This window comes from Ovis aries, chromosome 19 (genome assembly GCF_016772045.2).
Source record: "Ovis aries strain OAR_USU_Benz2616 breed Rambouillet chromosome 19, ARS-UI_Ramb_v3.0, whole genome shotgun sequence".
NCBI lineage: Eukaryota > Metazoa > Chordata > Mammalia > Artiodactyla > Bovidae > Ovis > Ovis aries.
In genome coordinates this window covers 29,254,724-29,396,308 of record NC_056072.1, presented here as the reverse complement: position 1 = coordinate 29,396,308, position 141,585 = coordinate 29,254,724, and the positions used below count along the sequence as shown (strand labels likewise).

The 141,585-nt window shown below is 43.3% G+C and overlaps 1 protein-coding gene across 1 annotated transcript; it reads right to left on the bottom strand.

The window, feature by feature from the left end:
- Positions 1–21,384: 21,384 nt before the first annotated feature.
- RYBP (RING1 and YY1 binding protein) lies at positions 21,385–96,757 on the bottom strand. The gene is made up of 5 exons (XM_027958165.2): positions 96,541–96,757; positions 95,662–95,787; positions 26,048–26,224; positions 25,855–25,953; positions 21,385–25,385 (listed from the first exon to the last, which is right to left on the bottom strand). The coding sequence occupies exons 1-5, from the start codon at positions 96,570–96,572 to the stop codon at positions 25,133–25,135; spliced, it is 687 nt and encodes a 228-aa protein (XP_027813966.1). The 5' UTR covers positions 96,573–96,757; the 3' UTR covers positions 21,385–25,132.
- Between the last annotated feature and the right edge of the window lie 44,828 nt (positions 96,758–141,585).

The window sequence follows — 141,585 nt, the reverse complement described above, 5'->3', positions numbered from 1 at the left end:
ACCTAATTGGAGGTTCAGTTTCTGAAGAAGGAAGAACAAATATTGAGGGGCATCAAGCAGAGAGTGGAGTTCCAGACAGTAGGAGCCAGAAGGGGAGGCAGGAAGACAGGGAAGTGTGAGACCATGGAGGAAAGACTGAAATGTTGCCAGACAGGGCATGGGGTGCACATGTGGCTCTCAGAACAAGGGGAGGCGTCCCCTGGCCTTAGCAGTAGACAGTTCTGGCTCTGCCGCTTAGCACCATGACTTTGGGCAAATTACTCCAACTTCTGGAAACTCAATTTCTTCCTCTGTAAAATGGGCACAGCGAAAGCACAGACTTCACATGATTACTGTAGGAGTAAAATGTTGACAGCCCATCTAGCGTCACCGGTGCACAGGAAGCCCTTAGCGACTGGAGTTGCTGGCAGGGCCGGGTGTGTGTGGAATCAGGTTGAGAAGAGTCATGGGAAGAAGCTTCCATGAGCCCCTTTAGCCTGGACCATCAGCTTGCCTGCTTAGAAAAAATTAGCCCCAAGTCAACAGGGACCTAATCCCTTTCGATGCTTTCTTAACTTCTTCCACACCTTGAGCCTAGGAGTTAGGATCTGAGGCTCAGAAAACCAACCACTGTGCCCACTGTTGTCACAAGTGGGCGAGTCCCCATGCCAGAAGGGGCCCATAGCCCCTCTGCAAGGAGTAGGTCCATTTCAGCCGGAGGCAGCCTCAGTGCCTCTGAACAGTGCTCCCCTCAGGATGAGAAATCCCCGCTGACTCCCCTGCTGGACTGGAGCCTGTTTGCCCCATGATGAGAATTCCTACCTGGCTCCAGAGAAATCCTGGGGCCACCACAGGAAATCAGGGAGATGGAGACCACCCTCCCAGGGTTTTCCCTGTCATCCCTCTCCTCCAGAGAGCTGGGAGGAGGGGGTGTTGCAGCAGGAAAAGCTGCATCTCCTTTTCATGCCCCTTCTCAAGCCAGGAGTGGGTCCCCTAAGGGCATCGCTGGGCAGTGGGATTCATGAGGGCAGAAAGGGGAGACAGGGCACAGAGGGGGCCTGAGCGGCCCCCTCCCCAGGCTGCTTGGATCAGGATGCTCTGAAATGAGGAGGTAAGTGAAGGAGAGTGGTGTCCATGCATATGTGTTGAGGAGGTGAACAGCACTATGGGATGCCAAGGACAGGATCTGAATAGACAGGGGAGGGTTGGGTGCAGATCTGGGCAGAGCAGGTGGGAGGTGAGGATGGAAGAGGGAGTGGAGAGCAAGAGGTGAGAGGGGGCACGAGGGAAAGGAGGATGCCAGGGGCTTCTGGGGCATCCGGTATGCTCCCCACCTTCTTCCTCTGTGAAGAGCCCTGGGTGGTCCCTGCTCTGAGAACACCACCAAGGGCATATAGATGGTGTGGGTAGGAAGCTGTCCTGGGGTTTCCTGCCCTGTTCTGGTGGTCTTCACCCTCACTGGCTGACAAGCGAATTCCGCTGGAGTTGTAAATCGACTTACTTGCCCCTCACCCCGACTCTTCCTGACAAATCAGGAGCAAAGCCTGATTTGATGTTTCTGGACACTGCTGAAGGGGGTTAAGGCATGTCTGGGGTTTGATTTAGGATTTCTGTCAGGGATTTGCTAACGATTCATCTGCTTCTCTAAGAAGCCAGCCTGAACCTTGGTGTGCATGAGGTTAGATGAGTGACTGACTGATGGTGGCTGGTTGGCTGTGACTGGGTTGGACCTGGCCTCAGACTGTGGAAGCCTGCAACTGACCACGCTGACTGGACTGCCTGAAACTAGGCTGATGGGTGGAGCCTGACTGGCCAAGGGACTGGTTGATCAGCACACTAGCTCACGGACTGGGTTTGCATGACCAACTGGCTGACTGGTTCATGACAATGGGCTTGGTGGTAGGTAGTTGACTGGCTGTTTGCCTAATTAAGACTGAATGGATACCTAGGAACTTACCGCGACTTACTTTCTTCGCCTGACTCCTGTGACTAATTCAGTGGGGCTGGTGGCCGATTCAGACTAACTAGGTAACTGGGTAACTATGACTCCCAGTCCAACAGCCTCGAGTGGTGACATTGCCTGAAGGACTACAGCTGGGGGAGGGGTTGCCCCTTTCAGACTGACTGGATGACCAGATGTCTGACTGCAGCCCCAGGGCCTCAGCTGCCCTTGGTGCCTGCACCTGTGACTCTCTGAGAAGGACCGACTGGCTGGCTGGTATTACCTTGTGGCTGGGACTGACCTGGACACAGCAGCTCAGTAGAAAGACTGGTCTGACTGAGTGGACTGACTATCTGCCTCAGTCACGGAAACTGACTGTCCGGCGGCCTTGATGACCATGGGGTGCCTGAGACAGACCGGACTGATGGATGATCACCTGCCTGACTGGCTGACTGGGCCTGTGTACCTGCGTCTGACTGTGAGACGACATTCTGCCAGCTGACTATCTGCAACATGTTGATCGGCTGACTGACTGATGGGCTGCTAGGTGACAGGACAAGGTGCTTTAGATGACTGGGCGGCTGCTGGAGGTGGGCTGACTGACCCGGCCTTGACTGACTGACTGACAGATTGTGACTCACCAGTTGGCAGGAGGCATGTTGACCGTGGCTGTGACCCACACAGTGAGTGGCGGGGCTGGCAGTGTAGCCCTGAATGTGCCGCTGGGTCTGACTGTGAGACGGTGACTGAGATTGGCTGGATGACCCGGTGACTGTGAGCCCTGGTGTGAACAGCTGTGACTAGGTGTAACCAAGTCCATCTGTGAGTCAGTGGCTAACTGCCCGGCTGTCTGACCCGTTGAGGCTGGCCAAGCGACCGGCTGACCACAGCTGTGACTGGACTTGTGAGGGGCCCTGCCTCACTGTGTGGCCCAGGTTGTCTGTCGGAGCCTGACTGTGAGACAATGACAGACTGACTGACTTTTCCTGGCTGACTGCCTGCTGGGCAGCCTGCAAACAGAGTGGACACTTGTCCCAGAAGAACCATTAGAGGCCCTGCAGGGAGCCGGCCCAGCCTGAGGGGACAGAGCAGCTTCTGTGGAGCAGCAGGAGGAGGCAGGCAGGAGCTGCCAGAGGGAGAACGGGAACAGGCCCTGCCCAGGGCTGGGCCCACATGGAAAGTTCTCCACCTCACCCTCACAGGGGCTGGGTCACTGGCACACATGCTCTGAGCTGTGTTTTTGGCTCGAGTCGTGCGGCTCCTTTATTCGGGGGCAGCAAGGAGAAAGGCGGCTGGGGGAAACCTATAAAAATATTGAGCCAATAACTCACAGACAGGACTCCAATTATAGGAGCCCGGTGTGGGGGAGGGGAAGGAGGCAAGCCCGGCGGGCGCGGGGCAGGGCCCGTGACTGCCAGATACGGGGGCTTGGCTGCGGGCCAACCGCAGCTCTAGAAAATTCAGGCCTTGTAACTCAGGGCTGAGGAAGCCTTAAGGAAGGAGCCTGTGTCTGTCAGGCACACTTCTGTTACTGCTGCCATTTTATAGCTGAGGAAACAGAGGCCCACCACCCTCAGGGCCCCGGGGCATTTCCCAAAACACAGCCCTCCTGGGGCCACCCCACCGGAGTTCAGGAAAGCCGTGAACTCCAAGCTGGTCCCACTCTCCCAGGGGGCACTGAGCAGCAGGTTGTCAGGAGCAAAGTTAATGACCTTGGGCAAGGCCCTCCACCTCTCTGAGCCTCAGTTTCCTCAATCTGTTCAACTGGTATTTCTAACCAGAGGCCGTTTAGCAGAACTCCAGTTGGGTTCACAGATATGTGTGCCACTTACCCACCCACCAAGGGAATGGTGTCAGTAATGGCTCTTCCTCCATAAGCTTGTGAGAAAAATATATAATCCAGATAAAGACTGCAGCTCAGTACCTGGCACCTGGTAAAGGACCAATCAGTGTGAGCGCTCATGATATTCACATTCATATCAAAGGAGATGCTGGGATTAATGAAGATCTTTGAAAGGAAGCCAGGAAGTTCACGCAGCCTCAGAGTGCTGGGAGCAGCCACTCAGCCGGGAAGCAGCCCCTTGACTGAGCCCCACCAGGCCCTCCCAGCCGCCCTGAGGTGCCCCCGGGCCCCCAAAGGATCCAACAGACTCTCTGCAGACACCACAGCCACTGGCCTGGCCCCCAGGGGATAGGGAGGCAAAATCAGAAGGAAAGTCTTAGAGGTTCCCCTGGGAACAGCCAAGGACCCAGGGTTCTTGAGTAGCCTTGGTGGGGCAGGGGCCTCTTCCAGGAACACCCACTGTTCTGAAGTCTCTCCAGGGCCAGGAGAAAAGGCCAGGCTCCCGGCTGCGCCAGGGCAGGCCAAGGGGTGGAATTTCCCCAGAGGGCTGAGAACCTGGGTGTGGAACCCAGAAAAATCCCTCCCTCCCCACCCCCACCCCCCACAGCAATGCTGCTGCCCTGTTCTCAAAGGGCTTCTGAGGACAGATTAGACGCTCAGAGCCACCTATAGCAGCAAATTATCACAGACCAGGTAATGAAGCATCCCCAAGGTCACAGCCAAGGAACTGAAGGCTGTCTCCTGATTCATTCCTTCCTTATTCCTGAGGCTTAAGACCTCAGGCTGACCAGCACTGGAATCCCAGCTCAGTCGGTTTCTAGACCTGTGACCCTGGGACTGCGACTCCTCCCCTGAGTCTTAATTGTCCCATCTACACAATGGTGGTGACTACAGCATCAGTCTCAGAGTCATGGAGAGGGCTGGACAAAATGCTCAATCGATGCTTAAAAAATAAAAGGCGCAGGGAGCTCAGAGTCTGTCCCTTCTGTCCCAAACTTGCTTCCTCATTTGCAAAATGGTCTTAACCTTACCCTGGGGCTCATTGCGAGGAGGAAACGAGCACTTAGCCGAGTGGTTGCCGCCTTACACAATTCTACAAGGTACTCTTCACATTCTATGTGATCAGCCACAGCCTCTGCAGCTCTTCGCAGGGACCCTGACCGCACACAATGAGGACTCATAAATAGGAGCCATTTGTCTTTCCCTGAGAGAGAAAAACAAAGAAGAAAATAGGCCTTTAAATACCAAGGGCGTGCTAAGAGCTAAGTTAAGGACAGAGGAGGGGATGAGAAAGGCCTAGAGGAGTCACAGACATCGAGGGCTAGCCCAAGGCACAGAGGGCACTGGCTGGGGCACTCCAGGCAGAAGGGAAGGTCTGTGAGAGGCCGGAGGTGGGAGAGAGGGGAGCGCCTGGGGGCACCCGGACCGGCTAGTGGAGCCAGAGCCGTAGTACCAGGGTGATGGGGCAGGGGAAGCAGCCCCAGGTCTGGGGCTGGGGACAGTCGAGGCAAACTGAAGACCTCCCACTCCGGGCTCCCAGGAATACTCAGGGGAGGGAGGGATCCCTTCACCGTGGCTGAGCTTAAAAGAAAATTGAGGTATCAGAACTGAGCTCTTTCTGATGTCTTCAGCTGAGAAAGTTGTTTATCCTAATTTCTAGAGGCCACTACCTCCCCTGGTTTGCGGCCCTACCTTTGATCACGGGACCTCTTGCTTCCCTTTTCACATGGTCTTCTAGGCCTCCAATCCCCTGCCTCCCTCTTAAAAAAAGGCCTTTATGATTACACTGGATTCACCTGGGTCATCTCCCATCTCAAATTCCTTATGTTAATCCCATCTGAAAGTCCCTCTAGCCTCAGGGCCTTTGCACTTGCTTTCTTCACTGCTTGGAATGCCTTTCCCCCAGAAATCCATATGGCTTATTCCTTCACCCACGTCAAGTGCTCCGTATTCTTGTACCCGGCCTCATCTTCTCTCCATTCCACTCATCACCAACTGGTGTATTGGAAATTCATGTATTTGTCTTGTCTCCTCCAACTAGGATGTAACATGCACAAAGCCTGGGTATTTTGTCTGCCTTGCTCACTGCCACGTCCCCAGCACCAACAATAACGGACAAACGGGGCACCTGAAGTACAGAGCAGTAAAGTCACTTGCCCAAGATCACCCAGCCACTGAGTGGCAAAGCTGGCGATCTGAACCTAGGCGGGTCTGACTCTCACATGTTCACAGTTTCGCTCAAGGATGCCGGTCAGCCTCTTCAAACGTACTTATGTGGGTACCAGGCCATCAGGTCCTGCCCTCTGCCTTCTCCTGGCTGATGATGGGGTAATGGCGGCACTGCCGGGTGACTCACCCTAGGAAATAACGAGAGGAGTAAAAATAGTTTCTGTTGGCCCAGGGCATTAGATTTCACAACAGACTGAGTGTGCCGTGAGAGCAGGGAGCATGCCTGTTTCACTTGGCATTGTGTAATCTGGGCCAGCCGATGGCCAGCACATTGTTGGTGCTCAAGAAATCTTTGTTGATGAAGGAATGGCTCTCACTTAACTGCAGAGAGAAGACATGCTCTGTATCTTAAGTATGTATGTGCCAGTGTGTGTGTGTGTGTGTCTATCTATCTCTGTACCAATTTATCCATCCATCTGTCTTCTCTTTCTGTCTCAGGGTTTGGGGATCATCCATTTCTCTGCCCTGAGGTCCTGGCCACATTCCCTGCCTCTCTGTGCATCCCCCTTGCCTCTGCCTCCTTGAGTTTCACGACAGGGTCCCCCCCAACGCAGTACCTCAAGAGGAGCTCTACCCTCCCCTGAAGTACCTGCTCTCTGAGCTCAGTGCCTGTGGTAATGACCCCAACAATGGGGAAGCATGGCAGGAAAGGTCCCACATGAGCCTCCTTACCTCTCCTCCCAAGCTGTTCCCCCAGGATCAGCCGGAAGCTGAATGAGCTCAGACTCTCCCCAAAACTCTCCTGTCTCGCCTCCCTCTTCTCCAGCCAGAATGCCCAAGAAAAACAGAAAACTTACCTTCCTGCGTAGTTTCCTTCCTACCAAGCCAGAAAAAGAAGTCTCCAAATCGCCCATGGTGGGAGAGGGAAGAAAAGCCACAGGAAGGTGTAAGCCAGCATTGTGTCATTAAGCCCCATCTGCAGCCCAGAGGGGCAGCACAGTGGCATCTGTGGCTGCAAAGACATCTCCCCAAAGAGGGAAGAGAGTGACAGGAGGAGGAGCTGGGCTGGCCAAGGCAGGAGGTGAGGAAGTGGGGAGGTGAGGCCATAGTGACGAACGGGGAGGAAAATTTGCAGACTGTCAGCCCGACTGAAGCGGAGGCTCTAATCCATGGCACTGCTGGATTCATGCAATTCCATATGCAGGCATTTCAATCAGCCGCCAAAGCACCGTGAGGACCAGCATGTGTATGAGGCTACTGACCCCATGCTTTCAAGTCTTTTCTTTGCACATCCAACCACCCTGGTTCAATGAGATAAGAGAGGGGCCACTGGTGTGTGGCCACCACGTGTCCAGCTCCGACCACAAGCCTGGCTTCTATGCTCAGCACCTTCTCTCCATTAATACTCAGAAATATCACAAATGTCTCTTTGAGGTAAGGTGTGCCTACTCTACAGATGAGAACACTGAGAACTCCAAAGGCTAAGGTCACTCACTCAGGGCCATGGTGCGCCTCTCATTTCCAGCTTGGTCCCCCAGCAACAGGAATCAGCAAGCCACTGACTGCAGTCAGTGCTGCCCACAGTCCAAGAGCTGCCCAATTTTATAAAGTATTATTGGAACACAGCCACACCAGGTTGCTTACGAATTACTTCTGGGTGCTTTTGTGCTACACAATAGCAGAGCTGATTAGTCAAGACAGAGATTTGATGGCCCCCAATAAAGCCCAAAATATTTACTATCCGAGCATTTACAGGGAAAGGTTGCCAACCCCTGCCTTGTCTTGTTTTCTGCCCATTCTCCAAAGGGAACCTTCAAAAAGCTAATTCAAGGCATGACACAACCTATTTGACATCTTTGGAATAAAATCCAAATTTCCTCCTACAGCTGACAGGGCCAGCAGGGACTTGGCACCTGCTAACCTCCTTCCCTTTCACTCCCATAGATTACATTCCAACCCACTGGACATTTTTCCATTTATCTGATGGCTGGGCTCTTTCTAACCTCAGGACCTTTGCACATGCTATCCCTTTGTCTGGAATGCTTTTCCCCAGTTTTAAGTCTCAGCTCAAATTCCATTTCCGCTGCAAGGCCTCCCCTGTGGTTAAGCTCCATCTCCACACACAGTCTGTTTCCTTTCTCGCAGCGATAATGGCTTGTCATCATTTTATCTACAGGCTCACTTTAACCCTCTCTTTTGCCCTAGGCTGCCAGTCCTATGAGGGCTGGACTGTGTCTGTGTGGCTCACTGTTCTCTCCACTGCCAACAGGTGATGTATGAATGTTTGAGACAGCAGCACAGACACATGGGCGTCCAGGCCTGCGGGACCCCTGCGCCACATTCCTCATGCAGGTGCTCCTTTCTTCCTTCCCACAAACATTCAGAAAGTGACATTTGGGACTTTCCTGGTGGTCCAGTGGCTAAGGCTCCACACTCCCAACGCAAGGGGCCCGAGTTTGATCCCTGATCGGGGAACTAGATCCTGCGTGCCACAAATAAAGATCCCACATGCTGCAGCTAAGATTGAAAAAAAAAAACAAAGAAAAGAAAGTGATACTCATAGAAGTCTGCAGAGGGACACTCCAGAGAAGTGGACAGATTCCTTCCTCCAGTGAAGTTCCCAGGGGCCAAATCCTCCCAGTCGAACACCCTTCTCCTTGTTCAGAACTGCTGGCCAGGGAGGGGGGTCGCACGGTGGCTGCCTGCGAGTAGCCCTCCCCAGGAGTCTGCCGCTCCTCCCTCAGACTCCATTAAGTGTCCCCAAGGATGTCACCCCTGAGAGGTGCTGGGACACAGCTGGGCTTCCCTGGAGAAGGCAACACGCAGGACTGGGGTTGGTGCTCCACAGGTTCCAGACCCCCGGGTATCATAGGTTGATCTGGGACCACCAAAGAGAGTCTTAAACCCCGGAACCTTGGGGGAGAGGGTCTTTGTAGATATAACCAAGGCACTGAAGATGGGCCCACCCTAGATTTCCAGGCTAGGTCCTCAATCCCATGACCAATATCCCTTCTAAGACAGCAGAGAAGACATAGACACAGAGAAGGCCAGAGACTGGAATGATGTGGCCACACGCCCCTGCATGCCTGGAGCCCCCAGGAGCTGAGAGAGGTGAGAAAGGGCCCTCCCATGGAAGCTTTCAAGGGAGTGTGCCTCTGCCCACACCGACAGTTGGGTCGCTGTAAGTCAGCCAAGCTGTGGTTAATCTGTTATGACACCCACGGAAACTAATATACCTGGGAAGGGCGTGCTCATTTCTTGCTTCAGCCCACAAAGAACCACAGGCGATTTTGCTGGCAGGGATGTGGGGTCTGAGTCACCCGGCACTGTTTGAATCCAGGCACCCAGGCTCCACGTGACCGCTGCTTCCACCTCCACACATACGCTGCCCCTCATCCCTTAGTATTTATCTTCAAACCGACCTGATGTTGTCCAACTCCAATGGATTTCCAAGGAGAACTTGATCTCTGAGTGGGGAGAAACTGCACCGCTGGCCATACATTCGCCCCAAAATTTTATTTCCTGGTTCAGTCAACCAAACACTGATGAAGCGCTGACTATGTGCCAGGCAGTATTCAAGGCTCTGGAAATGGCAGTAGGGACAACACAGAAAGGGATTCCTCTCCTGTGGACCCGGCTTTGTCCTGTGGAAGGGGCAGGGGATCACTGTCCAAATGAATACAAAGATGCTAAAATTAAAAACACTCTCTGGCATGTGCCCTAAAATCGAGTGACTGCCCGCCATGTGGGCATGTGCTGAGAAAGCCCCACACCTCCCCTCCCAGGAAAGGAGCTGAGGGTGGGGATCAGGGCGAGGCGGAGAGCAGGGTTTGGATTCTGGGCGTGCCACCTCCTGGCTCTAGCAGAGCCCCCTCCGAAAGCCTCTGTTTTCCTTCCACCAAAGCAGGAGGAGCTCCCGGGGTCCCTGGTTCCCGTCTCCAAGAGCTTGTGATTCTGGAAAGGGAGGAGGCTCCCCCCAGGCGCAGAGCCAGGCTGGTCTGTGGGACTGGCGCAGCAGTATTTCCAAGGTGCTGAGCCCTCTGGGCTGGGAGGATGGGCAAGAGGGAGGTTCTGGAAGAGAAGGTGCAGGCCTGCCAGAGCTCAGAGCCCATGCCAACCCCATCGTCCTGCGGGCGACAGGAAGTGCTGTCGCGTGACTTGTGGGATCTGCGGACAAACAAACTGTGAGGCTGGATCCTGGCCCAGGGAGGACAGGAAGCCCGCTTCTGAATCCTCTGGTTATAGTAAACATCGACCATTCACTGAGTACCTACAACTGGCCACATCCAGAAAACCTGTTTTATATAGTTTAGCAGCACAACAGTCATCAAAGAGAGTACTATTATTCCCAGTTTACAGATGAGGAGGCTGAGGCTCCACCAGGGCATACAGCTCTCAGGAGCCGGCCTAGGATCTGAGCCCGAGGCTGGTCTTGGCCTTCTCTTTCTACTACCATCAGCTCTGGTTCTGAACTAGTTAAGGAGTTTTCAGTGGCAAGATCCAATTCAAACTGGCTTAAGCCCACTTCAATTCCTCCAAAGACTTTGCTGTAGAGTTTTAGGGCTTTCGGGTACAGCTGGATCCAGATGCTCAAACAATGTTCTCACAATTCTTTCTCATCCTTTGGCCTTGTTTTCCTCAGCATTAGCTTCACCTTATGGTCCCCGAGGTACAAAGATGGACGACTACCCGAGCCTTCAGGCTTCTACTCTGCTTCACAAAATTTCTAGATATGTGACACTCTACTCATAGTTCTAGCACAAGAAAAAGAAATCCATTTTTGGCCTATGGGAATACTGTATCCCCTTAACCAGACAGCTGGTTCTGGTCTGGTGATGTGACCCAAGCTGGGCCCACTCAGGCCTTGTACAGGTTTTCTCTTTCTGTTTTTTCCTTGCTCCTTGAAATCACAAATCAACTTACTTATTTTAATCATTCATCAGATAAAAATAAAACAAAGATGTGAGAACAGCAGTTGCAGCATTTCCTGCAACTTTGGTCCATGAGAAAGAGCCACGGCAGGAAGAAAATTCACAGTTCCATCAAGTGCACACACACTGAACTCTCAGGCTTCCTTTCCATCAGAAATTTGCTGTGAGGTGGGATTGCCATGCCAATGGACAAACCGGGCTTGATTGGGCCTTCTTTAGGCTCTGCCTTTGGGGGCCTCCTGTACCCAGCCCTGCAGTGTGAGCCTGAGAATGAAATAACGTTTCCTGCGAAGCGATGGCATTAATAGCTGAGCAGTAGCTAATTCAGGGCATGCCAGGCAACAGGTGCAGAGTTACAGACTCCGTGTGAGGTCTCACTGTGATCTCACTGCATCCTGCTGGGGCTGCTGCACATTTTATCCCAGGTAAGGAAACTGAGGCTTGGGACTCCAACTGACATGCCTACATCCATCCCACAGTCAGTTGAGCACAGCCCCAGTTTTAGAACTCAGCCCTGATTCCAAAGCTTGTGCCCCTGGTTTCCACTTTAGGCTGCACTTCGTGGTCCTGGGTGCACGGCCCTGGTCCACTTCAGGGAGAGATGGATCCAAGGCTGTAGCTCCTTCAAGCCCCTGCCTGGCCACATCCAGGAAGGACATTCTCCGAGCCAGAGCAAAATTCCGATCCCAGGCCGCTGAGGCAGGCTGCCTTTTCTACCACAAAGGGCCCTGAAATAAGAGGCTGCAGGCCTGCCTCCCACTCAGGGTGACCTCTTCACAGCTGTGCTGCTCAGGCACTCATGAATCTCCCCAAGCCTCAGTTTCCCCATTTGTCAAAGTTTTCTCATCCCACACTTGGCTCAGTGGTTTCCAAACAGTTTCAGGCAAGGACAGCATGAGTAAACAAGCACGCAGACCCCCACATGAAAGACTGCTGAAAGAGCGGCTGTTCCAGAAAACTGAGGCCTGGGTCTTGGCTCTCAGAAGTCTTGGGGGAGCTGTGTGCACTTAAGTCTACCAGCTCAGCCCCAGGGCCCCCAGAGCGCTACTGGTCTGGGCCTTTCAGACCCTGACACACGCCCCGCCCACTGCCATCCCCCTCTCCATAAAGAGTTTTCTTCCCAGATGGGTTCATCAAGACCCTTGGGGTCCAAGTGATGAAAACTCAACTCAAACCAAGTTAGGCCAACAGAACCATAGGCACAGGGTCCCCAGAATTCTTCAGCTTCTCTCAAATTTGGCCCTCTCTGGCTTTAAAGGTTTCTTGATCTAGCACAGTCCTAGGGAAATTATGAACGCCTTCCTTTAGCCTGTCTTTCCCCAAGGGGCCTGGTCCCTGGTTCTCACTCCCATCTCATTTGGAGCCTTTTTCTCCCTCCTCCGGGCCTTTGCACATTCTGTGTCCACCAAGAACGTCCCCACATTCTTCCTTACGCGACTTATTCTCACCATTCAGGCTTTAGCTCAAGTATCACCTCTTCAGAGAGGTCTTTCTTGTCCACTCCAACTTAGGTAGCCCCTAACCTCTCCCCATCACCGGGCCTGGTCTCATTTCCTTATCATAGTTCGGAACAGCCTTATCATCTATGTGCTCCCATGCTTGCTATCTATCTCCCCATTAGAATGTCCATTGCTTAAGGCTCTGCGTTACTTACTGCCGTGCCCTGGCCTCCAGCACTGTGCATGCTGTGGACAAGCACTCCATAAATAGCAGTGGAACGAACAAGCACACGATAGACAGCAACTCTTCATGCTTTATCAAGTCCAGACTCCTCTGCCTCCAATTCAACATCTCACCACCAGCCAGACCCTCCTGCTCCTCTGAGGGAAGCCGCACCCTCCAGCAGGGGCCACAAGCCAGTCCATCCTTGCCCCCAGTCCACACACCCACTCGCCCATCACCACATCCTGCCACTTCTAACCCTCATCTCTCAAAGTCAACCGCCTCTCCCCGTCTCTACCACCGTCCTCCTGGCCCAGGTCCCATCTCTCTCCTTGGGACACCAGCGGCAGCTTTGCCATGGTCTCTGCCAGAATCCCTTCTTGCCCAGTCCAACCCGATGCCCTCAGCACAACTTTGATTCTGTCACGCTCTGCTGAAAAACTACCAATAGTGTCATCTGGGACACTAAAAGGAAACTCAGCTGCCTTCCCGTGGACCCTGGGCTCTGCAGAACTGCCTCTAGGAGCTCATCCTTGCCCTCTTGCCCCTATCTTTCTGCTCCAGCCCCAGGTTCCCGGGACCCCTATCTTCACAGAGCACTCAGCAGTGTTGTTCACACACCGCTGCCTCCTGTGTGTTGGTCAGGGCAGATATCTCACCCAGCTCTGCAGGCTCAGCCCAGCCTTGGGCTGCTTTAGTGCTGCTTAATAAACGACAGTAAATGCAGGGATGAATCAATGCAGTTGAGTACCTAGCATCTGCCAGGCATGAAGCTAAAAATATTTTATTTTCTAACAATCTTTCAAAGTAAGCACTACCATGTTTGACTGACACATGAATGAATGAACAAACAAATGAATGGATGAGAAAACTTCTAAACAAGGGCAGGGCCACAATCCGAAAGCGCAAAGAAGCCAGGAGCGAATGCACTTCATGATGTGTGCTAAGTCGCTTCAGTTGTGTCTGACTCTGCAACACTATGGACTGCAGCCCGCCAGGCTCCTCTGTCCATGAGGTTCTCCAGGCAAGAATAGTGGAGTGGGTTGCTGTGCCCTCTTCCCAACCCAGAGATCAAACCCAAGTCGCTTGCCTGTGTTCCTGCATTGGTAGGCAGGTTCCTTATCACTATAACTACCTGAGAAGCCTGTACTTAATGACAGGCACCCAGTAAAAGGGACCAGTGGACGGACAGCACCATGGCAAATGGGGTGCCATGGCCTCTGTTAGGGGTTGAACTGTGTCCCCTCGAAACTCACAAGTTGAAGCCCTAACCCCCAGGAACTCAGAATGCGACCTTATAAGGAAACAGAGTCTTTGCAGATGTAGTCAAAGTGAAGTTGTTGGGGTGGGCCCTAATCCACTATGACTGGTTTCATCATAAAAAGGGGACATTGGGACAGAGACCGACACACACTGAGGGAAGACGATATAGACAGACACAGCAAGACAGCCACCGACAAAGCGAGGAGACAGGCCTGGAGCAGGTCCTTCCCTCACAGCTCTAGAAGAAACCCTGTCCACACCTTGACCTTGGACTTCCAGCCCCAGGAACTGCGAGGTATCTGTTGTTAAGCCACCCAGTCTGGAGCCTTTATCACGGCCAGCTCTAGCAAACTAATACGTGGACGGCCTTCACACACCACAGTGTTTTTCAGTTCCTCTAGGTCACACAAGACTTGTCCAGGAGCTGCATTCCGCCCAGGAGGGCACAGGTGGCAACCCCTCCACCCTCACAGGTTCCCGGAGCACACCGTCCACAGGAGAGTTGGCTCCAGGGGGAAGCTGGGGTCAAACGGATCAAGTGGGAATTCAATTATGGTTTGGAGACGAGTCTGCGAGGTCGCTAATTAAACAAGGGCAGAGCCTGTAACCGAGGCCCCAGGCTCCAGGAGCTGTGCGGCAGCCCCCACACAGAGCCAGGCCAGGCCCAGGCTCTTTATCAAGTACAGGAGAAAACCCAAATTCAAGGCAAGAGATAGATTGGATCAGTTGAGACATGCCTCTCGACTAACACCCCAGCCTATGGTTATCAATACTCTATTAAGCATGTTGGAACTGCTGTTTACAAGTATCTGTTAATTATTAAAATGGAATCTATTTTCCCCCCTCCATCTAGTTGAGAAATCTCATGTTACACAGAAAGGTTAATTACAAACCGACTTTCAAGAACCCTTTGTTGGAAGCTTCTGTTTCATTTTCTCCAAGATGAATCCTTGAACTCCATATTTGGGAATGCAGACACAGGCTGGCTTAGCAAAATCGTTTCCTCATTCTAGCAGCCCCCAGCTCGAGCCAACCTCTCAGATGGCCTGATGCAGCTAGGATTAACCAGAAACCACTTCAAACCCCCCCCTCCACACACCGTCTAAAATGTGGTTTTGTTGCTTTTTCCGTTGAGACCGAAGACCACCATGTTTGCCACATGTTGTCCTAGTTGCAAAAGTAAGAGGGTCTCAAGTCCTGGGACCACAATGAGAGACATACAATATTCCAGGGGCTGCACCAATTAGGTCCATTTGCCCCCAGCCTTGGGGAAGGTAAATGGCCTATTACTTGGTGGGTAATGCATACCACATGGCATTCCTCAGCCTCGAGGAAGCCGGAGAGGACTCATTTTCCTAGCAAGCACTGGGATTGCACAGTATAGAGCAGGCCCCCAGCACCAAGGCTGGGCCCCTTCCCCACCATCACCCGCACCAGTGAGCTTCCCTGCTCTCCAAAACTCCACTGTAGGCTTCCCAGAATTCAGCTCTTTATAGCCATGCTTGGAAACCGTGTATATCTCTATCTGTAGCTCACTCTTGACTTCCTACTTTTGCATTCCAGTCTCCTATAATGAAAAGGACATCTTTTTTGGGGTGTTAGTTCTAAAAGGTCTTGTAGGTCTTCATAAAACCATTCAACTTCAGCTTCTTCAGCACTGCTGGTTGGGGCATAGACTTGGATAACTGTGATACTGAATGGCTTGCCTTGGAGACGAACAGAGATCATTCTGTCGTTTTGAGATTGCATCCAAGTACTGCATTTTGGACTCTTTTGTTGACCATGATGGCTACTCCATTTCTTCTGAGGGATTCCTGCCCGCAGTAGTAGATATAATGGTCATCTGAGTTAAATCCACCCATTCCAGTCCATTTCAGTTCACTGATTCCTAGAATGTCGACGTTCACCCTTGTCATCTGTTTGACCACTTCCAATTTGCCTTGATTCATGGCCCTGACATTCCAGGTTCCTATGCAATATTGCTCTTTACAGCATCGGACCTTGCGTCTATCACCAGTCACATCCACAGCTCGGTATTGTTTTTGCTTTGGCTCCATCCCTTCATCCTTTCTGGAGTTATTTCTCCACTGATCTCCAGAAGTATATTGGGCACCTACTGACCTGGGGAGTTCCTCATTCAGTGTCCTATCATTTTGCCTTTTCATACTGTTCATGGGGTTCTCAAGGCAAGAATGCTGAAGTGGTTTGCCATTCCCTTCTCCAGTGGACTACATTCTGTCAGACCTCTCCACCACAACCCGCCCATCTTGGATTGCCCCGCGGGCATGGCTTGGTTTCATTGAGTTAGACAAAGCTGTGGTCCTAGTGTGATTAGATTGACTAGTTTTCTGTGAGTATGGTTTCAGTGTGTCTGCCCTCTGATGCCCTCTTGTAACACCTACCATCTTACTTGGGTTTCTCTTACCTTGGGCGTGGGGTATCTCTTCACGGCTGCTCCAGCAAAGCGCAGCCGCTGCTCCTTACCTTGGACGAGGAGTGAGCACTGAAGAATTGATGCTTTTGAACTGTGGTGTTGGAGAAGACTCTTGAGAGTCCCTTGGACTGCAAGGAGATCCAACCAGTCCATTCTGAAGGAGATCAGCCCTGAGATTTCTTTGGAAGGAATGATGCTAAAGCTGAAACTCCAGTACTTTGGCCACCTCATGCGAAGAGTTGACTCATTGGAAAAGACTCTGATGCTGGGAGGGATTGGGGGCAGGAGGAGAATGGGGACAACAGAGGATGAGATGGCTGGATGGCATCACGGACTCGATGGATGTGAATCTGAGTGAACTCCGGGAGTTGGTGATGGACAGGGAGGCCTGGTGTGCTACGATTCATGGGGTCGCAAAGAGTCGGACACGACTGAGCGACTGAACTGAGCTAAGCTGACTCTTGAACAACACAGCTTGAACTACTCAGGTAGATACACTTGAACTACTCAGGTAGTTCACTTACACTCAGATTTTTTTCAATAAATCTCAAATTGGTTGAATCCGCAGATGCAGAGCCGCAGATATTAATACAAAGGGCTGACTGTGAGTTACACTTGGATTTTTGGAGAAGGGGGCAGCAAAGGATGAGATGATTAGATAGCATCACCGACTGATTGGACATAAATTTGAGCAAACTCTGGAAGATAGTAGAGGACAGAGGAGCCTGGCATGCTACAGTCCATGGGGTTGCAAAGAGTCGGACACAACTGAGTGACTGAACAACTAACCCTCCCATGTTGTTCAAGGGTCACCTGTTTATCTCCGATTGGTTCTTTCCCTCTGGAGAATCCTAACTAATACACAACAGCTTAAGTAAAAGAGAAGTTTCTGTCTCACCTGTGAGGTCAGGAGGTGCACAGGGCATCCAGACTGCTATCTTTCAACTCTTATTATCCTTACTGCGTAGCTTCCAACCTTAGGGTGATCTGATAGGCTGAGATGACTGAGATGACTGCAGCCATCACATTCAAGTCCCAAGCTGAAAGCTTGAGGAATCAGGCAAAGCTAAAGGATGTTTGCCTCCCTTCCATCATCCAAGGATGTTAAGAGTCTCTACTGGGTGACTGGGCGATGTCACTGTTCTTAAATTCACATATGACCCTTCTGATCAGACAGACCTGGGCTAAGGCTGGCTATGCCCTTTGTGACAGTGGGCGAAGGCTGTCAAGATGTAAGATCGGTTCTGCTTGTGTGTGGTCCACAGCAATGGTTTAGTGGAGACCAGATCAGGGTGTCATTTCCTGGGTAGACTCCTTTTGGGCAGAGTTAAGAGTGGCCAGAAGTGAAGGTACACATGCTGCAGCCAGCCATCCAAACAGAGTCAGGAAACAAAATGTTACGTCTTTCAACACGGGCAGAGGCTGGCCGCCATCTCGGCTCATCCCACAGGGTCTGATGCTTCTTGGGACCCAAGAAGCACAGCTAGTGCCCCTGGACTGGGAGAGCCTGTTCTCCAAGGGAATTGTAAGTTGAAGCCAGAACCCTCCACATGGGGAGGAGTGGGTTAAGAGGGGTGAGGTTATAGCTACTCTCTATCCTGGAACTATGGCCTTTACTATCAAACAGCAGCAGAGTCAGTGCTGGGCTTTGTGAGGGGCATGGCTTCATGGCGGGAGACACAGGCTAAGAACAGAAGCGGGTTATGGGCAGGCCATCACGTGGCTGAGTGGCAGGCTTTTTAGAGGTGCTCAGGAGCATCTGTGAGAGAAGGCCCCTGGCTCTATCTGCCGACTGACAGAGACGAGAAAATGCCTGTAGTAGGGCCTTGGAGCCCACACCTTGTCAGATACCTATTTACCATCTCCTCCGTCCTCTCTTCAAACTAGGCTTCATGCGGTTGAAGGGCAGGAAAATAGCAGGCTTCCTGGAACTTTTCAATAGAAGCACTCATCAGGCAGCAGAGTACACTGAGAACTGAAATTTCTTTGAGATCCTGTGTTCTATTGTTGAAATTCACGTTGAAGTAGCATTTCATGCCCCCTCTCCATGCTTCCAGAATTTTGTCTTGTGTATTTCGCTCCTCAGGCATGCCGGGTGGCCTGCCTCCTCCCCTCGCGCCCTCCAGCTGCACCAGCCTTTCCCAGGCAGCAGCCATGTAGGGTCCCCGGCACAGGCAGAGCGGGTCTCATGCTGGGCTCCCCAGCCAGCCGGGCACACCTCCCTCAAGCGGCAGCCGACTCTATTAAGCAAAATCTTCAGATGTCCGGGTCGCAGGGCGGTGGGGATTTTCACAGGCACTGAAGTGGATGGTCACGTTGAGAGGCTGCCAGCATCTCACCTGCTGTCAGGAAGAAAGGCTTCTGGTGTCCAGGGAGTCAAGAATGACTCACTTAAGCAGGAGTGTCACTAAGATGAGAGAGGATTCAAGAGCGCAGCTGACAGCGGAGCACGCTGTTAAATCCTCCCGGAAAGTGACAGAGGACAAACCCACAGGGTGGGGAGCCGGCCCCCTGCCATGACCACGATGCTGGCACGCAGACACTCCGGGAAGATTTTCCGGTTACAGTTACGGGAGCCAGGACTTTCCCTCTTCTGCGGTTGGACCTGGTTTACAGCTCTGAATGGCTCTATCTCTGTGATTAATTGGAACCTGAAAGTGAAAGAAACAATACCCTTGCAAAGCTACTGTGGTTTCAAATGTGGCCTCCACAGTGGGAAGTGGCAGAAAGATTAGATAGATAAGGAAATATTTAAAAACAAGATAAGACAATCACAAAACAAAACAAAACGCTTCTCATTCATTCCCGCTATTAACATCAGTGAAGCAGTAGAATGAACATGCAGGAAAATTTTTGCTCTCCCTTACTAGAAACATAGCAAAATATTAGCAACGAATGGGCCACTTTGGAGCAGAGAACAGGGCAGGAGTGGTTTGCTTCAGAGGTGAGGAAAATGAGCCCAGGGAGGCTGACTTGCCCAAGGTCACCCAGTCAGGTGGAGGTGGGAGTCTCACCCAGTTCTGGCTCCTAAAGTTTGTCCTGTTCTTTCCAAGCAACACATCCGCTTGGTGTTCTGCCCTGTCATCTGAGAGTCTTGGAGGTTAGCAGAACCGGTGCAGCAGCCTGGGCAAGTTCTGGTCCAGCCTACATGGCAGCACCGTGGCGTCGGGCATTTAAAGTGACAGTGTCACCATGGGCCTCTTTCTCTTGTCCCGTGCTGAGCTATTGAAGAATTGGTGACTCCTCCCTGACTCCTTCGAGCCTCTCAGCTGCCTTCTGCCTGGAATTCCTACGGCTCCAGGAAGTGCTCCACAGTGGAAGAGTTGATTAAAAATGGCCTTGTAGGGTTCCCCGATTGCCTTGGTAGGTCTGATCCAGGGCAGGAAGGGCAAAGGCATTTACCTCCCATGGACGTGGGATGCCTGGAGAGCCGTGTTGAGATTTCTGAGTCTGAATTCAGCCGAAGAGTACTGTGATCGATTTGTGATGCCAGGCACGTGCGAGGCAGGGAAACCAGGTGTGCATGGTCTAAAGACACGTGCAGGAGCGGCCACTCTCAGCCTGTGCCCTTTCTCCACACAGCCAGTCCCACTCGCAATCAGAACCGCACCCGGTGTATAACCAGGCACTGGATGCCCCACAGCAGGCTTCCACCCTAGCCTTGCAGTTAACGCCGGGAGAGAAGGCAGGGTGACCAGGCAGAACACAACAGCCTTCACTCCAGATTTCAGTCCCTTTCTCTCCAGACAAGGCCAATGATCTTTTCTAGAAAAATCCGAGCCTTTCCTCAACAGTATTCAGTGGCTCTTAACTACTCTGTGTAACAGAGCTCAGGCTGCCAGATGCAGACTGACCTTTCCTGACAAGCACCAGTAAGGGTGGCCAGATTAGAACCTGGCTTCTCTTGATGATTAGCAAGCAAGACTTTGATCAAGAATTTTTACACCTAACACACCAGTGGCTCTGAAGCTTTCCTTGCTATGATGTTAAGTTTCAAGAGCTCTACAGAACTGCTGGGAGGTCATGGATGAAAGAGATACAGGGCCTCACTGACAGCTCTTTCCTTCTCACTGCTCTGGGGAAGGGGCTGGCCGGTTTCCATGTTACCGGACGATGAATGCACAACTTTTCAGCTGAAGACATCATCCTACCCTCAACCAAGATTAACTCAGCAAGAGCTTCCTACCACGGTGATGTTAATACATCGGCCATGGTATTCCTCAGTAGGGGTGTAGACACGTGTTAGACTTCACCTTCCTTCTCATCTTCACAACTTGAAGGAATTCACTAAAAGACATGCCTGCATTTCCATGGTAGGGACCAGCCTTCAACTGTATGCCTTCATCTATTATGGGGGGCAGCCTCTAGCTTCCCCAAAGGGTAGTGCCAGTGTGGGGACCCTCAGATTCCTCAGGTACCAAGGAAAGCTGAGAGTCGGGGTGCAGCCAGCCCATTGCCTGAGGGTGCTGGGAAACATGAGTCACTATCTGTTCCCTACTCTTTGATCCATCCAGATTCTTTCCAAGACTCTTGAAGAGCCAGACTCGGGTTATGACCCAGTACTGGAAGACAAAACAGAATGAAGTTTGCTTTCTTTTCCCAGGACAAATCAATTTTCATATTACGATCCTGCACCATTTACACTCTTCCCATTTGCTAGTTCAAGTACAGACTAAGAGTAATCGGGTGAGTCTTAGAAGTGTCCTAAGTGGTTTCCACATTCTTTGGAAGTGACTACCTCCCTAGCACTGGGCAAGATGCCGGCTTTGCGCAGCTTTTAGGTATGACACTATTTCCTTTACATGAGGGTCATAGTTAACCTACCTGCAGTTGGCCAGAAATGGGTTCTTTCCAGGGTTCTTCAGTCAGGCACTGAATTAACCAGTTACCCACCATCTTCACTTCTTTCATTAAATCATCACTGCCTACCTCAAAGGACTCCTTCAGAGACACTCGTTTGCTTTCTTCCAAAATTCGGGCATTCTTTTGTTCCATTATATTTTCTGCTGCAGCTCTGAGCCATGTACTGAGATACCCAAATCAACTTCAGCATCTGATAAACTCAAGCTCTCCTGAAATACTACCTAAGTGAAAAATCTGAGTACAAAAAGTAACCTCCCACTTGCTAATGTCTACACAGACAAAAATAAAGATTTCAATGTAAAGTTTACTATTTTATTTGTGAAAAAACTACAAGCAGAATTCATAAATAGACATTTCTATTTAAAGCAGGAAAACGATAAAGTGGCTTCTAATAACATAGTCGTGCACATGCCAGTAACAGGAATATATTAACATCTTTTATTTGCTAGACAAAGAGCAGTGTCCAATATAAATTTCCCCCAAACATTTAAGACCTGTGAATTTGACCAGTTCACAAAACCACTGACACTTTAGCATGAAGAAAAAAACAAACCTAACAGACTGTCAGCTCTAAAGACATTACAGAGCAGAAACTTCCAAAAGCGTTATACAAGCTGTCTTTCTGAGCAAATGAAAAATATAGCTCGTATAATACATTAACAAAAATTCACAAGATAAGATTATGTTTTGACATACTTAACAAGCATTCTCTATTTGTCTCCAACAAACAAAGCTAAGGAAATAATGTAACCATCTTTACACAGTAAATTAAGGTTACAAGTCATACACAAGAACAGAACTGCTTGCGCATTAAAAACTGTTCAGCTCCATTGTCATACTCTAAATGTTGGCTCTTAAACCATTTTCGGTTACATACAAGCAAAGGTTATTATATATCAGCAATTAATAAATTTTCAATAATTTAAGATACGGTAGCTTAAAAAAGTAGACTGAGAATGGTCTTGATAAGGCAGGTGAAACATCTTAGTGGAACTAAACTCACAGAAGCTTCTGCCAATGTTTTAAACGTCCAGATTAAAACTGAAAGATTTTGATTGAAAGTATTTTGAGGGTATCAGGATGTCTTTACCTTTTTTTTGCTTTTTGAACTGCATGACTCAAGCAGAGCAGGTTGGGTAAGCTCTGTGTGCGCGAGCTCACGCACGAGTATGAAAGATCGTGTGGCATTAAAACAAATGGAAACTTGCAAGCATTAACACTGTGCTTTTGTTTTGCTTTTATAACCTGCTTACTGTGCCGCTGAATACCAAGTATTTCTGGTCCTCTTTCAATATATACCTTTTATCATCTACACTAGTGTTTTTACACGCTGCCTACTAATTGTAGGGTAGCAAAAGCAGGAAGTTACAGGAATTCCATTTCCAGAATACATGCCTGAGGGATGTCATCCATTTCGGAAATTAAAAGTCTAAAGTACCTATCATCTCACTATCATAACACAATACACAACAGCAGCTAAAGGACGGGCCCAAAAACATCTGATTGCTGAGAGCACTCCCACCACGCGCTGCAGTTTCTACCCAACTGGCAACGTCATCATCTCACAGGTTCTAAAGCAATCCTCCCTTCCTTCACCCCTCCCTATTCTTTATCCTTAAATTTATCACGGAGGCAGAACTGAAAACCAAGACATTGGCAATGAATTAGCAGCCTCTGAGTAGCTGGTTAATCAGCTTTTTCCACTAGTCTAGGGGTCCAATCACTTTACATGAAACTAATTTTGCAAAAGTACACAGTGTTTCTGAACAAAGTGCATACCAACACTTACTGGTTCCAAAAGCAGTGCAACCCACATGAGTTTGGTGACATTTAATTTTTTTTAAAAAGTTAATTAAAAAACTTAGCAATTCCTTACATCTCTGGAAAATAAATATGGCTGACTAATTTACCCTCCCTGAGACCCTTAATAAAAGGAATATTAAAACTTTAGAAGGAATGTCTTTGCAATACCCCACTAATATTAAAATGTGGATTTAAAATTCATAGTCAAATCACTATGTATTATATATTCTGATGCTTATAGAAAGCATCTGATTTCCTTTGGTTCATTAATAAATACTTTAAAAATGTATTTAAAAAGGTAAGTATAGCTTGCATCCCAGATACAAGCAGTATTTTTTAAAAAGAGGGGAAACATTGTCCATGCATTTGAGAATAGGACCACAGCAACAAATGGCACTGCTTTATCATCTATACCTTTGAAAACAGAATTTAAATGATGGTACATCAGTGACTACAGAATAGTTTTAATGTAAACGTGAAAGGAGCCTTTCCTGTTGGCTACTCAAATCAAGCTGTTAATTTTTCTCTTTACTCGTTGCCTCCATACACAGAAGTTACTTCTATTCTTAAGCAAACCAGGTTTTTCACACCAAACCACTAATCTGCTGCCCTCCCAGGTCGAATAAAGGAAGGTGACATCAAGTTCCCATGCTTGAAATGACTCTCAAGTCTACGAACTCTGCGAATATGGATGTAAGAGTCAGACAGAAGAGAGATCCTAAATCCAAACAAAGCAAAGCAACATTTTTTTTTTTAATGAGGAGGGGTGGGTTCATATTAGTGGTCTTTTACACGTTTTTTTTTTTTTTTTTGCAAGGCATCTAAAAAAAAAAAAAAGAGTGAAAAGAATCTTTTTATAAAAGAGTTTACTCAAGCTGTCTTTGTGTTGAGGAAGTAAAAGCTCACAGGAAGTAGGAGCTTTCCCTGCAACTCTAGCTGCCAGCCCCTCAACCATTTCTTCACCTCTTGCGTTCCTTCCCACAGCAGGGAACCGAGACACATCATGGAACTGAAAAGCTTCATGTCAGGACTGGGGACTGGATGTGTTGGTTGATAACCTCTGTTCAGTCAAACAACAAGACTAGACTTAAAGAAAGGAAAAGAATTCTCACTGAATGGTAAGGGAAACAAGGGGCTGTGAGGCAAATAAAGTTCGATTAAACAAAACACCATGCGCAAAGTGGAAACAGGGATTTGCTTCTTGTATGGACCAAAAGTACAAGTTAGACAGTTTGAACCCTAAAACTGAGAGACAATTTATCGATTTACCTCAGACATGAGTAGAGGTCTGGAATATGGATGGAATTCGAGTTACAGAATACCATATTTTCATGAGTGCTTATGTAAGAAGAGCAAAGTGAACATGTAACCGTAATTTACACGAATACTTGGCATTCTGGAGCTAGTTTAGTTACTTTCGAATGATCAAAGCCCTCCCAACTAAACCACTTGTGATTTGTCAGTCTTTCCACCACAAATGCAGGCTATCTGGAGCAGTCTTTAAATTTGAGATCACATTGTTTAAAAAATATATATTTTCGTATCATCCAGTACTCTTTAGACAGATGAGAGTCAAGTTCCCACGTGGGTTGGAACATACTTCATGTAAGACTGATTTTAATTTAATTTCAGCACTTTCATAGAAGGGACTGTCCCAGATCTGTAACTGTTCAATGTTGTATTCACTTCACAGTGTATCAAGCACCAGCGTTGCCATGGATTGGTTTCAAATAACCTTTTATATATAATTTTATATTTATATATATATAGTTATATCAAAACTGATAGTACATAGTATAACTGGAAGAAAGAACTAAACTTAAAAGGATATGCTGAAAGGATGGAGTCTGTGAACACAATAAATAAAAGCGCCCTCCCCCTCCCACCCTGCCCTCCCCCAACAAAACAAAAACAAAAAACCAGTTGTAATGTACATGGAAAATTGTGCACAGCAGATTTTTTTTTTTTTTTTATAAAAAGTAGATTCAGGAGCACATCCAATTATAAATGATTGTTAGGAAAATCATATAAAACAATGGAATACATAAAAGTGTCAAGAGTAATCGTCAGGGTGCGAAATTCCTTGGTGGCCAGATGCCCATGGCAAGCAGAAATTATCCTGGCAGCATCACTAAGAGGTCGATGTCCACAGAAGATTTTCCAGGGGGTGCAAGCGGCATGGGCAGGTGGAGGATGTGAATTTCATACCCTGATTCATAGTTTTCACAATTCCATGTGCAACTTCAGAAAGATTCATCATTTACTGCTGACATGTCGCCCTTTGGCGTGGAGGAACGGGAGGAACCCTTGTCTGTGCTCTCTGACCCCGAGCTGCTCTGGTTCTGCTGTTCTGACCCTGCACTGGAGGTCACTGTGGATGAGGATGTTGAGGAGGAGCGAGTCTTTTCCTTAAAGTCTGTGATAATGACGGTGACGTTGCCCACAGTTACTGCCAACTGCTGTGCGGTGCTCCTGTCCACGTTTTTCAGCCGGGGCCTGAAAGCAACAGCACAGGGGAAGAGCCTGTTAAATCAGGTATGGATGCAAAGGACTTTGGTTCCAATGTTACACACTCACACTTCATGACACTGTGGCAATAAATCTCTCTCTCTCTCACGCAGACACAGTTTATGACACCGTGGCAATGAATCTAAACCACCAGCACGGATACCAATGCTTACTACCAGATCTGCTGAAAAGCTTAGCAAGAATGGAAACCATGATCAGTTAGCAAAGCTTTGGACCACTGCAAAATTAAAGTCAATTTATCTTTCTCCTGTTTTGGTCTCAGTAATTAAAAAAATAGCTCATATATATGTGCATGTATTTTGAAAGTTAATAGTCCCACCCCAGCTCTTCATCCCACCCCTTAGCCTATAAACCCACAGGCACAAAACCATCCTCGACTCTTGATTATGAGCAGCTGAATCTGGGCAGTGATGTATTTCAGTCTAGTTTCAAATACCTTGAAGTGTGATTCGTTTCACTGGTCTTTGTTGTAGCATTTGCAGACTGTATACTGTTCACTTCGCTAGGAGGATCTTTCAGAATATCAGACTTTGGTCTAAATGGGGAGACAGAAAAAGAGGCATTTAAAAGATATCTTTGATTTGCCTGCAAAATAACACAGTACTGTACTGAGTCACTCAAGAACTTACTTTGTTTTCTTGTTGGTATTTTTCTTGGTAACACTAGGACTAATTTCTTTATCTTTCTCAGGTTTCTCTTTGTCTTGTTTCTCAACTTTCTCCTTCTTCTCCTTTTTAGGGGGTGGTGGAGTGGCGTACTGTTGGGCCACTTGCTGTGCCACCAGCTGAGAATTGATCCGAGGTTTTCTACAACAGTCAAGAAAAGATGCCTCATTATTTGCTTTATAAATATTTCTTTGATTTTAAAATTTTGGTCTCATAATGTTTAGGTATTTTATTACTGGTATCTGGCAATTCAAACTAAATTATATGGTATTATTTCTACATTATTATTTCTAGGTAGTATGGTTAAGTCCATAAAACCTTTCCTCTTTCAAATCCACTCTGTATACCTTTAATGACATAGACACATGCGCTCAAACAAATACACACACCCCTGTGCAGTCAAGACTTTCAGCCAATAAAACACGATTGCTTCTAAGAGTGCTGAGAACACCACTTCTTTCAGTTGTCAAGATTATACTGACTGACAGCTTTCAAATACTGCTGCTGCAGAGGGTTAATCTCATTTTATTAAATGGACACTGGTAATCCCTTGAAAAGAGAATGAAATTAGAAGTGTGACATTCATTCCTCAATCTAATTATTCCGACTTGGTCTGGTCCCCTGCAGTTCTGTGATTGGCACCACCAACAACACAGAGCAATAGAAGGCAACTGTGGTCATACAAGCTCCCAAGGGGTGAACACTGAAAATCACTATTAAAAAAACATCTTAGAAAAGTGATACATTCATTGTGCCATCAACCATTATGTGTGCGCCAGTCTCCAACTGACACTGGTTTTTAGCACTATTGTTTACAAAGTTTAAAGGGTGCCAAATGTTTCTCACAATTCGTGACCATTCAGACCCAAGTGGCAAAAGGAGAAAGGAAAGCTTAGCACACAATATTAATTTTCAAAGACATTAGCATCTAGATCGACATTTACAATGTAATAAACTCTCTAAGTATAAGGTGTGAAGGTGAAAGTCACTCAGTCATGTCCAACTCTTTGTGACCCCATGGACTACACAGTCCATGGAATTCTCCAGGCCAGAATACCGGACTGGGTAGACTTTCACTTCTCCAGGGGCTCTTCCCAACCCAGGATAGAACCCAGGTCTCCCACTTTGCAGGCGGATTCTTTATAACAGCTGAGCCCCAAGGGAAGCCCAAGGTAGGACACATATATCTAAATTAGGCTCACTAATGAGGTGAAGCAACTGCCGGCCACCATGTAACAACCCCCCTCAGACCCTATATCCCACTCTGCTCTCCACAATGAGACACTGGCCGAAGAAAAGTAACTGGACAGATGAGCTCTGGCTCATCCATGAAAGAGCCAGTGGTAGAGGAACGGAAACGGAAGGAAAAAATCAAAAACAAACCTAGGAAAAACAAGTTTCTTTTAAAAATAATCATGCCATTAAAAAAAAAACAAACTGCTAGGAGCAGGACACACTGTCTGAAGCAGCTCTTGGGAGAGGGTGTGACGTGGCGAAGGAGAAATACAGGGTGAAGAGGGGACGGCCGCCTACTCCACAGCTTCGTCAAGGGCCCTGCTAGGGGAAGCCCCTGGCTTTTGTCTGAGCGTCTCGGTGCTGGTTCCACGGTCATGTGGCTTTGCAGGAAACCGATGAACAAAGCATCAATCCCAGGGCAAGTCTCCTATGGTCTCCAGCAAACATGCCTTGGCAATGGATGGCACACAATGAAAGCCAGTCACAGGCACAGCCACCTCAGGCTGGACCACAACCACCAACAGCCTCACCTGCTGCTGGGCAGGGACTCAAACACAGATGCGTAGTGCAGCAGGCAATGGGAGGAGGTGCTCACGCTAAGGCCCTGCCCTATCCCGTGAGAGGGAACTTTCCTTTTTCACAGGTTTGCTTCCTTGGTGGCTCAGACAGTAAAGAATCTGTCTGCAATGCAGGAGACCCGGGTTCGCGCCCTGGTTAGGAAGATCCTCTGGAGAAGGGGATGGCAATCCACTTCCCTATTCTTGCCTGGGAAATCCCATGGACAGAGGAGCCTGGTGGGCTACTACAATCCACAGGGTCGCAAAGTCAGACACTTACTTAACAAAGGCAGCAGCAGCCTATTCTACTCCTTTAAAGAGGAAGTGTATCTGTTAATACTTAAGAGAGAAGATAATCACCACTACAAGTCATTTCACAAGTACTCACCAGGGACACAAACAGATCAGATCAGTTGTCTACAGGGATTACCAGGCAGTTTAAATCAGAGTAAAAAAACAAAATAGAATTGTCTTACACTAACCAATACTCAAGATGAAACAACTTAATCAGAGTTTAACTAACTATATAACAAAAAGCTACCTTGATGGAGAATTTCAATTAAGCTCATATGTATACTTCAGAATGACGAGAGGACAGCGGGACAGCAGTCCAAGACCACCTTCAACAGACACTCAATGGCACACCAAACCCTTGCCCCAAAGAACCCCTAGGCTCGCCCACCAGGCCTGCCCAATTTGTTATGGGGGGCCTGTCTCACTCCAGGCACATCCTATGATGTTCTACAAGGCTACTTCCCACACCACTATGTAACTATCAATCAAATGTACACTCCTGAACGGCACGACTGCACCTGAATCTTCTTTGTCACTAAGGCATTCAGCACAGTACCAGGAACCCAATAGAATTACCTCCTGGTTGAATGAAGAATAAACAAACACTGCAAAGAAAGACAAAGTACGATAAGGACTGAGAAAAAAGCCCAAGCTCTGGTGATCAGGAGGTCACTGCTGACTTTTAGGAGAGCAAGCCACATGAGACTGGGACTGCAAAAGTGAAAGGACGACAGGAGGTCAGCGGAATAACCTAGAGGTGGCCAACAGGATTTTTTTGGAGAAATGTCGCAGTGAGGTAAAGATGGTCCTGCCACTACAGAGAGGGGTCAGCACGGCTGGAGGAGATTTCCACAGGAAAGGGAGGCTGAAGTCACATGTACTGTAGAGGGAGAAAGACGGAAGGCAGGCAAGACAGCAATGTCAGCCATGGGGCAAAGAAGAGAAAGCACAGAACCAAGCAAAGCACCGGCAGAGGCACAGTCTTCTGAGACAGGGGAGCGATGCGAGGCACTGGGGGTTATGGACAGGATACGGAAATGAGAAATCAGAGAAGAGATCCTGAAACCATGGACATCAGACATGGTGCCTAGGCTGGTAAGCAGCTGGAACTGCCAGAACAGAGAGCTAGGAATAGGCAGAGATGAAAGGAAGGCACCCTTGTCTCACAAACAGCCCTTTACACGAGGTGCCTGGTGCGACCGAGAGCAGCTCTCCAGCACCTGGACGTGCTGCTCCACGACGGAGCCCTGGGGGCTGCTCCCGGAGGCTCACCCAGGCCAAAGGCACAGTGTGCACAGGCAGCAGGCCCGGGGCCGGTCTCGCGCTCCTCCCATGGACGACCACGCTCTAACACCGCAGCAAGCAACCCCTCAGAATGCTGCAGCGCGTGTGCCACAATCGGTACCCAACGGACACAACCTACACGCACACGCAAAACCGTAAGGATGTCCTCACATGCTCCTAAGGAAATGAATGTCTGACCAGAATGGTGAAATAAATGTTCCTCCCCTCTAATGTGTAACCAAACCGAAACTTCACAAATGAAAAGGACCCAAGGCTAACTCAGAGAAGGCAATGGCACCCCACTCCAGTACGCCTGCCTGGAAAATCCCATGGACAGAGGAGCCTGGTAGGCTGCAGTCCATGGGGTCGCGAAGGGTTGGACACGACTGAGCGACTTCACTTTCACCTTTCACTTTCATTCACTGGAGAAGGGAATGGCAACCCACTCCAGTGTTCTTGCCTGGAGAATCCCAGGGATGGGGGAGCCTGGTGGGCTGCCATCTATGGGGTCACACAGAGTCGGACACAACTGAAGTGACTTAGCAGCAGCAGCAAGGCTGAGATCAGATTACCAAGAAATATGGCGTGTCTACTAAAGGCACCTGTGTTGTTTCAGAAGTACATTTTCAATGTCCTCAGGCAACAACCTAGTAACTCTCCCATCACCACTTGCCCCTTGCCCCCCCAAAACCCTCATCAACAAGTTGACAATCATCATTTTAATTATTAGAGCAGTTTTTTGGAACTAGTTCCCCCAATAAATTCCTCAGTCTTTCTCAGATCAGGGAACGTGGTGAGGTAGGAAAATGCATCTAATTCATTTTGAAATGGCGCAGTGTTACTGAACAAAATGTGTAACTTTCGAAGATGAAGAAACAAGAAGGGGTCATCAGTGGGAGGCCCTCCAAAGCTGCCACCCTGCCAGATCTGCCTTGGCAGTCCCTGCCAGCTGTCCCCGCATTTCTCGGCCAGCACGCTCCAGTGGCATGAGGGTTGGGGATGTGCCAGTTCCACTAAGAGCCACATGTACCCCATTTCCACCCTGCCAGGCTCTCCCAGTTCAACGCTATTCACTGCCTGTGAAGCAGCAGGAGCAGAGCCACCTCCCAGGCATCCCAGGACAGGCACACTGTGAAACCATAGTCAGTGCAGCGTCCTCTAGATCAGGAAGATCAAGACCCCTGTCTAAGGCTTACAGCTAATGGCTGAACTGGGGTTTTCAACACAGACCCCACTGAACCATCATTCAAAAACTCCTCTTATGAAAATAATTCCACAACGTCCCTCCCTCCACCACCCATGCTGTGTGTGCACACGCACGTGTGTGGGGTGGGTTGGGTGGGGAGGGGGCACAGGGTGCTAGGAATGAAAGACCAGGTCAATCCAGGCTACGATTTCGACAGACACCTGCGCAAGAATTCCAGCACACTTGATAACCCCACCGTCCTCACTGGAGCAAGCGGAGGACTACTTGGTTATCCTTAAGGGAAAAGGGCAGGGGAAGAAAAGCTGGTGAGAATGTTTTCCAATGTCTATGGAACATTTCCCATAAGGAATGAACCCTTATCACGGTATTTAATACTGCTGATCAGTGAGAAATAGTTACTACTCACAGATTTACACTGCCCAATGCAGTCTTTTAAATGTTACACAACAACACACCGTAAATAGCTTGTTTAATGGGCATGTTGTAGGGAAGTCAGTTCTTCAATATGGAGCTGAGAGTCTGGATTCTCCAAAATTACCTAAGTTTCCCAAGAAACAAATCTTAAATAAGCAATCAACAGCCGTCACAATATAGGGGAAACCTCAGGTCAATGAACGTGGTTTACTGCTTTTAGTGTCTAAGCCTCGAAGTCCATCAGCTAAAAATAATAAAACAAACAACAAAAATGCTACACAGCCTGACCAGAAATGCTAAAATATAACAGGGGGCTTGGTTTCCTTTCAAGTACATTTAGCAAGCCTATCTTAGTCTTCAACACTATATTCTGTCAATAACAAAATTTTTAGTTTTCTCAAAAATTTTGTGTTTATTGTTTTTACAATAGTTTACAAAAGAAAATCTGCTGTGACATTTCAAATAGACATCATCAGGAAACCTTGTCTATTTGAGCCCACACGAACACAAATGAGAGCAAAAGACAAACAGGAAAGCCAAGCCATCTTCCTGGATTGCTTACGTGGGTGTACTCACGGCACTTTTGGGGAGCATGGGCAAACCTTGTACTTCCCCCACACAGCCCTTTCCTTTCCCACTGTGTGCTCGGGGAATCTGAGATCACTTCTGTGCTCTTCTGTATCTCAGCTCCCACAACTAGAGAAAAGAGACAACTACTTCTGCAGTTAACACGTGGTTTCCTTTGTTTCATGACGGCCAGCTCTTCCTAAACTATCACTCGTGTTCTGGCTCACCTACGGAACTCTATCTTCAACTAAAATACCTCAAAGGCTCTGGAATCAGACAATCAAATTATTCACTAAAAAAAAGAAACAAAAAAACTACTCTGCAACTTACAAAATGTCTCCTCCAAGTTAACTTACATTGCCCGTAAGGTCTCTGAACATTGCCTGTACACCCTTGCCGCCAGCCAACCCCTTCCTTGCCTTGGCAACCTGTTAGTTGAAGAATTAGCAATTTCAAGATCTAACTACTCTGAAAATGCCTGTCCATTTAGCTCACACTTTTAGGAAAGCCGACCATTCTTTATGACAGATCACATCATGACTCTTTAATTACAAAGGGACTTCCCCACATGACCCACTTTCCTGCCCCTACACTCAAGAGTCTACACAAGTGCACTGAACTAACTAGGATGCATCCTCCCGCTCCACAATGACTGAATTTTTCTATTACTGATGCTCCACAATACATACATGAGCACACACACACACACCAGCTGGGAACAAAGCAAAGTACTCTGCATATCTACTTCCGACTACAACATTTTGAAAATGAAATGGGAATAGTAAACGTAACCACAAGGAACTGGGTGGGCCAAATGCGTAAAAAAGCTTTATAAACTTTTTTCCTTTGCAGAGTACCTTGATAAAGCCATAATGAGGTTAAATAAGTCTGGACTTGTCTGCATACAACATGTATTCCAAGTTAAAGCAATCAAACAGCAAACGTATCTGTGGGATACAATCCATTTTTACATGGGCTAATGCCTGTATTTACCTTTTAAGGCGATATAAGATTCATAGTTTGTCTGTCCCAACACTGTCAACCACACACTAATGGCTCCTGGCTTTCGCAGCAAAACAGAATAGAGGTCCTACAAGAACAACTTGTTTTCTGTCCATTTCACCCGCCCACTCCTGATCCATTATATTTTAAAGACCAAAGACAAAGCAGAGGAGAAGTGCTGTGAGCAGAACACAGAAGTCAGGATTCTGGCTCCAACATCAATGACCACAAAATCTTAAACGGGAATACGAGACTTCTTTTAAAATCTAACATGCACAGATGAAACAAATTTGAAGTAGTCAGACTACTTTAGGCCTCCTTCCCCTTTACCTAGCCTTCTTTAAAAAAAACCAAACCACCAAAATCCAGCAACAACTAACTACTGCTTATCTGCAACAACGCTAACAGGTATGTTACACAATCTCTAGTATTCTGAGTTAAAAAAAGAGAAAGAGGATTTACAACCAGACCAAGGACTATTAGTCCAGTAGTCTTTCAGGTGTACCAAATTAGGCTGAGAGTTTTTGAATACAGGGTTTTAATCTCATAAAAACTTCATACATTTTTGTATTTGATGCACTGCTAGAGTACAGTTATTACTAAGAATCACCCATGTGAGCCAATCTAGCCCAATGAAGAAAAACACATGAGAAAATATGGCAGATGATCTAGTTTAGTAAATTCCAAGCGAGTGTCTATGTAAGCACGTTCTTTGTCACTATTTTAAAGGATTAATTATCTTGACAGACCAACAGACAAATAAACACACATCTGTTCAGTTACAGAAAGATGAAACCACACAGTACTCCAACCAAATTCTCCCTTAATAGAAGAAACATCAGACGTTATTATACAGTTGTTAGTCCCAGTGACTAGGGTGCCATTTCAGCTTGCTGGTTTAGGCCCAGGTCATTATGGAGAAGGAAATGGCAATTCACTCCAGCACTCTTGTCTGGAAAATCCCATGGACAAAGGAGCCTGATAGGCTACAGTCCACGGGGTCGCAAAGAGTCGGACACGACTGAGCAACTTCACTTCACTTCATTACTACTCAGACCTAGCTGGCTTTGTTTTGGAAAGAGGGATACTCTTGGCCTTCCCTAGAGTTGCTCTTGGCACAGAGGCAGGCTACTCCAAAAAGCAGTGCGGAACGTTTGTGACCTTGGGACCTTCACTGCGAGGAGCATACACTGCATGGCATTCTTAAATTCTCTCTGCTCCCGAAATAGTATCTCTTCTTGCTGTTCTTTTCTCTCCTAAAGAGTTTTTCCCCTCTCTCAAGTAAATACTCGTCTTCATTCCAGTTGAGCTGTTTCAAATCCTGAAAGATGATGCTGTGAAAGTGCTGCACTCAATATGCCAGCAAATTTGGAAAACTCAGCAGTGGCCACACAACTGGAAAAGGTCAGTTTTCATTCCAATCCCAAAGAAAGGCAATGTCAAAGAATGCTCAAACTACCGCACAATTGCACTCATCTCACACGCTAGTAAAGTAATGCTCAAAATTCTCCAAGCCAGGCTTTAGCAATACGTGAACTGTGTACTCCCTGATGTTCAAGCTGGTTTTCGAACAGGCAGAGGAACCAGAGATCAAACTGCCAACATCCACTGGATCATGGAAAAAGCAAGAGAGTTCCAGAAAAACATCTATTTCTGCTTTGTTGACTATGCAGATCACAATAAACTGTGGAAAATTCTGACAGAGATGGGAATACAAGACCACTTGACCTGCTCTTGAGAAACCTATATGCAGGTCAGGAAGCAACACTTAGACCTGGACATGGAACAACAGACTGGTTCCAAATAGGAAAAGGAGTACGTCAAGGCTGTATATTGTCACCCTGCTTATTTAACTTATATGCAGAGTACATCATGAGAAACGCTGGGCTGGAAGAAGCACAGGCTGGAATCAAGATTGCCTGGAGAAATATCAATAACCTCAGATATGCAGATGATATCACCTCTATGGCAGAAAGTGAAGAGGAACTAAAAAGCCTCTTGATGAAAGTCAAAGAGGAGAGTGAAAAAGTTGGCTTAAAGCTCAACAATTCAGAAAACTAAGATCATGGCATCCGGTCCCATCACTTCATGGGAAATGGGGAAACAGTGGAAACAGTGTCAGACTTTATTTTTGGGGGCTCCAAAAATCACTGCAGATGGCAACTGCAGCCATGAAATTAAAAGACGCTTACTCCTTGGAAGAAAAGTTATGACCAACCTAGGTAGCATATTGAAAAGCAGAGACATTACTTTGCCAACAAAGGTCTGACTAGTCAAGGCTATGGTTTTTCCAGTGGTCATGTATGGATGTGAGAGTTGGACTGTGAAGAAAGCTGAGTGCTGAAGAATTGATGCTTCTGAAGCATTGATGTGGTGTTGGAGAAGACTCTTGAGAGTCCCTTGGACTGCAGGGAAATCCACCCAGTCCATTCTAAAGGAGATCAGCCCTGGGTGTTCTTTGGAAGTAATGATGCTAAAGCTGAAACTCCAGTACTTTGGCCACCTCATGCGAAGAGTTGACTCATTGGAAAAGACTCTGATGCTGGGAGGGATTGGGGGCAGGAGGAAAAGGGGACGATCGAAGATGAGATGGCTGGATGGCATCACCGATTCGATGGACATGAGTCTGAGTGAACTCCGGAAGTTGGTGATGGACAGGGAGGCCTGGCTTGCTGCAATTCATGGGGTCGCAGAATTGGACACAACTGAGCAACTGAACTGAACTGAACATGAAGTTTCTCAAATCCTCTGGCTTATCTTCTAGAATGAGCCATTGGAGGGCCTTAAGCAGTCTGAGTTCTTCTCCCTGACTCAGGAGAACCACTCTGCTCTGCATAAGGAAACAAAAATTTCCCCTTCAAACTGGACTCCAACTATCATGTAAAAAAAAAAAAAAAAAAAAAACCAAGTCATTCCTTTCTCTCACCAACTTCTCCATCCTCGATTTCACAGATGATAGGCAGAGTGCAGACTTCTGAGTTAGGACAGGCTCTGGACTTTATCCAGACTCTGCTATTGAGCCTGGGTAAATTCTCTAAGTGGGAATGGGGCTACACCTAACTTAACAGGGCTTAAGTCAAGATTAAAGGAAGACAAGTTCACTTAGCTCTTGTCATAGTTCATGTACACAGAACATGTAGACATTCTTACAAAATACTGATTGTTGTTCAGTTGCTGGGTTGTGTCCGACTCTTTGTGACCCCATGGACTAAAGCATGCCAGGCTTCCCTGTCCTTCATCATCTCATCTCCTGGAGTTTGCTCAAACTCATGTCCATTGAGTTGGTGATGCCATCCAACCATTTTGTCCTCTGTTGTTCCCTTCTCTTCCTGCCTTCAATCTTTCCCAGCATCTGAGTATTTCCCAGTGAGCCGGCTTTTTCCATCAAGTGGCCAAAGTATTGGAATTTCGGCTTTAGCATCTGTCCTCCCAATGAATATTCAGGGTTGATTTTTTTCAAGATTGACTGGCTTGATCTCCTGGCTGTCCTAGGAACTCTCAAGAGTGTTCTCCAGCACCACGGTTTGAAAGCATCAATTCTTCGGCGCTCAGCCTTCTTTATTGTCCAGCTCTCACATCTGTGCATGACTACTGGAGAAAAACCATAGCTTTGACTATACCAATCTTTGTCGACAAAGTGATATCTCTGCTTTTTAATATGCTGTCTATGTTGGTCACAGCTGTTCTTCCAAAGAGCAAGCGACTTTTAATTTCATGGCTGCAGTCACCATTCTGCAGTGATTTTGGAGCCCAAACAGTCTGGCACTGTTTTTCCCCATCTATTTGCCATGAGGTGATGCGACTGGGTACCATGATCTTCATTTTTTGAATGTTGGGATTTAAGCTAGCTTTTTCACTCTCCTCTTTCACCTTCATCAAGAGGCTCCTTAATCCCTCTTTGCTTTCTGCCATAACGGTGGTGTCATCTGCATATCTGAGGTTACTGATATTTCTCCTGGCAGTCTTGATTCCAGCTTGTGCTTCCTCCGGCCTGGCATTCTACATGATGTTGTCTGCATGTAAGTTAAAGAATACGCAGCCTTGCTGTGCTCCTTTCCTGATCTGGAGCCAGCCCATTGCTCTACGTCTGGTTCTCACTGTCGCTTCTTCACTTGCACACAGGTTTCACAGGAGGCAGATAAGGTGGTCTAGTATTCCCAGCTCTTTAAGAATTTCCCCCAGTTTGAGAAGACTCTGGAGAGTCCCTTGGACTGCAAGGAGATCCAACCAGTCCATTCTCAAGGACATCAGCTCTAGGTGCTCTTTGGAAGGAATAAGCTGAAACTCCAGTACTTTGGCCACCTCATGCGAAGAGCTGACTCATTGGAAAAGACTCTGATGCTGGGAGGGATTGGGGGCAGGAGGAGAAGGGGACGACCGAGGATGAGATGGCTGGGTGGCATCACGGGCTCGATGGATGTGAGTCTGAGTGAACTCCGGGAGTTGGTGATGGACAGGGAGGCCTGGTGTGCTGCGATTCATGGGGTCGCAAAGAGTCGGATACGACTGAGTGAACTGAACTGAACACATCAGAGGCTTTGGTGTAGTCAGTGAAGCAGAAGATGTTTTTCTGAAATTCTCTAGTATCCAAAATATTGATAAATCACCTTAAAAGTAACAGATACATTTCGAAGCACTATCTCCCCAGCTGGAGCTACATCTACCACCCTTGCTCAGCTGTGAGGCCAACGGAAAGATATACAAGTGAAAGAAGCTGGTAAGCCTTGCTCCAAGATAATGGTTCCAGCAACAGACATCCTTCATGTAGCTGTCCCTAAGTTAATCACACTGTCTGGCAGCAACAGCAGAACTAAGGATCCTCACTGACTTAGCTGTCAGTTTTTCTGCATTATTTCAGACAGAATTTGGGTTTTGCAGATGTGTGTGCACATGCTTAATCTCTCAGTCGTGTCCGACTCTTGCAACCCCATAGATATAGCCTGCCAGGCTCCTCTGTCCATGGGATTCTCCAGGCAAGAATACTGGAGTGGTTGCCATTTCCTTCTCCAAGGGATCTCCCCTACCCAGGAATCAAATTCAGGTCTCATGTATTGCAGGCAGACTCTACTGACTGAGCTACAAGGGAAGCCTCCCAATATACGTGGTACTGCACAAATTCACCAGATACAACCTGGCTGGAAACTGGCTCCAAAAGAACTAACATAAGCATCCGTTACAGCAGAAATGTTCTACTTCATATTCAAAATTGTCATTGTGAGTAGTCAAATGTCTCTTATGCTCTGAAAACACACTTGAGCAACAAAAACTGCATTACTAACTTTTCTGTAACTCAGGAACATATATTCAGAAAGTGGGAGGAGCTACAAGTGGTTACAATTCTTGAGAACAAAATCCCTATTTTATAAACCAACCTGGCAGCAGTGGAGAGAGATTCTGGTCCAACTGTTCTCAGGCTGTGATCCAGAGACTCCTGGGGGTATTCAAGACCCCTTGGGGAAGGTCTACAACACGCAAACTGTTTTCCATAATCATCATCTCCATAATAATACTTGCATTTTTGTTTTTCAGCTTAAATGGAAAGTGACATCACCACTCTGAGAGCTAATGTGGCAAATTCTTGTGTTCTAAACATTGCTCAGTTTTATCTGATACAGAAAGTAGCTAGAGGTATTGCCAACAGGAACAAAAGGACTTTTACTTGGGTCCATAATAATTTTAAACAGTGCAAGAGATCCTCTGACCGAAAAACCCTAAGAACTGCACATTTTAAACTTATCAAGCACAAGAAAAACTTCCAAGAAGGAGGCTTAAAAGTAGTTTAACCACAGACTATAAATCTGGCTTACTTCCATTTCCTCACCCAGGTGGTGCCTAAAACAACAGAATTTCATCATGGTCCTTCAAATATCTAAAGTAAATGTCCCATAAATATGTCCTTTAGATCTCTCACAAAAAGTCAGTCCACTGACAAAGAATGGAATAATTGACATGTACGGAGAAATGTTTCCTAAACTGTTTTCAAAATGGACCTTTTCTGAAGATGGCTAACCGCATTTCTTTTTGACACCTGCCATTCCTTATTTCAACACAAATTTTATTATATCGTAGAAGACTTCAGTGTTAAGACCGAAAAGGGTCTTTCGCTGGCTGAGCAGCCTGAGGCAGTGTAGGAATCACAGGAGCTGCTGGTACCGCGACTGCAGGAGTGGCAGGTGCACACCCCCCCTTGCCCACCTCGCTAAGGAAGAAAGTCCATGTAGGTGCCAAATCCTGACTCTCTGGGCAAGCATCTCTGCTTCCTAAAGCCCAACTGGGTAAAGGAGCAGAGAGAAATTTTAACAGTCCCTGCGTTGTCTCTTATCCTGGTTTCATCTTTGGCATTCTGGCTTATGTTTCCAAATTCATTAAACTGATGTCAACTATATGCAGAGGCAGGGCACTATGCATTCTAGGTACAGAAATGTTTATTTTCCAAAGAGTTGGTAAAATATAATGCATTAGATTTCACTGGCCCAGATATCTGTTGAGGGTCCATTGTGTTTTCTGGACTGGTCCCTGTCACACAAGTTGCAATCCCAGGACTTAGCAGGTGAGACACCTTGGGTCTCTCCTCTGCTTTCTGCATTTATTTTGGAATCTAACTCCATGACTTTGGATGAATTACATACTCTCTCCAAACTTCAGTTTCCTCACTGATAAGAGAGATGAGAACAGAGTAAGTAAGCAATCTCTATGGCTCAGATACTTGTATTCAGTATTTAATAAAAACAAATGAACAGAGTAGTTGTTCTTAAGGTACAAGCAAGTCTGCATGAAGTACACTGCACAAACTATGCTGCTGGTTTAGTGACTCTGATAATGACCTCTCCTCACCACCGCCCAAAGATAACCGAAATTACCTTGTAAATCATGTCAATGATTTTCAGAGGGATCACAGACACTACAAATCTCTTAGCAAACTGTATCTTCAGATGCAAGTAAACTTGATGACGAATCAAGTCTTCCTCCAAGAAACTCTATACTAAAGCAATCAATCTGCTCTGCAAATTACTTTACAGCTGTCAGAGATCCCATTTAAAACGCGTTTAACCATTTTGAAATTACAGTTCAAGTCACAAAACTGGGCACTTATAAAGCACACAGAAAAATTAGTAATTCTTCAGACGGGGGGGAAAAGGCTACTTAGATAATGTAAAGAAATCAAGGTCTAACAAAGTTGCCCTCTTCAGGTCTTGGTTTCCTCACCTGTGAAATTAGAGGGTTGGACTAAATTAACGTAATCTTAAGAACTTTCTCAAGCCTAATCTTAAAACAAAAACATATGTACTAGAAAATAACAGTTCTAACAAACTGGCTAGTTCATGGTCAAATTATAATGGGCTTCCTAAATCTAAATCGTTGGTAGTCAAAACTTTCTTAAAGCCTGTCATCACCTTGTAAGGGCGTCGACTGCAGGGTTTCCCAGCTGCAGCAGTGGTGATACGCTAGAGAGCTCCCAACTCTTTGCTGTGGGGGCTGTCCTGATGCATCGTAGGTGTTTGGCAGCATCCCTGGCCACTACCCACCACATACCAGGAGCACTTCCATTCCCAAGTTCTGACTGACATTGCCAAATATTTCCTGAGTGGCAAAATCAGTCCCAGGTCAGAATCACTGGTTTATACAAGAATATAATATAAAGGAATATAAATATTTACAAACAAAGGGAGGCAGCCCAGCAGAAAACAGCCCTTGGCCCATCAATATTTTACCAAAAGACATGTCAAAAACATAGATATGATATAATTCATCATTCTAATTGCTTGGGATTATAAGAGGGTAGGTAGGATTCAGAAAGAAGAATCCTAAGAGCTTTTCATACACTGATACTGTGGGGCTTTTTAAAAATTAAGTTGTAACTATCACTCCTCTCAAATAATTTACAAAAGTTTTATTAAATAAAGTTCTACACTGCATAGCAGCAGGGAAATATACATACCCACCATAAGACAGATCAGTTACAATGATTAAACATGATGTCTTTGGTAATTCTAAACAGCTATCACACATTTGTTCAGGAACATATCAGTTGCTCAAGATTTTAAGTAACATTGTTTTAATATGCAGAGGCTTTTCTAAGGGAAAAACACGAAGTAAAACGTAAAGCAACTTCTGAGTATAATACACCACAAGACCAGTCTGTTTAATCACCAAACAGATGCTTGAGGGAAGACCATCTGATGGTTTCTACACAATTACAACTCTGACAACTAACATCTCATACTCCAGGCACTTGACGTTAATCATGGTCTTTATTTCCAGGGAGAGAAGGAAAAAAATTTTAGGTTTCAACCATTTCAAATGGTTAAAAAACAAGATGTGAATGAAGGTGAAGACTCTGAAACTACCTGCAGTTATTGGTTAGAGACACAAGGACTGGGTTGGAGAAGCCCTTCAACTCAATATACATGATTTTGTTGTACTAGGACAGTGAACAGGTTAACGATGGGATTTCACATATAATCTCTGAATTAAATAAGGTCATATTTGCTACTCATGAATGAAACATTTCTCAGAATTCTAGGAAATAATTAGAATTTGGAGGATAAAAACAGAAATTTAAATATGTCAACACAGTCATCCCTCAGTATCTGAGTGGGGGCTGGTTCCAGGACCTCCGGGGACATCAAAACCAATGGCTGTATTTGTTTATCTGCTGAATGAACCTCACACTTCATTTGCAAAAGTCATACCTATTTTAAGACCCAACTCATATGCCACTGCTTTCCCAATTTCTCCTGGCAAACAAGAGTTTGTGGTCACATTCTCAGGGTTCCCAAAACAGGACATACCGCTACCACTTAATGTTCTGCATTATAGGATCTGTATATCTGTACAATATTATGTTGCTTTGCACCAGATTATGCACGTCTCTGCAGTCTCCACGGTTTACATTTTATGCTCTAAGTTCCAAACTTGCTTCAAAGTAATCATTTGCTCTTGAAAAGGAATTATTTGTTCTCGACTCTCTGTACAATGTGGTGTAGAGAGCAGGTGCTGCCTCAGCACGTGCCATAACACTGTATTCTAATACTGAACTGTCTCTCTGGGCTTCTGCACTGAGGAACGCCATATAACGCATCTTTCATACTTCCAAGACTAAGCAAAACACCCAGGACATGGCACATTCTCAATGAATAGAACACTATCCCAGAGAGAACAGCTCCCAGTTTGTCAGAGGTGAAGGAAGAAAACAGATGACGAAACGCTTCCTATGACAAGGCACTGTGTTGAGTTTTTACATACATAACTCATAATTCTCACAACTTTTTCATGTTTTTGGTGGAATCAAAGCCCAAAGGTCCAATAGCAAATAGGCTAGATCAGTTTACTCCAAGTTTATTTTTGTTCTTTCCACTAACCTACACGGCCCACCCAAAGAACCTTAAGGAAGGGAATTCAATTGGAGCCACTAAAACTGAGGAAACAAAGGAGAATGGTATAACCACTAAAAAGAGCAGGAGAAAGATTTCATGAAGTAGTCAGTAGTACTGGAAACTGCTACAAATGAAGACTGAAAACAGGTCTCTGATTCGGCCTGAAGGGCACTTCAGGGATGTACCCTTCCATACGGAGTGATTTGATTCTCTTCTAATCCTTCACTAGATCACATGTGCCCCCTAACCCTTCACCTTTCCTCTTAACCTCAAATATCCCAACTACTTCAACATACCCCACCCTAGAGTCACAACCATACTACAGGTATGAAAAAAGCACACTCTGACATGCTGTATTACATTGCCTGTATTTTTAAATATTGAGGGCTAGGGAATCAGGACAAAATTCTTAGGAAGACAAGTCTAAGTCCTTCAGGAATGCCCTTGGTTTCCTGTTTCTCTATCAAAGTAAAAAAGACCTGTAAGTAGCAACAACTGACTTCTCAAAGCGTGGCACATTTAGTAAGTCTGCTTACTCCACCTAAGGGAAACCACATATCACCAGAGTAAGTAATGCAGAACCAAGTGGGATTCTCACAGCACCAGCAAGCTCCTCAATTACACAGATTTATCTAAATCCTTAGCTTATAAAAAGGGGTACTTAAACTGGGGTGCTGATATTCTGCATACACCCATGTATCTGCATCGTTCTGGTACAGGCACTTTTCAAGTTGACATTCCACTCCAAAGCATCTGCCTTTGGCATCAAAGTAAGCCAATTTGCATGCCGGTAATAAGTTTCCAACAAGGTAAGGATTCTGTGTGTGCCAAAAGTAATTTTGAAATGCCTTCATTTGAAAGGGACTTTTTTCTTCTTAAACTAAACTGCTGCAAGTGCACTTCATCAAAGATTTGCTGAAAATTTGATTAACTCATTTGCAGAGGTACAATGGAGATTTGTAAGGTCTTTTCTGAAGTCTGAAATGAAATTTTCAATGTTTCATTTTAATTTTCAGAGTTTCAAAAATGGTACAGCATTCCCAAATACCCCTCACTCAGCTTCGGCTAATGTTAACATCTTATATAAACAGAGTATAATTATTAAAAGAAGAAAACTAGTCACTGGTACAATTCTGTTAACTGAACAGGACACTTTTTTTCTGAAAAGTCGCACCAGTTTCCCCACAGATATTCTTATCACCATCAAACTCCCATCTAGGCATCCACAGCAGAGTTTGCTTTTCCTCACGTTTAGCCTCCTCCTATCTCTGATAGTTCCTCGTATCTTTGATGGCCTGGACACTTCTGTGAGTATTAGTCACTTATTGTGGAGAAATCGCCCTCAATTTGGGTTTATCTCATGATCACGATGACATTATACGCTCTGACAATACCAGAGCAAAGATGTGCATTCTGCTGGCGGCATCACAGCAAGGAGTTCCTGAGTTTCCATGTCTTATCCCCACTGATGTTAACCATGATGAGGTGCATAAGGTGATGTCTGTCAGGTTTCTTCACTTTAAAGTTATTACTGATTAAATAAAAGACTTTAAAAGAGTTATCTTCAAACTATGTATGTAACAATATGCCATTTCTCCACAAACTTTCACCCACTAACTTTAGCATTCCAACATGGATTCTGCAAATATTGCTATTGTTTTGGCCCCATGGTGATTTGGTCTTCTACATTTATTAACTGGAATTTTTCTGTAAATAAGAGCTGCCTCTTTGAATTCATTTATTTCATTTTTGTAATCAGTATGAATTCATGGCTATTCTCATATCCTACAGGTTAAAACCCAATTCTATCATTATTTATTTTGTTGTGCAAATTGTCCCAGCTTTGGTCATCAGGAGCTCTTTCTTCAGGCTGAGTTCTTTTGATAGGTTCCCGCCCTTTTTCAAGCCCAAAAGTACAGAAGTTTTTAAGATCAAATGTTCCTTGGACTATTTTTTATTTCTAAGTGCTATACTCAAAGAAAATCCTTATAGTCCAGTTAGAGAAGGAATAAAACACTTGTCCATCATTCGAAGTGATATATCATTACATCTTATCCCAATCCAGGATATATTCCACACAGCATAACCACTAACAGAAGCTGGGTGATATCTAAGCAAATTAGAGCTCTGGATATCATAAGCAATACATTTTCTCAGAATGTAGTCATTAATCTAATGCTTCTGTTAACAGAAAACTTTTGTGTTCTAAAGACATACTTAATCATCAAACATTTTGTAGCCAGTGGTAAAAATTCCAGGTGGAATGATGATACAATTCCAGTTAGTCAGACAAAATTTTAGTTGCTCAGTCATGTCCGACTCTTTGCAACCCCATGGACTGTATGTAGCCTACCAGGCTCCTCCGTCCGTGGGATTTTCCAGGCAAGAGTACTGGAGTGGGTTGCCATTTCCTTCTCCAGAGGATCTTCCCGATCCCAGGATTGAACCCGGGTCTCCCACATTGTAGTCAGACAAAAGTGTCCTCTAAAAACACACAACATATTTTTCTGGCATTCTGCAGAGGGAAAGGGAAAAGATTTCAGACTCTGGAAGAAACTGGAGGTCTTCTGCACAGGAATAAAGGTACAAGACCTGAGGCTGAGTGCATGTTCCAAAGAATAAACAGCCTATGGTGGAAGAAAGCAACAAAGACACTGCTCCTTCAGGCATTACCCTGCCCTCTCCACAGCTCTAAAAGCCCTAAAGAAAAGTGGGGCTTCCCAGATTCCTTTGTGTTTGCTTACAGGTGCCTATTCACCTGCCATCCAAACAACCAAAAAAGGGAAGGGCTGGGGGAGCTAGAAAGAGGAGCCAGTGCTGAGGTCTGCTGACTTGGACAATCTCTGCCTAGAACAAATCTTAAGAAGGAGGTGTAATTTACATACAACAAAACACACGTTGTTTTAAGAGTATAGTTTGTTTCGACAAATACATACAGAGATGAAATCACCACTCCTGATCAAGGTTCTTCAGTGTCCTTTCCCAGACAATCTCCACTCCCAGCTCCAGGAGACCACCAAGCTATTTCCTGACCCAGGAATCAAACAGGGCTCCCCTGCATTACAGGTGCCTTCTTTACCAGCGGAGCTGCTAGGGAGGGCCTGAGTTCCCTCTCACTGTGGATTCAATGAGTCTTTCCTGGAGTTTCACATAAAATGGAACTACATGGCATATATCTGCTGTTTTATATGGCTACTTTCAGTGAGCACAGTGTTTTCTGAGAGTCATCCCTGTTGCTGTGTGTTTTGTTTACCGAGGCTCCTACTGATGGACAGCTGGGCTATCTGCAGCTTTCACCTCTCATGAATCAAGCTGCTATGAACATCCATCTACAAGTCTTTGTGTGGACATGTTTTCATTTCTCTTGGCTAAAAAAATCCATGGCAAGTACAACTTTATAAGAAACTGACAAACTCTTTCTCAAAAGTGACTGCAGGATTTTCCAACTGCTCCCCATCCTCAGGAGCGCTTGCTACCGTCAGTCTCTCTGAGTCATTCTAGTGCATGTATATGAGCTTCGCAATGTGGCTTTAACTTGCAATTCCCCATGACTAATGACATTGAGCCAACTTTTTGTCCAGGATGCACATTTACACAAATGCGGGTGATGGCTTACCAGAAACAGTAACTTCTGCAGTGTTTGTGAAGATCAAGAAGCTTGTCAATATGGTAACTGCAGAAACTGAGTGATGGGCAGGGAGGTTGATGTCTCTACAGAATTAGAATTCTGTGTTTAAGTTGTGTCCACTGAAAAAAGTTATAAATAAACCAGAAGGCTGGTGGACTGTCTACCTTAATTGAGGTACTGGACTCCAAAAAAAGAAAATAAAAGACAATGACTTGTCTAATTTAGGTGTAGAGTAATGGAATAAAAAGCATTTTGACTCTGAGCTATCAACCGATTCTTAAAAGTTACCCAGTGGACCCAGACGACTAAGAGTGTATGCACTATATCAAGGTCTCTAAAAATCAACTGATTATAGATGTGGACACAGCAGACAGGTGGCCAGCCTAGAAAGGACAGCTGGAGGGAGATCTACCACTTTGGATGACAGAATGGAAGTCTAAGGAAATCTAAGGGTTTCAGTGAACTGGAATAATGGATATGGGATCAGACAGTAAGATTTCACAGGATAACAGTATTTATGCAGGTAATCTGCTTGCTCTATTTCTTAATCTGAATGTAGCTGGTCTAGTGAAGAGTCACAGATGGTAAGAAAATGGCATTTTATCCCCAGTTCTCTCATCAATTTGCAGAATGATTTTTAACAACCACAGCCTTCAGCCTCAGTTTTCCCAACCACTTAACAGAGAGAAAAATACATGTCCTACATCTGTCTCAATACAGATGAGACAAAATGCTAGAACCAGCAAAACCTACACTTGGGTGTAGAAGAGCAGAACTATTTTGGTTTTCACTTTCACACACACACTTTTGTATGCAGTCTTAAGCAAATCCAATTTTTAAAACTGGTTTAGTAAAAACAGAAAAAAATGCTTTCCTAAGTTTCATACCAATATATGCCTCAGAGGGTTGATACTACGTAAATAATCATTCACTAAGGAAAAAAAGACAAGTCTTAACTGCCACACTACAGTTATTGAGCACCACTAATGAGTCGAGTGAATTTGCCAAATAGTTTTCCCTTTTCAAAGGTTTTTAAAAATTGTATTCTGAATTACCAGTATTATTAAACATTACATAGAAAACAATTTATCTTCTGGTTACTTTAGTTTGCTATTACACTGAAATTCCTTGGAGAAGTGCACAGAGCTGCTCCAGTCCTGTACAGTCCCCATACAGCGTTTACACAGCCTATAAATCGATGACCATATCCTGTACTTCTGCCATCTCTGTTGCCCTAACAGCTGTCCATTCTTCCCGTTAAAATAAGAGCATCCACACCCACAACCAGGCCTCATTCTGAGAAACTGGAATGCTCTTAAAATAACATGCCCAGACTTGAGAACACAATTCTTTTAGAAGCAGATTACAATGCATTCAATTTTTAACCACTAATTCAGAGTCTTGTCCAAATGTCTTTAAAAGGAATTTGCTTTTTTACATGAGTTATTACTGCATCAAATTCATCGATCACAAAAAATTCATTTAAAACATCCTCCCATACCTAACTGTTCTTAACAAGTAAGCCACAGACACACAATCTCGCCAAACTTAAAATCTAATAAGGAACACTTCAGCAATTCCCAAGTGGCTCAGTCAGTAAAGAATCTGCCTGCAATTCAGGAGACCTGGAAAGGAAAATTTCAGGAAGACACAAACTCATCAATAGTCATATTCACTCTCTAAGTAGGAAACATCTCCTGAGAACAACAAACACAATAAATCAAGACCAAACTCTTTCCTTTCACAGAGAAGCTAGGAAATCTATTCTTGACTGGCAGGGCTATCTGTAAGGACATTAGGACTAACCATTAATACCTTCAACAGAGAAGTGGTGTTTCCTACCCAACAAATGACTCCTGAAGAATGAGCAAATTCAATTCAGAAGTTTTAGAACTGCGTGAAACTCTTAGGTAATATTCACTAACTCCCAATTTATCTTGCTTGGTGTACTTTTAACAGAATCAGCTTCACTTAACCTTCTCCACTACTGAAGAATATGATTAACAATCTGTTGACTATGTTTTGGCAAAACAAAAACTCTCCCATAGAGTTAAGAAAAATATGAACATGCTTAAAATAAAAGAAACAGTAAAGAGAACAAGAGGCTCAATCATGGTGGAGGCACAGCACATGGCAGTGGATTCCACTCAGCTTCTCAGCTGAGAAGTTAGGTTATGCAGAGAAATGCATGTCATCACACCCCCTTTAGGGTTCGCAACAGACGGCAAACATTAAAGAAACATCTGTACTGAATCTGCATAGCACTGTTTTTACCCAGTGATTCCACATTTACTTGATGATAGAACCTTCTCTGGCTTTCCTTACTATATTCCCTGAGTCTGTAACTCTCGTACGGTATTCTCGTGTTCCATCCGTCTCACCACTCAAGTCAATTAAAGTATGAAGACTGGTGCTTTTTTCCTTTAGGAGAACGGAGTAGGGGTGGTATTGTTATTCTAAGAGAAGTTGTGTTTCACTGTTGTCCTTTTTTTCTAGTAATAAAAATTACTCTAAGTGCTGTGTCTGTGATAAAGTCCAAGCTAGTAACCAATATGGTAATGAGTTTATACACTTTACATATTACAGTTCGCAAGGTAATCTTACTGTGGCTGCATGATTATCCAGGAATGCAGACGGAGACAGGGGAACACCTGCAAAGGCGGCTGATGTACACTGGCTGCTCCTCTGCTTAGCTTCAAAGTAATTGGTTTTTAATAATAATGAAAAATTTCATTTATTTTACAGAGGAGCAGTATGCCTAGAGAAAACTAGTCATTGTCACAAGAATCTGGCTTTAATTTGCCTCTCCACACAGTAAACTACCAGGCAAGTGTCTAACCAAGACTCTTAAAAAATTTTTCAGAGTTTTTAAGAGAAGGGTCAGTGTATAACTAAAACTCTTATTCATCTACTCCAAGCCCCAACTGATGTCATGTTTTCTTACCAGATGTCAAAGGGAAATTTTTACACCTCTACTTGCTAACACCAAGTAAAATGTCAACAATTTTAGTATATGTCACCATGTCAGGAAGGTTAAAATACGGGAATGTGACATATCAGAACAGGAAAAACAGTGTATAATTTGATTTACTCCTTTGGATCACTCAGCACTTGAGTCGCTACCACTGCAATAAAAACACATAGTGCTTAAAAACAAAACTGGATTTTAAAAAAGGAATTAATTTTTAAATACCGTTTTAAAAAACATTTATGTTTGGCTGTGCCGGATCTTTGTTGTTGCGCACATTCTCCAGCCGTGGTGTGCAGGCTTATTGTGGCAGCTTCTGTGTGCGGAGCATGGGTTCTAGAGCACAGGCTTAGTGGCCCTGAGGCATCGGGACCTTTCCAGATCAGGGATGGAAGCGATGCCCTGCGCTGAGCCACCACAGAAGCCCTATATACACTTCCGATTCTTGTTTCGAGGTCTGCTTAGATTTCCTCCTCTCTACACCCACTTGACCGGAATAGTTAACTTTGGTTAATACTTACCCCCTAAAGCTCTAGGGAGTGGTGCCATGTCTCTACCTAGGGACTTTAAAAAAATAAAAATTCTCAAAATGATCCAAGAGAACTGCTCTCCTGAAGATGCTCTGCATTTTATTCTGAGGTTCTGGGGCCCAAGAAGAAAAAGGAAGCAAAACATGCGTTAGTAGAGGGAATTATGGGACATCTATAGCAATAAATTTTCCCAGAAAAATACCAGACTCATATCCCTAGGACATACTTAGTCACTGTGCTAAGTGCTGAGGAAACAGAGATAAAGAACACTATGCATGCTGCAAATAAATTCTTCAGCAGTTCTTAACCTGGGTGGGTTTGTGGGTCCTTCTTGCAAACTTTTGCAAATATGCTAACTATTAATCTACTCAGAAAAAAGTGCCCACAAGTAAATTTGAGGGTTTAACTTCAAAAGATTTGTAGATCCCACAGTTAAGACAGGTACAACAAACACTAGTTTATATAAAAACAAACAAGAACAGGGAGATGGGCTAAGATTCCATCTGGGACTTACAAAATCTTAGGATGGTATCATTGAAGCTGTCCGATTTTTCTCTTTATCAACTATGAAAACCACAAATACTGAATTTAAGACAGTCCTTGAACAGTATCCAAAAACTCAGCTAAATGAAAATGACTAAACATGACTGAACACCAACGCCATCCTATCTTTTTTCTATATAGTCACTGACTTTATTACCATTAGGGTGCGACACAACACCCATATCCCAGAATCATTCCATCTTTCCCTTTCCCTTTGGCCCCATCATTACCTTTCATTAGAGAAGAATTAACAGAGTTTAAGTTCAAACTTGCTTGTCTATTCTTAAATTGAGTTTCTGCTTGCATATTAATTTCCCTAACTAATAAACTGCAAGTATTTTATGATGTAAAAACAGTTTTTACTTATTCTCTTTTGAAATCTAAGCCTCTATAAACTGTTAGCTTGAAGACTAAGAAAAATCACCAATTGTCTAGTATTACAGGATGTTCTGTTTCTTTTCTCCTGTGACACCATGGGCAAATAGCCCTGAATTCAAAATCTGCATTTTAAAGTTCTCTCAAAATAGAAATGCTTTGGAATATGTTTCAACATGAGGGAATAAGTCTTTATAAAAAGATTTATTTAATCTCTTTTATAACCAAATCCACTAGGCCCAATATGAAAATGTTAATTAAGAGTTTGGTGATACTTCAAACAGATCCTTGATGGAAACAGGCGAAAATGGGTAGCTTGGGTGAGACAAATTCAACATGCTTGTACAAAGACATCCATATTAAATACATGTTTTTGTTGTTGCTCAGTTGCTAAGTTGTGTCTGACTCTGTGACCCCAAGGTCTGCAGCACGCCAGGCTTCGCTGTCCTTCACCATCTCCTGGAGTTCTCTCAGACTTATGACTACTGAGTCGGTGAGGACATCCAAGCATCTCATCCTGTTGCCCCCTTCTCCTCTTGCCCTCAATCTTTCCCAGCATCAGGGTCTTTTCCAATGAGTTGGCTCTTCACATCAGGTGGCCTGAAGTATTAGAGCTTCAGCTACAGCATCAGTTCTTCCAATGAATGTTCAGGGTTGGTTTCCTTAAGGACTCACTGCTTTGATCTCCCTGCTGTCCAAGGGCCTATCAACACTGTGTGTGTGTGTGTGTGTGTGTGTGTGTGTGTGTACGCATGCGCGTAACAAAATATTTCCAGTTCACAGCAAAGGCAGCGTCCAAAAGCAGAAATGCCTCTTGGAGGCCTCCAAATGAAATCTCAACCCACCTGAGAGACAAGAGTCTACCTTATCCGGCCAATCAATCAGTCTTCCTTCCTGATAAAAACAGCATCCCACTGTTACCTTACCTCAATCTCATCTCACATATACCAGCACACACCCCTTCAGACAGACACATATACATGTCCACTCACACCCCTTGAACAATCTCCCAAATCCACTTCATAGAAAACCACACACTCCTCAAAAGCACAGGCTCTTCACATACCATGGCACCAACAAAATACAGACACAAACATACCACCCAAATAAACTAGTGCTCCTAATTCCACCCAAAAGATACCTACTGCTATACCTTCCTTCTGTCGCTTCACTTCATAACAGGCATCTAACGGACAGAATGGGACTCCAGTGCTCTGAGCTGAGAGTAAGAGGGGACTGCAGCATTCCCCCTGCTCTCTCTTGGGCCACTGAAAAAAGCCAGCAGGCATGTACTGAGGATGCTTACAAGGCCTTAAGAAGAGGTTCATGTGATGAGCAGCCAAGACCTCCTGCCTTGCCAACCGTTAGCTATCGAGGAACTGAAGGTTTCAGCAAAGTCACACAAGAAGTCATCTAGAAAAGCAGATCCTCTGGCCCCAGTCAAGCCTTCAGATGACTGTAGCCCCATCCAACATCTTGATACAATCTCGTTAGTGACCCTGAGCCAGATTAATCACCCAGCTAAGCCACTCTCAGATTCTTAAGCATTTTTAAAGGTGTGAGAATTGGATAAAGGTGGTGAAAAGGCACAAACTTCCAGTAATAAAATTAAGCGAGTACTGAGGATGTAACACACATGATGACCACAGTTAACACTCTTGCATGGTAATTTGAAAGTGCTAAGAGAGTAAATCTTAAATTCCCACAAGGAAAAAATATTTTTTTTTCTTTTTTTTTGGTATCTGAGATGATGGATGCTAATAAAAATTATGTGATTATCACGTCACAATATATTTAAGTCAAGTCATGCTATATACCTTAAACTTATATACAGTGCTATTTGTATGTGTTTATACATAACTCAATTGTGTCTCAGTAAAACTTAAAAAGCTGTGAGATAACATTTAAGTTGCTATTTGGGGGATAATTTGTTACACAGCAATAGCTATCAATAGTTCATGCATGGACACATGCCTCCTACATTTCCCAAACAGACAATAGTTTAAAAGAAAAATGTCTAGGAAAGAGAATCCATGTTCCACGTTAAAATACATCTATTTTCTACAAAACCTTTAAGATTATACAGTCTCATCAGATCTACTCTAGAGGGAATAATGGTTAATTCAAGCAAGCTGGAAGTGAATCTTATTCAATAATTAATGTAAGTAACTCAGCTCTGACCTCATGTCAACTCTTCAGATACTCATGACTCGTATCTAAAACATATATGAAGAAGCCTAAAATAATTTCATTGTGTCTACTTAACTGTTACTAGGTGGTAAGCAGGTGTTCTTGTAGTTAAAAGGGGAGCGTTGCAGGACAACGGAAAGAAATTAAGGTTTGAAAAACAAACAATTTGCTTATGCTCTTTTATTCGGAAGTCTCTAAAAAGTCAGTGAAATGTTATCTAAAGGGACTGCCATTCTCACTGTTTAATTTGCCTTAAGACAATGTTTTGTCTCTGTCTTTAAAATTAGAGAGCCATTAATTTTCTCATTAGAAATCTTTTTCCCCCAATAAAGGTTTCTTGGTAAAAGTCCTCCTTAAGTGGAAGTATCACTGACGGCACTTGAAATCAGTCTGGTGGGCCAATGACCCTGAAAACCCCCACAGGAAAAACAACAGGATCAAGCTACATCTGCCACAAACAGATAGCGGGCTACTCACTGTGAAATTATACATAGTCGTGCATTCCCTTGGTTAACACAGTTTTCCTGTTTAGTGGCTGAGAGCTTTTAGGAAAGACCCTATTGTCTATCTCTGACATCTGGTGACAGGTAAGGATCCAGTTTCAATCCAAGAATGATATGGATACTGTTTAAGTCTTTTAATATTTTAAATATACTTAACATAAAGCTGTGTATGTATCTGGAGTCCATATTGAAGTAAAATTCTTAAAAAATCTAAAAAATATGAAGTACCTTAGAGAAATTCAATGTTTTAAGAAAACTTAAAAATTTCTTTAAAAATCGAACCTTTATTTTACTTCCATTGTATACCACAAAGGAGGAAGTGGATTATAAATTTTCTTAATCTGAGATTAAAAATATATATATATATATACATCTAAAATATAATGAAAGATCAAAGCAGAGAGTTAGGACGAGGAAAAAGAATATACGGCATTGACATTGTCACTCTAATCACCTGAAATGCAAATTTTGGCTGAGTTTCCCATGGCTTCCTCGTACTTTTAAAATCCAAAGCGCAACAGTGTTCACTTAGGGTCACTGGACCCTTAAGAAGAGAATTTAGGCACAAACAGACTGTTTATATTATTATCAGTAATTTGGGGGAGGGGAGATTTGGGGGGAGAGTTGAACAAAATAAGCTGGAGGAGGAATTTTGTGATGAGGGCCCAGATACAAGCGACCATATACAGAGGCAAGTCCTGAAACACGACAACAATGTAGGCGCTTAGACCAGGTCAACCATCCCCTTGCGGGGATGAGCAAGCAGAGGCATCTATAGTTATTTTCTGTTACTTGAAAAGCCCACCTCAGTATGTGCACAAGTTCTAAACTGACCCCCTAAAGCTCTACCTAAGCCAAGGAGGGTGATTTTTGCCTGGAAACTTCTCAGAAGAGCTGGCTACCAAGATCACAGAAAGGTCTTCATTCTACTGTCATGAATACCGTGGCTTTGCTAATGCTTTCCAGTGAGCTTAAGCCTCAGGCTTCCTGCAAAGTTGGTCATTAGCAAACAACACTGATGAATCACATTGCATTTTATTCCCTGGACAATAGATAAGGGAGGTGCATCTACGATTATCTTTCATTCTGTTTTCATTTAAGCTGTAAGGTAGGGTAAATTCAGACCAAAAAAAGAGCTGTAGGTAACAACGTTCTCTCAGTTCTTCCCAGTTAGGAAATATTCAGTTCAATTCCTTCTATTTTACAGATGACAAAAATGAAATATAGATAATCAGTGATCTACCAGAGGTTGTAACTGTTATTTACTGTCTAACTCCTGGGTATAGTGGTCTTGCTCTTTTTATTCCGTAACACTGCCTTCCTTATAAAACTCATGTGAATATTCTGAAATTAACATTCACAGATACGTGAAAATACATTCCTAAATATTAGACATGTATCCCCAGACTCCTCTGCTACTAATAAACAGGTGGTTTAATAAACAATTGATTTGCCTGCCAATTTTAAACCTAAGGTGTGAATTATCCCTATTTCCTTAAAAGAAAAAAAGCACCCAAAAAAGTTTTAACTAATCTGTGTCCATAAGTTTTGCTACCACTGAATAACAATTCCTCTAAAAATAATCACTCTTTATAAACCACTATTTTTCCATACTGACTCTTGATCTTCCATCCTGCAAAGCTCATGGAAGATAAACAATTAGCACAATTTCTCTCCCTTCCAAACCAGAGCAAATGTGCAGAGCTCAAATGGGGCTCCAGAATTCTCAAAACAGCACTCCTGAAAGCTTTAAGATAAAACCTATATGCTACTCAGTATCTCCAGCCTCAGAAGTCTCTGAGTTCCTAACAGCTGTCCTATTTATTTGGTTCTACACACACACACAAGATTACAGAATTTGCGTCCAGTTCCACTGCCACTTTGATCCACTCATTCAATGCACGCAGTGTCTCAAGCCCTGTGCTAGATGCTAGACACAACCAATAGTGGGTAAAAACAGGTTGGTTTCTGCTCGTAAAAAGCTAGGTCTAAACAGGGAATCAAAGTAGCAAATAACCACACACATGCATAGAAAATTACAACTGAGAAAGCACAGGAACATGGAGAGCATATTCAAAGAAAGTGGCTTTGGGGTAGGCTGATGGAGTGAACCAGAGATGGATGGCGGGGGAGGAGTCAAACAGAGGCAGCCTCAGGTAGGGAAAACACGGGAAACGGCCCTATGGTCAGGAGGAAAATAGTACGGTGTAGGACATACTCAAGGAAGACCAAGGTGGCAGATTTGCAGACTGGGAACCAGAAGATGAGACCAGAAGGCCAGGCAGGGAGCCAGAGCTCCACTATTATTCAGGGAGCAGGTACTCAACTACCCTAAGTCCTCTGTACTGTCTTCTATACACTATTTTATAGAAAAGTAAAATTCACTAGCTTAATGAAAAGTTGAGTTCAACAACAGGAATACACCGAAATATTAAAAGACACAGAAACTGCTAAAGGAGGAATAGCTTTGGTAGACAATCCTACCAGATTCCTATCACTGATTGCCAACTACTATGTTTACCCTTAGATCAGTAACTCTCAATATAGACTGACTATATATATAACTCAATATAACTCTCAATAGAATCAACAAGGCAACCTTGAAAGCATAGTGAGGCTCCGGTCCCACCAACAGAGACACTGATTTAATGGGTCTGAGATGGAGCCCATCTAGGCAAAGGAACCATGCTCCCCAGGAGACTCTACTGTGAAGTCTACATGGAGAGCCATTTTAGGAACAAACTCTCCTAACAAGCTTCTCAGAAATAGCCCCATGTTTCTCATCGGCCTTCCTTAATTGCTAGCCATTGCCCCCTAATTCCTCCTAGCTTTAACCCAATTGCTGGGGTCCCCAAACATAGATCTGAGTACCTGAGTCCCAGGAACCACACTCATTCTTTTCAGATCCTTTTCCAACAAGCAAGTTGGTATAAAAAATGAGGTGGAGATGGAGTGAGGTGCTGAGCTAGAGTAGTAAGAACCACCCTGAAAAGTTCAGTCTTGAATACGAGTCAAAACTCCTGACTGTGTGAAAGGAGTAAAATCTATAAATGTCAGACAAAACAAGAAGGGTGACTTCTGTTCAAGAGAAAAACTTCCCCCCAGCCTCCATTATCAGCAAAACACACACACACACACACACACACACACACACACACACACACACACACACACACACACAAACAGGGAAAAGGAAACCACTGGATGTGTCTACTTGCCGTCTATGGCAAAAAGCTCTGAGAAATCAACAGAGAATATTAAGGACGCCAAGAATGGGAGGAAAGAAGGGCACTCAAAACTGCTCCTGAAGCTGCAAGCATGGAACAGTCTTAGGAACTCAATACAGAGTAATGTAGGTCAACTCTTAAGCTGTTAAAATTGCCTGAGTTTAAGCAGAGACACTTTAACTATAGCTTATGTTTGTTATATAAGAGAACTGCTAGTCAATATTATCTGTAATAATAGGATTCTATCCCCCAATCCTGGTTATAGACAACGGTAATGTTTCTAATAATTCAAAGTCAAATGCAACTTCAGAGTAATTTTAGATTTCTCTGGCAACTGTGGATTTTCTGTGCATCTCTCCAGAGATATGAGGTTGATGCACTAAGCATAAAGATTTCAAGCAGGCAGTTATACATACGAAAAAAATCAGAATTTGGTGACAATTATCTCAAAAGATGCAATGCAGTTTTCACTTTCTCTATTTTAAAAGTGAAGCCATTCTAAGAACAATTATAGGTGACACAATGAGGAAAATTAGCTCTCTCCAAGAACTTTCCATTCTAAGATGAACCTGGGCCAACTGTAAACGACACCATCTTGGCACTATTGTTTGAAGTCATTTTCCATTTAAAGAGTCTCACCTCAATGGCAGAAGTACCTTTCACTGTCTGTAGCCCTTAATGCCCACAACTTCTCCCAGTTCCACTGATCAGAATACACACATGTGACAGCGGATTACTGGGACCCTTAATGTCTTTACTTCTGTTAGTGACAGGCTGGACCCTGGGCGTGTGCCTGAAAGACGAGCACATGAACTGCCAGCCTAACATCACGTGTCTTGAGGAGCCTTGAAGGAATTAATGAAATAAAAAACAATGTCTGGTCACCAAATGCCTCTCACCCCCAAACTTCTAAGTTGCAAACATACATAAAATGTTTTTTTTTCTTTAAATCTATTAACAAGAATATCCCATTCCACATTTTGATGACATAATAACACTTTTCATGCAAGTTCTTATTTTCCTCCCGAAAATTACACTTTGAAAAAATGAGATGACTTGAAAATGCCATCCGGTAGAAGTCCTCCTTTTAACAACAGCTGCATTCTTGGAAATGTGTTCTATTCCATCATCACCACCATTAAGGCAATAGTATGTCTTTTGTGTTTAAAATTTTAACTTAATATAAATCTTAGAACTGGCAGAAAAAAGTCAAAATTATTTTATAACACATCAGGCATCTTTTACAAATATAGTGCTTTTCATGTGGTACTTAAAAGCTGTTTCTATAAACTCAGTAATTTAATAGGCAAATTTCCTTTGCCTTTATTATTTCATCCAATTGGTGTAGCTTAAAACACACACAAAACTAGAATGACTAAGTTTGTTCCTTATTACACCTTTTAAAAAAAAAAAAAAGAAAAAAGAAAAGAAATGAGCCTGCTCACACTGGATTCAATGGCAAACAAGTGGAAGATATTACAGTTTCCTTTTGGAGATGATGGTCTAGACATATAAATAAAAATATTCAGAACATATAAAGTAAAAAAAACAAGATAAAATATCTTAAGCAAGCTAAGCACTGCATTTTGTTGTTTAGTCGCAAAGTTATATCTGACTCTTAACCTGCAAATCCGCCGCATCTCCTGCACAGGCAGGCGGATTCTCATTCGGTAAACTGGTGAATAAACAGGCAAGAGTACTAGCGGGTGTGCTGCAATGAATCACATGACTCCCTACAGAACAGCTGCACCTCAATACAACAGGAATCTTCTTGATCCAAATCTCTGGGGTGACTGAGGGAAGGAAGGTGACAAGCTGACATAAGCAGTTCAGAAAGAAATGCAATTAGAAAGGCGGTTTGCATGAAGGAATAGAAAGCTTAAATGAAGTGCATTGCTGCGTATAAACCTCTAAGATCTACATAAAGTAAAGAAGTGTGAAGACATCAGAGAGGAAAACATCACCTGTTCTAGGTAGGGGCTCTGCAGAATAAAACACACAGTGAACACCATCAAATACTTGCATGATTAAAATTTTACTTTCATTTCTTCTTTGGGTGGTTCATATACTTAGGTTACTCAAGTGCCAAGTTAGTTACTGGACAGAGCTCTTAGTTTTACTTTCCAATGTATGTATACATTACCCCACCATTCATTATCAAATGAACTGGTAGTATGAATTTCCAAAGTGGTTAAAGATTCTTCCTCACAGTAAGACAATGTTCACTATAACAACAAACAAATAGGAATTTCCACCCACTCCCACTTTTCCCTGTCATGTAACACCTTCCTCTGCAACTGGAGTTAATACATCATACTGACTCCGTATGTTCGGGATGGGTTATGTCTATCTTCATCTTTAAAATGGCAGTAATAACTAGGTGCCTCCATGGCTGCTGTGAAGATAAAAAAGTATACGCCTGGTACCAGGTCTAGCATATAATGGTCCCTCAATAAATGGTTATTATTCCACCTCCCACTGTGGATCAAAGTACAGCTCACCTGAGCTACTTTTACTACAAACCTTCAGGCCTCTAGTATTGTCCTGTCTTCAGTTTATCACAAGGAGTGTCAAAGTTCATTCACTGTCACTGGTTACACCACTCCCTCCCTCAAAGTAGAAGAGTGGCAACCCACTCCAGCACTCTTGCCTGGAAAATCCCATGGACCGAGGAGCCTGGTAGGCTGCAGTGCATGGGGTCACGCAGAGTTGGATACAACTGAGTGACTTCACTTTTACTTTTCACTTTCATGCTTTGGAGAAGGAAACGGCAACCCACTCCAGTGTTCTTGCCTGGAGAATCCGAGGGACGGGGGAGCCTGGTGAGCTGCTGTCTATGGGGTCGCACAGAGTCGGACACGACTGAAGCGAATTAGCAGCAGCAGCGGCTCCCTCAAAGTGTCAGCATGAGTTCCCTCATGCCCTAGAAGCCAGATCTAAGTTCTTACCATCACAATTCATTGCCGGGTAGCACTGGCACTTCTAGACATTCTCCGGAAGATTCTTTGGCCTGGACCACTCTTTTTGCACTCCAATCCAAGCCATGGTGTCATTTTTGTTCATTATATCCCCAAGCCTCACTTGTTCCCCTGACTCAAGAAATATTTATTGAACATTCACTATATGCAAGGTCTTATGTATTAACCTCTTTGAGAAAAGAGGTGACAATTCTAGAAACTTCTCAACAATTCAAACTTCAGAATCTGTTCCGGTTTCACTAATATTTCACACTTCTATTTTGTTGCTTTCTCACTTTCAACACACTTGCTCATATATCCTCAAACAATTCTCTCAAAACAACAGTTTCACAAATGAGAAAACTATGAAAGGCCCAAGAATGGTACTGACTTTTTGAAGCCGTTCTATATAATGAAAACATGTGCTGGTGCTCAATCGCTACGGAAGGTCCTCCTCTTTGCGACCCTGTAGCCCACCAGGCTCCTCGGTCCATGGGATTCTCAAGGCAAGAATACTGGAGCGGGTTGCCATTTTCTCCTTCAGGGACGTTTCCAACCCAAGGATCAACCCAGGAATTGAACCTGCATCTCCTGCACTGGCAGGCAGATTCTTTACCACTCAGCCACCTGGGAAGGCCTCAAAGTGACAGTATAGGCCATCTCACTTTAGGTTTCCTGGGTAGGTACCTCCTTTGAAGCTCTATTTTATTTATTTTTTTAAAGTTCTTTCTGCCTTGTCCTATGCCACTGATAACATACCTGTATTTGACGTACACAGCCTTTACATCACTTGAGCTGTTTTTTAATGTCTTCATGGTAATAGCAGTTTTGGGGCTCAGGTGATCTGAGTGTGGTATTAACAAAGCCAAGATTGCATTTCTGTATGCATATGGACCAAATCACTCTGCTGTTTGCTACCCAGATACACTGCTGCAAAACTGTACTATAAATGCCTATCATATCTACACTGAGCAAGAGACTGTAAATGGATTATTCCATATTCAACCAACACACATCAGATGTTGACAAGTCTAACAGTCCCTCTGGGGATGGATAAGGATGGGGTTGTGAGATGCTGCTATAAAATACTATTTTTCAAATGTGAAAGATGGTTACAAGGCCAGGTATTAGGGCACAAAAGAGGGAAAACCAACTCTGTACTGAGAGATGATTAACAGAAGCTGACTAGGGAGTTTTCAGCCAATGAACCAGTGAACAAAGGGAACATTCCGAGGAGGGAAAACGTGCAAGGGGAGAGACAAACACGTTTTTAAGTGTGGGGTAATCTGGGCAGCCAAAGCACACGATCACCAGTGATAGAAAGGACTGCAGGTGTTCACTGAGTGTTTGGGTTCCTGGAAAACTAAAAGCTTATGCCAGGGGCTGATTTCTTAAGTACACAGAACATCTCTGCTGCAGGTTTTTGCCGTGCATTTGTAAATTCACATGAGAATCGATTACACCACATCAGTGTCCACAGCCTTTCTCAACCTGAACCACAGAGCACACAAAAAATGATCTTATTATTTTTTCAAGTCTCCCAGAGATGCAGACAAGAATACGTGTGTGTGTGTATACATACATAAACTAATATGATTGTGAGTGCATGAGGGAGAAGGTAATTCACTACCGCCAATGGAAGCCTTAGAGCAGTAGAGTTCAACTCTCTTCAGAACCATTAAGAAAGTTAGTTGGGTTTAAGAATTCTGTGCATTTAGTTATCCTAGGACTGTACACAGAATGTGTATGTGTTCTATACACAGTATGTGTATAGAAACTCAACCTGAGGCTTCTGCTAAAGCTAATAGATGGTAAGAAATTTCCAATGGTGTTACAGTTTTTTCTTAGAGGTGGGGGTGGGGGGAAGCAGTAAGATATGCTAATCCACACCTGTACAATATTTGCGAATAATTTAATTGCTGAGCATCTCAGATGATGTTATTTATTTAGAATAAAACTAGGTAAAAAACATTTAGAACTCATGAATTTAAGGATTTCGAGCTGCAAAGCACTACTGAGATCTAGTAAAGGTTAAGTCTTTTATTTTATAGCTTAGAAACAAAAGCCAGGGCAAGTTCAGAGTCACATCCCATATTCAGGCCTTTTCAGCCACTCTCCATTTCCCTTCACTATTAGTCCTCTTTACAGGTGATACACACCACTTCAAAGAAAAAAAAAGGACTTTATAATGGAGTGATAATTAGCAATAGCGGTGATAGGGAAGAAACAGCATTACTTTACAACGCTTCCCAAATTCAACATTTATATCCACTTGAACACACATTGTAAGAACTAAGCTTATCTGTTTACATTTCAATGTCAACTTTTTTAAAGTCTGAAAATACTTTTAGATTTGTTTACTTATTAGTGACACTGTTGTTCAAGTCAGTGAGAAACTGATTACTATCAGGAAAAATATGCTAAGATCATTGAACCTATAGGTATCTCATTTGTAGTAATTTTTGAAAAAGTTAGAAATAAAATGTGAATCTCATCTCTAATGCTTCTATAAGAAAATACTTTATAAATTCAACTTATTAACATCTCATGTCTCATTTATACTTTTAGAACGAGCTAAGTTTGAACTTACTTGGCTCAAGCCAAAGCCATTTATTTTCGGTGTCACAGGTTTTAATAGTGGTTATTACTCAAACTTTTGCCATGATTTAGAAACTTTAAAGTATGTATTTTAAGCTATTAATATACAGACACTTCAGAACACAAACTTAAATACCACTTATATATGAGAAATGAGCAACCGATCAACTTTAGCCCAAGAGACAAATTTAAGACCAACAGCAAAAATTAAGGATGATTCAGCCAATTTGTGAATCTGTGATGAGAAGTCACCTCAACATTTATCTCCAGAACCAAATGTAAACAGAGGATGCCCCACGGCCCATAAAACCATTTCACAGGTGAGCAGGATGATATACACACCTTGGCAACTATAAAGGACAAGATCTCTAGGGAGGCAAAGGGAAGATGGGTCACACTTTTATCACTCAGACTCAGAAAGGTCCCAATTGACCCTTACGCAGCTACACTAATGGTACAAATAAAGGACAATAGATCATCTAACATTTTTTCTATATTGCAGCAAATGGGGTTCCATTATTTATTAGCAGATCCACCTTTTTAATGCATGTTCATGCTTAAGTGGAGAAGAGCAGCCTAAAGATACAGCAGTTCTAGTTTCCTGATCAAATCAGAATTCCTTCTCAAACACCCTGCCGGCATACTCTGGCACTGACACTGACAAACAAGGGTATCAGAGAATATTCTTCAACAACAGAAAGATAAAAACCACCAGCTGTAAATGCTGTGAAGAAAACCTCATTAAATCATATAGTTAAAACATGATCAGTGAGAGCAACACCATTACTTTGAGGAAGAGAATTAAAGACAGGAAGTCCACTCACCTGCTTGTTAACTCTCCACATTTCCTCAACAGTCTGCAAAACACGCACCCTGGTTCGTAACTGAGAGAAGGCATCCAAACTAGGCTGGAGGGTCCTCAGCTTACTAGATGTGGTTGGTAACAGGACAGGATGAGATTGCCTATACAACTAAGTGCTGCTTGGCTAACTGCAGCCTAACCAAAAAAGTCTGTGGTTAACTCAGCAGGATCTATCACCATAGAAGGCTTGAGGACTATTACTTACTTGAAATACATTTCTGGCAAAACCTCTAGAGAGTAGATGTTTGAAAGATTATAGCATGCTTATTAAAACACTTTCCCATATTTTCACTTCTGTGCAATCAACCATGCTGCGGGAAACTGCAACAAGTAAATATCTGCACAAACAGGCGTTCCTGAAAGTTCAACCTCCATGGCATGGCGTACAATGCAAAACAAAGACAACTTCCCAAAAGAGTCCTGAAAGTCCCTTAGACAGCAAAGAGATCAAACCAGTGAAACCTAAATGAAATCAACTCTGAATATTCACTGTTAAGGACTAATGCTGATGCTCAATACTTTGGCCACCTGATGCGAAGAACTGACTCATCTGGAAAAGACCGATGCTGGGAAAGATTAAGGGCAGGAGGAGAATGGGGCAACAGAGGATGAGATGGTTGGATGGCATCATTAACTCAATGGATACGAGTTTGAGAAAACTCAGGGAGACAGGAAGGGACAGGGAAACCTGGCATGCTGCAGTCCATGGGGTTGCAAAGAGTCAGACACAACTGAACAACAATTTTCTCTTGGGATTGGTCCTGCTCGAGACCTTAACATGTTACTCCACCAACACCCTGGATGCTACACACGTTCTCCCTCATTAAATTATTTCGGTTAAGAGGCTTTCACTGAAGCCACAACTAAATCCCTGTTAACTTTTCCATGTTATCAACTTTAGATATGTCATTTTACTTCTTAGCAAGAAAAATTTTAACTGTTACAGGCAAAAATATGCATAGGAAGTTTACACACAGTTCATACTAAAAAGTCCTGAGAGGTGATCACAGGTTAAGCTTCTGATCTTCATTATCAGAGTCTCTTATATGGTCTGCTATCTATTTATGAATACGTACTGACCCAATGCCGGGACTGTTCTGGAATAGGGAGATTCATAAAAGATGGTTGATGCAAAGCAGTGAAAAAGTACTCAATAATCTTTAACCTGAACCCATCCTGAAATCCACCTGAGAAGTTCACTTTCAATTAAGCAGAATCATTCTGCTGCCTTCTGCTTATGAAAATGAGTGTGTAAAAAATTCAACTCCAATGCCATAATAGGTGTAGTTTGCATTCCTTTCCTGATCAAATTAAGAAAAAAAAAAACAAAACAAAACACAGATTTACTCAAGATCTACCTTGCACTTAATTTACTACTAGTGAGCCAATGTCAAACTAAGACAGAAGTGAGATATGAAGAGGAAAAATGATGATAAAAAACTTGATCCCTCTCAAGCAAGAATTACATTGTTGTGACTGAGCTCCAGAGTTCAGAGACAGTGGTTCCCCACCACCCTGAATTTCTGATAGCATTTGGCCTTAGTTTTAACATGTATATTGTGTATCTCAATCAAGTTTAATTACCTGATATTCAAAAAATGGTCTGAAACAGACCTGGGGGAGAATTATTTATTACTTTTTCACTATAAAGTAAAATGATGAAAACCTAATTTTTCACACAAGATTTATAATACATTCAGAAGGCTCTGGGTATTATAAGCTGTTGTTTCACTGTTGGGAAAAAAAGCTAAAACCAAGAAAACAATCAAGGCTGGAACTCGGTATATTTTAGAAACAGACGAATAAAGGTCACAATGTAAGTATATTTCTTCCACTGGCAAGACTGCCTTCTTAAAAAAAAGTTTTTCTATATGAGGATGAAAATGATAAATATAAAACTTGTGCCCTTCAAAACATATCAATAAGAAAAAGAAAAGGCACATATACTTGATAAAGGACATATATTCACAACATAGAACTCTTACAACCCTAAAAACACAGACAACTCAATTTTTTAAATGGGCAAAATATCTAAATAGACATTTGACTGAAGAAGATACACAAATGGCTAATAAGCACAAGAAAAGATGCTCTTCCATTAGTCATTTCAGAACTGCAAATTAAAACCGCAATGAAGTTTCAACACATTCACTAAAAAGACTACAATAAAAAATATAGTACAACCAAGTGTTGGTGAGGATGTGGAGAAAATGTAACCCTCATACGTTGTTGGTGGGAATATAAAAAAAGTATAATTCCTTTGGAAAGCTCTTTGACAGTCTTGTAGAAGCTAAATATGCAAGTCAGTAATCCACTCCTAAGTTATCTACTCAAGAGAAACAACACACAAATAATAATAATAACCACACAAATGTTTATAGCTGCATTATTCCTAACAGTCGTAACTGGAAACAATCCTAACCCATTAACTGGTGAAAATACAGAAAACTTGGTTTAACCATGCAACCAAATACTACTACAATAATGAAACAAGGTGGACAAACCTCCAAAACACTGTACTAAGTGAAAGAAGCCACGTACAAAAGGCTATATAGTGAATTATTCCACTGCCATGAAATTTATAGAAAGATTAAAAACTTATCAATGGTTACCTGGACAGTGAGGACTCACGGCAAACAGGTCTGAGGGAACTTTCTAAGCTGCTATGTTCTAAAACTGGACTTGAATCGTTTCATGGGTGAACTGTACAGTAAATAATGCAATAATGCTATTAACTTTAAACCCAATCCTCTAAATTATAAAATAAATTTTCAAAATTTTCTCACTTCTTATTATTTACCAATTAAGCAATAGGCTGTTTTACAAATATAAATTAGAATTAAAGTAAATTCAAGATAGTAGCAATTTATCATTTAAGACGTTGTTTAGAAAATTCTACACAGCATACATATTTCAGTCTTAACTGCAGTGTTTTTTTTTTTTTTAATGCATTGCTACTAATTGTACTCTTGGGCATTTACCCTAGAGAAACAAACCTAGGTTCACATAAAAACCTGGACACAAATATTTGTGTTAGTCACTCAGTCACTTTTGACTCTTTGTGACCCCATGGACTGTGGCCTGCCAGTCTCCTCTCTGTCCATGGAATTCTCCAGCCAAGAATACTGGAGTGGAAAGCCATTCTCTTCTCCAGGGGAAATGAGGGACTGAACCCAGGTCTCCTGCATTGTAGGCAGATTCTTTACCATCTGAGCCACCAGGGAAGCCACACAAACATTTATACCAGTTTTATTTGTTCATACTGTTCATAGGATTCTCAAGGCAGGAATACTGAAGTGGTTTGCCATGCCCTTCTCCAGTGGACCACATTCTGTCAGAACTCTCCACCATGACCCGTCCGGCTTGGGTGGCCCTACGGCATGGCTCCTAGTTTCGCTGAGTTAGACAAGGCGGTGGCCCATGTGATTGGTTAGTTTTCTGTGAGTATGGTTTTCAGTCTGTCAGTCCTCTGACGGAGAAGGATTAAGAAGCTTATGAAAGCTTCCTGACAGGACAGACTGAGGGGGACACTGGGTCTTCTGATGGGTGGGGCCATGCTCAGTAAATCTTTAATCCAATTTTCTGTTGATGAGTGGGGCTGTATTCTCTCTCTGCTATTTACCTGGGGCCAAACTATGGTGGAGGCAATGATGATGATGGTGACTTCCCTCAAAAGACCCCAGGCATGTACTGTTACAGTCTGTGCCCCCAACCCTGCAGCAGGCCACCTCCAACCCATGCCTTCACCAGAGACTCCCGGACACCCACAGGCAAGTCTCCTAACACACCACCTGACCTGCCTCTTGAGAAACCTATATGCAGTTCAGGAAGCAATAGTTAGACCTGGACATGGAACAACAGACTGTTTCCAAATAGGGAAAGGAGTATATCAAGGCTGTATATTGTCACTCTGCTTATTTAACTTATATGCGGGAGTACATCATGAGAAACGCTGGGCTGGAAGAAGCACAAGCTGGAATCAAGACTGCCAGGAAGAATATCAATAACCTCAGATATGCAGATGACACCACTCTTATGGCAGAAAGTGAATAACTAAAGAGCCTCTTAATGAACGTGGAAGAGGAGTGAAAAAGCTGGCTTAAAGCTCAACATTCAGAAAACGAATATCATGGCAACCGGTACCATCACTTCATGGCAAACAGACAGGGAAACAGTGGCTGACTTTATTTTTGGGGCTCCAAAATCACTGCAGATGGTGACTGCAGCCATGAAATCAAAAGATGCTTACTCTTTGGAAGAAAAGTTATGACCAATCTAGATAGCATGTTAAAAAGCAGAGACGTTACTTTGCCAACAAAGGTCCATCTAGTCAAGGCTATCGTTTTTCCAGTAGTTGTGTATGGATGCGAGAATTGGACTATAAAGAAAGCTGAGCACCGAATAATTAATGCTTTTGAACTGTGGTGTTGGAGAAGACTCTTGAGAATCCCTTGGACTGCAAGGAGAGCCAACCAGTCCATCCTAAAGGAAATCAGTTCTGAATATTCATTGGAAGGACTGATGTTGAAGTTGAAAACTCCAGCACTTTGGCCACTTGCTGCGAAGAGCTGACTCATTTGAAAAGACCCTGATGGTGGGAAAGATTGAAGGCGGGAGGCAAAGGGGACGACAGAGGATGAGATGGTTGGATGGCATCACCGACTCAATGGACCTGAGTTTGAGTAAACTCCATGAGTTGGTGATGGACAGAGAGACCTGGTGTGCTGCAGCCCACGGGGTCACAGAGAGTTGGACACGACTGAGTGACCGAACTGAACTATTTGTTCATAGCCCCAAAGTGTAATAACCCAAATGTCCTTCGATGGGTCTATGTCACAATTATGGTACATTCATATCATGGAATACCACTTAGCAATAAAAAGGAATGGACTGTTGATACACACAACCTGAACAGATCTCAAAGGAATTACGATGAGTAAAAAAATCCAATTTCAAAAAATTACATATGTATGACTCCGTTTATATAACATTCTATAGAGATGGAGAACAGCTGAATAGTTGTGAGAGAGGCTTGGGGTACGGGTGATAATTATGGCTAGTAAAGAGTAGCATGAAGGATTCTTGTAATAGGGCTATTCTGCACCTTGACTGTGATAGTGGTCACACAAACTACATATGTGGTAATATTATAAAAAAGCAAATACACAAAATTCTTTCACACCCACCACCAACACAGGGGTCTGAAAAAAGTCTACGGATTGTATCAATGTCGATTTTCTAAAAGTGGTATTAGTCATGCAAGATATTACCACTGGGAAAAACAGGGTAAAGGATATATGAAATTTCTCTGTAGTATTTCTTAAAACTGCATATGAATCTACATGTATTTCTAGATAAAGGTTTTTAAGTAAAAATAAAATCACACTATATATTACCACTGTGCAATACCAATGTATCACATATTCTGAGGAGGCATTATGTTTAAATCTTGCCATACATTATCCTTTTTTATGGGGCATAAGCCTCCTCACCATAAGAAAAGTTTTGATCAAAAATCAATCATTAACTTTCAGCAGAAAGAAATTCAGCACTTAAAACTTCTACACCAAGTTACGTGAAACAATTTCTGGAGGTAGACTTAAAATTTTCACCAAAAACAAGAACAATCTTATTATCAATCAGAAAGGTATATAAGCCATGCCTTTAAAAAAACTGTAAGGCACACAAACAGACACACCTTTTGTTACAAATTCCAGGTTTACCAAACAAGTCCAAATCACTACCCTGGGTTCTCAGTACCCTGGCATGTGACAAAGTGCGTGTGATAAGGATATCTGGGCATTCTGGTTAGTATAAAGACGTATCACCATAAACTGCCATTCTGCTTCCACCTGTCTTCTGCAAATCTGATCTCATCTTCTTTCACTTTTATTCCCACTAAAAGCCTGTGACAAAGGTCAATATAGTCAAAGCTATGGTTTTTTCAGTAGTCAGGTACAGATGTGAGGGGTGGACCATAGAGAAGGCTGAGTGCCGAAGAACTGATGCTTTCAAATTGTGGTGCTGGAGAAGACTCTTGAGAGTTCCCTGGACAGCAAGCAGAGCAAACCAGTCAATCCTAAAGGAATCAACCCTGAATATTCGCTGGAAGGACTGATGCTGAAGCTCCAATACTTTGGCCAGCTGGGACAAAGAGCCAACTCACTGGAAAAGGCCCTGACGCTGGGAAAGACTGAGAGAAGGGGGCGACAGAGGATGAGATAGTTGGATGGCATCACCGACTCAATGGACTACTCCACTGGCTCAACTCAATGGATTTGAGCCAATTCTGGGAGACAATGAAAGACAGGGAAGCCGGGCTTGCTACAGTCCAAGGGGTTGCAAAGTGTTGGAGATGACTTAGCAACTGAAGAAGAAGAACAACAACAAAAGCCTGTGAGACTCAGTGCCTGGAACTTGGTGACCTGCTGATGGCACTACGTAGTCTTCAGACAGCTGCCAGGAACAGCAGGATTGGACAGAAGTGGGTAAGATTTCCTGTCCATTTCAAAGAAAGGAGCAGCTGTAAAGTAGTCATTTAAAACTATAAACATTACCTGGTAGGTATAACAACAGAAAGATAATCAAAATGGGCACACACATAGTCCTTTGCACCCTGAACTAAACAGATAACTAGAGACAAAAGGAGAGAAAACATAAGAGATTCTATAAAGAAACAAAAAAAGGAATGCCAAAGTTCAAAATTATAACTCAGGGAAGTATGTTCAGAAGATTAAGCCCTCTCAACATTTCAATAGTTAACAAATATAGATGGATTTCAAATAGCTAACAAACATTTGAAAAGATGTTTAACCTTCTTGACAAAGGAAATGTAAATCAAAACCATGAAAAATTCTTCCCCATCCTCTAGATTCCATTCTCCCCTCTCAAATTTAAATCTGATAATCCCACTGCTGGCATTATAGACATATCCTGGAGATATCCTGGGTTTAGTTCCAGAACACAGCCATAAAGTGAGTCAAATGAACTTTCTGATTTTCCAGTGCATATAAAAGTATGTTTACACTATACTGTAGTTTATTAAATGTTATGGGCTTTAAGAAAAAATACACACTTTAACTAGAAAATATTGCTTAAAAATGCTATCATCTAAGTCTTCAGTGCATCATAAAATTTTGCAATAGTAAAATCTTTGATTTGTATCATCAAAGATCACAATCATCATTTAACAATGAAAAAGTTTGAAATACTGCAATAATTACCAAAGTGTGACAGAGACACAAACTGAGCAAATGCTTTTAGAAAAATAACGTCAACTGACTTGTTTGACACAGGATTGTCACAACATTCCATTTGTCAAAAAAGAAAAAAAAAATGCATTACCTGCGAAGCACAATGAAACAAGGTTTGCCTTATACAGGAAAACTGGAATTTTGTTGCCGGCAAAGAGTCTGGAGGACAATCCAATACACAGTCAGCCCTCTATCTGCAGGCTCCACAGTCACAGATTTAAACCAACTGCTAACCGAAACTACTTGCAAAAAAGGAAAATATTTCTCCAAAAAGTTCTAAGACCCAAAACTTCACTTTGCAGTGTGACAGCAACAATTTACATAGCGTTTACTTTGTATAAGGTATTAAAATTAATCTAGAGATGATTTAAAGTACACAGGAGGATGTGTGTAGGGTATATGCAAATACTATGTCAGTTTATTTAAGATATCTGAGTATTCTCAGAGTTTAGTATATTCATGGGTTCCTGGAAACAATCCCCTGGTAATACCCAGGGATGACTATGATTCTTAATACTGAAGAAGCTCATATCTTACAGTCCATCAATTCCACTTAAAGATCTCTAAAGAAACTCACATACTTATCACAAGAAAAATTTTCAAAGATGCTTCCAACAGTGCTATCCGTAATAAAGAAAAAGGAGAAGCAACTTATTTAAGAATAGACAAGCTATATTTTACCCAATAAAATACTACACAGCAATTAAAACATGCAAGTCAGATCTAGTCTCAACATGAATATATCTCAAACAAAACTGAATGGAAAGAAAGATGCAAAAGGAGAGGCACTGTGCCCCATTTAGGCATATTTTCCAAAGAAAAAAGGTTGACACTGATAATCAATTCTTACAAACAAGTACTAGAAATAGCAAAGTGTGCACATGAATGCTGTACACCAGCTCCAGGAACAGTGGCGTGTGTACTTACCATTTCAACGCCAACTAAATGTTCTCTATTTAAATATTTGGGTCTTCCCTGGTGGTTCAGACAGTAAACAACCTGCCTGCAACGTGGGAGACCCAGGTTCAATCCCTGGGTCAGGAAGATCCTCCAGAGAAGAGAATGGCTACTCACTCCAGTATTCTTGCCTGGAGAATCCCCCTGCCAGAGGAGACTGGCAGGCTACAGTCCATGGGGGTCACAAAGAGTCGGACACAACTTGACCGATTCACACACACAAAGCAAATGTAGGAAAAAAAAATGTTAACAATTATTGACACCGAGTGGTGAGAGTACACAGGTACTTATTACTATTCTTCTGTACTTTTCTATTAACTTACAGGATTATGCTGTTTGTTACGTTTTTGAAAGGGGTTAACATATTAAGTCAAGGAAAAAAGAATATAAAAAAATTATCTCTATCAGGAATGAAAGAAGAGATATCACTACAACTCTTACAAACTCTTACAAATTAGAAATTTATGGGAAAATTGCAAACAATTTTATGCTTAATACTGACTGCTGCTTAGATGAACTATGTGTCAAGGAACTTTTCCAATCAAAGCTCACTTAAGAAGAGAGAATATAAATAGACCTGTATCTACTAAATTAACTGATTTGTACTTAAATAACCTATAGCAATTAACAAATCCAGAAGAAACCCTCCAGGCCAAGATAATTCATTAGTGTCTCTCCTGGAAAAGAATTCTACAGATCTCATCCAGAAAAAAACCAACATTTTTTTTTCAATTCAGTATCTAGAATATCAAAGGCCTGCACTATCTGAATACTAAAACTAGACAAAGGTCTAACACAAGAACACTACAGACCAATCTTTCTCACAAATACGGACCCAAAACTTGTTAACAAATTTCTAGTAAACTGAATCCAGAAATGCATAAAAATAATAAACATGATGACTAAGTGGGTTTTATACTGTGAATGCAAAGTTGTTTCACTATTTGAAAAATCAAAATAATTCACCATGTTCACAGATTAAACAAACAAACTGTATGCTGGGACCTCCCAGGCAGTCTAGTGGTTAGGGCTCTGTTCTTTCACTACAGAAGTCGCGTTCCATCCCTGGTCCAGAAAACTAAGATCGCACAAGCTGTGCAGCAACCCTCCCACCCCTCCACGCCCCGCCAAAAAGAAAACCCAGTATCTCAATAAATGCAGTAAGAAAGCAACATTCATTCACTGTAGTAATTTTCAAAAAACTAGCAAACTAAGGCTTCTATTCAACACTGTACTGGAGGTTCTTGCCCACGGAGTGAGCAGACATTCTAAACAGACCAAAATAAAACTGTCTTTATTCAGAGTTTGCATGACTGTATACGCAGAAAATCCCAAAGAACATACCAAAAAAATTACTAAAGTAAGTGAATACAATCATCAATTTAGTATCTACATACTAGCAACTACTCATTAGAAAAGATCCTGATGCTGGGAAAGACTGAAGTCAGGAGAAGGGGATGACAGAGGATGAGGTGGTTGGATGGCATCACAGACTCAACGGACACGAGTTTGGGCAAGCTCCAAGAGTTGGTGAAGGACAGGGAAGCCTGGCGTGCTGCAGTCCATGGGGTCACAAAGAGTCGGACACACTTGGCAACTAAACAACGATAAGGGTTCAGTACTATCTACCCACAGTTGCAGGAATCCTTTAGGGGTCTTGGAAAGTATCACCCATGGATAAGCGGAGAACTAGCGTGTATCATGAAGCAGTGGAAACTACAGTCATCATGCTGTGCATTACATCCCTTTTTTATAACTGAAGTGTGTACCTTCTTGAGTTCATTTTATCAAAGATACATGGGTGAGTTACATAAGCAAATGAAAACAGGCTTATCCTTATTCATTAGTGAAATGAAAATAAAAATTACGATGCAGTACCACTACAACCTACTACTCAAAACAGCAACTGGCAAAATCAACTACTGAGAAGGACACACCGAAATGGAATTCCTATACTGCTGATGTAAGTACTAAACGGTACCTTTGGGATGATGGAAATAATCTTTCCCTTGATTGTAATTACAAAACCAAGTTCAGACATATACATGAAAAGTTCTGATACTATTATATACAAATACCACAACAAACCTAAACTTTTAAAAAATTCTCATATATTTCCTTAAGTATTTTCTCCAAAACATTTAAATCATTTCAATTCTCCTTTCATCATGTCCTATAGATGGCCTTCTGATAGGAGTCTCATATAAGCAGCTTCATCAAACATCAACTCTACCAGACAAGGTGAGCTGTCCCTATTTCTAGACAGCATGCTTCTAATAGTCCATATTTCTAGACAGTATGTTTCTAATGCAAAGAAATGTACAATCTGATGACCTCCAAAAAGAGAAGTAAAGCATTCTAGATCTGTAAAAGTATTCCAGCTGTTGCACAACTGCTTATCATCAAAGGGACTTCCCTGGTGGTCCAGTGGTTAAGACTGCTTCCAATGCAGTGGGCCTGGGTTCAATCCCTGGTCAGGGAACTAAACCCCACATGCTGCAACTACGAGTTCGTATGCTGCACTTAAAGATCCCTCTGCCGCAATCAAGATCAAACATCCCACGTGCTACAACTAAGATTCAGAGCAGCCAAATACATAAATATTTTTTTAAAGTCATGAAGAAGAATAATCAATATGAAAGGATTCAAAACAAAGGACATCTTACAAAGGGAAAAGAAGTGGATATCATATAGATGGTAGCTTAAAAAAAAAGAAGGCACACTAATCTCCTTTACATGCTTCCCACTGAGGGAAATTAGATGGGTTCAAGAATAGAAACATGTCAAGAGAAAGCAAGTTACACCCTGAAACCCTCATCTCAAATAAGAAGCAACCCATCAAGCAACCAAACCATAGACTTCCAAAGATAACATCAATACTGGAAGAGATGAAGAGAATAATAACACTTAAGTGTGGACACTGTAACTATAAAGCTTCCAGAATATGACCTGAGAAAACTATACTGATAATGTTTGGCAAAGATTTCTTAAATCACACAAAGATTATAAAAGAAAAAAGAAATTAAAACTTCATCAGTATTACTAAATCTTCTCTTCAACACACTTTCAAAACATATATCCACATCAAGAATAAAGAACTCCTTACAATTCACTAAGTCAAGCAACTAAATTTTAAAACAAAGATACAAAAAAGAAAGTAAGAACTTTAAAAAAAATACGCAGATGACAACTAAACACATGAAAACATGCTCAACATCATCCCTTATTAGGGAAACAAATTAAAACCACAATGAGATACCACTCGAAGTCCTCTAAGAGTAAAGAGACTGACCACATCAAAGCGGGAAAGATGTAGAGCAACTGAACTCTCAAACACTGTTTTGGAAATTTAAAATTATATAATCACTTTGAAAAAGCTAGTTTGGGAGCTTATTAAAAAGTTAACCATACTCACTGATTTTACCCCTAGATATGTACTCAAGAGAAGTGAAAGCATAGGTCTACACTCAAGACTTGGTCAGAAAATGTAAACTCAAATATCCATCAACAGGTGAAGGAATAACAAACAGCAGAATATGCACACAATGGAATATTACTCAGCAGTCAAAAGTATTTAACACGGATGACACTCAAAATAAGCAAGCTAATTCAAAGAAATCAGACCCAAAGAAATACATAGTGTATGATAACAATTAGATAAAATTCAAGAAAATGCAAGCTAATCTACAGTGACACAAAGCAGATTAGTAGTTGCCTGGAGACAAAAAGGAGCAAAGGCAATTACAAAGGGGCAAGAGGAAATTTTTAGTAGTAACAGACGATCATTATCTTCTTTATGGTGGTTTCCCAGTTTATATTCTTTAAATGTGGAGTTTTTTATATGCCAAATACACCTTAACAAAACTGAGAAAAAATAAACACAAATGACAAGATGTTGTGCTTTATTTCCTGACTGCAGTATAATACTTCTTGGTTTCTCTTAAATAATCAATACAAAGGATTACATATAACAGTTTATGCAGAAATTATACATTAGTGTACAAAATTTACACAACTTTTACTGTTCATCATCTTTTAAATCAGGAGATAAAAATCTAACTGTTCAGTACTATTTGATGATACATTCTAGAAATGCTACAAATAGGTCATCTTCTTGTAGAGCAGAGTTATTTTCTCACTAACTTCTTAAGTATTTTCAAAATACTCTATATTCATTCCTAGTAATTTTAACTGGCAATAGAGCCTGACATTTTAGCTGTAAATCTAGTATCAATATGATCATTACCATTTCACACACACATACAACACACCCTATAAATTATAACATGCATCTCTCCAGAGGAAACCATCTGCACTGCCAGAGTTTCACCAAGGCATAGAGTGGTTTTCCTGATGACTGGAAGAGACCATACATCAGGCTTGTTTACAACTTCATGTGATTTGGGGGTCACTATGCTATTTCTCATATTCCCTATATACAGAAATCCTACTCTTTTTCTATGTCCACACCAGTATCTGGTCCAAACCATTTTATGTCCAGCACAAGAAAAGATATGAAAGGAACAATACTCAGCTAGGCTGAATTTACCTAAAGGTGAGTTATCTAGTCAGCTCTGAGTCTGGAAAACTCAGAGGTAAGCAAAGAAAAGTACTAATTTATCAATTTCCATTTGCCACAAGCCTCTTTGGTCTAATTCCAGGGCCTGGCTTTGTCTGGTGTTTTATTTGGGGGGTTTTCCGGGCGGGCAGGGGTGTGTGTGACAGCAGTGATAAAAAGGTTGAAACTAAAATGATTAAAATGAACTTGGGAGTTAGATGAGGAAATTCTAAATCATGTAAGACAACTGGAAACTGATGCATTCATCACTCCACATTCATCACGCTTATTTTGCCTCATCTCACAGGGCAGAAGTAGGGGAGGCCAACAATACTGGTTTCTTTGATTTTAAATACAGCCAATGGAATGAGTTACAAATGTCTTCATTCACAGGCAATAAAATGCATTCCACAAATGTTTGCTAAACTGAAGGTCAAATCATATACCCAAGAACAGGACTAGAGAAGTCTGATTTGTCTGCACACTACAAATATTCTGAATATAAAGAACAATTCTTAAGTTCAAAAGCCGATTCTTTAAAGGAAAGAAAAAAATACAAAGGACAGAAAAAAATCTACATACTGTATCTTACATTCTACAATCCAGGTAGGTTTATTCAATTACATAAAAGACTTTTAAAATGAAATTCATAGCAGCCACCACCATAAGCCAAGTTGGAAGTTAGCTCTGACCTATATTGAAAATCTCATCCATTAGCACCAGGGTTTGAAAAGTTTAAATGACACAAAAGTATTCAATATATACTTGTCATTAAAAGTTTTTCCACTTCACCATACTGCCTACAACTAAGAAGCTAAACTAATGTAAATCTGAATTTTACTCTATAGACATCTGAACAAGTTACCAACAAAAATTTCTCAAGTATTATTTCATATAAAACTATATAGACCCTAGATAAAAGTAAAGGGAAATGGGAAAAGATAATCAAGACCTGTTTACTCGCAAAATCACTGAAGTGGAAACAAAACAAACTTTGGTGCCAGCAAAACAAAACTAAAAAGGACATTCCAGCATTCTACGAGTCACTGAGAAAAACAAGGCAATACCCTCATACCAACTTTCTGTGAGCAGGTTACAGACAGAATTAATTCTGAAAATACACCTTCAAAACCATGGAGGATCACAATGACTTGTCAAGTTAGCGTACACTGATTAAGTACTAGGATTAACTCTAATACTAAATTTAGCAAAAGTTTCTACTCATCAGCCCAGTTGCTGTATACTAAAATTATTCAAATTTTATAGGACATTTCCTGCTTGTAAATATCCTCTAAAACTAGGTATTAAGTTTCCATGTTAACATCTGTTTAGAAACTTTTAGTCTCTATTTTCACTGAGAATTTAGTCTCAGAATTCATGCTCCAGTTATTAACTGTTCACTACTAGCTAACAGGTTATTTAAAATGTAACAAATTCATTTTTACCAAAACATAATAATGCATCAGGAAAAACATCTTCTCACATGAAATTCATTATTAAATCAAAGAGTTCTGAAAATACTAATTCAGAGGCTTACCAGCTGAAAAGGGAAAGATGTGGGACTTCACTCCTGAAAAACTAACAGGTAAAATTCAAACATGTCTAAATTATTAAGCAATTCAAAAAATTCTCTAGTCCACCTCTTGAAGATCCTTTTGCTAAGAGAAATACAATCATTCTGAGTCCCACAGCTGCAAACTTTCTAGGAGAAATAAGACTTTGTGATCTTGTCAATTTTAATCCACCTTTTCCTCCTCAGCCATACTTTTGAGTCTAGACCCTCTAGTCACTGTTTTACAAAACTTTCAAGATAACTCTGTTTCTAAAACCTTTGAGCCAGCAAGCACAGAACAGAACGGAATTTAAGAGGAAGCATTCTTTAGTTCTCCTGAGAAGGATCATCTTTTTAAAACAGACACCACTACAGAAGAATTCTACCTTACAATCAATTGTTGTCTTAACTGTGAGCAGAAAAGCACGTATCAACTTGAAAGGGAGAAAATCAAGAGACCTAACTTAACAGTTAACAACAGACTATGCAAAGAATAAATGTAAAATTAGAAACTAAAGAGGGGGAAGTAAACTACAGTTGGCAGTATTTCCTAGTCACTTACCAAGGGTTGTTTTTTTTTTTTTAGTTTAATGGACATGTGCAGAGAGGGTAAACAAATACTCTACAATTATTTTACAAAGGAAACAGGATTTTTAAAAAAGAGATTAGGAGAATGGATTACACCCTAGAGGGTTCAATGAAGAATACAACAGCAACAGCACAGAAGAACCTGCCTCTGAAAATGTAACCATATGCACACTGTGCATGCTCATGAAAGCTTCAAAAGAAAAATTGGGGAACAAACACAAACAAGAGGTTCTGGTACAGAATGATGCTATGCTAGAGATGCATACAAAGTGCTTCAATGATCACAAAAGAAAAGAATCAAGGAAGGTTTCCCAAAAGAGTTCACAGGAGCTGGGTCTAGGCAGCTGTTAAGAGTCATTAGGCAGCACAACAGCATGAAAGAACACGCTGAAGGAACACTAAGTTTGACTGGAAGGTGCACAGTAAGATACGGCACGGATGAGCAGGTGGGCAGGATAGCGCCAAACCAAGGTGGGCCTTCTATGTCATGTTTAAGGAAACAAGTCAATACCTCCTTCGGCAACAAGGCAACAACCAAGAATTCTAAGCAGATAAGCTACACCAGCTACATGTTTTCTGGGCGTGTGACGTGACTGGCAGACAAGTCTCAAGGCTGATGCAATGGTCCAGGTGCAGGTCTCAACCACAGGCTTGTGATTAATTAAGTTCATAATTAAATAAAACATGAAATAATCAGGAACTAAATTAAGGTAATAACAACAAAAGAAATAAATCAACAGAATTCTGTATCTGACTGCTACAGGTGGAGTCTAAATTCATATATTTGGATTGCATGGCAAAATAGATGGCAATGCCATTTTCAGACAAGACTAAATAGAAAACAAGGAACTTCCCTGGTGGCACAGTGGATAAGAATCCACCTGCCAATGCAAGGGACACAGGTTCGTTCCCTGGTCCAGGAAGTTTCCACATGCTATGGATCTAAGCCTACAAGCCCGTGCGCTGCAACTACTTAAGCCCATGCACCTAGAGCCTGTGCTCCACAACAAGAGAAGCTACCACAGTGAGAGAAGGCCACTCCCTACAATAAAGAGTAACCCCTGATCACAACTAAAGAAAGCCAGTACAAAACAATGAAGACCCACTGCAGGCAAAATAAATAAGAATAAAAGATGCTATAGGGGCTTCCCTGGAGGTCCTTTTAAAAAATAAATAAATAAATAAAATAAATAGAAAACAAAAGGAAATCCTGTGAGGTTGGAAGATCCAAGTCAAGTGTAACTGCTATTTTAACTTCCATTAGGAATGTGAACTCTAAGATTCATTATCTGTAAAATGGAAATATAACCATATACACACCATGGCCATGTAAAGATTGACTGAGACAATGTATGAAATGAACAGGGCCTGCTATACGTTAAATGGGCATTAAATGGTGGCCCTTACCAGCATTATTATTGGGTTGAGTGCAGAACTGATCAAGTCTTTGAGGAGCTATATCCCACTGTCCTTCCTGTTACCCCTAATGAAGCTCCTTCTGGATCTGTGTTACATTTACAGTTCCTAGCGGTCCATGGGGTCGCTAAGAGTTGGACATGACTGAGCGACTCCACTTTCACTTTTCACTTTCATACATTGGAGAAGGAAATGGCAACCCACTCCAGTGTTCTTGCCTGGAGAATCCCAGGGACGGGGGAGCCTGGTGCCTGCCGTCTATGGGGTCGCACAGTCAGACACGACTGAAGCAACTTAGCAGCAGCAGCAGCTCACTTGATAAAGTTGTCCAATAAACGCTAAGCATGAGAAAGTCCAAAAGTACACTTGTTCTATAAGAACCCAGTTTTGACTTGGGGTATGACACAAGCGTTAACTATTTGAGTAATAATACAAACTAAAAAAAAAAAAAAGCATCAGCAACATCTTGTTGAGGTATAGCTGGTTTACAATGTTATGTTAATTTCTGCTGTACAGCAAAGTGATTCAGTTATATATATGTGTGTGTATACACATATTCTTTTCATTAGTTTATCACAGCTTATTAAATATAATTCTCTGAGCTATACAATAGGACTTTGTTTATCCATTCCTTAAACTTGTTCTTTTAATTAAATGCTATAACAAAGAGTAAGTAAGAATACCCCTAGGGCTGCAGTACCTGTCTTACCAAAAAAAAAATCATCTTCCACACTAGGTGTTCTGTCAGGAAGCCCACATCTTAAAGATCCTTACTAGATTAACTGAATCTAGTGTTCTGGTCAGTCTGCAATGAGCTTAATCTATCTGGCAAAATCAGGGACAAGGATTTGTTAACTCATAAATGAAGAATTTAAAAATAAAAAGATTAACTATAACTTAAATAGGAAACTACATAGCCATATACAAACTCGACAATACCAGAAAGTTTTCACAAATAAAGAACTCCTATTGAGAGATTGTGAAATGTGCAGCCAGTTTTATAGCTTGTGGGTGGAGGGTTAAGACATTACAAATACATTATTTTCCATATATTTTAAGACAAGTATTTGGCATCCATGATATTTAAGAGTCATTATAAGCTACCAAAACTGACATACATCACAGTATTTCAAAATTGGAGGAAACACAGACATCATTCAGTTCTGTGAATTTCAGGGTATTTCAAGTGTTAATTGCAATCCAGTTCTACATTTTAACCTTGTACACAAATCTGTACAGGTATGTTTTATTACACTATATTATTTTTTAGTTATGTAACTGTAGCAGCAGATACTGTGTACAGTGAAACTTCTAAGAAATTCTAGACTGCCCCTGACAAAATAGTAGAAATCTTTGAAACATGACTATATCAAATTTCATCCCCAAAGTCAATCAGAATAGCTACATCCCACAATTCTCACACCCCTCCAATAAAGGAAAACAAACACACACTGAAGCAGAATTTCATGCTGTTAAGTATCACCAAGATCAGAAATGATGACTCTTTTTGTAGGAGTTCTGATGGGTTCTTTGTGAAAGATTCATAGCCCTCAACCTACAGTAAAGATAATATAGACAGGAAGAGAGGTATTGTCAGGTAAATCATGCTAAGCCAAAGGAAAACTGAGAAGGCAAAGAGAAAACTAAGGGGCAAAGAACATTTCACCTACCTCCCCTCTTGTTGTGAGCACCAAAACATAATTCCCCTTCTTATAAACATGCTTCAATGATGTACACCAAAGTACTTGTGTGAAGATGACTTGATAGCAACAAATTGGAGGTCCTGTGACTTCAATTTAATTGAAGAAACCAGAAGTTCCACAATGCACAAAGTGTAAAGAGAATCTACACATTATAACACAGAAACTGAACACCTGATGATACATGTTCCACCTGACTCCACTCAGGAGACGGCTGCCTTCTACTGCACCACTGCCTCGAGAGTCAATCGTTCACAAACTCCTTGCCTCTCACCACTGACTTTTAATGGTGGCATGCAATGTTCTTTCAAAGAATTGTGTAATATTCTGAGTAAGTCAAACGATGAACAGCACTTCAGACAAACAGCACTTAAAGAATATGATTTTAAGGCGGTCAGCACATATAGCATACTCAGCCCATTTTTATGGGTATATTTAGCCAAGAGATAGAATGATAAACCTGCAACTTTATGAGAAACATAACAACGAGCAAAATATATCACCTTGTCTATACAGGCTTATATTAACATTTTTACATAGGTGATCTGATTCAGCTAATAATAATGACAGGATAATTTTAAAAGAGGTAGTAGCTATTCAACTCACATTCTGTCACCACCCTCTCCTAATTTAAATGGCCCTAGACGAGGATGATGTGTTTCTTCTCTGAGGTGGAAAATGTGGAAGGGAAAGAATCAAAAGAATATAGTTAGAACACTTTGGTATCATATTTGCCTGTTTAATTATACTCATTTTTCTATTTCTTCTATTTTACTAACTTGGGTATGAAATCAAGTAAGTTATTTCACTTTTCTGAGTCTCAGCTTCTTCAACAGTGAAAGCTGGAATAACAACTACCTCTCAGGACTGCTCTGAGTACTGCACTGAGAAAACAGACATAAAACTGGTATGCAAAACGTAAAGTACTATGCAAATACACTGTATTTGAGGATATCATCTTAGAACTTACAGTCCAAATGTTTGAGTGCCTCATGCAGTATTTTGGACATAAATTCTCAAATATTTGTCCATTCATTCAGCCATAATTTAAAAGTTAGTGCCCAAAACTTTAATTCTGGAACCAAAGATTATCTCATATACTTCTTACATATTTATTCACTAGTAATAATACTAAGAAATCAGCTGTGCCTTTAGAATGGTTAGTCGTTTAATACACAATCTATTAACACACCCAAGGTCTCAATATTGCATATGACAGATGTGATGTTACTCAAACTTAGGTCTGACACCAAAGCCCTGACTTTCAACTCCTACTGTTACTACTCTCTAATATAAGAGCCACGAGGGACTTGTGGCTATTGAGCACTTGCAACACGGCTAGTCTGAATCGACTTGTGCTGTAAAACACACAACGGATTTTGAACACCTAGTATGAAAAAAGAATGTAAAGTATCTCACTGCAATTTTATATTGATTACAAGCTGAAATCATGATTTTGACATAATGGATTAAATAAAATATATTCTAAAACTAATTTCACCTAGTTTTATTTATTGTTGCTACTAGAAAGTTTAAAATTACTTGTGGCTTATAATGCCTATACTGGACAACAATGATTTAGAATATCATACAGGATTTTGTGACTCAAAAGAGCAGTTTTTTAAATGTTTTAATTTTTAAATTAATTTTTATTGGAATATAGTTGCTTTACAATATTGTGTTAGTTATTGCTGTACAACAAAGAAAATCAGCTAACATATACAAATTGGTTTGGCAGAAAAGGTCATTTAAGTTTTTCTGTACCATGCTATGGAAAAATCTAAACAACGTTTCTAAACAACCAATCCAATGTATTCCCCCCACCCCCTTTTTGGATTTCCTTCCCATTTTGGTCAACACAGAGCACCGAGTGGAGTTCCCTGTGCTATTCAGTAGGTTCTCACCAGCTATCTATTTTATACACAGCAGTCCCAATCTCCCAGTTCATCACATATCTCCTGCCCACCTTGGTATCCCGTCTGTTCTCTATGTCTGTATCTCTATTTCTCCTTTGCAAGTAAGTTCATCTGTACTATTTTTCTAGATTCCACATCTAAGTGATGTCATACAACAAGAGCACAAGACAACTTTAAATTTATAAACACAGTATGTTTTAGAGTATACAGGTATTTTCCCATCCTAGCTGCCGTTTTAATACTAAGTTAGTTTAACCTGGGCTTCCCTGGAGGCTCAGTAGTAAAGAATCCACCTGTCAATGCAGGAGTTTGATCTCTGATCCAAGATCCCACATGCAGCGGAGCAACTAGGCCCATGTGCTGAAGTGTGTACTGGCCCTGCACTCTAGAGTCCTGCAACTGCAACCACTGAGTGCATGCGCTGCAACTGCTAACGCCTGCATGCCTGAGAGCCTCCGCTCCACAACAGGAGAAGCACCGCAATGAGGAGCTTGTGCATCCCAACTAGAGAGTGATCCATCCTTCCACAGCTACAGAAAGCCTGTGCCGCAACAGAGACCCAGCACAGACAAAAATTAGTAAATAAGTAAAAATAAACATCAAAAAAATCCACTAAGTTAGTGTAATCAATATGAACAGAACTTTAAATTTCCTTAACCTAAAATATGATTTTGCTTATTTAAATTTCAATTTCTAGAATTAGATAATTATTTTTAAAATCTATCATGAACATTGGTTTTTCCAACTAGAAAACTGATACTGGCTCATTAATACTACAGAAACTACAGAAAAGCACACAGAAAAAAATCCCATCATCCCACCAAACAGAATTAATATTTTGATCAGTCATTACTTCTAGGTATGTATAGCAGATGAAATCACATGAAATAATATTTAACGTGGGATTATACTGTTTACCATTTATAACTTGCTTTCTCTAATAAATTAAGAGCATTTTCTTTTATTACATATTATTTCCAATTTTTTTTCCTTAAATTTTTGTTGTTGTTCAGTCACTAAGTCATGTACAACTCTTTGTGATCCCATGGATGGCAGCATGCTAGGCTCCTCTGTCCTTCACTATCTCCTGGAGTTTGCTCAAATTCATGTCCATTGAGTTGATTTTGGAGCCCAAGAAAATAAAATCTGTCACTGCTGCCACTTTTCCCCTTCTATTTGCCATAAAGTGATGGGACTGGATGTCATGATCTTAGTTTTTTTAATGCTGAGTTAAATTTTTATTTGGAAATAATTATATATTCACAGGAAGTGGCAAAAATAGTACAAGGTCCTATATAAACCTTACCTAATTTCCTCAAAACTGCATCTTAATTATAGTACAGTATCAAAACCAGGAAATTTACATTGGTATAATACATGTAAACAGTTCTATGCCATCTCATCACACATGTGGATTCATGAAGCCATCACTACCATCAAGATTCAGATCTGTTTCATCACCACAAGCATCTCCCTCTTGCTATTCCCTTTATAGTCACATCAATCTCCCTCCTTTCTCCATCATCCCTAATGCCTGACAACCATTAATTCTGTTATTTCAAGAATGTTAATAGCATCCTACAATAGGTGACCTTTGGAGACTGGCTTTTTTCTCTCAGCACAAGGGCCCTTTGATATCCATGCCAGTTGTATGCATCAACAGTTTGCTCCTTTTTAAGAACTGAGTAATAGTCCATGGTACGGATGCACCATTCTGAAAGACACTTTTCTTTCCAGTTTCAGCCTATTACAAGTAAAGCTGCCATGGACACTTGTAAACAGATTTTGTGTGAATACAAGTTTTAATTTCCCTGGGATAAACGTCCAGGAGTCAAATTTCTACTTTGTTTTTAAAAAAAAAAAAAAAACTGCCCAAACCTTTTTCAGAGTAGTTGTACCATTCTACATTCCCACCACCAGTGTATGAGAGATCTCAAAACATTTTTTAAGAGATGCAAAATATTTATAGCTATTTGACGGCTTCTAACAGGCTACGGTTTTTCCAGTAGTCATGTACGGATGTGAGAGTTGGACTGTGAAGAAAGCTGAGTGCCGAAGAATTGATGCTTTTGAACTGTGGTGTTGGAGAAGACTCTTGAGAGTCCCTTGGACTGCAAGGAGATCCAACCAGTCCATTCTGAAGGAGATCAGCCCTGGGATTTCTTTGGAAGGAATGATGCTAAAACTGAAACTCCAGTACTTTGGCCACCTCATGCGAAGAGTTGACTCATTGGAAAAGACTTTGATGCTGGGAGGGATTGGGGGCAGGAGAAGAAGGGGACGACAGAGGATGAGATGGCTGGATGGCATCATCAACTCAATGGACGTGAGTCTGAGTGAACTCCGGAAGATGGTGATGGACAGGGAGGCCTGGCGTGCTGTGATTCATGGGGTCACAAAGAGTCGGACACGACTGAGCGACTGAATCGAACAATTCCATGCCAATTCCCACACAGGGAACTTCATTTTTGTTAAAATGATGCCATTAGTATACATACACAAAAATTTTTGCATACAGATCACATAAATTCCTATATGATAAATTATTGGGTAATGAGATACAAATATTTTAACAGCATTTGCTACCAAATGCCATAATGACCTTCAAAAAACTTAAATCAACATACACACCACCCACCAATGGTCTGTGAGAATGTTCACGTCCTAATCTCACTAAAATATCTTTTCCCATCTTTAATTTTTTACTTGCAAAAAACATTATCTTGTTTGGTATATATATGAATAATGGGAAGGTTGTATACATTTCCCACATTTCCTGACTTAATTTGTAGTAGTTTCATAAATTATCTGTTCATATTCTTTGCCAACATTTTACTGGAATGTTGGTGTATTGATTTTAAGACTTGGTTCTGTCTCTGACTTATGGTGCAAAGAAAGAGGAGTTTAAATAAATATATGTGAAATTCAACCCAAGTGTTACTAATGCAAGATAATCACTGATTTTAGGATGCAAAAAATAAACTAGTTTACCTGATATGGTCCCCCAACTTATCAGTACTCCTATATTCCACACAATGTGGAGGAATCAACACTAATGCCAGCTCCGGATTAAAAATATGCTTCTTAGAATGTTATCACTTCCTTAAGTTCACTTTAAATGCCAAGACATAATTTTTCCATAACAAACATCACAAACAATCTTCATCTTCAGAGGACTGGGTGGTTTCTCTTTAAAGGAGAATGACTGCAGCCATGAAATTAAAAGATGCTTACTCCTTGGAAGGAAAGTTATAACCAATCTAGATAGCGTATTAAAAAGCAGAGACATTACTTTGCCAACAAAGGTCTGACTAGTCAAGGCTATCGTTTTCCCAGTGGTCATGTATGGATGTGAGAGTTGGACTGTGAAGAAGGCTGAGCGCCGAAGAATTGATGCTTCTGAACTGTGGTGTTGGAGAAGACTCTTGAGAGTCCCTTGGACTGCAAGGAGATCCAACCAGTCCATTCTGAAGGAGATCAGCCCTGCTAAAGCTGAAACTCCAATACTTTGGCCACCTCATGCAAAGAGTTGACTCACTGGAAAAGACCCTGATGCTGGGAAGGATTGGGGGCAGGAGAAGGGGACGACAGAGGATGAGATGGCTGGATGGCATCACTGACTCGATGGACCTGAGTTTGGGTGAACTCTGGGAGTTGGTGATGGACAGGGAGGCCTGGCGTGCTGCGATTCATGGGGTCGCAAAGAGTCAGACACGACTGAGCGACTGAACTGAACTGAAACCAGTTTCCAAAGTATGCTCCCTAGACCAGCAGCATCAACATCACCTTGGAACTTGTAAGAAATGCAATGCTACCCCAGACCTACTTAATCAAAAACTGAGAGCCTACATATGAAATCATATCTGTTCTTAGAAACCAGTCACCAGGTTTGTTCTCTCCAACTAACCACCACACATTTGATATTTTAAGACCAGTAAGTTGATGAAACTTGCATCCTACATCACCCTTAATTTCTTGTCCCTTCCAAAGGCTTTTGAAATGTTCTCTTCAATTGTATTGCTAATGATATCAAATTATAGAGAAAATGTTATAAATAAGTTTTAAGATGCTTCTTTTACATCCCCGCTTCCTAGCTTCTTTTCCCAATCAAAGAATAACCTACATAGATTTTCTAAATTGACTGAGGGAGGAAAGGAGAGGAGCAATAAAGATCTAATTATATTTAAAAATAAAAATTTCATTGTTTACCCTGTGATTTCAACTATCGACGGTCCTCAACTTAATGATGGCTCACAACTTAGGATTTTTCGACTTTGATGGAGCAAAGTGGTACACAGTCAGTAGAAACCACACTTCAAATTCTGATCTTTCCTTGGGCCAGAGGCATGGGGTCCAGTACTCTCTGGTGATGCTGGGCAGAGGGCAGGCCCTGGAGCTCCCTAACAGCCACACAGTTGGCAAGACAAACAATCAATGCACTTACAACCATTCTGTGCCCAGACAACCATTCTGTTTTTCACTTTCAGTACAGTATTCAAACATTACATGAGACATTCAACAGTTCATTAAAGAATTAGCTTTGTGTTAGGTGGTTCTGCCCAACTGTAGGCCATCATAAGCGTTTTGAGGTGTTTAAGGTAGTCTAAGCCAAGCTGTGATATTTGGCAAGTTAGGCGTTTTAAATGCATTTCACCTTTCACTATTTTCAACTTATGATGGTTTTGGACATAATCCCATTTTAGGTCGAAAAAGGTCTGTACTTCTGATTCCTGAGTTACACAGGGGTTTATTTGCAATGCCTTTACTGAGAATTCATCTTTGGCATCCATCTGTGTCAATCACTGCACAGAACTGAAACTATAGCTAAATAAATAAATGAATGAGTCAACACTTCAACTTAACAGCAGTAATTAATTCAAATAACAGTAATGTACACCACGTAGAAGGTGCAACTATCAAGTTATGGGTATGTTAACACAGTGGACAGCATAGCCTAACATTTGCAACAACACTTAAGATGCTCTGTAGCCATTTCTAAACTGCCTTTAGGTGCCAGCTTACAAGCACACTCACCTAGTTCCTTGCTTAGTCGTTAAGTGGTGTCTGACTCTTGCAATGCCATGGACTGCTACCTAGTTCCTTAACACACCTCAAAATTGGTTTTATACGATTGATCCTCTGCTTTATTTGCACACTTTTCCATATGACTTTTGGCAGCTTAAATCACCAAATGCTCAACAAAAAGAGAAGAAGAATGGTCACAGTTATTGTTTAGGTAAGTGTGCTAAAACTCTGAAGCCCAAAACTACTCCAGGAAGTACTTTAAATGCACAGGCCAGGGTCTCCAAGGTTCCAGTCTGTGTTTAATTTCTAGAACATGTTTAGGAAACAAAACCAGAAAATGAGAATACTACTTCTTAAGGACATACTTTATAAAGACAAATTTCCCCTAATTCAATAACTTTACAGACAAAACGCAAGCCCTAATGTGCAGGAATATGTATCAGAACTCTTTAACTGGAACAGTTTTAAAGGCAACTCCAATTCAAACTTCCAGTCTTCATCTATTCTATATACATTTACTGAACCCCTACTGAGCGCCTGGCTCTGTAACACACACACAAAGAAAGACCATGCCCTCAAAAAGGTGAAAACATAACAGAGGCAATCAAGGAAAAATACGGTTCAAATGTTATGAAGAGGCATACATGACTGTAGGGCACTGGAAAAAGACTTCCCAAGACGTCTAGAAGGACAAACAGGAGCCAGCCAAGCTAAGGAAGGAGGCACATCGGAGAAGAAATCCAGGGGAAAAGAATGTGTGGAGGTATGGAAATGAGACAGTATGGTCCATACAGGGAAATACCAGGCAGTTCAGTATGAAAGACACAAGTGCTGTGTGGGGGAGGCAAACGGTGTGGGGGCAGGCTGCATCCCGCAACTCTAAAGGAACAGTAAAGGACCAAATCAGAAAGCTTTTGTGATAGTTAAGGATTTGGACTTTACCCTAAGAACAATGAGAACCAGGAGATAATCTAAGCTGTCCAAGTGGTGAGGCCCAAGAACCAGTTGGATCTGTTTGTCACGTGTATTCATGCATGGGGGTGGTGACAGGTGGTTAATAAATAGTATCTGAGAATTATCAAGCTGTAAAGACAAGTGGGAAGGTACGGGTGACATCTGAGTGTGAACAGTTAAAAAGGAGAAGGCACAGAACTAACTTGCATCCAATTGTATAACAAACCCCATATCAAGAACCAAAAAGGCATAGTTTAAATCTCAGATTCAGTGAGGAGGTCTTCCCCCAAATACCCCTCAAAACAGGGTCTCCACCTCCTCTAAAACAATCGCTTGCATTCACAACCACTGGTCATCTTTTTATAGTCTTATCTTTTCAACAAGTTTGTTAGGTTCCTTCAGAGCAGGAATTTTTTGTTTATTTAACCAAAGCCTTGAAATATAAATGATTGATGAACAATATTACTCATGACAGGCAAAAGTTTACTCTATTTATATACTCTAGAAAGTTCCACATACCAGGTTTTCCTCCTTTCACCTAATGATATGTGGATTTATGCTGCTGCTGGAAGGAGATGGCCGAGTTCAAGTATGTAGGTAATGAACAGAAGTTGAAGAGAGATTCTATCTCTAGAACGTGTTAGAGGTCTGCATGCAGAGTTCAACACTTAAGATATTCTTACGATAAAACAGCACTGGTAAAATAAGCAAGAACCACACACAACATGAACATTCACAAACGTAAGAATGAGTGTAAGAAGCCAGACCGAGAAGTGTACATGCTGTAAGGTAAAAGCAAGCAAAACTCATCTGCAGTGTCAAAAGCAAGGACACGGTTGGGATGGGGGAAGTGACTGGAAGGGGGCCCAAAGGGCTTTTTGGGTCCTGTTAATATTGTTTCCTAATCTGGCTGCTAGTTACACAGGTATGCTCACTTTGTGAAAGTCATCAGGTCTTACAAGTATGGTTTCTGCACATCTTTGTATGTATGCTACAATTCACAAAGTTCACTTAAAAATAAACAAGCAAAAAAAAAAAAAAAAAAAAAAAAACACCACCAGAAGAGCAAATGATAGTATAAAAGATGTCACAAAGAGAAAAGGCCCTGGCGATGGGTCAAGAGGGCAAATGAGAACTACAGTGATCGCAAAATGTTTTAGTTCACGTTTAGAGATCCACTATTTCCTCAAGTACTAAGAACTGTGTTAGTGCTGATAACTATTTCGCTAAACTACATACAATTAGTTGGAATTTCTTCAGCATCTATGAAAGTACACAATAAATACATGATGCATGAAAAAATAACACATAACTGAATCCATTTAACATCTCCTATTTGAGGAACAGTTAACCCTTAAACAACATGGGTTTGAACTACACAGGTCCACTTATACACGGATTTTTTCAATAAACACATACTACAGTACTGCACATTCCGTGCGTGGTTGAATTCACAGCTGCAAAACTGAGCCTGCAATCCAGGAGACCTGGGTTCAATTCCTGGGTCGGGATGATCCCCTGGAGAAGGAAATGGCAATCCACTCCAGTACTCTTGCCTGGGAAATCCCATGGACAGAGGAGCCTGGCAGGCTACAGTCCATGGGGTCACAAGAGTCGGACACGACTTAGCAACTAAACCACCACCACCAAGGCAGGTCCTAGAACTAATGCCCTCTGGATACCAAGGGACAACTGTTAAATGTTAATGTCCAGCTACACACAGAGGCATAGCAATCAGCACCCCTCATCTCCCAGTTGTTCAAGGGTCAATTGCAACAGTATATAGGCAGCTGGCCAGACTTTCGTCTACAAGTTTAACTAAAAGTTTATTAGCCTGGGCATAAAGGCTCAAACTCTATAAACTATCCCCAACCAAATGAGCAAACTGGTGCAGGTAAACCTCCAAAAAAAAAAAAAAAAGTTATCCCCTTGTTCCAGAAGAAAGCAGCATGAGTGTTTCCTAAAAAGGCCAGTGTGCATTTCAATACTGTCTGTAAAGCTGTTGCTCCAGCCAGTTCTCACCACTCTAGTTCCCTATCCTGCTCCAATTTCCTTGGAGCACTGATCTCCAGCTGAAACGATCTTTTTCTTCTGTTCACTTGTTTATTTTCTTTTCCTCTCCATAGTACTTTAAGCTCCATGAAAACAAAGATCTCATCTGTCTGTACACCACGTACACAGAGCCCAGATGACTGTGTACTCAATAAAAGCTTGTCAATCACAACTGCCAAGGTAATTTATTGATACTTTAAGGTCACCAAGTATACATAAGATCAAGTCAGTAACAATAAATCAGTTAAGTCCAGTGTTAACAGCAAACACAAAATAAATTATCACTTCGTTTCTGGGTTAAGAATAATCTCTAACCTGTACCCGCTTTTGCACCAACTATGAGGCTGAAATGTTTAACAAAGTTTGATGATTTGGAAGACGGATCATTTTCTATGTACTTTATGGAGAAATTTTATGAAAAGGCAAACACTAAAATAAAACCAGTGCGGGGAGTTCCTGGTGGTCCAGTGGTTGAGCATCCACTTGCCAACGCAGGGGACATGGGCCCAATCCCTGCTCTGGGAAGACCCCACATGCCGCAGAGCGACTAAACCCATCCTGCAACTACCGAAGCGAATGCACCCTAGAGCCTGTGCTCTACAAGAGAATCACCACAATCAAGAGTCGTCCCTACTCCCCGCAACTGAAGTTCAAGCGTAGCAACAGAGGATCCAGGGCAGCCAAACATTAATAAAAATTGTAAAACTAAAAAAAAAAAAAACCCAACGTGGTCTAAGAAGCAGAACCGCGGTGGCAGATGACCCAGAACTATTGGGGAAGGAAGCCCTGCTCCACTCTAGGTGAGGCCAGAGCGGAGACTCTCCAGCTTTCTGGGAGTCTTCCTATCTGAAAAGTATCACAGGATGATGCACCTCTGAAGCTTTCGGCAAAGACGAAAACTTTTCATGTCTCACTAAATACGTGCATTTTCCCCCTAAAACTTCTAAAGAACTTCATGACAAGTCAAGAGACTCTAAAGTTGTCAGGGTATCTCAATTTAGGGGGAGAAAACCTCCAAAGTTGCAACTGCAAAGAATCAGGGAGTTCCTGGACAAGGGAATTATTTTACACACAGACAACTGAGTACTACCAATTCCCATTCAATATCCCGAGTACCAGGCTTTTTTTTTTTTTTCTTTTCTTTAAGGCCACACCATTTTATTACACACCTAACCTCACTTGATTACTTGTCTGTAAAAGCTCTAAATAGAGTGCATTTTTCAAGGGGATAGTATTCAGTGCAGCACTATCATCAAGGCACCACTAATCAAGAAGAGCTGCAGCAGTATCCTAGTAATTTTTATTTTACAATATTTACTTACAGATAATTGCATTCAGAGAATTAACAAGACCAAAAGTAAAATACATTTATCAAGATGTCTAGGAAGTTATTACTCTGTCCAGTACTCAAGAACTTCAACTTAGAAGAACAACGGTTAGGTAAATTTGTGAGTTTGTGGTTTTGTTGGGCTTTTTTCCCTTTTAAAAGCTGATATCCTCTTTCATGAGATTTGCAAAGTGGGCTGGCAAATACTATTTAGGCTATCACCTAGGGAAGGGATAGTGTTTCTTCCCACTCACCACCACCTTCCATACACACTCCTTTATTTTCTATCTTGAAAAGCTCAGAGTACATCAGCATGGTGGGAAAACGAACATTTCAGCTGCAGGTGCCTCAGCTACTGAAGCCCACAAGCCCTAGAGACCATGCTCCACAAGAGAAGCCAGCACAATGAGAAGCCCAAGCCCCTCAACTAGAGAGCACCTCCACTTGCTACAACCAGAAGACCAGCACAGCCAAAAATAAATCACTCACTAAATAAGTAATTTTTTAAAAGTGTATCACAGAACAGGCTTAAGGACGCCATTCACAGCGACAGAAATGTTCTAAAACTGGTTTGTGGTGATGGCTGTATAGTCAATGTTTAAAATTAGCAAAAATCACTGAATTAAAAACTTATACAACTGGTCAATCTTTTAGTATGTCTTAATAAAGCTATTAAAAAAAATAAAGAGTGGAATGCAATAGTTGGGAAAAGGAGTGTATTTAAGAACTAAAGAGATGCAAAACAAACCCAAAATAAAGATTTCCACTGCCCTCTGAACCTCCAAGTAGCCAACAAAGTATTTCTTCTTTCTTCCCTTAACAGATTCCTTTGGAGCTTCTGACCTTTCATTCTGCTCTGTGCTGCTACAAGAAGAAAAGACCTTCTGAATCACTTTCATGACTCTACCTGCAGAATTAAATTTATCTGGTACACATGGCAATAACAGTGAAAGATGGCAGGTAATTCTGTAGAAATCAATTCTTCTCCAGAAGAACTGAAGGGAGGGGAATTCTTCTAATTGATGCCCAAGCCAGATTGCTCAGACCTCCTGTAGCATTTTATGCATACCTCTCCTAGAGCCTTTATAATTTGGATTATGGTCATTCCTATACATGTCTTACCAACCTTCTAAAAAAACCCCTTCCTGTCTTCAATGTCTTGAGCAGGAATCTTTCACATCCTAGCAACTTAATAAATGTTCTTTGGATGAGTGACAGTATTTTCCAAATCAAACTGAAGAATATCAATTCTATTCTCAAAGAATACAGTCTGGATCCTACTGGACTACCATTAATTCAAAGCTGACTTCCTTACTTGATTGTCAGATGATGGCAACAACAATGACATGAATGATGAACAAACTCCAGAATTACCACGAGCTACCCAACTGTCAAGGCTGTTATAAAATATCAGCCCAGAGCGAGAAAACCAAATTACTATACCAGTCAGCAGATTAGAAGTCCTTCCATTACTTAAAAATTACACTAAAAATAAAAAAAAATTTGCTTATTACCCAGTATCCAAAACCCAACAAGTTTTCAAATGCCATTTCTAATACCACATCTGATTAAAACTACACAAGGCATGGGACTTCCCAGTGATCCAGTGGCTAAGACTTAACATTTCCACTGTAGGGTATGCAGGTTCAACTCCTGGTCAGGAACTGAGATCCCACATGCTGTCTGGCAAAAAAATTTTTTTAAATAAATAAAACTATAAAAGGCAGCAAATGTCAAACCTTTGCTGTATCAATTAAATTACAAATAAAAAAGGCCCGGGGGAAAGCAGTAGTAACTAGTATCACAGAGAAATCAGCCAACAGTTAATACACTGGATAGCACAAGACAAAAACCTGTCGAATTCACCCTTCTACATGAAATCCATTCACAGCATAGGAAGGCCAAAATGTTATTTGCCTTATTAATGACTTTTAGAACAGTCTTTTATAAAGACTTTTAGTTCTAACACACCAAAATACTGACAACCACCAACATGAAATTAAGTTATGTAAAAGTATCATGAGCTGGGTAAGAATCTAAATCCTCAGATCTCTTAAATCTGTGTTCAAATCCTACACAACCACAGACCTCAAAAAATCATAGACTCTTAAAGACAACGGATGAGTATCATGTTCCTGTATTTTCATTATTAAGAATTAAATATATTTGTTTAAAAAACTTAATTCTAATGTTGTCATCTATGGGTCTGAAGAAAATTTAAACATCTACATTGTTTTTAAAATCAACACCTTCCACGTGCTTCCAAAAGCTGATGAGTCAGATTTTTTTTTAATACATGTAGAAACTGAAATGCACTTTGTTATGAGATAATTATTCCCAGCAATACACTGGATGTAAACTTTTGAATTTATTTCTCTTCACTAGTGAAGTTCTCAAGTTCTTAGGAGTTTCCTAGTCATTACTTTAACATCATCTACGGTAACACTCAAAGCAAAACCACAATAAAGAGGTTTGGCCTCTGAGGGATTCTACACGTAAAAAAACATTACTCAAATAAAATACAATCACTATTGCTTTAAATAACAAATACATTTCTAAACTTTCATGTCATTTGATGGAATTCCCTGTTTTAAGTAGCAAAACAAGATCTATTGCGCTCCCAATGGGTGTTTTTAACTAAATGTGCTCTATAACAATACCAAATATTGATATGAATTTACTTTAAAAAGTACCTATGGGGAAATACTTTTAGCCCTGGAGTATTTTTACTTAAAGGTCTCATTACTTACAGTCAGTGAAATTCACAGAAGTGTTCCACCAGTAATTGGACCAATTCATCCCAGTTACATTCTTTAGGTTGCTCAATATCCTATTTAGTTCCAGGTATAAACAAAGCAACCAAACCCTAACAGGACACATTCACTTAGTCAAAGAACAACATCCAGTTAGAACTGTGCAGTACTATTACACGGTTGTGTTGGAAGATTACCAATTCAAAAACAAGTACCTGATTAAATGAGACCTTCAGCAATCGACTTTAAAGATGCACAGGAAAATCACTCATTCCATCTCATTTTCACACACACACTCCCCCAATGTCTGCCCATTAAATGACATAAAGAATAGTTTAACTTCAAACTAAAATCACCGAAACAATACAAGATAAAAGTTAAAAGAGGACCGAAAGACTTAAAAAATCAGCTTTGAGATTTCATTCAAGTATATCTAAATGTTAAATCTGAAGTAGTTCAACTCGTTTTGATACCACTTTACTACCTTCACTAGAATGAAAAGGAATTCCTTCAACATTCTTTTCATTATAATAAAGCTCTAAACAAACTTCAGTATATCCACACTATTCATTACACATTTTCCAAAAATCCGTCCTCCATCACCATCCCTCATAAGCTAATCAGAAAAAACACAGATACACACAAACTGGCAGCTCGGTCTTTCAAAAAACGCACTTTATCAAACCCCACCATTTATTGTCAAGTGCAAGGGGTGGGGGGAGACAGCTGCAGTTCAAGACAGGAAAAGCACAACAACCCCATTACTGTACAACCACCACCAAATTTCTCAGGGAAGAGAAAAATAAATCAGGATAGGCAAATTAAAAACATTCTGCACATGGCAAAAATAAAAGGTCCAATGTCCTACAATCCATAGCAAAAGTACTGCTTCCTGTCTTTTGGAGCCAATACCAATAAGCCAATGGATACAAGTGTCAAATAAATCCAGCGTCTGTTTGAAAAAAGACGAAACCTGGGAAAATTCTCTCCCATAAATCACTCAGTGAACACGAGGCTTTGCACCCAACATGAAATTACACACAATCAAAACCACACAACAACCCCCCCCCAACCTGCAAATGCAGAAAAAGCTGTAATCAACAAGTTGGAAAGAGGGCAGAAAGTAGAGCTCACAACCCTCTCCCCAATCTTGATTTAAAAAAAAAAAAAAAGTCCTCTAACAAAAGGTAATAGAGATCTTCAAGTACCTGGTGGAGGTGCCTTTCCTCACATCGCAGATACTGCATTTAAAGGCTTCGGCGCTGTTTCTGAAGGTGCAGACGCTACAATCCCAAAAGCCTTCGTCTGCGGCAGGTTTTGCTTGTCTTTTTGGCCTTCAGAAGAGTGAGGAGAGGGGGAAAGGGGAGGGAAGAGTCAGGGAGCAGGAAAAAGGGGGAGCGACAGCAAAAACACAGGCGCTGGTGAGCCGTCGTAATTTCCCAGGAATCCGGCGCTGGAAACTTCTCTAAGACGACCACCCACCCACCCTTTTCAGGGCCAAGAGGAGGGACCGGGGGAGGGGATGGGGCGCCCCCACCGGCACCCTGCAGCCTCCGGGCCCGGGCTGTGCTGCCTCGCACAGTAGGCGGCGGCGGCGCCCCGGGAAGGGCCGCGGCGGGCGCAGGAAGCGGGCGGACTTGTGGACTTGAGCGTGGGGCTGGGGGGGCCGGGAGGGGAGCCGCGGGCCGGATCTGGAGGGGGCGCGCAGGGGCAGCCCGAGGCCGGCGGCGGGGAGTGGGCTGGCTCCTTCCCTCTCCCCTCCCATGCTCGCGCCCTCCCTCCCTCCCCACCTGGTTAAATCTCCCTTTGTCTGGGAGGAGTGGCGGCGGCGGCGGCGGCGGCGGCGGAGGGCGGCTGAGGAGGAGCCGCCATGGCTGCGGCGCGCACGGCCGCCGGCCCCGAGCGGGAGCGACACCGCCTCCCGCCGCCGCCGCCACCGCCCGCCGCCGCCGCCTCCCCCCGCCCCCGGATCTCCATCTTAGCAGCGCCTCCCCCCGCCCCGGGTGGCTCCGGGGCCTAGTCGTCGCCGGCCCCCGCCCGCCCCCAGCCCTCCCTCCCCTTCCGCCCCCTCGGCTCGGAGCAGGTACCTGGTCGGGCTCTTCTTGTCGCCCATGGTCATGGATGGGCTGTACCCCCGCCCCCCCCAAATCCGACACCCGCGCTGCTCGGAGGAGAAACGCCGTCCGGAGAGTCGTCGCGGACCGGCCCCCCTCCCTCCCCCGCGCCCGCCCGCCCGCCCTCAGCCGCTGGGGCTCGAGCTCCGGCCGCCGCCGACGCCGCCGCTGCCAGTCTCCGGACGAGACTAGTCCCCGCCAGCGCCGCCTCCGCCGAGTGACTGACGAGGGGCGGGGCCGGGCGCCGCGCGTCACTCGCCGGGCGGCCAATGGGAAGGCGGCGGCCGGCGCCGCGAGGGCGGGGGCGGGGCGCGGGGGAGGGCGGGGCGTGGTGGACGTGGGACGGGCCGTCGGTGTGCGTGCCCCGGAGTGTGTGCGCGCTGGGGGCGCGCGTGCCTGCTGGTGGCCCCGCGGCCCGGCGTGGCGGAGCGTGCGAGCCCGGCAGGGCGCACGTGGCCGCGCCCGGGTACCCACTCTGGGCTTTGGCCCCCGCGCGGCCGCCCCGTAGGGCTGTCGCAGGGCCCCGGGCCCCAAAGCCGCCCCGGGGAAGTAGTTGGGCGCAGTTTGCGCGAGCCGCTAGGGCTTTCAACCGCCGCGACGCTCGCAACGCCTCGAGGCTTGCAGTGCCCCCGGAGCTGGCAGGGCCTCTTTGGGCCCGGGTTCCCGTGCTCCCTTCTGCTCCTCTGCCACGCTGAGCTTTGTACCTGCCTCTCGTAAATTCCCTGCCTCGAGTCGATAGACCGCCCCGAAGCCCCTTTCCAAGCCCTTGAAGCAGGAGGGAATTGTGCGGAAGAGGTGTGGCACAACTAAATGTCCCCCAGGGCCCGACACTCTGCTTCTGCTTGAACCCCCCACCCCCACCCCCCGAGCCTAAATGGGGCGTTTCCCTAGGGAAGTTACTGTTCAAATGCCAGCAGCCACATGCCAGCAGTTTAAACCTTGTACCTCAGTGCCCGTCTCCTCTTTTGGTTGTTTGGAAAATTCAGGGACTTAATGCACGAAAGCAAGCAGGTCAGTACCTGGCACTTAGAAAGGACCAATAGAAAGTAGTGGTTGAGAACTATTATAACTGGGCCTGGGTTGTGCACCATTTCCCCTGCTTTAGAAGCTTCTTGGAGGCCAGGAACAAGTAGTACCCTTTACCTTTTAGCCTGCTCCAAGAAGGCTTGCCAAGTTGACTTGAACGTGACTCAGGCCCCTCTGCCCTCAGGCAATGGGGAATCATGGTAGAGGTAGGACCCAGATGATAAGATAAAAAGCTTGGCTGGGTGGGGGTAGGGACAGGGCCAGAGGATGCTGCTAAAAATTGAGGGGTGGGGATAGGGGTGTGGAGGGAAAATAAGAGGGGCTCTCAGCTTCCACTGAGATAGCTCCCCTCCCCCCAGTTTGTATGCAAACGCAGAATGGGCTGTTATCAAGGCTGCCCTATAAAAGGGAAGCTGTCCAGGGCAGGACACCGGGGAAGCTAACTTCCCTGAGACAGAGTACCCACGGAGCAAGAAGTCCTAGGATCAGTCCAGGGATCAGAAGAGAGAGAACGTAAGAGGGAGGGAATGTGTCAGTGATAACCTTGATCAGCACACGGTGTCCTTGCCGGGGAGGCACACCCTGGAGGGCCAGGAGGGACAACACTGTTAGGCAGGGTCAGCAACCTCCCCGGCCAACCTTCAGGGAGAAAAGGAGGAAGAGGAGGAGGGAGGGATGGGGCTGAGGGCCAAAGAGGCCAGAGAAAGACAAGGGGCATGTACACAAGCCATGGCCGGGTGCCCACAGCCTTGGCCTCTGGTGTCTGCCTGGCATGCTCCCAGGACTCTGCCCCTAGCATGAAGGTACAGCGAGAAAAAGGGAATTAAGAAATCCCAGCTGGAGTAGCCGCCTCTGGGGAGGGTAGCTGGGAGCCACAGGTAGTGGGAAGGACACTGATTTTATTATTGTTTACCTAGAGTAAAACGCACAAATTGTTTTTGATAGCTCCATGAATTTTTACATGTATCCACTACACCTTTGCATGCAACATCCAGATCAAGATATAGAATCTTTCCATCTTTCCTCCCTGCAGACTAGCTTTGCCTGAAGATCATACGGTATACACTGAAGTATCTGGCTGGCAGCTTTTGCTCAACAAAATATGTGTGGTATTAATCCATACTGTTGCCTGTCCTAGTAGTTCATTTTCATTTGCTTAAGTGTGTAGAATTCCACTGCAAATACACGGTCATTTAGCTATCCACAGGAGACCAACCTTTTAGTGTATTTGTGTTTGTGTGTTTGACCTGTTTTACCTCTTTTAAATAAAGAAAAGTTTTAAAACCTGATTTGAAGAAAAAAGAAGTTCCAGAATAGAGAACTAGTTTCTGGGAACATATCACACCCACACATCACACCATGTGGTTGTAACTGTAGAAGCTAAGTTCATTCACATGTTGGAGGTAAATATGTACTGTGAGTCTCCTTGCGGTTACAGGAGCCAGACAACTCTACTTCATGCTGGAGAACAGCATGGCTCTAGACAGAGCATCAGACTATGATTCTAGAGCAGTGCATTCAACCTGAGCTGGGTGGGGAGCAAATCTTCTTCCACCATGTTACTTTGAACTAGTGTGAGGTGAAGGGATGGGTGGGAGTTGACAGAGACCCACCCTCTTGCTCCCTTGTTTCCTATCTTGAACTTCCATTTCATATTTCGCTGGAAAGTGAGGTTCTACTGCTTTAAAACTATTAGAAACCCATGAATTTAGAATAGACATGGTCAGAAGCACTCTCCAAGAAATGTCTGGTGTAAATGATTCCGTGGATACACAGGGCAGATTAAAAGACTACATTTGGACACTTTGCTTCCTTCCTCCTTAGTCACCACTTCCCGTTACACTGACTGTTCCAGGACTGTCATGTTCCCACCGCAGGGCCTTTGCACTTGCTATTCCCTATGCTTGGAATGCTCTTCCTCCACACCCCACCCCAATAACCACATTTACAGATGCCTTGCCTCCTTCATGTCTTTGCTCAAAAGACACGTTCTCAGTGAGATTTTCTCAAGTCATCTAATCTAAAAATATCATCCACCAGCCCTCTACGTGTTCTTTAACTGCCTTACTTTTTTTGTCCTTTGCACTTATCACTGCTTAACATACCATGCCGTTTACTTATCTTGTTTAGCAGATCTTTGCCCAGTAGGATAGAAGCTCTGTAGCAGCAAGGATTTTTTTTCCTCTTTTTCTCCCCCGCACCACCATCCCCACTCCAACACACACACACTGTTATATATAAATGCCTAGAACAGTGCCTGGTAAACATGCACTGAAGAGGATTTCTTTCATTTAACAGTAATTTATTGCACAGCAACTTGGTGCCTTGCCACATGCCAGGGACAAGAAGATCAGATAAACAAGATAGACTTGATTCCTGTTCTTTTGGAGTTTGCATTCTACTTGAAAAGGCCAACTGTATCTGAGTAATTCGTTATGATTGTGACAACTACTGCAAAGTACAGGATGCAAGGCGAGATTGCCTAGAAGAGAAAGGAAGAACATTCAGGGATGTGGAGCTTTGAAGAAATCTGAGGCAAGCAGCTGTACCAGGAGCCCTACAACAGAGGAGCCCCGAGACTGAAGATGTAGCCCTTGGCTATGTCCTGTTTGGTGGGGTGGGCTAAGGTGAAAGTACAGTCTTTATCCTAAGTGCTGCTGAAGCCACGGATGAGTTTAAGAGGACTCTCGGCTGGGGACTGTCTGTGGTCTGTTTTCGTGAATGAGGGCCTGGGAGAGGCTGATCCCTTGGAGCGGGGACACAGTGGGAGGATTAGATCTCCTTGGAAGTTGAACAAGAAGGCAGTTCATAAAGAACTTCCCTCCTTTCTTATGCCCAAGAAAGATGCAAAACTACTGGTGCCTGTCAAAGGAAAGGTCTGAAGTGTTATTAGCTCAGCTTTCTCCTGTCTTTACTCCCAGACAGAAAATCTAAATACTAAGACTGGAACTTTAAGTGAGAGAAAAAAGCCTTTCTCCAATACCTTAGGGCTTGCTCTCTCCATGATATACCTTCCTTTAGTCTGAGTGCAAACTATAGTTTGGGGTGAGATTGCAGTGAAATGAGAAAGCTAAAGGGATAAATGTATGAATACTATACTAGGTCCAAATAAATTACCAATTGGTTGGTTCTCAGCAAACACTATTTTTTATTCTGATATTATGTCCTTCCAATTTTTTTCATTTCTTGAAGGTTTGGGTCATTTAAATGCTCCTTTTTTTTTTTAATGAGTGTTGGCAGTAGTAGACGGTATTTGCCTGCTTAAAATGCCCTCAGTTGACCAAATCACAAGTGGACAATTCTCTGTTGGCTTCCTAACGCTCTCTCCTCACTAATTTTATCTTTGATATTTTAAGTGTACCAAGATCTGAATAACTTTAATGAAACATTCCAAGATAGTGTTATTGAGTGAAACAGGAAGAAAAAAACCAGTATCACTTGAATGAAAAAGTCACCCAAGAAGGACAGAAGCTAGGAAGATTAAGATTTTTCTATTGCAATTGCTAAGATTTAATGCCCTACTTTGCACTGAATATTCCATCGGTGGTTTAAGAGAAAACATTGTTTCTTGAAGCATCTACCTACCTACAGTATCTTAGGAACTGGAGAAAACCTAGCTCATTTCGCTGAAAAACTCAGGCCTGTGCTGGTACCACTGAAGACATCTGTAGAGAGTTATTGAAGATAGGATTAACTTCTAAAGACTCAACCTTGGAGTCAGAAAGAGGTGTCGCTTCCCAGAACATCTGTGTTTGAAACTTAACCAGATTTTTCCACAAGCTACACTGTCACCTGTGCACATGCTCATCAGAGATAGCAAGTTTTACTGATCTGCTTATTGCACAGTAGGAAATATCATGTCACATTTACAAAAATTTATTCAAAATAGGTGAGACCTAAGTGCAAAACCTAAAACTTCCAAAAGAAAATAAAGAAGAAAACCTTTGCGGCCTTGGATAGACCTAGATTTCTTAGACACACACACAAAAAAACAAACAAACAAAACCACATGATCTATAAAAGAAAAAGTTGGTAGCTTGGACTTCATCAAAATTAAAAACTTCTGCTCTTTGAGAGACACTATTTAGAAAATGAAAAGTCAAAGACTGGGAGAAAATATCTGCAAAACACATAGTTGATTAAGGAATTACATCCAGGATATATGAAGAATTTTTACAATTGAAAAACAAGTAATCTGATGAAACATGAGGAAAAGATTTGAATGGACATTTTGTCAAAAAAAAGTATGAATGGTTAATAAGCATGTGAAGAGACACTCTACATCATTATTCATTAGAAAAATGCAAATTAAGCCACAGTGAGATACCACTGTACCTTAGAAAGGCTTAAATAAAAAATCCTGACATTCCCAAGGGCCGGGGAAGACATGGAGCCACCCTCAAACAACACTAGTGGGAGGGCAATATGGTATGATTCCTCTGAAACAACAATTTGACAGTTTCTTACAAAGGTAAACATACACTTACTATATAAGCCCGCAATCCCACTTCTAGACATTTACAAAGAGAAGTAAAGACATATGTTCACACAAAAACCTGTACTCAGATATTGATGCCTCATCACCAAAATTTGGAAACAACCCAAATACCCTTCAGCAGGTGAATGAGAAACAATGAGCAGTAGGTACCTCCACACCATGGAATACTACACAGCAAGGGAAAGGAATAAACTCTGGACATGTCTCTGCAGCACAGTTGAATCTCAAATGCATTATCCTAAGTGAAAGAAGCCAGTCTCCAAAGGTCACATAGGGTGTGATTCTGTTCAAGTGACATTGTGGAAAAACCAAAACTACAGGGATGGAGAACAGATCAATGGTTGCCAGGGGTGGAGGGAGGATTTGACTACACAAGGAGGAACAGCAAAAGGGAATTGGGGAAGCAATGGAAGTAACTTGCATCTTGATTGTGGAGGTGGCTAAGACAAAATGCATGTCTATAAAACTCAGATCTAGTCACCCAAAAAAGTAGCTGTCACTGTATATAAATTGTACTAAGTCACTTTAGTCATGTCCGACTCTTTGTGACCTTATGGATGGTAGCCCATCAGGCTCCTCTGTCCGTGAAATTGCCTAGGCAAGAATACTGGAGTGGGTTTCCATGCCCTCCTCCAGGGGATCTTCCCAACCCAGGGATCAAACCCACGTCTCTTACATCTCCTGCATTGGCAGGAGGGTTCTTTACCACTAGCACCAGCTGGGAAGCCCATATAAATTATGCCTCAATAAATCTGACTTTTGATCATTTGGAATTGAAAAGGTCCCCAGCCTCCACATTGCCTGCCCTCTTTATAATAATAACCGCAAAGCTACAATTTTGTAGTTTTGCTGTGTGCCTAACACTGTGGGTAAGCCCTGTGCTTTCCTAGGTGTTCTTTCCAGTAATTCACCCAGTTACTCGGGCCATAATCCTTGGAGGCATCCATGACTCATCTCTTTGCCTTATACCCTATCTCCCGTCCTTCAGCAAATCCATATCCTGAATCTGACTACTCCTCTTCATCCCCATTGCTATCACTCCAGGTGAAGCTGGGATCACTTTCCAGCCTTCTATATGGCTCCCTACTTTCCCTCTTGCTCCTGGAACCTGCTAGGATAGATTCAGTTAGGTTATGGTTACAGTTCCCAGATCTTCATGATTTATCCTGATGAAGGTTGATTTCTCACTTAAGGGATGTACCCACTGCAGGCCAGCTGCAGCTCTGTCCACCTCCAAACCCAGGCTTCACCTCCAATATTGTTGACTGCTCACACAGAAGGAAAACGAGCCCTGGAGGGTCTCGTACCTGCAATTGACTGCTTTCCCTGGAAGTGACGCTTGTGACTTCTGCCCCCTCAACTCAGTCTGATAGCCCCACTTGGCAATAGGAAATGCAACCCACCGTGTACCCGGGAGGTGCAAGCAATACTTGACAGTCAGCTTAGTGATTACCATGATTCTTTAAAGTCTCTTCTCCAAACAGTAGTCAGAGGATCCTTCTAAGATGTAGATGACAGAGTCACTCCCCTTGCTCAGAATCCTCCAATGACTTCTCGTGGCACTTTGGTTAAAATTCAGAACCTTTTTTTCCCTCCCTAACATTTTCTGTCTTTACGTTTAATAGTCATTTAATTGATATAAAATGTATCAAGGATGTTGATCTTTTCTTCTTAATCAATTTTGAGATGACAAAGTAAACATTCTGTTTTTTTTCCAACCTCACAGTATATAAAAAAATTAATAAATCATACATTTTCTTGAGTGATTCATGAGCTAAATGGAATTAATAACTAAAAATTACATATAGTGCTCTAAAATGGCATTAAACCCAGAATTTTGACCCTGGTCTTCGAGGCCTGCTGACTTCATCCACTCCCAACTCAGCACCTCTTGCAGTTTCCTGCCAAGTGCAGCCATCCTTTAGGGTGTTCCTGCCTGTTCTTTCCTCAGATATTCCAATGGCTCCATCTCTCTCATGGTCCCGGTATCTGCTAAACACCCCCTTTTCAAAGAGAATCTCTCTGACTAAGCCATCTTACCTGGTATCACCCCCCTACCACCCCCATCAGTGCTGTCTCCTCATTATGCTTTACACGTCCTGGCATAGCATGATGTATTATTTGTTTTTGCCTGATGCATCCACTAGAATTTAATTTCTCTCCGGATGATGGCTTTGCTTTCATTCTGTATCCCTAGTGCCTAAAAGAGGGTAGGAAATGTTCCTACACACAGTTGTTGCTGTTTAGTTGCTAAGTCGTGCGTGACTACTCAAAAATTACTGGTGGAATGAATGAAGCACTTTTGTTACCCCATGGAAACCCCAAACACCCCAGTGAGCCAAGAACCGTTATGACTGTTTGACGGATGAAGAAACTGAGTCAGTGAAGTGCCTAGAGTCAGGGACAGGGTTTGAATTCAAACTAAACATTGATTCCCCAGCTCCATCCCTTCATCTCTGCTTCTAGAGCACAACTTTCATTGAAAAATAACCAGTCGGTTTTAGAGGGAACCTGAGGAAGGTGGCAGAGATGGAACTTCAGGTGGTCTTTTTTGACAGCATTGCAGGGTCCCTTTAAAGACAAAGAGGTTCTCTGCCCCAGCACATCTAGTTTATGGTCCCATGTTACTGTGAGTTCTTGCCAAAGCAGAAAAGCCACATGTGCCAGGACCATGGGACTGAATGATACACATCGGCACTGCTGCAGTTGGGGCTTCAGAATATGCAGAGCAAGGGGTCCCTGTGACGGGTGTGATTTCCTGCGTTGATTCAAGTATATCTACTGATGCCTTGGGCCCAGAAACTGATTCCACAGCAGCTTGTTCTTGATGCTTGCATTTCCACCCTTAGAATCACAGTCATAGAATTTTGAGAATGGAAAGGAGAGTCAAGACAATCCATCTAGTTCTGCTTTTTAGGGCAGAGGCAAAAACCTGTGGGTGTGGAGGTTATGGAGTGTTTCACCCGTATGATGCCCTTGGTCCTCACAGCTATCCCAATGTGAGTTACCATCCTCTTCCTCAGCATGAAGATGCTCCATGAAGATCAGGCAAGTCACAGACCCCTGAGCCAGTTTTAAACAGGGGCTTCAAAATCTGCTTCTCTGAGAGCAGGTTCTCAGTACTAAACCACAGAAGAAATCCCCTAAAGCCAAACACCCTGGACTTCATTATCAAGAATTAGATTAAGAGGTTCCCCTGCAGAACATGTAATCGTAGGATTTGTTTACATGTTGTCATGGACTGAATTGTGTCCCCCACATAAATTCATATGTTAAACCCTAACCCCAGTCACCCCAGAATGTGACTGCATTTAGAGAGTCCTTTAAAGCAGCGTTAAAGCTAAAATGAGCCCATTAGTGTGGGCCCTAATCCAATCTGACCAGTGTCCTTGTAAGAAGAGGAAGAGACCCTAGAGATGTATATGCACAGAGGAAAGGTCAAGTGAGGACACAGCCAGGAGGTAGCCGTCTGCACGCCAAGGAAAGAGGCCTCAGTTCAGTTCAGTTGCTCAGTCGTGTCCGACTCTTTGTGACCCCATGAATCGCAGCACACCAGGCCTCCCTGTCCATCACCAACTCCCGGAGTTCACTCAGACTCACATCCATCAAGTCAGTGATACCACCCAGCCATCTCATCCTCTGTCGTCCCCTTCTCCTCCTGCCCCCAATCCCACCCAGCATCAGAGTCTTTTCCAATGAGTCAACTCTTCGCATGAGGTGGCCAAAGTACTGGAGCTTCAGCTTTAGTATCATTCCTTCCAAAGAACGCCCAGGGCTGATCTCCTTCAGAATGGACTGGTTGGATCTCCCTGCAGTCCAAGGGACTCTCAAGAGTCTTCTCCAACACCACAGTTCAAAAGCATCAATTCTTCGGCACTCTGCCTTCTTCACAGTCCAACTCTCACATCCATACATGACCACTGGAAAAATGATAGCCTTGACTAGTCAGACCTTTGTTGGCAAAGTAATGTCTCTGCTTTTCAATATGCTATCTAGCAGGAGAAACCAAACCTGCCAACATCTTGATCTTGGACTTCCAGCCTCCAGCACTGCGAGACAATACATTTCTGTTGTCTAAGCCATGCCCTGACCCACATCTGTGGTATTTCGTTACAGAAGCCCAAGCAGACTAATACAGTGTCATGAGTTTGTGGGCAGTAAAGAGAGGCCACAGCAGGATCATAATAACCAACATACACAGAGTACTTACAGTTGAGATGGTAAACAATTTAAGATTTTTTGTTTTGTTTTCGTTCTCTGGGTTTTTCTTTGTGGGGTGGGGGGTGGTAGAGTCTGAACCACTAGACCACCAGGGAATTCCTAACAATTTAGGTTTTTAAACTCAGTGAATGCTAACAAAAACCCTGTGCGGTAGGTTCTGTGATGGAGCCTCTTTTATATATAAGGAAACTAAGACAAAAGTCAGTTGTACATTTGGAAAGTGGCAGGGGCTTCCCAGTTGGTGCTAGTGGTAAAGAATCCACCTGCCAATGCAGGAGACGCGGGTTCAGTCCTTATTGGGGAAGATTCCCTGCAATAGGAAGTGGCAACCTCCTCCAGTCTTCTTGCCTGAAAAATTCCATGGATAGCAGAGCCTAGCGGGCTACAGTCCATGGGGCCACAAAGAGGCAGACACAACTGAGTGACTGAACATGCACACACACACAGGGATGTGAACCCAGGCAGCCTGGGTTGTTAGTTATCATCATTCCCATCTTCCAGATGAGAAAACTGAGACTCAGAAACTTGTCCAGTTTCCCACAGCTAGGGCGTGGCAAAACCAGAATTCCAAGTTCTTTATCCTTCATCATAAACTAAATGCCTGGAACTCAAGAATCCTGGAAGTCACTCATTGGAAGGAGTGGAGGGACCCACCTCGAGGGGTCAGGACACAAAGCTTTGGTCTCACTAAATACATCTGCAGAGGAGAGGCATCTGATATGGAAGTGTGGGCCACATGATGGTTGAGAGGAGATGATACTGTCCAGCCAGAATCTGGGCAGGCTAGGAGGAGGGACATTGTCTTTGAGGAGCACTGTTTCTCACCTCCTCTTGCCTCCCCGTGGCTACTGCCCATGGACAGAGATGCAGTAACTGGCTCCAGGTCACTCAAAAAGGAAGGCAGCTGTCAGGACTCGTTTGGCTCTCCCTGACTCCAAAGTTCACTCTTACTTTTAGCTTTAGATTTTAGCCTGTTTACAAGGCACCCACCATGTGCCAGCTTTCAGGTGCTGACAATCCTGGGAGAGAGGCCATGGCAGACCTCAGCTGCTGGAGCGCATGGGCTGAGAGCAATGGGCCTTGAGCAGAAAATGACAGGGGTGGGGGAAGGCGGCGGTGGCCAGGTGATTGTAATTGGCCTTGTGTTCTTTCGTCTCCTGGCATTTCCCCCTTTCCCAAGCAGTTAATTCCCTCTCTGAGAGGAAGCAGTGTGACACAGTAGAAGCAAAAAAGGCCTGTCAGTCTCTGTCTCTTGTGTTCCCTAATTATAAACTCTCCATGTTCCCAGGGAAGCTTAGGGGAAGTGTGGGACAAGCGAATCTTCAGAAGAAGAAAGCAGACAGAAGTGTTATTTTATTTTTGGGGGCCGCACCATGCAGCACGCGGAATTTTAGTGCCCCGATGTGTGTCCTCAGTCAAAGCATAGAGTCTCAACCACTGGACTGCCAGGGAAGTCTTTGGAAATGTTTTTATGAGACAAGAAAACTTCCCAGGTGCTGCCGGAGAGACAGAAGGCAAAGAGGTAATGAGATGGAGAGGGCAGGGGCCAAACAGCAGGGGTGTCTGTCTGCAGACCTCCAGGAAGGTGGCAAGATCTCAGAGCAGGTATGGGGCCATCTATGCAGATATACCAAAAGCCACCTTGTAGAGATTCCAGGGACCCAGCATGGAGTGGGCATTGCCAAGATAACACCTAGACTGGAAGCGGCCATGAAGAGAAAACTAGGGATGTCTCTATGGCAACCTGTGCTGAATGGATGCCCTGAGACCAGGGAGTCACATTCCTCAGCACCCTGACACCAGACAGTCTAGAACTTGGATTCAATACTGGAGAAAAGGGAAGCACCAAACGGACCGAGATTGAGTTGGGATGGGGGCTCAGGTCAAAATGAAGGCGAGAGAGATAAAAATAAGGAAAGATATTGTTCTCACATGACTGAGATGCACACCTGCTATGTTATATTAGCGGCAAAGTAAGGTGCATGAGAACATCCAGCCAGCAAGGATTGTCTAGGGCAACAAGTCAGGGAGGACATCTGAGGTCGAGGGAACCAAACATGCGGTGATACTTGGCTGCTGCTGCTAAGTCGCTTCAGTCGTGTCCGACTCTGTGCGACCCCAAAAACGGCAGCCCAACAGGTTCCCCTGTCCCTGAGATTCTCCAGGCCAGAACACTGGAGTGGGTTGCCATTTCCTTCTCCAATGCATGAAAGTGAAAAGTGAAAGTGAAGTCGTTCAGTCGTGTCTGACTCTTCACGACCCCATGGACTCCAGCCAACAGGCTCCTCCGTCCATGGGATTTTCCAGGCAAGAGTACTGGAGTAGGGTGCCATTGCCTTCTCCAGATACTTGGCTAGTGGACCACAGATACGAGTGTGCTAGAACTCGGAGCGTGTGTGGAGTGGTAGAAGTGAGAGTCCAGAGAAGTAAGCCCCATCTTAAAGCATCTAAGAAACCATGTGGATTGGAAGGATTTCATCTCGAAGACAAGGGTAGACTATTGACACATTTTAATCAAGGAAGTTGCAGAATCAGTACTGAGTTTTAAAAATCTCTTGAGAGTAGTATAGATGGTGGTGACTTGAGTCAGACTGAGAAAGGGGGCAATTAACCAGTAAAATGACAAAGAAAAGAACAGGAGAGGGTTAATGGAAAGGAAAAAATGAGAGATTTTCAACAGTAGAATCTCTTGGACTTAATTCATGATTGCACTTTGTGGATGAAGCAGAGGGAGGAATCAAGGATGATGTCCAGTTTTCTGACTTGGGTGAATGAGTCAATTATAGCGATATTAACAGCGATGGAGTATTATGAGAGGAGGCTGTTTGGAGGAAGAGATAATGAGTTGAGTTATGGATATGATGAATTTGATGCTTTACTTAGGATGCTTTTGGCTGCAAGTAGCAACAACAAAAACAACAAAAGAAAAACCCATACAAACAATGAGAAGATGTATTATTTAACATAGTTGGAAGCTCCTGTCCTAGTTAAGATGCCATCAACTGGCTGTTAAGAACCCAGGTTCCATCTTTCCCTTATGGTTGCTGATGGTTGTCACTACTCCAGTATTACAAGGCAATACAACACCTAGAAGAAGAAAAGGAACCATTTTTCATGTATCTCTTGAAGAGGGAAAAAAAATTTCCTAAACATTCCCAGAACTCTCTCCTGGCAGAATCAGGTCATGCACCCACTTTTTAAACAATCCGTAGGCTTTGACTAAATATCTGGAATGGAGTGGCCTTCAGTGAGTTCACCATCACCACCTCTACAAGGTGACTGTGGCATATGCAAATGGAGAAATCTTGGAACCGTGGATCAGAGGACAGATTTTGGCTGAAGATACCACAGAGGGGCTGAGAGAGGAAGGCTGTAGAGGAACTTCTGCAGGGATGGGGCAGAGAGAAGAAACAGGGGCCAAACAGAGGTCTGGGAACAGCAGTTTTTAGGGGGCTGCCTGGGGAAGAGAAATGACTATGTGGTAGTTTAGAATTTGAGTCTGGATTCAAAGAACCCTAAATGGGAATTCCAGTCCTGCTACTTATCAGCTACGTGATCTGGGGTGAATATTACTTCATTGCTCAGAGCCTTGCTTTCCTTGTCTGTAAAGTGGAACCTTAAGTCCTAGCTCCCAGAATGAAACGTTGATAAGAAAAGACTCAAGAGAGCCCTGTGTGACGTCAGCACACAGCAGCTGCTAGTAGCCACTGGTGGAAAAGAGAAGGGCCTAGAGAGGGTCTGAGAAGGAGCTGATGGGGAAAGCTGAAGTATAACCAGGATGGGGTGGTGCTGTTGAAGGCACAGGGTGAGAGGATTTCAAGGAGGAAAGAGTGGGCAATTATGTCATCTGCTGAAGAGAGGTCGGGTCAGAAGTGGACTGAAAAATGCCCTTTGGATTTAGCAATTAGAAGGTCGCTGGTACCCTTGACAAGAGCACTTTGAATGGAGTGCTAGGGTTGGAAGCCAGGAAACAAGGGGTCAGCAGTCAAGACCGGAATTCAAGTTGCTTGGCTGCCAACATCAGCATCCTTTCTGCTATGCCAGGAGCTCCTTCATTCTGAAAATTCCTGTTTTTTTTAAGTCTTGCCTCAAAAATACTCATTCAGAGAGCAGTAAACAGTAGGACTCCACAATCTGTGAATGAAACAGCCCCTCTTCATCATTTTCTTATTTTTGTGTGAATCAAGCGAAGGTGGTTGTTTCCTTTCATTAGAAATATGTTGCATCCTTTTGGAGGGTTTGTGTTTACATTACCATTTTATTGCTATATGGTTCTTTTTTATATAACATATTTTGAAACTGCAAAAACAAACAAACAAACAAAACCCAAACAACAGATGTGCTTTGCATTAAATTCAAAAAGTTCAAACCCCTCTTACTCTGTGCACATTTTTGAGGCAAAAGTGTGGGATTTGGAAAACCCTAGAAGAACCATGCAATTTGGCAAATCCTCCTTTAATAAATGATAGCAGTTGCTTTTGAGACTGATTTGGTCATACGGATCATGTTTGTCAGGGCTGTCATTAAAAGCCTAACATTTTTCCTGTTGCAGAATGTCTCCAAGTAATCCAAATGTGGGCAGTGGTTAAGCACGGTCAGTTTCATGACCTCCTTCCTGCTACCCACCTCCCCCTCCTGGCTATCTCAACTCCCCAGTGGATGATCCCTCATCCCTAGCAACAACTGCAGCTGCTACTGTTTCTTGACTCTGGCGAGGAAAGTGGGCTCCGGGCCAAGTCTACTGTCCAGGGTTCCCTGTGGAAGATGCTAGAAGAACACTGCACACCCTCTCACTGTCCATGACCCAAGTCCATCACCTCTGCCGAACATCTGGATTGCAACACACTGAGTTCAAAGGTCCAGCGTGTGGGTCTGCACCTGGCCTGACTGTTTAAACAGAGCTGACCTCAAACCAAACACCGGGCCCTGTGCTCTTATTTATGTGGACGGTTGGATGCCAAATATAAATAATAACTTCGGCATCTTCTCCCTATAGGCCTTTGTGAATTTTAAAAAATGCATATTAACCATCTACTGTGCAGGAAAAACCACCCAACTCTTCTCTGAGTCCTACTCTTTGCCCAAGCAGGCTGCTCTCCCTTTTGATCCCTGTTTTGACTTTTTTTTTTTTTTTCAGTTTTTTAAAAATTTTGAAGTGGGATGACACATTTGCAGGAGATTTGTAAAATACAGAACAAGGTTACATATACTTCCAGTATATATTACAATTACTTTTTTAAGTCAATAAATTAAGATTTTTAGTTTGATTGGAGTTCCAATATCAAGCTCTCAAAAATTAATAGAATACAGAGAAGTAGAAGGATGTAACAGACCTGAAAAGCGCTGTGAACGAGTCTGGATGTCTGTCTGCTTGAATAATATCACAGCTCCTTTCCAGAAGAGCCTACCGTAGCCTCTTGTATTTCAAGTCATCAGGTGGTGGGTCTGCTGCAGGGCTGGTGTTTCCCATCCCCAGGAGAGGCTATGAGCGAGCACCATCTGTTATTAAGACCTCTCAGAATTCATTGCCAGAGCTGGGAGCACAATCGGAGAAGAGCAGGGCAAGATGGGGCCTTGAAGTAGAAGTTGGTTCTTAATTCTCAGCAACTCTGAGACCGTCCTTCTCTTTGAAGTCAGCTAAGGAAGATGGATGAGCGTGTGCGGAGGGTGTGGCTGAGAGCAACCGGGGACAGAACAAGGGTAGCAGTTTAAGGAAAAGGGAGATCATGCATTTCTTGGGTATAGGAATGGACCTAGTTTTCCTGTTTCTGGAAAGAGGCCTGAAGAGAGAGGGCATGGTTTAATTTCTACTAACATTTATTAACAACTTGGCTGTAATTATTATCCAATGGAATAAGTGCTGGGGCACATACACAATATTACAGGGTAAAGAGAAGAAAAAAAATCTAACATTCACTCAAATATTTGGCAAAAGTTTCGCCACGGAAAGAGCGTTTGAATGGGCTCCTTCAGTCTCTCCTTCACTCAGCAGGTATCTGTGAGCCTCACTGTGTGCTAGCGCCACACGGGGCACCAGGGTGAGCACAGGCAAGGTGGCTCCCATCATGAAGCCGCCTCCTTCATGAAGCTGCACGGCATGCCTATTTGGGGACAGGCCCTGTGAGATGCCCTCTTGGAGACAGAAGTCTGTTGAAACAAATGAGACAGTCAGAGAGGTCATTCTAAAAATGTGCCACAGGCGATACAATGGGGAAAGAACAGGGAGCTATGGGGTGATAAGAAGGAAACTTGATCTAATTCAATGGCTCTCGGTGGTACATGGTTGCATTTTTTCCTCCAAAGAATATTTTACAGTCTCTAGACATGTTTTTCTTGTCTCAACTGTGGGGAGAAGGGAGCTGCAGGCATCTAGTGGGTAGAGGCCAGGGAAGCTACTAAACATCCTATAATGCCCAGGGCAGCCCCTACAACAAGAGCTATCCAACCCTAAATGTTAGCAGTGCCAAAGATGAGAAACTCTGGTTTAGTCCCAGGCTCAGGGAATGTTTGGGGGAAGAAATGCAGTTGGATTTAAGAACTGGAGGGTGGTTCAGAACACTGGGAAATGGGGGTCTGGCATGAAATCAGAGGACACAGTAAAGGGAAAGAGGAGTTAAGCTGAGGATGCAGGGAAGGTAGAGGGGAGATGGTAGAAGATGAAACACAAATCCCAGGCTGTTCTCAGAGAGACTAAAGGGTCTTCTATGCTACATAATGTACAGTGTGGACTTTATTTGGAGGGCATGACGGACTGATACAATCCCCCACCCACGCCCCCGTACACACACATCTATCCACTTGGAAAATTTCAAATCCAGAGATATGATTCCACTTGCTTTGAGAAAATCTACTCTAACAATGATGCAGATGATTGGAGAGGGGAGAGCTTGGAGGCACAAGAGCGGCTTTCGTGATACAGAGATGACAAATGGAGATGGAGGCCATGAACATAAAGAACCTGCCACAGACTCCTGAGAGTAGAGACCTTCTTATACTCCATGATTAGCTGAATGTTGAGAGGGAAGGCGTGCTGAGGATGAGTTTGAGATTTCCAGCTGAGGGCTGGTGTGAGTAGTGAGGTGTGTCATAGAGGAGAAGTAATTTGTAGGGGACATAGTTCACTTTAGCAATATGGTGTTTATAGTCCTGGGAGACATCTAAATGAGCACATTTTTTGCACAGAGAGAAAGGTGGATTAGATGCTGAGGAAAGACCTGCACCTGGAGACTATGGTGGTGGCTTGGGTCTGTGGAGGCTTAGAACTGGAGAAAGCACTCAGGGGAAATGCCTGGAGAACGATGAGAAGGAAAAGGCAAAGGGCAGGATGTCAGGGTTCATCCATAGTTGAAGGGCAGGAAGAGAAGGGAAAACAGAGAAGGGACCAGAGAAGTAGAGCAGTGACATCTGCCAAGGAAGAGACTCACTTTAAGAATAAGAAAGTGGTCAAGCTGTCCAATGGATCAGGGGTTCAGCAGGATGTAAAATTAGAAGCTGTTGGACATGTCAATCAAGCGGTCATTGGTGACCTTTTCAAGAACAGTTTCATTATAATGGTGAGTGTGGAATTTATTTAAAGACACTTGATTATCCAAATGTAGAAAAGAAACTGGAAACTGAATGTCTTTATATGTAGGCAAAATTTGTATAGCAGTCATTTTCCAGACTTGGCAAACAGAAAAGGAGGGTATCAATTAAGTAGCAGAAAATCAGATTCACAATACGCCAAATCATAAGAACAGTTATTGTGTATGAAAATAGAAATTTGAAAGCAAGCAATCCCCAGAGTCAGTCTAGCAGTTTAGCAATGTCATTAGGAAGCTGGCCTCTTTTTTTCTTTCTGCTCTGACACCCTCATGCTTATAACCACATGGTCACAAAATGGCAACTGCAGCTCCAAGCATCACATCCTCAGCTGACAGTACCTAAAGCAGAAAGGAAGACAGCAGGGGCCAAAATGAGGCTCACCCCACACTACTCTCTCCTTTTCTTGGGAGATTTTCCCTTATGTTTCATTGGAAACTCAATCACATGCCTTCTTCTAGACCAGTTAAGAAAAAGGTAAAGGGGCCAGCCATAAATGGCTTACCCAAATCATGGTTCCTCCCTCAGGGTTAGGCATATGAAACATGGCTGCCTGAGTAGAATTGGTGTTCTGTTTACAAGAAAAAAGGGCAATTAACAGTTGGGTTGGCAACCAGCAGTGTTTGCTGTAGGAAAGCATTCTTTCACAGGGTGAGGATGGATCATGGGCCAGCAAACCAGAGACTTTACAGAATGGGGCAAGCCCTCAGTTTAAAAAGAACAATTAGGTTTTACAGTTGATATTCACAACAGAGACATGACATCCACCGTTTATTTACCAACTTTTGACAGAAGGCTGATTGCTTTGCAGATCATACACAGGGCATCACCAAGATGTACAGGCAATAATTACAATGATGCTGGCCATAAAGTACTTTTACTGAGTGCTTACTATATGCCACACACTTTACACTGATTATCTCAATTCATCCTCAAAACATAAGTGAGATAGATAGATGTTATTAATATTCCCATGTTATCAAAGAGAAAATTGGGGTGCATAGCAGTTCAATAACTTGCCTGAGGTCCCTAGTAACAGCCAACTCAGGGCTGCCTCTTCCCAAAGTCAGTGCATTCACTGACTGCCTCCTTAGATTAAGAAGAAGCCACTGGGAAGTTTTACTATATCCTGGAGGTAGAAGTGGTCATATCTAAGAATGGAAAATTTGCTGTCATGAGCTTTCTATCTCCACCAGTGCTTTGCGTTTTCAGTATTTCATTTTTCCAACAACTTTGCATCCCAAGTACATCCAATGGACAGCCCATTCCTTCCAGCTTTGCACTCTTGTTTACAAGCTCACTGGCCTAACACTGCACTTCTGGGGCCTGGAGACCAAGGGGGAGAGGCATGTTCACGGCTAAGTGCACATCACAGTAGCCAGAACTGCTTCCTGGTAGGAGAAGCAATGCAGACAAGGTTTGGGGGACTAGGATTGAATTCTGAAAGCATTCACATGGAGTACAGGGGACCTCCAACAAATGGCGACAAAAACTGTCTCAGGTGTTCAACAAGTTCTCAACCAGAATTTAGTTTCCCATCTTGAGATGTGAGAAGAGCTGTCATTTATGGATGCAAATGTTCTTGGCTCTGTCCTCACTATTTTACATGTGTTATCTCACTGAACCTCCCAATGCGGTTATGGAGAAGAAACAGAGAAGAAACTCTCTGTTTTTCAGATGAGGAAAATGAGTCTTGGAGAGTGTTTAAGCATGTTGCGTAAGGTCATAGAGCTGGTGAGAGACAGGGATGAGATCTGAATCCACCCAGCTCTGTCCCTGCAGACTGATTGTTTTATTAACCACTATATACCAAGGTAATGCTGTGTTATAAATATCTCCAGGTACTGAATGAGACTGGGGTGAGGGGACAGGTGGGAGGGGATCTTGAAACTCAAAATTCTCTTTCTTTAAAATCCTATCTCTGTTCCAAATATACTCCAGTGTGTGTATTTCAGGATGAGCACACATGCCTAATTTAAATCATGGCCTCCTGTTGGAAAGGCATCTTAACATTATCTAGAAACGAAAGAAATGAGGCCATAAATACCATGTAACCCTTTAGTTGTGCCCATAGTATCCTGGGGGTTGGGCAGAAGTACTTTCAGTGTCCTCAGAAAGATAGAGCTCTAAGGCAAGCCAGCCTTTCACTAGGTTAACACTGGCCTGCTGTAAGGCTGGGGCGAGTCGTTTTGCTAACCAAGTTTTCAATTTCTTTCCCCACTATTGCCAAGACTGCTAAGATTGCCCTGTGGCAATCTTAGAGCTGTGGGTGGAGAGACCAGCTGGGAAGTGCCAAGGAGAGGACCCTGCCTTCTCACCAACATGTGGAAACTCAGTTCTAGGCACGAATGTCAACACCTCTTTCACTTGAGAACTTAACAGAATTTGAATTCCTCTTACCAACACAGAAATTAGAGGTATTATCCAGAAATGGCATCATCACAGATCATAATCCAAACCTAAAGCAGGAGGATCTGAAACAATGTTAAATCCATCCAAGACTGCTTCTGGACCACAGTGCACCCACATGGTGCCCTAGCTTGGAATTAGAATAGGGCACCTCTCCCTCTAAGCAATACAGCCAGCCTAGTATCAGGGTTTATGACTTGATAAGTGGAGGGCAGCCTGGATTTTAGCTCTCACTGTGCAAAGTACAATAAAAAAATGACAGCCCTGACTCAGGTCTTGTCTTGGATTCCTTGGAACGTTTTCCAGCGGTTAAAAGCACAAAGATGAGGGACAACTTCTCACCCAGCTTAAAAGGGAAGGAAGGGAATTCTGAGGACTCATTTCTTGTTGTTGAATTACTTAAGTCCTGCAGCTCAACCTAGAAAGACTCAATCAAGAGGAGCTGTAGGAAAAACTCAGAACCATGAAAGGCCCAAGGCCATGTTCAAAAAGCTTTCAAAACCTGTTAGCATGGAACAACTTTGTTTAGTTCACAAAATTGGCATTGACTCAGCCAATATCTTTCCTCTTAGCTTCATCTCTCAGCCTCATTCTTAACTCCTCCTGGCCCAGGAGGAAGACATAGACAGTGCTTAAGAGAACAGGGCTATAGATTTAGGTTTAGAATTAGCCATAGTTCTTTGGAGTTGTGTGACCTTGGGCAAGTTACTTAACTTCTCTGAACTCCAGTTTCTTCATAGGACTATCACAGCAAATAAATGGGATATGATGTATAAAGCACTTTATGTTAGCTCTTTGGAAAATGGGCAGTACATACTAGTCATTATTAACCGAGGCAGTGCTAGAGAGAAGAGTGCAAGAATGGTCAGCCTATCTGATCCTACTTTTTCTGCCTAAACACTCAGCTAGGTTATGACCAGTATGGTTAGAACTTTGAGAAGTACATATGACTAGAAGTTGGCATGAGCAACTTTGTCTTTCTTTACTTATAGAACATCTATATATAAGGCACTGAGTTAAGTAGTGCTGAAGTAGTGGTGAAGACATAAGATGAAAAAAGCTCGTCTACCCTTGAAGAGTCTGCAGGCTGGTAAGAAAATAAGTGGGCTTTTCAGATGGTGCAGTAGTAAAGAATCTTCCTGCCAATGCAGGAGACACAAGAGACACAGGTTTGATCCCTGGGTTGCGAAAATCCTCTGGAGCAGGAAATGGCAACGTGCTCCAGTATTCTTGCCTGGAAAATTCCATGGACAGAGGAGCCTGGCAGGCTACAGTCCACAGGGTCGCGAAGAGTCAGACATGGCTGAGCACACACATCCAAGAAGAGAAGTAGAAAACAGGCATCTGTTATTACCAGTTTAGAAAAAATTCTGGAAGCATCTATCATTTTCTCCTTGCCCCATCCACCACCTGGTGGGACAAGCCTTTCATGTCTCATGACCTGACTCATCCTGGGTACAGTTGATTAGACCAGAACTAAACACTTGACCACACCAAACCAATAAGATTCTTCCCTGGGAACTTAAAATTGAACACATCTGAATTCAGACTTGGATGAAGTCTGTCATGACGGTGATGGGTACAGAACTCACAGTGATATAAACTCAAGGCTGACAGAATTTTTAGCCTTGGGCACATCAACCATTAAGCAGAGAATTTCAGAGTAAAGCAATGATGGGAGGCCAGGCAGCTCCAGAAAGAGACGGAGGCAGTAGCCCTTTTGAATTCTTTATTTTCTTTTATTTTATTTGCATTTAAAATTTTTTATTTATTTTTAATTGAAGTATAATTGCTTTACAGAATTGCCCTTTTGGATTCTTAATGCTTTTCAGTTCTTATGAGGCTCAGCTATCCTTCCTTCAATGGGGTTTCATGAGTCTTCTCTTCTGAACCACTTTTCACCTGAGCAATCAACACCCCCTTGTTCTACAGAAGGGCTAAATGTGTGGGACCCACTGATTAGATATAAAAAGCTGCCAAAGGCCATTCAGATATGATTCTTTTAATCAAAATAACTGCCTTTTAAAAGCCTGATTAGATTAACCATTTGGTTTTAATCCAAACAACTGTTTGGCAATTGATCCCATTTGAACAGATCCAGGAACACTGAAGTATCCTCCCCTTCTTACTCAGAAGACCTCAATGTTATATGATAGTAGACGATAAGGAAGAGTTCGCTGAAAAACACATACTTCTGGGGAAATAAAGTGCCAAAAGTTATAGATAAAGGGAAAGTGCAGTTAAAGCTCTTTTAGGCTTTTTTAGGCCTGCCTTGTGATTTCTAGAGGGAGCCAATTGTTTGCTTTCAGGTCTTGGGCTTGTAGGTATGTACTTATTTTCACGGCTGACTTAAGAGACACCCTATGCCAGCACCGCCCAGCTGTGTAGAAGACAAGAACAGCTGGCCATCAATCCAAATGCAGCATCCATCCAAAACATCTTTCTAAAAGGCACAAACATAATTACTTTCATCCTATCACCCTTTCTAAATATTCTGGGCGTGCTGGTACATTAGCAACATTATTTTGCCATCACTGAAGCCTCTAAAATTTAATTCATGGAAGTCTATGAAATGGGTATGGCATTTGAGGAATATGTATATTGCCTGTGCATCAATTGGCATCTTGGGACTGCTCTGGGGCACAGAGGTCAAAGCTTAGTGATGCATGGAGTTGTCGTCCTAATGGTAAGTATTGATTAGTAGCCTCAGAAACAACCAGTAGGCACTCAGTCTTTCTCCAGCCAGACACCAGTTTCCCAAAGAAGGAGTGTCTTTCCCAGAGAGCCTTGAAAAACAATGCATGGAACGCTCAAGCCTGCCGTACAGAGAGGCACTGAGATAGTGAATGAGTGCTTTAGCGGCTTAAGTAGAAAATGATAAATAACACTGTGAAACATCTGCATAGCTGTGATACTTGATAGGAAAGTACTCAAGCCCAATAAATACCATTTTCATAGTGTAATATCATAATGTAAAGACATTAATTTTCCACTGCTACCCAAACTACCCCAAATAACACAAATGTATTTTTTCATACCTTTTAGATCCACAGTCCAGTTGGCTGGACTGATTCCTCTGCTCTGGGTTTCACAAGGCCAAAATGAAGGTGTCAGCAGGACTTCATTCCTCCTGGAGACGTTCTGGATGAATTGCTTCCAAGCTCGTTCAGGTTTTTGGCTGAGTTCAGTCCCTGACAGTTGCAGGGCCAACATCTCAGTTCCTTGCTGGCTGTCGGCTGGGAGCTGGTGTTTGCCCCTAGAGGCTGCCCACATTCAATTTCGCTCTGGACACATTCTCCCCAGCACAGCAATGGCGGGGTTCCTCTCACACTTCAAATCTCTCCATCTTTGACTTCTGCCAAATCTCTCTTACCTCCAGCCAAAGAAAGTTCTCTGATTTTAAGGCTTCATGTGATTCGACTGGGCCCACTGGATCATCCAGATCATCTATTTTAAAGTTTGTAATTAATTACAATCTGCAATTTGCTTAATTATTAATTACATCTGCAATTTCCCTTTTACCATGTGACCTAACATATTCATAGGTTCCATGGATTAGGATGTGGACATTTTGGGATTTCTACTATTTGACCTACCATGATATACATACACTTTTCTATCCTGAAAAGCAGAGTTACAGGTGGACCAACATGGTGGGGTCTGCACTGCAATCTAACTGAGCAAAATGCATTGGATGGTGTGTTAGTCACCTACTGCCGCATAACAAATTGCCCCAAATTTACCAGCTTAAAACACGTTTTCATTATCCCATGGCTTTCATGTGTCAGAAAACACATGCAGCTTACCTGAGTGCCCTCTGATCTCTAAGGAGGTTGCAGTCAAGCTGTTTTCTAGGGCTGAAGTTTAGTAGGAAGACCCTACTTGGGTGTCAAAGATCCACTTTCAAATTTATTCACACGTTGGCAGTCCTCAGAAGATTTACCTCCAAGTTCACACAGAGAGTTGTTGGCAGGCCTCTACTCCCCACCATGTGGATCTCTCCATAGGATGTCTGAGGGTCTTCCCAACATGGCAGCCGATGACCTGAATGAGAACCAGAGCCAGAGAGTAAGCGTACCAAGAGGGAGTGAGAGAGGCTGAGATGGAAGCCAATTTTTTTTAAGCCATCTTAACCATTTTGAAGGGTGTAATTCAGTAATATCAAGTATACTCACATTGTTGTATATCATATCTTCAAAACATTTTCATCTTGCAAAACCAACATTCTGTCTTTGTTGAACAACACCTCATTTTCCACTACTCTCAGCTCCTGGCAACCACCATTCTACTTTCAGTCCCTTTGAACCTGACTTCTCTAGGTACCTCATATAAGTGGAACCACACAGTATTGGGCTTTTGTAATTAGATTATTTCACTTTAGGACAAGGTCTTCAAGTTCATCCATGTTGTAGTATGTGGTAGGATTTCCTTCTTAAGGCTGAATAATATTCCATTTTATGTGTATATCACATTTTCTTTGTCCATTCATCCATCAGTAGGCATTTGGGTTCCTCCCACCCCTTGGCTATTCTGAATAGCCTAGCTGTGAACATGAGTGTGCAAATATCTCTTCAAGATCCTGCTTCCAATTCTTTCGGCGATATACCCCAATGTGGGGTTGCTGGATCAGATAGTGTTTCTATTTGTCGTTTTTGAGGACCCTCCATCTGGTTTTTCACAGCAGCTACATCATTGAATATTCCCACCAAATGTGCATATAAGTCTCAATTTCTCCACATCCTTACCATCACATGTTTTCTGTGTGTGCGTGTGTGTGTGTTTACAGTGACCCATCTTCTTTGGATGGAAGCTACATTTTTTGTAGAAGTCTAAAATCATAAATAATATCTCACCAATTCTGTTGCATTCTGTTTATTAGAAAGGAGTCAGTAAACCCAGTCCACACCCAAGGGGAGCAGGATGTCAGAAGCAGGGGCCGCAGGGGTCATGTTAGGAGCTGCTCTCCACAGACGGAGTATCCACGTCCATAAAGAAGGGCAGCTCAAGGCCTGCTGGGCACCAAGGATCTCCTCCTAAACTTTGGCTTTGATAAGAATCATTTGAGGAGCTTATTTAAAAAGCAGATTCCTAGGTTCCTGCCCTGGAGGTGCTAAATCAGTGGATCTTGGGTAGGACCCAGGAATCTGCTTTTTTAAACAATCTTCTAGGGACTTTTTTTTTTTAGATAGAATTCTCATGCCATAAAATTCACCCTTTAAAAGTATACAATTAGCTATTTTTAATATATTCACAAATTTGTGCAGCCATCGCTAAGAACAGTTCCATTACCCCATAAAGAACCCCCTACTCATTAGCATTGCCTCTGCATTCCTCTCTCCTTCCAAACCCCTGTCTCTACGGGTTTGCCTATTCAGGATATTTCACATAAATAAATTACACAGTTTGTTGCCTTTTATGTCTGACTTTTCATTTTGCATAATGTTATTAAGATTTATCCATGTTGTAGCAGGTAGCCATGTCATTCCTTTTTATGGGTGAATAATATTCTATTGTATGGATTTACTACATTTTATTTATCCATTCATTGGCTGAAGGACCTAAGAGATGCTTACCAGAAGGGTAGTTTGAGAAAGGCTGCAAACTAAGTTTCATAGGGAGATCAAATGCAGTTTGGATGTCTCAGATGCTCATAAAAAGGCAGATTTCGAGACCCAACCCAAATCTCCTGAGTTAGAATCAGAGGAGGGCCCAGAGATCTGCATTTTAAACAAACTTTTCAAGGAGAGTCCTTTGCACAATGAAACTCAGATTTAGAGTACAAGTGAGATGAGGTGGATAGCAGGGAAAGCGATTATTCCCTATAAAATCATTGTTCCCAAGTGGCACCTTTTTCAAAAGTTTTAAAGACAACGTGAAGAAATGAAACCTCATCATTGAACAATATGACTATGATGATAAGACTTGAACAGAAGCTCCACAAACACAAATCTTCAGACACATAGAGGAGGCAAAGATGATGCCTCTTACTATTTTTCCTATTTTCTGTTTTATTTCTCTGTAGACCCTACCCTCTGGTCAGGCCTCAACCCCAGATCAGTTTCTTCTGACATAAGAATTTAACTAAATAGGTATAATGTCATAGATTCTGAGAGCTGAGAACTTAGGAGCTTATCTTGTTCAGAGGCTCCAAACATGTCTGATCGTCCAGTGAGTTTTCAGGGTTCTTTTAAAAACCCTTCTTTACAACACTCCTCTCCCCAGCTCCAGCTGTCTAGATTTGATAGCTCTGGGATCTTGACATCTATGGCTTTATGAAGCTATTCAGGTGAATCCAAGTGTCAGCCAGATATCTATAACCACTGGTCCAACACCCTCATTTTTCAGAGCAGGAAACTGACTCAACAGAAAACTGCAGGAAAGAACATTCCCTAGAATTTAGGTCCCTAAATTCTCATCGATATTCTTGCAAACCTGTGTTGACAAAATGTCTAATCATTAGAGTAAAAACTACATGGAATTTGAGAATTTGGTTGCTGACACTGGAGTACAAGTCTATACACAAACAATCAGGATTTGACTCAGTCCTCAATATTGTTATGTTAACTGGCCAATGACATGAAATTGTGAAAGAATGAACAATGAATGAAATGGTCATTATCAAGATAATACCCTTCAGAATCGGCAGCCATTAGTATTTCAATTCTAGCGATATCTCCTGGTGGTTTGGTTACCATTAAGATGTAGAAATTAGAAAACTTGGACTTCAGCCATATCATAAATATGGATAAAATGTTCACTCACACTTATTTACCGTAAACCTGGAAATAACAACTTTCCAGCTCAACGGTTCTCCAATTTCACTGTGTATTAGAATCACCTGGGAGAGTTTAAAAATAGACCCTTGCCCAGTCCCATCCTCAAGACAAGAGAATCTAGGTCCAGAGCCCAGGCTCACGTATTTTAAAGTGAAACTCCCCCAAATATTCCGATGCATGGCCAGGGTTGATAACCACTAGTGTAGCTCTTTGGATGTCTAATAAAATAAAAAATAATTAGAAAAGTTTAAAATTTCTCATCATATTCCTGAAAAACATTTTCACCCTGAATGGGCTCATGAAGGATCTCATTCTGTGCTCCTACAGCCTAGGAATTATAATCAGTAACATTTGTGCCCTGCTTTGTAATTTACTAAGTGCTTTCACATACATGTCACCACCCAGTTATGATTATTTATGAAGTGTCTATCATACCTTTTCTGCTAGAAGTTTAAGGTGGTAGAATCTTCTGTCCATTCTAAAAGGGACTCCATTAATGAGGCTTTCCTTTTTAGAATTTTAAATAAGTCAAAGGAAAAAAATGTCAGAAAACAGGGCAGGACTCTTTTTCACCGGAAAACTGTGCTGTAAGTAATGACACTGGAACACCTTGCATATTGTGTGTTGAGACTGAGCTAAATTCAGCCCCAGAGGTTCGCAGACTGTTGGAGTTGAAGTAATGATGAGAAAGGAACCAGGGGGAAAAAGTGAGCTCTGGACCAGGGCTTTTCAAAGTCTAAATGCATATGAATCAACTGGGGATCTTGTTAGAATGCAGATTCTGTTTCGGTAGGGCTCAGGCTGGATTTGAGATTCTGAATTTTTAAAAGGCTCCCAGGTGACAGCAGTGCTGCTGGTCTACAGATCACAGTATGAGTGGGATGATTTTAGAATTAGGGACAGGCAGTTGGAAAAGGATCAGAAGATCTGTGCCCCAATCTCTATCCCCAGGTTCTGGTACCAAGAGGCTTTGGAGAAAGAAGTCACTTCATCCTTCAAATTCTTAGATTTCTCATCCACAAATTGGGGTTGGGATACTGGTGTTGATCAAAGATGACAAATACTTAACCCTTGTGATTGCTCTGTCAGATGCCGTGGAAAGATGCTGGATCAGTTAGATGCTGGAGACAGGATGGACATGATTTCCAGTCCTCCCATCCAAAGAACGTAGGTGGGATCTTCAAGAAGACCTTAGGTAAGTTGTCACATGTTGCAAACTGTGACCCATTAACTCTTTAACATGGATCTGATTATCAAAACAATTAGTCAGACTTGGTATGGATAAGTTGTAATGGGAAGAGAAGCCACAGTGAGGAGCCTGAAGCTCCCAGAGGCCCTTCAACAGGAAAGATGCTCAAAGAGAGGGAAGGAGTCCAGAGGCAGCGGAGCCACAGGGCATAGACTTAACTCACTTCCTAACATCCTGGTCCTGGGGATTACCATCTCAAACCTTGGTCTTCAGCTTCAGCCCTCAAACCTGGACTTCCACTACAGAAGGGAATTCTCCAACCCAGCCGAAGCAGAAGATAAGAGATCCCTAGAGGCAGAGCCTGTTCACTTTCTCCCTCAGGACCCAGGTATCCTTTCCAGCTCTCGCTGGTCCTGACTGGTGCTGAGAGTGGGCTTCCAGGACTTCCGAGGGTGGGGTGGGGATGGCGCTTAGCCTCATTTTCTGGAGTTGCGCTCCAGCATCTCTTAATTTCACAAGGAGATGGTTCTATGTCCATGAATAAAAATGCAGTTCAGTGGGAGCTGTTCAGGGATAAAACTGATCAATGCAGTCCTCAGGCAAAATCTTCAGGTGTCGTGTGACTGGCACTGTTTTCAGATTTTCAAGGTTAAAAGAGATACACCCAGAGGGAAAAGTACATATACTCAGATATAGACAGTGTGCCGAGGCACTGTGCTAGCAACTCTCACTTTTACCTCATTGAAGCAGCACAACACCACAAATTTTGTGTTATTGTTCCCATTTCACAGATGAAGAAACCGAGGCTCAGAGAGGTCACCAAACTCGTGCAACTTGCACAGCTGAAATGTATAGATGACATGGCATTTGATTACCAAGTCATCTGACTCCAAGTCTGCTGCTCGTGATGCTGCGTCTCATTGCCTCCAAGGTGCTGTACTTGGAGGGAGGAGTCTTCATAAGCTAAAACTAAGCAAGACTGATGAAATGGAGTCAATTTTATTCCACCTCTTTAGCTGAGGACAGAACAGGTACCTAATTCAATAGAATACTTCTTACAATTCTTCCAAAAAAAAAAATGTAGGCCTGGCTCTTCTGTCTCCAGGTGGTAACCACAGGATTTTGGGGGGTTACAAATAGATGACATCAAGAAGGTGCTAGGGTGCTGACCGCCTGCTTGAGTGGGGTCCAGCTCCTTCTAGATACACACTGTGGATGCTCTTAGCAACTCTCATACGTATACTCCCAAACCCTGCAGTCAATTCAGACATGTTTTGAAACGTGACAACCTGCCAAATAGAGTGGCAGGTGCTGCAAGGTAGATGCAGGTGAACTGTGCAGATGAAGCCCCCTCCTCAGGGCTGACCTTCTGGTTGGGAGACAGGCAAGGGAGCTGGTCACAAGTAAGACATTTTATGTGTAAGGAAGATGATGAAAGGGGGCCCTGCAGTGCTCCTAGAGCACTCTCAGTGGGCAGAGTAGAAACCAAATGGGTGAAGTTAAACTGAAACAACCTTCCCCTGCCTGGAGGAACTTGAGCCAAACCAGAGGGTGAGCCACTTTGCCTCCTGGAGCCGTGGCTGCCCTGCCTCTCACTTGCAGAAACACTCTTTGCTAAGGTTGTAATAAATCCTCCACCAACTTGTCTAAGTGCTGATGTGCCAAGTGGTCTGGGCAGAAAAGTACCAGGCATGTACACATGTGCGCACACACACCACATAAACACACACGCACAGCCCACTGCACTCACAAGGTCATATTTCACATCCTGTCTCCCCTCAGGTGAAGCCAAGTGGATGGGGTTTCCTTCACAGTCTGCCCTGGAGATGCTGTTAATGTACTTCAAAATCATTTCCTTTGTTCTTTGGGGAATACACTAAGACATGAACAGTGCTAGACCTGGGTGGTATAATTATGGGAGAGTCTTTTCTTCCTTTTTTTAAAAAATCATTTTTATTCTGTAGCTTTTCCAAATGAGCATGGATCACTTGCATAATAAAAAAATTAAAAATAAAAATGAGATTTCCTTTGCCACTACAACTGCTCTCCAGTTCACATTTTCCCTGGAAGACAAGGACACAGGTTGGTGTCCTGGAAGCCTGTGGCAGCCGTGGTATGATGACAAGATCGTTGGATTAGGAACTACAACACACAAGTTCAGTTCCCAGGCTTCCAGAACTTTCTAACTTTGGGATATTGGGCAAGTCCCTTTACTTCTATGAGCCTTCATTTTCTCATCTGTAGCGTGGAGCAGTAATAGCTCTCAAAAGATGAAATTGATGCATAAAGGTCAAGTGGGATTATCATTATAACTACTTACATAACTGAAAATTGCCTATTTCATGTTTGTGTAGAAAGAAGAAACAAACAGTGGTTCTGTGAATAGTGGCTTAGTCAGTTTCAGCTGGTATCTGGAAGTGGTAGCCAGCCCTCGATGGCCTCTAGTGATTCTCACTTCCTGGCATTTATGCCCTTGGATATTCCTCCACTGAGTTGTGCTGACCTGTGTACCCAATAGGATATTGCAGAAATGACAGAGTGTGACTTCTGAAGCTAGGTCATAAAAGAAGACATTGTTACTCTGCCTTGCTCTTTTGCATCACTCACTCTGGGGGAAGCCAGCTGCTATGTCATGAGGACACTCAAGTGTCCTTATGCAGAGGTCCTTGGAGTGAGGAACTGAGGTCAACTGGCAACCCATGTAAGAGAGCCACCTTGGAAGCAAAACCACCTGTCTCAAACCTTCAGATGACTCCAGCTCAGGGTAACATCTCGACTGCAAACTCTTGAGCAACCCTAAGCCACAACCACCCAGCTAAGCCACTCCCTATTTCCTGACCCACAGAAACTGTGAGAGAACAAGGGTGTATCGTTACTCTAAGCAGCTCAGTTGTGGGGTGATCAGTTATGCAGCAAGAGATGACCCTTCAGCTGGCAGCAATCTAGGAAGGTTAGGGACCCACATGGCTTTGGGAAGGGAAATTCTTTCCGAGCCAATTTCTTTTCCTTTTGTGATAAGGTCACCTGGTATATGAACAGGGAAGGGATAGGGGAGAGCAGTAAACATATCTTTCGGACCTCGGGGGGCTTTTAATTTGATACCACATGCCGTGCTCATCAACATGCCTGGAGGCAGGATCTTAGCATGGTTCATTGATTTGGCCCCAAGAGAATGGATGCAGGAGCTAATTGAGGATTTAAGGGAAGCAAAGGAATAATGATACTGATGCCAGTACCAATACTAAGAGTAATACTCTTCACTTCTACTCATATTATCTCTGCTAACACTCATCACATGGACACCTCCCCTTTGGAGAGCCCCAAGTTCTCTGGAATTCAGTAATCACCCTTTCCTTTAATAAACTAGGGAAATGGTTTCAACCTCCATGGTAGTGCTTTGGCAAGTCTCCTTCAAAACCTCCACACACTTTCAGAAAGATCTACCTTCTCTGGTCATGAGGGCTGTAGTTTTGGTCACTACTGTTTCCTAGAACTTAACCATCATTCATTGCTCTTGAGGCTGCCATCCTGTGTCCTCCTCTCTGTTACTTCCGGACCACCTCACTTTCTCCACGTCCCAAAGCACCATGAACACATGGCTAGTTCCCAAAAGCTTGTGGGTAATAGAAGGGGAGTGACAGTCCTGCACAGCTGATGGGTTAAAGGGAATCTCCGCCAGCCTGGTCCTCGAGTTCTTCAGCTGTCAGGGTTTCTCTTGCTCTGTAGACGCCCTTGCTGATCACTGCTCCCCTGAGCTGCTTTTATTTTCCCCTGAACCCTCTCCTCTCAATCTCTCCCTTCCTTCCATCCCCAGTACTCGCCCCCAACTGCCTTTTCATTGGCTCGCAGTCCCCAACTCCAAATTTCCATCACCTTTTTTTTGCAGACAGGCTACCTTTACTGTGAGTCACTTTCCCCACCAGCATAACATAGACATAATAAAACATGGGCTCTGAGGCCAGAAGAGAACTGTCCACCCTCCCCTCCCTCACCCCCACCCCTTGAACTCCCAGCTCTGCCTTACCTCCTTGAATCCTTCCTATCCCTATCATACAGCTGACATTACTGACTTCTAGGGGGACAAGGTTTTGTGCAAGGAAGGACCCAGGGAGAGCAGGAAGGCTCTGGGCCAACTCCCAGGCTCTCCCAGACAGGAGGAGAACTGGGTTGGAGATCGCTGGTTGGGGGCACCTGCAAGGGCTAAATTGAGCCTGCCTGAAGCTTAGGAGGAAGGAAATATATGTACAGTTCCTAGAGGACCATAGCTCATGCCAGCTTTCCTGAGGTGAGGGGAGGGGGCGGGGTCATATGTCCTGAGGTCATTTCTAGCTTGATGATTCACATGACAAAATCCCAGTGTGGGTTCAGCCCCTCTGAATGTACTTTCATTTTGCATTATGATTTGCCACTTGAGCTGATGTGAACCCAGATTGATGTCACTTCTCTCCTAATAAGCTCTTGACCAGAAAACATCTGTTTCTCCATCTAACTTGGGATTTTTTTTTTTCATCCAGTTCCTACAAAATCATCTTGCACTTTGCCTCAATATTTTTTCTTCTCTTTTAAAGATAGCATTTGTCAGGGCTTCTCCTCTGGTCATAAAAGTAATGTACATGCACATTTCCAAAGAATCTGGAAAGCATAGAAAGCTGAAAGAAGGAAAGAAAAATTATATATAATGTCACACCCATAGACAAACATTGAAATGGTAGTATGTTTTCTTTCTGTCTTTTCCCCATGTATATGATAATTTATTTTTTTACCATAATTGGATCAAAAGCCTTTTTTTAAGACTTCTATTTAAGAGTGGGAGAGAAGGATTATACATTCCGGCTTTGGTGAAAAATAAATTTTAATAATAGCTACACTTACTGAGTACTGACACTGTTCCAAGCTCTTTATATGTATTGCCTTAATGAACATAAATCCTTTAGATGCATTGCCCTGTTCAGTGCTTATAACAACCCACTGAAGATGCTAATACCCCCTGTGCCCATTTTACAGATGAGGAAACTGAGGCTCTGAGACCATAACTTGCCCAAGGACAGCTAGTTCATAGCACAGTTGGGATGGACTTGAGGGAAGAGCTTTATGCCTCCACAGGCTAGAATGATCTTTATAGTATACATACAGTTCACCTCTTTTTAGCAATAATTGCCACAACTGGAAATACCACAGTGGAAATACAGGCATGCTTCTCATTTAAGTGGGAATATCTTAATTGATCCATAATATATTCATTGGAACAAAGACCTCACTCCATTTTGACCTCCTGTAGCTCTTTGCTTGTAAAAAATACAGGGAGAAAGAAAATCCAAGTGAAAGGTCAGAAGTTTAATAGCTGGTGCTGGTGCAAGCTTGAACACACTCTCCTATAAGCTGTTGCTATTTTAGTGCCTGATGGCGTTCTGACATGTCCCCAGGCAGAGGAGCAGCTGACAGATGCCAGGGCTCAGTGCAGATGCTGTAAAGTGACTGCTCATTCTTTCCACGGGCATTCATTGAGCATCTACTGCATTTCTCTCAGGCACAGTGCTAAGCATGGTCTCCAAATGTAAACAGTGTGAAGGCAGCACCCATGGGTTCAGCCGAAGTGGTGAAATGGTCTTCTAATTAAAACACACACAGAATTAGGAAATGAAATCTAATTTCAAAACAATAGCTCAAAACGACCTACTGATTAAATAGCATATCTCTTTGGGTGCTTTGATTGCAAGCAACAGAAATGGACTCTGGAGGATCTAGACAAAAAAAGAACTTCCTGGAAGGATACTAGAGAGTATGCTAGAACAAGGGAGGACTAAAGACTCAGGCTTGCAGCTATCAGGCACCCGGTATCTCCAGAAGGTTCTTGGCAGCAGAAAATGTCCAAAAATCTCACTCAGCTGCCTCAGCCGGAATGAGAACACTCCAACTGTGCGTGTTTTGGGCCTGAATCCATGATTCAGATTTCAGAGCAGGAGCTCCCATTGGCCTCTCTGGCAGTCATGTGCTAGGGATGGGCAGTACCTGGCTCATCATTCCATCAGAGGATATGGGAGAGCTACTAGCTGAGGAATATGGGCAGCTGACAAACAATGAATGGACTTGCATTTCTTGAGAATGATGAGAGCCCAGTACAGAGGCTGTGACAATGTTTAAAAAAAAAAAAAACAAAAAACCCTTTCTCTTCTATCCATTTCTCTCACATGCTGACGCTGCTCCACAGAATTTCTATCTCCAGTTCTGTGCAAATCTCCTTGCTATCCAGTCCTTTACACCCTTGCTGTGAATGAATCTGCATCACCTGGGAGCTCCTCAGAAATGCAGAGTCTCAGGTTCTGGCCCAGACCCACTGAATCGTGATCTGCATTTTCACAAGATCCCCAGGTGGTTCCAATGCAGATGGCTGGAGAACCACTCACTTATAGACTTTCCTTTCCATTCCTTTCTCAGTTTCTTTATTATACAGATAACCTAGTCTCTCACCAACCTGAAAGAATCCCTCCTCTTCAGCGAGAGGGAGGAGATGTGTTGTCAACTACAAGGTTGTTCTGGTGGGCTGAGGCAGAAGACTTCAGAACATTCGCATGCTAACAATTTCTGTCTTGTAAACAAGGACTTAAGCGGACACAGTCTGTGACCTTGAAGAGCTCATGTTCTAGAGGCAGGAGCTGGCCAGCCAGTCCAAATCCTACTGAGGGCTTCCAAGGGGCATGGCACAGTTCTCAGGGCTGAGCTGGCTCTGGTATGCTGGGTCTGGTGAGGATCCAAGGTACAAAGGGACAGAATGGGCAATTAAGTTTTATTGGGCTGCTCAGACGCATCTGGAAGGCCAGAGGTCCTTTAGGTGCCTTACCAAATGCCACACTGAGATATAAAACAGTGCCAGGTACTCATGGCTGATCTGTCTTCCACTCAAAGAGAACAAACAGGGAGCTGGTCCCAGACGGCGCAGAGGGTAGTGCAGAGCCTAGAAAGTGCAAAGTTGTGAATGCAGTTTTGAAAGCTTTAGTGTTCAGGTACACTGCTGTTGGCCTCATCATACTGGCCTTTGCAACATCCAAATAAAGCTGGCACAAGATTTTCCCCCAAGTTAAAGTCTCCTGTGACTCATTTCTCAGAAACTTGGTGGCAGCCACTCGGCTGAAAGCAGTGGTGAGGAGGAACGTCCTGGCATGTGGTTTCAGCCCCGTGGTGGGTGTGACTGGAGCAGGACAGAGACTGTGGGTGTGGTCACAGTCAGGGGCGTGGCTGTAGCCGAGGAGGGGGGCTGTAGGCGTGGCTGTCAGCCTCAGCAGCCCCCAGTTACTGTGGGACTGACTGGCCTCAGCTTAGTAACCCCATGGCAGGACTCCAGATGGTGTCCTTGGGCCCCAAACAGATAGAACTAGAGCCAAAGGTGTGGAGAAGGCAATGGCACCCCACTCTAGTACTCTTGCCTGGAAAATCCCATGGACGGGGGAGCCTGGTAGGCTACAGTCCATGGGGTCGCTAGGAGTTGGACACGACTGAGCAACTTCACTTTCACTTTTCACCTTCATGCGTTGGAGAAGGAAATGGCAACCCACTCTAGTGTTCTTGCCTGGAGAATCCCAGGGACGGGCGAGCCTGGTGGGCTGCCGTCTATGGGGTCGCACAGAGTCAGACACGACTGAAGCAACTGACGTAGCAGCAGCAGCAGAGCCAAAGGTGAGAACAGACCCTAGGAGGGTCTGAAAGATCAGAGAAGAGGCCCCAGTCACACACCTTGGTTTTTTCTGTCGCTGCTGTGGCACTGAAGTCCAGCATGAAGGTGACCTGAAATGCCTTGACCCCACCTCGCCTTCAGGGTGTCTGGACGGCAACTGGGTTCAGGGAGCCCTGGGAGCCCCAGCTGGCAGTGTCTGAGGCAGAGGGGTGCACAGTGAGGACACCCCTCCCCAGCTTCTCTGGGGATGCAGCAGGATTCTCCTGCAGGATTCAACTCGCCCTCACCCTGCTCTCATCATTCAGATGCCTCAAGGCCACATGAAAGTATCAATGGCATCCCACCTCTTCCTCATCTCCTGTTCCCGAGGCCTCATAGTCTACCAAATAATCTCCTCTCTTCCATCAGCAGAAATAAGCAAAGACACACCCCCACACCAACCCCAATCCCTCATACCAAGCTATGGCTTCCCACCAGCTGCCTTTCCACAAACAGAAACGATCCAGTTTGTTAGAGCTCAGCTAGAACACTCTGTGGTGGGGTCCAATGAGTTAATGGTTGCGAAAGCTCTTGGAAAAAGATAGACACTCCTAGAAGAGTGTGATTTACATTTCTTTGACATTCTCCAGTTTCAAAAGCCACTTACCAATGCCAGTACTTCTGAGTTTTACTTCTGATACTTGTACCCACAAACTAAGGCACCTTTCATAAAAAATTTAAAAAGCCTTTTAAACCATACTCTTCAAGACAGGAGAATGGAAGATGCAAAAAGAAATAATGATGAAATAAATAAACAAGCAGATCAGTTTGCGAAGTAGCCCCAGCTACGAGTCCACCCCTTGCCAGGACCTTCTCATCAACACTGATGGCGAAGGTTCACCCAGCACTTACCTGGCAGCACATACTTCCAAGTGCTTTACAGCAGCTCTAAACAAGTGCTTTTCAAACAGAGATTATTTTCCCCTCCCCTCCCTAGAGGATATTTGGCACTATCTGGAGACATTTTTGCTTGTCACAACTGTGGGGAAGGGAGGATGGCAATTGTTATCTGGTACGTAGAGGCCAGGGATGCAGCTTAAACATCCTATGATGCTCAAGACAGCCCCTACAGCAAAGACTTTCTGGCCCCAAATGTCAATCAATAGTGCTGATCTGGGACTTCCCGGTGGTTCAGTAGCTAAGACTCCATGCTCCCAAGGCAGGGGTCCGGGTTTGAGCCCTAGTCAGGGAACTATTGCAGATTCCACATGGCGCAGTTAGAGTTTGCATGCTGCAACTAAAGATCGCAGGTACTGAGACTAGGACCCAGGGCAACCAAATAAATGTTTAAAAGAAAGAAAGAAAAACCCTGATCTAAGAGATAAAAATGAGCTTAATCCTCTTTTACAGGTGAGGAAACAGAAGTTCAGAAACGTGCTTCAAGAATCTTAGGTTTATAATCGAACATAATCAGCCAAAATGAGCAAAACAAGAGATGGAGAAAAGTTTGCCAATATTTCGAAATGAGCTAAGAGAAACAGGAACTTGGAAACCGTTAGCTTTGTGTCTGCCCTGTAATTTTCTAAGTTAGGATAACGTGAATCCGTGGCTCCTATTGAACTGAATGGTTCATGCGCCGGATTGAAGGCAGTGACACTGCTTTCCATACTCATCACTTGCTATCCTTATTTGCGAACACTCTGTTTTCCGATCTCACAGCCACACTTCTCATTCTCTTCTCAATTTGTAGCCGGTGCTTCTATCTTATTAGGTCCATTTGTGAGAGCTCAGAGCAGTGGTGATGAAGGGAGGCACCTGCTCTGCAAATAGAGCACGATCTCACTTTAGACTGAGAGCCTGCCTCTACCTGGGGGTGGACAGGGTAGGTGGCTAGCTGTCTGTAGTCTCTCCTTTCTCTCCTGGGCAAAACTTTCTCAGAATCATTGGGATTATCAGCTGATGGCAATACAAGGAAATGAGGGCAGAAGGAATGAAAAAGAGCCTAAGACTTACATGGACTGTCATTTTTAAAAAAATGCTCAGGGTATTTGGAATGAAACAGCCAAGTACAAAATTGAATGTACATCAATGATGACTTTTTAAAAAATCTGCACTTTTGCATATTCCATTTTCTAAATGAATATGTATGACTTTTATCAGAAACAAGTTAATTATTTTAATAAGAATGTTTTTCTTAAAAAGAAATCCCACATAAGGAGTGAAATGAGTGAGGTCCACAAAGGGGAATGAAAAAAATGCTCCGAGCAGCCTTTTTGTGTGTGAGAACTAAAGCCATCCAAATGAAGTGGGGAAAGGCTAAATAAATTGAGGGTGTTTTGCTACAACAGAATACTGCATAGCAAGGGCAAAAGAGCAGACTACTACCTCCCACGGTCACACAGATGAGTGTCAGAGACATAATGCTAAGGAAACTGGACAGAACACAAAAATGTACACCTATTTTACTTAGGTATTGTATTTAGGTGAAGCTCACGCCTGAGTATTGACTGGAAAAGGGGCAGAGAGCCTGGGACAGGTACGGGGTGGGGCGGCTCCCTCTCCTGCCTCACCCAGAGCCACTGACTGGCCCTTCATTTGCATTAAGAAACAAAATGAAATCGCTCAGTCATGTCTGACTCTTTTCGACCCCATGGACTGTAGCCTACCAGGCTTCTCAGTCCATGGGATTTTCCAGGCAATAGTACTGGAGTGCGTTGCCATTCCCTTCTCCAGGGGATCTTCCCTACCCAGGGATTGAACTCGGGTCTCCTGCATTGTAGGCAGACACTTTACCCTCTGAGCCACCAGGGAAGCATAAACCAATCAGCAAAACAAAAGCCCTGGAGGTAACAGAAATCTGCTCCGTTTGAAGGCAGAATAGCCACAAGGTCTTTTCCAGGGTCTTTTCCAGGTCTCATTGGAAGAGACCCTGATGCTGGGAAAGATTGAAGGCAGAGGAGAAGGGGACGACAGAGGATGAGATGGGTTGCATGGCATCTCTGACTCGATGGACATGAGTTTGAGCAAGCTCCAGGAGTTGGTGATGGACAGGGAGGCCTGGCATGCTGCAATCCATGGGGTCGCAAAGAGTCGGACATGACTGAGCGACTGAATTGAACTAGCCGCAAGGTAATGGGACTCAAACCCTTGCTCCCCTTGCTCCCCCATCCACCAAGAGAGGAGGTCCCATCATTACTATTATATCAGGGATCGTATTTCACCAACATTATGCCTGTGTATTTTAGTTTCCCACTGGAAACTATTTTTTCTTTTTTTAAAAAATAAAAATTTTAATTGAAGTCTTGTTGATTTACAATGTGTCAATTTCTGCTGTACAGCAAAGTGATTCAGTTATAAATATATATATATATATATATACTTTTTTTCATGTTCTTTTCTATTATGGTCTATCATAGGATATTGAATTGTTTCCCTTGTAGCTCAGTTGGTAAAGAATCTGCCTGCAGTGCGGGAGACCCCAGTTTGATCCCTGGGTTGGGAAGATCCCCTGGAGAAGGAAATGGCAACCCAATCCAGTATCTTTGCCTGGAAAATCTCATGGACAGAGGAGCCTGGTGGGCTGCAGTCCATGGAGTTGCAAAGAGTAGGGCATGACTGAGCGACTAACACTTAAAGGATATTGAATATAGTTCTCTGTGCTATACCGTAGTACCTTGCCACTTATCCTGGAAACTGTTTTCTTGGTGCTGCTCTGCTCTGGGGCTGAGCCAGAACACTTACTGCCTCAGGGGAGAAGAAAGATCTTTCTGAATAAAGAGGCCATTGATCAGCATTAGCATCTAAGCTGAGGTTCTTGACCCCTGCAGGGAGACAATGGCCTTGAAAGGTAGGGTCTTGTGGGGGTGGGGCAGGTATTTCCCAATAACTCAGTTCCTTTCTCATCAAGTCAGGTAGAGGGCTCTAAGAAGGGCTTTTCAGCCAGAGTGTGTGCCTCTGTACTCTCCAGGAGACTTGGTCCCCTCTGCTCTCAGAAGAGCCTGGCAGGATCTGCGTGGCTGGGGACCCTATTAGTCCTCCAGAGCAGCCCTCTGGGGTTCGGAGCCTCTGCAGGACCCAGTGGGCCGCACCCATTACTTCCTATGTGGTGTTTGCTACCACATGAAAAGCCTGGAGAGGAATGGCTCTTAATCAGTGCATTTTGTCATTCCCAGTAACCTGTTCATGCTGCCCTGGGAGGGTGGTAAGGAGGAAGAACCTGCAGACCATTGATAAAATCGGATGACTCCAGGGAGACGAGATTCAGAAACATTAAGTAAATGATGGGAAAAGTATGAGAACATCGGGGTAAATGGATCATATCCAGGGCACAGTGCAAGGAACTCTGCCAGGCCCTGGAGGTGGGGCCCTGCCTCTGGCTTAAAGCCCTGTGTCCCTCAGGCCAGCAGCAGTGGTGTGCAGGTGGTATGTGGAGGAGTTGTAGAGCAGTCTAAAGAAGATGTCCTGACGCTCTGTGGCCTGTACGGGGCATGGGAGGAGACTCAGAATCTCCCATGGGCCTGATGAGGTGCCAGGGAGGTGCCAAAAGTGCTTGGAACCAGCTCTAACCTGCGATCAGGAGCAACAAGCTGCCACAAGCAGAGTGTAAAGCCAACAGCAAATAACCTGGACTCTGGGTGCTGCCAGGGTCTGTCCTGGCCTATGGAATGCCTTTGTGCAAACTAGAAAAAGCCTCCTCCTGACATACACAGCCGCGGGGCTCACAGCTCACCTAGTAAAGCTCTGGCTAGATTTCAGCCCCTCTGCGGGCTCCCTTGTGCAAGGCATAGCCCCCACTCCTGTGAGAGGTGGCTCCAGTTCCACATTGCTCCACCAAAGAAAGTTAGGTGGACAAATTGCCCCTCTGTGGTCCCTGGTGCAGGTAGCAGCTAAGGCCAAGCATTCCTTAAAGGAGACCCTGATTCTCTTTCACTTTCTACTTGTCCCCCATGTGGTGAGGGAGTTGAGGTGTTTTTGGTGAGGGGGGCGGGGGGAAGGGAGATGGGGCTGGGAATTCTGGCTGTATTTCTCTCTCTGCTCAGCCATGTCAAGACTGAAGGTCCCAGGCTGGCATAAAATCATATATCCCCCCTTCACTACATGTAGGGAAGATGTATTGTGGAAAAATAAAGAAGCTACCTTTTTTTTTTTTTTTTGGTACATTCAAGTGTTGAGCAAGTAAAACCACAACTCTACTGAACAATTTTTTCTCTCTTGCTATATTTCTGGGGAGGTGCTGGCACCTCTTATGAATGAAGTAACCAAACATTGCTGTTTGCCCTAGAACTGTCCTAGGTTTTCCTGATCCCCAAGATCATTATTATTGGCTACCCCTTTCACTCCCAGAAGTATCTCGGAATAGATGATAAATTATGTGGTCATCTACTAACAAAGCCACAACAGATGTCAACCTTGGCTTTCGCGGTCTTTCCTTCTAGCTTTGGTTAGTGCCAAATAAGAATGGCAGGCATGGTGATCAGAGGAGGAAGGAAGGAGAGAGGAAGGAGAAATCCCTCTGGGCTGGAGAATACAGGCAGGAAGAGGAATTTGATGTGAGCCTTGAGGGAGAGAGAATTAGGAAAGGAAAGGAGTAAGCCTTCTAGGCAGGAGAGTGAATGTATTAATTACTTTCAAAGCAGAACACATTACTAGCAGCTTAAAACAGAAATAAATATTATCTCACACAGTTTCTGTGGGTTAGGGATTTCAGAGTGGCTTAGCTGGTGGCCCTGGCTCAGGGTGGGTATAATCAAGATATCTGCTGGGGATGTTGTCACCTGAAGACTTGACTGGGGCTAGAAGATGTTTCCACAATGGCTCACTCACATGCCCATTAACAGGAGTTCCTCACCATGTGGACCTCTTCACAAGGCTGCTGGAGTATCCTCCCAGCAGCTGTTCTTCCTCAGAGCAAGCGATCCAAGAGAGAAAAATGTGAAAGTCACTCAGTCGTGTCTGACTCTTTGCGACCTCATGGACTATACAGTCTATGGAATTCTCCAGGCCAGAATACTGGAGTGGGTAGTCATTCCCCTCTCCAAGGGACCTTCCCAACCCAGGGATCAAATCCATGTCTCCCGCATTGCAAGCGGATTCTTTAGCAGCTGAGCCACGAGGGAAGCCCAAGAGGGAGCAGAGGAGAAACTGCCAGCGCTTTCATGACTTAGCTTTGGAAGCCAGGCTCCATCATTTCTACAACATCCTAATGACTACATCAACCAGTTCTATACACATGTGTGAATATGAAGAGGTGGGGTTTAGTGGGGATCATCCTAGAGGCTGGCTGCCACCGTGAGTGTGCACTGAGGCACAGAGGCAGAAATAAGAAGTGCGTGCTTGGAAAACTAGTGACTGGGCAGTTGTCTGGAACATTTACTGACTTCCCATTATGTTCAGCACCGAACAGTCCTCTCCAGCCAAAGTCCAGCCATCCAGTATTGGAGAATATTGATTGCCTGAGTATGTTTGAAGACACGGAACTGCAAGCCCTTAAGCGTTGCTGAGCACTAAGGCAAAGTGCTAAGAAACATTTTACTTTTGCTAGACTGAGAAATGCACTATATAGAAAGCACACTGCTGCCTTATATAGGAGTTGAAGATTACTCCTTTTTAAAAGTACACTCTAGGAAAAAAAATATACATCATTAAAAAACAATCTTTGAAAATTCATTTTTCTTTTTATTTATGAGCATTTCCCTCATTTAAAAAATGATATACTGCTTGTGTAATTTTTCAAAGATTAAAAAGCATTACAAAAACATACCCTGCACAGAGCTATCATGCTTTTCCAATACCAGAGTCCTGTGAGACAAAAGAGAATGAGTTTCAGGAGTCCGTGCTAAAGAATGAAACATAGCTAAGGTCGGGCCAAGGAGGGGATCACTGTGGTTACCAGATGCCTGGCTTCTAGCTAGATCAGCATTTTAAGAAGGTTAGAGTAAAGTTTGAGCATTTGAGTTGTGGAGTCAACTGATCTTTATTTTACTCTGTGATCCTATAGTACTGGCCTATCCTTAGCTAATATGTTCTGGGTCTTATACTATTGTTTTAAAGTGTTACTGCTTGAAACTGATCTGACTGTCCTTTAGAGAACAGTGCTCCCTCACTCCACATCCATTTATTTAACAATTATTTTTCGGTCCCTAGGGAAAGTCCCATGGACGGAGGAGCCTGGTGGGCTGCAGTCCTTGGGGACGCTAAGAGTTGGACACAACTGAGCGACTTCACTTTCATTTTCATGCATTGGAGAAGGAAACGGCAACCCACTCCAGTGTTCTTGCCTGGAGAATCCCAGGGACGGGGGAGCCTGGTGGGCTGCTGTCTATGGGGTCGCACTGAGTCGGACACGACTGAAGCGACTTAGCAGCAGCAGTAGCAGCAGCAGGGACATCATGATGTACACACAGACACAGACTTGCCCATATGGACCTTCCATTCTGATGGGCAAGGAAAGGGAATACTGCTTTAAATTTCATTTACAGAGGATCCACCTCAAGGGAAAACCTATTATTCTCTTTGTCTCGTAGATAACTTTAGAGTTAACTTGAAAGCATGTAAATGCACCAAGTCGCCAAAGAATCCTCAGAATCATTTGTGTCTTATATCCCTCTGTGATTGCTCTTTTTCTTTTCTCCACTTCTATAACAAATAAATGATACCAACTATTTCAGGAACACATAATTTTCTGCGACATATCATATATCGATGGAATATAACTTGGTCATAAAAAAGAATGAAATAACATCAATTGCAGCAACACAGATGGACCCAGAGATGATCATACTAAGTGAATGAAGTAAGTCAGAGAAAGACAAATGGTATCACTTATATGTGATATCTAAAAAATGATACAAATGAACTTGTTTACAAAACAGAAACAGACTCACAGACACAGAAAACAAGCTGATGGTTACCAAAGGGGAAAGGAGCCAGGAAGACAAATTAGGAGTTTGAGATTAGCAGATACAAACTGCTACATATAAAATAGATAATCAGCAAGAGTTTACTGTACAGATAGTTCAGACAGTAAAGAATCTGCCTGCAATGCAGGAGACCTGGGATTGATCCCTGCATCAGGAAGATCCCCTGGGGAAGGGAATGGCAACCCACTCAAGTATTCTTGCCTGGAGAATCCCATGGACAGAGGAACCTGGCAGTCTATAGTCCACAGGGTCTCAAAGAGTCAGACACAACTGAGTGACTAACACGCACACACAGAGGGTACTCTACAATAGCTGGTAATGACCTATCATGGAAAAGAGTCTAAGAAAGAATACATATACACTTTGCTGTACAGCAGAAACTAACACAACACTGTAAACCAACTATAGTTCAATTTACAAAAAAATAATAATATATAATTTTCCATGTTAAAAAAAAAGCCCATGTAGGTAGTAAGCACTATGTGTCAGGCACAAGGTTTATGCCCTCATTTGTATTAATCTCAACTAAATCACACAACAGCCCTACCTGTGAGATATGTCCTCTTTTTATCCTCATTTCACTGGTGAGAAAACTGTAGCTCTGAGAGGTAAGGAAACATGTTCAGGGTCACCCAACTAGTCAGTGGCAGAACAGGGACTCAAATCCTTGGGAATCTGACCCTCTCAGCCACCACTGTGCCAGTTCCAGTCCTAACTTTTGGCTTTTAGTTCCTATGGAGTCTATTTTGACATTAGCAAGAATTTACTGGTAGCTCCTCTGAACTTAAAACGGCAAACTAAAAAAGAGAGAAGAAAACAGCTTGAAACCTGTTTCAGACCCTGCATGAGGCAAGGAACAGAGTCAGCGGAAATGAGAAGTCAGCTGGATTCAGCAAGTCTTCAAGTAAGGGGGGGCGTGTGAACCAACTTAATTGGATGATTATTTCAATTATCTAATTAAGAAAGATTACAGCTGAACAAAGCCGGAGCAGGCCTCCAAGGTGATAGGAAAAAAGAAGTTGATTAGCTGGGATGGCCCTTGGCAGCACTGGGAGGTGGAAGGGACTTCCCATTGGAGGCCCCTGCCCTTGGGACAATCAGCCACCGAAAGGGCCTCCTCTCCCACCGCTCCCAGCCCTCCCCTGTTGAAAGCGGTCTTCCACCTTACTTACTATTTGAGACTCAAGTTGTCGAGGAACCAATTTTCTCCTACCTCCCTTCCTTCCTCCCTTTCCTTCTTCGCTCCATTCTTTCTTACTTCCTTTCCTCCTTCCCTTTTCTCTTATTTATTGTTGTACCAGTTAAAGCAAACAAAAGCCAAGAAACAGTGCAGGGTTCCCCCTTCAGTTTAGGACAGGGTTTATGATCTGGCGATCACCACCTGCTGTCTCCCCTACCCTATGTCTAGCCCATATACCCAACAAAAAGTTATTCTCCAATATTTCTAAGTCAAAGATTTCACATAAAAGTTCATATCGCTGGTTTTGTCTGAAAAATCAGATCTGACAACACTAATATGACAGAAGGTCTTCATATCAAAGACCTTCTTGGAGGTCCAATTCAAAATGTTTAATATTGCATATGGCTCTGTGCAGTCCTGCAAGGTGCCACGTCCACACACACTGGTAGGAGAGGGGGCCTCTGTCCCTCAGATGAGCTGTGAGCTCCCCAGCTCCCAGGGCCTGTCTGTCCTTTTGTCTCCTTGACCCGAGGTGAAAGTCACCTGCCTTTTATCATCACACTTGTGTGAC

Bases quoted from the DNA above. Each gene is read 5' to 3' on its own strand.
- RYBP (XM_027958165.2), bottom strand. From the start codon at position 96,572: ATGACCATGGGCGACAAGAAGAGCCCGACCAG. The intron at 26,225-95,661 runs GTACTTGAAGAT...TGACTGTTGTAG, and splicing joins AGGAAAGGCACCTCCACCAG to AAAACCTCGGATCAATTCTC. The intron at 25,954-26,047 runs GTAAGTTCTTGA...CTCCCCATTTAG, and splicing joins AATACCAACAAGAAAACAAA to ACCAAAGTCTGATATTCTGA.